The sequence below is a fragment of the Protopterus annectens genome, chromosome 9.part0 (genome assembly GCF_019279795.1).
Source record: "Protopterus annectens isolate FY-2018-M chromosome 9.part0, PAN1.0, whole genome shotgun sequence".
Classification (NCBI taxonomy): Eukaryota; Metazoa; Chordata; order Ceratodontiformes; family Protopteridae; genus Protopterus; species Protopterus annectens.
Genome location: NC_056743.1, coordinates 1,675,715,578 through 1,675,859,756, shown reverse-complemented (window position 1 = coordinate 1,675,859,756; position 144,179 = coordinate 1,675,715,578). Strand labels below are relative to the sequence as shown.

Sequence of the window (144,179 nt, the reverse complement as noted above, 5' to 3'; positions counted from 1 at the left end):
TTAATTTATTTAGTTATTTAAATGGTAACAACGCAACAACATTTGGTCATACTAGGATTATCTATATGGATTCACGTTCTACTTTGAGTGAGATGAGCGACACTTCACGATTGTATTGGTTTGTAGACAATTTCATGAGTTGCAGGTGTTTACATATAGATATGTTTCGCTAGTTATTTAGGCAACGATCAGTTGTTTACCTGCTTGTGGCAGCTTACAGATAAAATGTTTTTTATGATGGGATTTTTTATGATGGGATTTATATGTATCAAATATATTCTTGTGTTAAGTATGTATTGCACAGTGATAGCATTTAATGTTATTTTAACAAATTGAAGGTGAATGTGCATATATTTCAAGTGTTGAAAAAATACATGGGTTCGTACATTCACATATAATGTTTACATATAGACTATTGCTGCACGATGTTTATTCGTGACGATGTTTATGAACACTGTTTGTGAATGATTTACACACTATATATGAGATGTGTTTTTATGAAGTGAATTTTAAAGTAGTATCAATGAGTTTGATACAGTCTTTTTAATATTATAAATACATACTTCTCTAGTCTTTAAAGATTTTTCAATGAGTTTGTTATAAGCCCTGTTACAATGAAATCTAATGATTAGTATAGATATACTTTTACGTTTTTTATTAGAGAATTTTTATTATTATTATTACAATGAACAACGGCTTTTAAGTTACATGATTTAACTTCCAGTGTTTTGAAGCATATATGAGTTTTGGGTCAGTCTGAATATCCATCTATTTATCTATTGCAGTTTTATAACTAGTGATGGAACTACTTGACATTCTAATTGACTTATTGATTAATTGATTACCTAATTAGGTAATAAGATGTTCAACATTGATGGGAGTATAAAACAGTTGGGTTTTGATAGAGTAACTTATATCTGAAGAAGCGTGCTAGAGGCATGCGAAAGCGCTCATTTCTGTTATCGTTTTGAATAAAAGAAACTTTGGAAATATTTCGTGTTCTCGTGGTGTGTCCTGCCAGGTTGGTTTTTGAGAATAGTTTTAGATACGGATATATCTATGAATTCCTTAATTAATTTCTTTATGCACTTTCCAGCCAATGTCACACCAGCTCGATGTGTTAAACTAAGAAATAAGCGTAGGGCTTCCTCAAACCAATTGAGACTTTCTTGGTAGCATTTTCGTCGTGAGTTTTGCCAACTCTGACCCACCCCCCCCCCACTGTATAAACCTAACAGCTGTAGGGAGTCGAGCACATCATATCTTTATAACTACTAGGAACTAGTCTTATGTAAGATGACACCATTAACCATGTTTATTAATAGAACTTGTTGAAATGGTAAATATTTAGAAAGTTGACCTTTGACTGATACACATTGCATACAACCACTTAATCAACAATTAATAAAAAGATTCAAGAACTTTAAGTCATACTATACAACTAAAGAGGGGCTTGACTAAACACAGTTGATGAATGCTGTTGTTATTAAAGTTGGCTTGATGTAAGACATGGATTACTGTATTGTTATATGAGGGAGATCCATTTCCTAGATTCATCTGATGGGAAATATTTTGCTCTCTGTATCCAACAAGGAGCTGACAAGTTTTAGTAGCCATGCTGTTTGGTGCTTAATGAAATTAGGACTACAACAAATGAATTCAACAAGACATCTGGAATGTTCTTCCATTCTTGTGGATCATGCTAATGTTGAGAAGTGGGCATTCCAAAATATATATGAATGAAAATACTTTGTTAAAACATATTTATTACAAGAAACTCGTTATATGAATGTGCTCGAATTAGATACATTAGTGCAGATCGGAAGTTGGGTTATTCATGGGAATAAGAAACCAAATCACTGGCCCAATGAGTGCAACACATTTCATTGTACCAGCCATTGAATATCCCCCATTAAAGTGATGCTGATTACCATAGTGATCCTACCAGACTATTTACTTAGTATTGAATACAGTCCAATGGTTTTATTTTTTTTTCTGTTTTAACTGTTTGGACTCAGTTATATTGTTTTTGGTGAGCTTGACCATCCAGATGCAAAGCCAATTAACATTTGGAAAACATCTTGCTAAGTCACATGGCTTCCAAATTATAAGTTATTATCTGCTACGCTGTATCTAATTCTTTACTCTGCTTTCCTTTTGTATAGTATTTCAGCATGAAGGTACATCAGTCTTGGTTTAAATGCATTCCCTAACTTCTAAGTAATAAGCATGTATGTATGTATCATATACATATTTTATATTATATAGGAATGCAAACTCTGTTCTGACAGATTTTTCATCCAGGAAAAACTAAAGGTAGAAACTGTCAAAGGAAAAATATACTTTAAAAATTATCAAAACATGGTAGGTTCAGGTTAAGGCACTTTAATCTTGCAGCAAGGAGACAAAAATGTGCTAATACAGAGTCTGTCTAACCAGAAACAGGAAATGCATTCATTTTTATAGGTTATCAAATTAATCCTGTCCTACCACCTTTTGGTCAACATCTGCTGACCATCTTTCCCATGATTTTCTGCTGATTTAAACAATTTTATGTGAAAAAAACCAACATGGCCTTGGTTATTTTCAGTTAGATACTTGTTATGTTACATTCAAGATATTATAGCTAAATCGAACACAATGCTAGCAGTTCATTTTTCTAACTTATCTCTAAACTACTGCAGCTGCAGAGGTTCCCATCCTCTGAACAAGGCTGTCTGTCTGGAATCATTACATTTATTAAATGGTACATTGTCTATTCATATGCTTTTGAACTAGCAGATTAACACCTGCTTCTCAAGTACATTTCCACAAGGCATAAACAAGAATATTGCTGTGCTAGCAGTTACTAGGTCAGAGGGCAACTTGCAAGTTTCAGTAAGCATACTGCAGTTTCAATAAGGCATATTTTTGGTCTCATATGAAACTCAATTTATATAAATCACAGTGCATAAGAAATAGAATGAAAAGCATATTAAAAACACTTGATTATTAATTTGTCATTAAGCATACACATATTAATACATATTTTCTAACATCTCCCTCCTGTTAATACTTTTTATTCTATTTTCAAAAAAGGATAAACAGTTTGCTTCTTTTCCTAACCTCTTCCATTTAGGATTTGCAGTTAAGAAAGTCATTTAGTTTAAACTTTTATGAAAGCGTCTCACATTCTAGCAGCTATTCAAATTCAGTACTTTGATACATAGTTTTAGATACAAATATATCTATGAATTCCTTAATTAATTTCTTTATGCAGGGGATTCCGCAACAAATACAAGCTCCTATTAGGAGTAATCCTACCCCAATAGCAATTAGTATGTTCATAAAGATGGAGCCCCACCCCCCAAAAGCATTTTGAAAAAACTCTGTCAGAGGGTTTGGGCCTGGCTTGGTCATGGCCGACACTTGCTGAATCACCTCGAGATGGTCGTTTATCTCATGCCGGTGGTCAGGAATGAACGCACAGCACTCTTCTTTGATTAAAGCTCAATTTCCACCTCTCACCGCTAGGGTGAAGTCAAGAGCCATTCGGTTTTGAAGCACTACAGTTCTCATGGCATTCAGTTCATCAGTTATCATTTCAAGGGCAGAAAAAGTTGCATTACTCATTATTTTGAGAAGTTTAGACAGTTTTTGCAGTTCCCATATTGATTTGACTCCGCCATACATGGGTGATATACCTGCACATGATATAACAGAATTGTTCAAGTCCATGTGTACAAGTTTGGTTCCCACATTACGATGGTCTTTTCACCCTGCTTCAATTTGTCGCACTGGATTCTCCGGTTTCTTAACAGTCTTTTTGGTTATGTCTTGAGTATTTCGAATACTCCCTTGAGGCAAAGCCACAGTGTGTCGGATGGCCGGAACCAGGTATCTCAAAAAACAACTGCCAGACCAATTCTCAGGTAACCATTTATATGCCTTTTTCCCACATACAAAATAACAGTCCTCTACTTTTGTCATTACTTTGTTACGAAATGACTGCCCTGCATGAAACATTTTCTTATCTATCACTGATAACTGTTTGAAAAGTACAGGATTGTGCTGTACCTGATCAAGAGTTTTATGCATAGATTTCAAAAATGAGTCATAATCTGTACTACAAGATCCACTCAAATCATTTGGTTTTCTATAACATTTGTACTGTACAGTAACATTACATTTACTCCACCCAACTTGGATGGAGTCATTTTTATAAAAACATACAATTCCTTTTTGTGTCACAGGCAAATACAGTGCTAACTTATCTTATGCTTTAATAGCAACTGTGTCAAAAAAACAAATTTTCCCAGGTCTCATTGACCCTTAGGGGGATAGCAGTCATTAACAAACCCCTGTATGCTGTTGGTATGGCCGTACAGACCCAGCAGTTTGAAACATTGAAAGTCTTTGCGTATACACGTGTAATTGCCTGATAAGTGTTAAAGTTCGGATGCCAGTCTATGTTTGGTTCATTATGTCTAATCAGTTCAACCTTTGTGGCAGGAAAAAAGTATGGCCACAGCAAAAAGAACAGTGTGATCAATATTGCAACAAAAACAATCATACAAGTTTTTTGAAATTGCTCAGTGTCTCTACTCACTCTGTATCTGGCCATTTTGTTCTTGTTGTGCAACAGTAACAAAGTTTTTGTCCAGTTCAAAGTTTTTAACCAGTTTACAGTGTGTCAAATGGATTCAAGAAGCTTGTTCCGCAATTTTGACTGCAGTGGGTGTTGGCAGCAGTACCTGGTACGGACCTTCCCACTTCGGAGAGCTCAAATTCTTCCGCTTCGTAATTTTCACCCAGACCCAAGTGCCTGGGGCTACTGGTGCTTCCGATTTCAGTTGCTCTCTATCTGAAACAGAATTTAACTGCAAAAGTTTGTTATTCAAAAATCTCCTCATATATCCTGCAAGTGAACTGTCAGCCTCCTGCTCTGTACACATGAGAGGTTTCCACTGAGGCGTATAATATGCCCTCCCAAACAAAGTTTCAAAAGGAGTTAATCCCTTTACATTTGGAACAGTTCTCATACTCAACAGTGCTAAAGGCAAATGGTGCATCCAATTTTTCTGTGTTTCTTCTATCAATTTCCTAAGTCTATTCTTTAGTACCCCATTATGTCGCTCTACTAGGCCTACAGATTGGGGGTGATTCTTTAACGATATTCCGAAGTAACGACTAAGTTGTTGGATTGTTTGGTTCACGAAATGTGTCCCGTTATCACTATAAATCTTTTCCGGTATCCCAAATCTGGGTATAATTTCTTTAACAAGGACCTTTGTAACCGTAGCTGCATCTGGGTTTTTAGTTGGAAACGCTTCTACCCATTTGGAAAACATGTCTATAATAACTAGGCAGTATTTCTTATTCTCACATTTATTCAATTCTATGAAGTCCATACAAATAGTATGGAATGGATATGGTGGAGTTGGAAAATTTTCTCGCATAGGCTTCAATGCCCCTTGTGCATGATGCTTGTTACAAACATGGCATACTGCACAAAATTTTTTGTAAACCCATAGGTTGTAAACACTTGATTCACTAACTGTACCATCCCCCCTGTTGAGACATGGCTCTGCCCATGGCTCAACAACGCTGCATATTTAAATAAATTAGATGGCAAAATCGGTTTCTTTTCCTTGGAGATGTACAGTCCCTTTTCGAGGATTGCTCCTCGTTTTATCCACTTTTGTTTCTCAAGATTTGTAGTAAGTGTCTGCATTGTTTTTAACATTTTTAAATCTAAAGTCTCTGAGGGTTGTAATTCCTCACTTAAAAGAAAAGTTTCTGTGGCTGAAGCTGCCTGCTTTGCAGCTGTATCAGCCCGTGCATTACTTTTTGAAATTCTATCCTGTTGTTTTGTATGAGCTACGCATTTGCAAATAGCTACTTTCTTAGGTAACTGAATTGAATTTAACAAGTCTAAAATACATTGTGCATGATTAATCGGTTTACCAGTAGATGTTATCATTCCTCTATTTTTCTACTGTTGCGCAAAAACATGTACAGTGGAAAAAGCATACTGGCTGTCAGTATAAATGTTCACTTTCTTACCTTTTGCTAAGGTACATGCCCTTGTTAAGGCAATCAATTCTGCTGCTTGTGCAGATAAGTTGTGTGGCAAAGATTTTGCTTTTAAAGTTTCAGTATTGGAAACGACTGCATACCCCACAAGGTTCTGTCCTGTAGGACCCCTCCTGCACGAGCCATTCACATAGCATGTCACCTCGGCATCATCCAAGGGAACATCCGTAAGGTCTTGTCTAGGTAATGTCTTTTGCTCAATTTCCTGCAGGCAGCAGTGCAGTTTGCCATCTACAGGGGTTGGAAGCAAAGTTGACGGATTCAAAGTTGTGCATCGTTCAGTTGTCATATGAGGTTGGCCCAACAGAATGGTCATACAGGAAAGATGTCTAGCTGGAGAAAGATATGCTACTTTTTCTTGCAGTAAAATAATTGTGACTGCATGAGGCACTCTCAATGTGAGAGGGTGGAATAATACTACTAAGGCTGAAGCCTGCACTGCCATTGCAGCTGCAGCTACTGCTTGTACACAGTGGGGGCAAAGACCGCGCCACTGGATCTAACTGTGATGAATAATAAGCTATGGGGCGTTGTTTGTCCCCATGTTGCTGTGTCAATACTGATGTCATATAACCTTGCTTACAATCTACAGTTTGAATAAACTGCTTGTTATAGTTTGGTAATCCTAAAACTAAGGTTGATGCTATCAATTGTTTCAGCTTACAGAAAGCTGTTTCTGCTTTAGGTGTCCATTGTAATAAATCCTGTGCAGCCATCGGCTTTTTAAATATTAAATCAGCCAGTGGAACAGATTCCAAAGCATAGTTTGGTATCCAACTCTGACAAAAATTAGTAGTTCCCAAGAAGGACATCATTTCCTTCTTGGTAGTTGGTCTGGGTGCTTGTAAAATCGCTGTTTTTTTGTCTTAATCTAATATTTTACCTTCTTTGGATATTACATATCCTAGGTATTTAACTTGTTTTCTCCAAAGCTGTAACTTGTCTTTGTTTACTTTGTGACCTTGAGTAGCTAAAAATTGTAACAAAGCTATGGTGTCTTCTTTGCATTCTTGCTGGGTGGGGGCTGCCAGCAAAATGTCGTCTACATAAAGTAGAATCTGACTACCTTTCGGTGGGATAAATCCCGCCAGGTTGCTTGCCATTTTTTGTGCAAATATTGTTGGACTTTCACAATACCCCTGTGGTAATCTGGTATATGTGTACTGCTTTCCCTGAAATGTAAATGCAAACCAATATTGGCTGTCAGGGTGTATTGGTATAGAGAAAAATGCATTACTTATGTCTACCACTGAAAAATATTTCTATTCTGGCTTGAAATCATTCAGTAAGGTGTGTGGATCTGGCACCGTTGGTGCTCTGGGTATAACTGCATTGTTCACCGATTGTAAGTCTTGGACCATACGCCATTCCCCATTTGCTTTCTTGACAGGAAATAAAGGTGTGTTACATGGCGAATCAGGGGATTCTATTAAGACTCTTTCCTTGAGTAAGGCTGCTATGATAGGTTTGATTCCTACCTCTGCATCCTTTCTCAAGGGATACTGTCTTTTCTGGGGTCTAAAAGCTGACTTTGGCGTTATGGTAACTGGTCCTGCTGTTCGTATTAGTCCTACATCTGATTTCCCTGCTGACCAGAGAATGTCTGGTATGTCTCGCAAGGCTTTTTCCTCTTCTTCCAATAATAGTAATACTCAGCTATCCTTACTAGCCTGTGAGTGTAAAGCTGGGTGTGTCTGTGTGAATCAATTTAATTTTTGTTTCTGTACTCCTTGTTCTGAGAGTTCTAATTCTGTCTGTTTTTTCCACCTCGTGACTTTCTTACCTAAGTCTGCCCATTTTAAAGTTTTATTTTTAGTCAAACTAACATGGGGCAGTCGATTAGATTTGTAGAGTGTTAAAAATTCCTGGGGCAATGAACAGCTTGCTACACTGTTCCCTTCTGCATCCCAGTACAAATTTCACAATACCAGCCTGTTTGCAAGGTTCTAAAACAATTTTTGTTCATAATTTTTATCAGGACCTGGTCTATTACAGTAATATAGAGTACAATGCAACAAATGCTGTTTGTCAATGTCAAGAGAGGGGAACTTGCTGATAGCTACATTCATTAGTTCTTTGGTTACTGCCCCTGGACCAGTCGTAACCAAGTCCTGGCTGTACCAATAATGCATTTCACCCTCTGGTCGCACTACAAAAGTGTCCATTTGTCGCTGTGCTTCCATACTCTGCATGGTTGGAACTACCGCTATGCCAAATATCTGCATTAAATTTCTACCCAAAAGATTCACTGGGCATTTTGCAGAAACTACAATCTTGCTTTTCTGAGTCATCCCTGAAACAGGGTCTATTATTGTAATGTCACGGGAGAGTGGCTCCCGATATAGCTGTCCATTAGCTGCTTTCACTAGTATATAGTCTGGTGATTCTGTATCTTCCAGTAATTTGGAAGGGTGTATCAGGATGCGTGAAGCCTCTGAGTCACACAAAAATTTAACTTCCCTCCCCTCCACCAGAAGCGTCACTTCCGGTTTTGTGTCTGATAAGTAAAGGTCTAAGCTCAAAAGAGCTAGGTCCAAAATTTCATTTTCTTCTACATCTGTGTATTCATATACATTCTCTACCCCTTGTGTCACATTCTCTTCTCCTGCTATTACATTTACACTTACCTTTTCCTGCTCACTTTCACCCAATGATTCCAGACTATCATATAGTCATTCCTCATTTTCCTCATTTTCTGTAGTCGCCTTCTTATTTAGCCTGCAATCCCTTGCTAAATGTCCTTTTTTTCCGCACTTAAAACACTCACCCTTTTTCTTTCTTTCTTCGAAATCTTTTGATTGTTTGTCAGATTGTTTATTTCCCTGGGCATTTTTTTTACCCTTTTTCCCAATTTGTACTACAAATACTTTTGACCCATCTTCTGCTGAGAATACTTGGGTTTTCTTTTTCTTTTTACTATTAAAATGTCTTTCTGCATGTCTAGCATATTCAAATAAGGCTTGTAACCTACTTGTTCGATGATCTATTATATGCTTCGTAATGAAGCTACTAATAGGTGCAATGCACCCTTTCAAAATCGTTTTCAATTGTTGTTCATACGGGGAATCATTTGCTTGATTTTCAGGAACTGTCATGCCACTATGATTGTTAAAGCATTCTAATAATCTGGCATAGTACAAAAACAAAAGCCGAGCAACAAGGGCCGGAGCCAAGGCTGCGTACTTCTCTTCTGCACAAATCCAAACACAAACAACATTGGCACATTGCAATAGTGGTATGTTGTGTTAGCACCCCTTAACTCGCCCTTGAACAATTTTTTAATTGTGATGATTTTTTGAGCAACTGTTTCCATCATTATTTTGCTAATCTGGCATAGTACCCATCTACTGTTTCTTTTTCCTGCTGTATGCATTGATTAATACAAGTCCAATCAGCCCTAGGCTTCCACTTTTCAGAGATTTTGTCTGTTAGACCTTTCACTCTGCCATCCAGTTCTGCATCAGTATGTGGGAGTGGTCTAAGTTATGCGTCACGAGGATTCCAGCTGCCACAAATCATGTGCCAATTTAGACCTACAATTTGTCTAACTACTTTTTCTACTTTCTCTCCATTCAAATGGTAACTTAATTTAATACCCTGTAAATCTTCTAAAAACTTCCTAAAATTCACTTTTGGGTGGGGAATACCTTCTGTGGCTTTCCGGATATTTTCCGGTGTCCACGGTCTATAAACTAAAAGTGTCGGATCCTGTCCTGCCTGTCCTGCCTGAGGATTCGGTACTTCTATGAGCGGACATATCTCTTCTACACTCATAGCTTGTGATGCTCTATTTAACTCATTCAATTCAATTTCCCTCCTCCAGTCGCGTGTTCAAGACCTAGTCTCGATGGGATTCCTGAAAAACAGTTGTGTTTTTGCAGGGACAGCTGGGTATAGCGGAGGTGGATCAGCTCGTCCACTCGCTTCATATTCTGGTAACGGAAGTGGAGGGGGCGAAGGAGGGGCCATCGCTATTACTAAATTATTTTCTTTGTCTAAAAACATCGTTTTTGAATTTTTAATTCTTTGCTCCCTACGATTTGCTTTCTTAAGCCACCTGTGCACCTGAGGGTCTCCTAATTGTCTCTGCTTTTTTAAGTGACCTTTCGCGTCTATTTTTAACTGTTTTACAAGTTTCATAAGTGCGAGTTTATCTAAATTACCCTCAAATTTGTACTTAACACCCATTTGGTATAATATTTAACATTATTGGACCGCTGTAATTGCATATACTTTGCGTCTTCAGTTAGGGGCGTGTCCCAGGAACTTTTTGTGCACTGATTTCCCATTGGTGTCTTAACTAAGCTGTAAATTGTTACGTAACCCTTTCTATCACATGGTACCACAAATCTACACCTTTTTCACAGTTTATCTAGAATAACTGTCTACCTATTCTGTTTCCCTGATCTATGACAAAAAACAGTAACTCCTTCTTCTGTCTCTAATTTGCATAAGCAATGTACCTGACAAAAAAAAGAATAGTTCTGTAACTAGTCCCTGATCTTGAAACAAAAATAAGGTAATTTCTCCTTACCTGACCCTCCGTGAGTTGATCCACCGGATCATTAACTCGTCCTCCAATCCCAGATCAGAAACGGTGGCTGGCATCTTTCGAACGACGATTCAGTCGGAGGTCTTTCAAAGCAGAAGAGCCGATTTGGCCTCTTCGTACGGATGCATGCCACCGGGCCCAATTCTGACCTAGGTCTAGAGCGAGAGATACGTATTCCAGTCCGAAGGACCAATCTGTCAAAGGAAAAATATACTTTAAAAATGATCAAAACATGGTAGGTTCAGGTTAAGGCACTTTAATCTTGCAGCAAGGAGACAAAAACATGCTAATTCAAAGTTTGTCTAACCAGAAACAGGAAATACATTCATTTTAATAGGTTATCAAATTAATCCTGTCCTACCATGCTGACATAACGAATTACCACCTTTTGGTCATCATCTGCTGACCATCTTTCCCATGATTTTCTGCTGATTTAAACAATTTTTATGTGAAACATCCTGAGGAAAACAACATGGCCTTGGTTATTTTCAGTTAGATACTTGTTATGTTACATTCAAGATACTATAGCTAAATCAAACACAATGCTAGCAGTTCATTTCTCTAATAAGCCTTTGTCTAACTTATCTCTAAACAACTGCAGCTGCAGAGGTTCCCATCCTCTGAACAAGGCTGTCTGTCTGGAATCATTACATTTATTAAATGGTACATTGTCTATTCATATGCTTTTGACATAGCAGATTAACACCTGCTTCTCAAGTACATTTCCACAAGGCCTAAACAAGAATATTGCTGTGCTAGCAGTTACTAGGTCAGAGGGCAACTTGCAAGTTTCAGTAAGCATACTGCAGTTTCAATAAGGCATATTTTTGGTCTCATATGAAACTCAATTTATATAAATCACAGTGCATAAGAAATAGAATGAAAAGCATATTAAAAACGCTTGATTATTAATTTGTCATTAAGCATACACATATTAATACATATTTTTCTAACAGAAACATAAATGCAATTAAATTTTTTCTGCACTTAATGGCATTGTTCTTGCAAAACATGAGTTTTGTCAGAATCTAAAGAAACAACAAGCCAGCTCTATTCCTTTAAAATGTGTAACATTTATTCTATATTTTTTCTTTTACAGTTTTTTTATAAGAAATGCATAGGCTTATGCTCACAATGTCTCAATGATATAAATGCAGGTAGTTACACAAACAATGTTTAAGCTCTAGGACACAGAGATGTGAAGTCATTGAAAAGTGTTTACATTTTTGGATTTTAAATAAAATGACAAGAGTCCTATTTATAAACATACATTTATAAAAATTCAAATTCCTCTAGGTCTTAATTCAACAACTAATGCTCTCATGTACCATATTCATCAGAATTGAAATTGATAAAATAACTACATTTAAATTGTTCCTGTTACTGAAATACTGCCAGGTGTGTATTGGCAAAGCGAATTTAACAGGTTACAAACTAGGAGACAACTATAAAACATTTGTCACAGTGAAGCAATTTCTGTCTTTCTGTTCTGATAGTCACTGGACTTAAGTTGTTTTCCTGTCACGTTAATACCATGTTCTAAATGTCTCAACCCTAAACATGGAAAAAGTGAATGTATGGCATAACCTTTGTCACCTGGTCCTAAATTATAATAATAATAATAAAAAATAAATAAATAAAAAACAATACACACTTCACAGCCATTGAGACTAGTTTATTAAGTAGCAAATATCACACTTAAGATTGGAATCTACCATTTGACAACCTAACATAAAAATCAGAAAGTAATCACTCTGATACTTCATTAATATGCCAAATAGACCTTAACCACTGCTGTCCCTTGTCTTATCGCTGCTAAGTGGTATACCCTGCATGCCCTCCTTGGCATTAGCATTATTATATAACCAAACTCATCATGATTGACAGCTCACACTACCATACACAAACCTTTTTGACCAGCCCACAAAGAAGAGGGAATTGAAAGTGGGAGAGTACACAGTGACTGGCCTTCTGGGAAAATGGGAAGAGCAGTAGAGGAATTGCTCCATCAACTCACCATTTCTGACTGAAACTGACTAATTTCAAGTTTAAATACTAGATCCTTCTTAGTCTTGGGATTGTCCATAACCAGGTAGTAATCATACCATAGTTGGTACAATGGTGTTGCAAATTCTATTTAGCCAGCTAATCGTGGCTCTTATGACTGAATGGAATTAAAAAACAAATAATCTGAAGCAGAAATACCACATTTGTTTTTCATGGAAATGTAAAAGCCTCAGTCCACTGTCATACATAAGGTATTTCCCTTTACACATCCTAGCTTAACAAAACCTACTATAAGGTCATTTCACCATGAGGAAAGAGGTATGTTTCCTGTAGTGATCTCATTCAAAAAGACTGTAATATTTCAGTCATTAACACTTGCACCCTAGGCAATAAAAGCCAGTGCATACTATTCCTTTAGCTAGTTCCTGTTTAAGATGTCAAACTGATCCCTCTTCATATATTTGAGCAATTAATGAACTTATTTTCTTTATTAAATCTGTAAAATGTCCATGGTTTTTGAAGACTGTCCTTATTTATGGTTCATAGTTTAGTACTAAGCTAACTGCCCTTGCGAGCCATTTTAAGATTAGCCAATTATCCCTTGTGAGACTCAAACCCCGCACCTTGTGTTTGTAAGGGCAAACACCTTAGTCATTAAGCCACCCTCCCAACTGGGTGTCTTTTAGCATAAATTATTTACTCACTCTCTTTACTTTAAAGCTTTTCAGTGGACCAACCTGTGATATGTATTAGAGTAGTCCTTCTGTTTATATTGGGGGAAGCTTCATGGTGGTTACATCTTAAATAAATAAATAAACAGTCCTCCTTTATTAACACTCATATTTCTCTTTCATTCTTACTTGTTAATAATTCTTATGTTCCACTTTCCTTCAATAAAGTCCCTCATTCTGCTTAATTTGTTCTTTCCCATTTTGTGTTCTTATATTTAATATTTCTACTACAGTCAAACTGACCAACAGAACTTATTTTTCTGACTTTGCAACTATTTGCTATACTTAGAGACAACTTCACTTTTAGGACAATAGTGATTCAAGTCCTCTAATCAGCTCCTCTGCCTTATAAAAGAAAACGAATCACCCTTACAAAATTTATCTTCTATCAAATAACTCTAACCATCTCTGATTTGACTTTACTTCCTTTGTTGTCGTACTACACATATCCTGTTTTTATAAATTCTACATTGATTTATTCTCTACATGTCCAAGTTTGTATGATTTTGTAATATGACAATTTGTTCTATGGATTGTTAAAAATACAAAATGCCCATCAAATTTATCTACTTGAAGAAATTGCATATAATTACATTGTGGACATTGTATGTTCAAGGTGCATTACCAAGTACCTCCCATAACTCCTCATTTGACTTCACCTTCTGCTTTATTTCTTCACTACTACCTTCCACCTCACAAACTACTGCCTGAAATACACCTATTTAACCCTCTTAGCTTAATGCTATATCTCCTCATTACACAATATGACCCACACCATACAACTTAGTATATTCTTAATTGCCCTTACTGCTCCTCTTCTCATACTATTCCAAGCTACCTCCTTCCATAACCTGTTATACATACCTTCTTCAAAATCTCCCATCTTGTCCATCCCACCTCCAGCTACCACTAATAGCTTCTCCGACATCTCATCTTCCTTGTTCAATTGCTACTACTTTTACCAAATGAAATTAAAACATCTGCCTGTAATACCAAACTAAAATTAACTCCTTATGCCCTTTTCAGGTCTCTGTCACAAGCCCTACATCAGTGTATCCTTCATGCTCTGGTTCTCTCAGTGTGGGGATATTCACCTCAATCCTGAACCCAAGAATTCTTCATCCCCAAACCAATCATCTTTCATTCAAAACCTGTTTAGAATAACAACAATGTATGCAGCATCTGCAATAAAATCACAGAATTCCAAATCTGACTTTCTCACTTTCTCATAATAACTCTGACATTGTAGCAGTCACAGAAACCTGGTTAAAACCTCATATATTAAACACAGAAACTATCCCACCAGGATCCAATATTCCTCTTAATGACAGACTCTATAAAAAAGGCAGAGGTATAGTATCAGTTTACCATGTATCCTTAACTATTACCCTCTTTCCCAAACCTGTACCATCCTTTGGTAACATAGAACTATTATTAGCATCCTTACACATAAATTGCAGTAAACAACTATGCATTGCTGCACTATATAGTCCACAGGCCAAAATATCTCTGTTTCAGAAAACTTCCTATCCTGGACAAACCATAATGTTTCCAATGAAACTATCATTCTTGGTGATACCAATATCAAATGGCAAAATCTCATCTCCAACTCCCCAGCAAATAGGATAAACTTGTACAGGTACACACAGCTCATCACAGGCCCTACATGTACTTTCAACAAACAACTCAAGGCAACTTTAGACTGGATTCTATTCTCTGACTCTCAGGAATATTCTATCACTAGAACCATCCTAAACATCTTAAGTGACCACTCACCGGTCTTCACCTATAGGACCCATACTCAAATACCCAAAACTCACTGTTATAGAACATCTAGAGACATAGCCCACTTCAGCCAAAACCTTCTCTTAAATAATTTAAAAGCCCGCAATTGGACCCCTGTAAAAATACTACCTCTAGGTGATGCTATAATCTATTTCACAATGTCTTTCTTGATACACTGAATAGTCTAGCACCCATTTGCATCAAAAGAACAAAGCACAACCATGCCCCCAGCGAATAAAATATACCAATTACTTCTGTCAGAGACTGAGCCTGGAAAGAATGGCGCAAAAACAGAACCCACCAAATGAATTTAACTACAAACAACTTTATAATACTGCCAAAATGCTAGTAATTAATGACAAAAAAAAAGACTTCTCGACACAATTATCCACCCCAAAAAAACAACCCCAAAAAGTTTTGGAAATCTCTTTCCTCACTTCTTAATCCTTGAACCCTGCAAAATTCTGTACCATCTACAGACAAAGATGCACAATAAATTGCCCAAATGTTTAACTTCCACTTTATTGACACCATACAAAATTTATTAATGAATCCTCCCCAAAAACTAATAAAAGCACAAACAGTCTAGAATTTACCTCAAATGTCACTCAACATGACCTGAGATCTCATTCTTCCTTCTCCAGTGAAAATACTAATAATTTTCCATCAGCCTCAACTTTTACTATGCAACCAGTACCCACCTCTCTTGTGCTTAAACTCCTAACTAAACTGAGGTGATGCTCCCTTTCCCCTGATAACCTACCATCAGAATACCTAAAACTAGCAGCTGATGCTGTAGTGTAACCCATCAGCATTCTTATTAACCAATCACTCTCTCTGAATCCTATGCCCCCTCAACTCCAGCATAACTCCTCTGCACAAAGGTGGTAACACAATAATTTTTCCAACTATAGGCTCATCTCTATACTCTCACCATTATCCAAAATCCTAGAAAAGTGCATACACATGCAATTGCTAAAGCATCTCTCTGACAATAACCTAATTGCTCCCACCCAGCACGGCTTTTGCCTAGCTCACAACACTACTACAGTCTTACTCTCATTTACCAATATTGTGAACAAAGCTCTGGATGCTGGTCTATCAACTACAGTCATCTTATCAGACCTGGCCAAAGCTTTTGCCACAGTATTACACCCAAAATTATTGCAACAACTCAAAACACTAAATTGCTCCCAGCATACTCTAAATTGGTTTTCCAGCAATCCAAGCCACAGAACATAATCTGTTAGATGGTAAAACATGCAGTCTGAATATCTGGTCAATAATAGAGGAGTCCCCCAAGGGTCTATTCTCCTTCTTTTCAATGTTTTCATTAATATTCTCCACACCGCATCCCAACAAAATACACTCATCCAATATGCTGATGATTCTACTATCACCTCCTCCTCCAGCAACTTTCAAGATCTCCTAAAGATAACACAAAACACCTTTTCATCCATTGAAGATTGGCTAAAAAATAGGAAACTTCTACTGAATCCCAAAAAATCTAAGCTCTTGCAATTCTCAAAACACCAACTCATGACTTTAAGATATAGTCGCAAAACAATACTGAAAGTGAATTAGTGAAAACAGCAAAGCTACTAGGCATTACAATTGATGACAAACTCACCTTTGAGAATCATATTCACAATACAATAAAAAAATCACTTTAAGCTCAGCAAATTTTACAGACATAAACTTTATTTAGATAAGCCCACCAGGATAAAACTGTCAATCAGACTGCTACTCCCTTCCCTCCTCTATGAAAGCCCTAGATTCACTAACCTTCATGTATCACTCATGAATAAACTACAATCTTGCTATTATAAAATAGCAAAGTCTGCCTCTAGAATACCAATCACATGCACACCACTGCCTAGCCATTAAAGAAGTGAAATGGTTTCAATTCACCATTACCTAACTTATACCAAACTAACTCTTGCCCACAAACTGATCAATAATCCTGACAAGTGCCCTTCACTTCAAACTATTCTACAAATATATACCCCTCCTAGAAATCTTTGGTCTAGTAATAAACAACCCGTAACATCATCCAAACCCAACAAATGAGTTAGACAAAGCCTTTACTCCTATACCATTGCCAAACTATGGAATGCTCTGCCTTCCTATATCACGCAATTGGACTCTATAAAAGCATTTAAATGTGCACTAAAATGCCACTACCATAACAATCATATTGGCTCATGGGTACATATGTCTAAGCCACTATAAACAAAGTTAACTATCCACTTTATTTTGTTTTCTTCTTTGCTACAAACTTACATCTTGTTAATCTCTTAGAAATCCTTTACAAGCCTTTTGTATACCAGTTTAAAAACTCAATTTTGCTTCACCTTACTAACTCTCCTAATTCTAACTGTAGAACTGTCTAATTTTAGATCAAAGCAATGTCTTCCTTGAATTTACCTAGTTTTCTGAATGATTTTGTTCAATTCTACTGCATGTTAATATAACCGATCTGTAATGTTAGTTTGTATTAAAACTCAGTGCTTTTCTGTTCTGTACTAAATGAATATTTACATTTTGTATTAATATTTTGTATCTTTTCTTAGAGCTTTTTTCCCCGGGCATCCACTGAAAATAGGTTTCAGACCAGGTTAACAAATGTCAGTAAATAAAAAAATAAATAATTATATTTTGTTATTTACTGCATTTTATGTCTTTCTTTTAATGATCATGTTTTTATTAAGAGTTATAGAAACTAGTCAAATTTATGTTGATTCCAAAACACTATAATAAAAGTAAGGCTGAAACTATGAAATGCTGACTTTAACTGAAGAGATTAACAAATTTGTTTTAGCAGGGAACAAATCATCCTGCCTCCCTCATATCCCACGTTCTTTAAATATCTGGAATCTGAAATTCCTGAATCTTGGTAGTAAAAGAAGAACTACCTTAGCCATTATAGTGCTGTGATCCTGAAGTACTCAAGAAGCACTATGTAAGGAAATGGGAGAATAAAATAAAATCTTTGAATCCCCATTTAGAACATAGGTCAACAGAACTATGTACCCCTTCAAGTGCTTACAGAGTTGTATATGTCTGATCATTGTAATTGCTGAAACTTTTCTCTCTGGGCACAGTATGCAAATAAGCATTTGTACAGTTATAGCTAACCCGGAAAGAAGCCTGAAATAAATAAATTAGTCAGTAACTAAATAACTAACTGAATAAATAAATACATATGGAATTACATAGAAAAAGATTATTAATATGACTTCCTTTTTGGGGTAACTACTTCTTTGATAAAGTGTTAAAGTGATTTAAAGTTAAAGTGATAAAGTACAGATATAGCAGTATTGAGGACTATTTAGAAAATATCATAATCTTTCATGCGAGTAGATATTAACAAATGGAGTTACCATGGTATAGCGCATTCCAAAAGCATATCCCTGAAGTACATTTACTTCAGAATTCTAAGAAAGATCACTAGCTAACTAACTATCTAACGAAATAAGTGCAATGATTAACAAATGCTGCAAGTGTGGAATAATACAACATCAAATTACATTTTAGCTCCTGTTTTCTGATTAAAAAAGTGTAACAATAAATGTATAAAGAATTGAAAGAAAATGCAGAAGTAATAATCGGTTTATATAAAACAGAGTACTGAAAGGGATTAAAAGGCTTCAAAAAAACAGAAGTAAAAATTTGCTGTTGCTTACATAGGGCTGAAAATTATACGTTGGATACAATGTACAGTCAGTCAATGTATCATCCTTCTGAAAGTATTGTAACCTGTACGTGTGGTGTATATATTAAATTTCAGTGAAGAAGATGTTCATACTGCAAATACATTTCTGTTCATGACTTTGACAAAACTGGCTCGGATCTCCTTGGTTCTCAAACAATAAATGATAGGATTAGCAAGTGGAGGTAGAATATTTTGTACAACAGCAGCCAAAGTCCGAGAGTCAGCAGAGAACCTGGGTACCCTGTAGGATATTAGAACAAAAAGCAGCACTGTTATGAATACAGCAAAGACTAAAAGGTGACCAGCACAAGTAGAAAACGCTTTTCGTCGCCCCTCGGCAGATGCCACTTTAAATACAGTTATCAGGATTTTTATGTAGGAAAATATGATGAAACATATCATTACTGCCATTGTCAGCAGTGCTAAGGCTAGGGAGAGAAGGGAATGTAAACGAACATCTCCACAAGCCAGCGATATTATTGATGAATACTGACAGAAGTAATCAAGAACTTTATTTGGCCCACAGAATGTTACAACCACTACAAAGCTACCACACAACACTGCAAGACAAATGCCAGGCATCCAACACAGAACAGTAAGTCTAACAGCATAATTCTCTGTCATGATGTTTGGGTAATGGAGTGGATTGCATATGGCCAGGTAGCGATCATATGCCATCACAGTCAAAATGCCAATTTCTGTCATAGTAACTATGACATAAAAAGCCATTTGAAGGAGGCAGGATCCAAAGCTGACAATTTTGTCATCTGATGCTAGATAGTACAACATCTCTGGGATGGTAACAGAAGGAAGGAGAATGTCTACTATAGCTAGATGGCAGATAAAGAAGTACATTGGTGAATGGAGTTCACGGTCCATCTTGATAGCAACTATGAACATAATGTTTTCTAGCAATGCTGCAGTGTATGCAAAGAGGAAGACACCAAAAATGATTAATCGTGATGGCCAATCCTGAAGTCCTGGAAATCCTTCTATACTAAAATGTGAGACACGAAAGGCAGTTACATTAGATAGATCCATAGTATGAAGAAAAAATGTAGTTCCATCCAACTGTATTGTTTCCTAATACACAAAAATACATAAAAAAAACAGATGCTCACTGTTTACTAGACTGTTAACATATTTTTACACATAAACCCCAATTAAACAGAAAAACGTAAATAAGTTATCCTGTATGACATAGTTGCTGCAAAGGAATCCAAAGATATGATAAAATGGAGTAAAACAAAATAATCTTTTAAATCTCTATTGCACAAGTAATGTTGAGTAGCTACATATCTGCAGCAAGTATGAACTACAGGGTTTTCATGAAATTCAAGTGACTAATATTACATCTTTTGTGCAGTATAAAGACATCAAACTGATATTCTGAGCTTTCACGTGTTTTTGTACAAATTTACATTAAAAGATACATATTCCAATGCGGGAAATGTTTTCCAGGTTTTTTTTTTTTCAGTAACTTTTATTTTCATTTTGCATTTATAAAAGACACAAAAATTTTCATATTTACAACATGACCATAAGAGAAAGTTATACATTGTAGTTAATATAGAAACATGAAGGTCATATAACAAACCTATTTACATTATATACATCGATGCTTTCTCAAACAAGTTTAAACAATATAAAGACAACACATACATTAATGTTTGCAATACCATATTTTGTTATGAGTTTGTGGGCATATTGCTAGGTTCCCTTATAACACGTTACTCTATAGTGTGCATGATGTTTTATGCTAGTATGATATTGATGGTTTGTGCCCAAGTTGCTCAAGTTTTGCTGTTTTTGTTTCTTTTATCCATTACTATTTTGTGAGCTAATAGGTGTTTAATAGCCATTTTCTTAAAACCCTCCCTAGAGATGTTCATAGAGTCTATCCATTTGAGGGCTATATATAGTTTCATTAATGAGAATATGGTTATAAGTGAGTTTGCTTGTTTTACTGAGAAGTTAGATGGGAGACTATGTAAAATGGTAAATTCCCATGTAAGTGTTGATGATTGATATCCCACTTTTTGTAATTGCAATTTCAGTGAATTACAGAGTTTATAGACGCATTTGCAACTCCAAAATATATGCATTAAATCTGCTATCTGATCCTTGCAGTGTGGACAGTATGGTGATTTTGTTGCATTGAATTTGTGTAGTAATGCAGGTATGAAATATGCGTTGTTATTTATCATAAGCTGTGTGTACAACAGTTTTTCAAGGGGTATACTTTTCAGTGTTAGGTTAATTGCATTTTGTATCTGGTGGTCATCCAAAGACTGTTGTATTTTCCTCCAGTAGTTAGATAAAAGGAGGTCTTTCTGGAATTTGATTTTCCCTATCATTTTGTATGAGTTTGTTATACTTTTCTTTGTCATGAGGATAGTCTCCCAAAGCAGAATGCATTTTTCCATGTCACTGTTGGGTATGGTAAGGTTTTGTAAGTAACTGGAACACATCTCTTTGATTTGTCTAAGCATTATGATGTAAGACTTAGGTAGAATCAGATTATTTCTCATTTCTTGGATAGTACAATTACGTAGTGGGTATATATCTTGTATTCTTTTTTCTTTTAATCGGGGAAAGGAATCTAAATCTAGCATCTTATTTATTTTTAAATTAGGATTTTTATGGTGGGGTTGTAATGTTATCACAGCTTGCCACAGGTTTAAGGAATGAAATCATTTTTGTATTATGTTTATAGAATGTTTTAGAGGGTCTATAATTTTGTGTGCTTGTAGATCTTTTTTGTTCAAAAAGGGATGTACTTTGGGATTGATGCCTAGTAATTTGATGTATCTGTAGTATATTATCACCCATGGCAGTGACCAAGTTTTTGCTGACAGGTTATACTCTGCTATTCTCAGTATTCTGTTAGTGTGGATAATAGAGTAATAAGTTTTAAAATCTGGTAGGTTCAGACCCCCTTTGTTCTTGGGGAGTGATAGTTTCTGGTACAAGATTCTGGTCTTTTTAGGATCCCATATACGGAGGTATGAATTTGTTTAAAGACTTTCTTATATATAGGTATTTGTGATGTCATAAATATATACGTTAGCCTAGGTAGTATGTTCATTTTAATTATTGAGACTTTGGCCAGAAATGGAAGCTTAAAATTGTTCCACCTTGTACAGTCTTGTATAATGCTTTGCCATTTACAAGTTATGTTATGTTGGTAGAATTCCTTATTGTTTTGAAAAAAAGTGATTCCCGGGTATTTAATTTCATCCTTTATTTTTATGGTGTCTAAAAGTGGTATCAAGGAAATAAGCCTGTTTGGCCTCAAAGGGAAGATATTCATTTTATTAAGTTTTAGTTTGTAATTAGACATATATGAAAATTGTTCAATTGCATTTATTATTTTGGTCATATCGGAGTTTGGTGTAGTGAAATATATATTTAAATCTTCTGCGAAAGCAGAAAGATATATTTTGAGATTATGTATTGAGGGGGATTATGATAAGTGTTTTGTTTAATATATAAAAACAGTGGTTCTAGGTATAAGTTAAATAGAAAAGGTGATACTGGGCATCCTTGCCTTGTTCCATTTTTTTTATCAAAATTCTATTTGACCATGTTTTATTTATGTAAAGAGATGTATAGGGATTACTATAGAGAATTTGAATAATCTGTACAAAGTTGTTAGGTATGTCAAAATAAGGTAATGTTTGAAGTAAGAATTCTAGGTTGACCCAATCAAATGCCTTGTGGGCCTCTACTACCATTACCTAAATGTTAATGTTCTTCTGATTTGCAAAGAATATCAATGCATCCAATTTTAGCATGTTATCACTGTTCTATCTATATGGTGTGAACCCTGATTGTTCTGGGGAAATGATTTTCTCTATTAGGTTTTTTAATCTGTTTGCGAGTATCGAAGTTAGGATCTTTGTATCTATATTTATTTAAAAGGGAGACGGGTCTATAACTATCTGGGTTTTTGGGATCTGCATGTTTTTATAATATGAAAATAGTTTTGGAGGCATTAATGTGAATATCATTTATGTTATTATTTATTATATCGTTTAGCACATGATATAGTACTTGAACAATAAGGGGAGTGAAAGATTTGTAAAACTCTGAAGCAAGTCCATCCAGTCCGGGGGCCTTGTGTGATTTCAAATGTTTAATTGTTGTGATTATCTCATTAATAGAAATATGTGCCGTTAATTTTTTTTTTGTTGTTCTAAGTTTAGTTTAGGAAATTTTCATTTTTAAAGAAAAAGAGTCCTTTCTTCCCTAGAGGCTTGTAATGTCTGTTCTCCATATATTTGAGAATATATTTGCTCGAATACTTTGATAATTTCTTAATTTCTTATGTAGTTTTTGTCTCTGTAATTTATTTTTACTATATCTGAAGTGGTTTTATGTTGTGAAATAATTCTGGTCAAAGCTCTGGATGGAATTTGTGCTTCTTCTGCATACTTGGCTAAATTCTTGCCTCATAAAAAGACAGATTTCTGTTCTCTAACATATACAGGTCTCTGTGTTTTTAGGAGATCAACTTCCATTTGATTATTAGGGTTATTTAGTAACTCTCTTTCAAGTTGTTTTATCTTCTCTTTCAAGGTGTGTTCTTCTTTTAGTTGTATTTTTTATAATATGCTGCTTTTTTGATGAGTAGTCCTCTGATTTGTGCTTTGGCCACCACCCATTCTATGTCCATTGGGACTTGTGAGGTGGGGACATTTACAAGGGATGTTTTTAATATGTCCTCAGTTTCTTTCATTATATCTGTTTTGGTAAGCAGATTAGGATTTAATGACCAGTTGTGACCTCTATCTGCTAGGTACCATCTTTTGTCCCAGTTGATATTCAATGTAACTTTGGGATGGTCCGTGAAAAACTGGTGTGTATGACTTTTGAGGGATCTATGTTAATAAGTATGTCTGAGATTAAAATGTATTCTATTCTCGACCACATCTTGTGGCATTGGGAATAGAATGTGAACCTCCTGGTTGTATTGTCATTATTCCCATACTTGAAGGGGTCATACAATTTAAAATATTGTTTAAATTCATTTAGAGCTATTGTAGCTTGTTTATTATAAGATTTGGCTGGGTTAGATTTGTCCTTTTTTGGGTTTTGATATATGTTCCAGTCACCTCCAATTATTATATAGTAATCTTTAATTTGGTTTAAGATTGGGTAAAGTAACATAATAAAGTGATGTTGGTTGTTACGGGGTGCGTATATATTAAGTACCATTATGGGATTTGGTAATACTGGTTTGGTGAAAGTTACATAACACCACCTTCTCTCTTTATCACTTTTATTTTCAAGTATTTTATCTTGAAATTGATTTTTTTATTATCATGGCTACACCAGCAGTGTTAGTCTTACCCTCTGATGCTATAATTTGTCTTATCCACTTCTTTTTACCAATATCTGACCATTGCTCTATAGCTAAATGCATTTCTTGTATCAATATAAGATTGGCTTTGGATTTCAAGGTAAGGTACAGAAACAATTTCCTTTTTTCTTTATTTTGGAGTCCTTTAACATTCCATGTCTCAATTTCCCACATTTATGTTAAAGTAAAAAATAGCACCAGAGCACTCCAAAGTGACCGGAACACATGCAGAATCCAATTACAGTGTTTTTACATTTATGTGTTAAAAATGTTTGTTTTGCCTGATGTATGTGTTACCTTGCATTTATGATTTTTGTATGTGTTGCTGTAGAGTATTTTTGGAAAGCATTGAACTATTCCTGTCCCCTCCCAGTGCCTAACCTCCATATCCCTGGACCAGGAATAACTGGGGGAATATAATGAGAATTTGTTGTATACTATAAATTTCCCTCTATTTTTAAGTTGTGCATTCTCTTTGTGTGTACGTATAAAACATGGCATCCCCTTCCATTACTATATACAATACGGACAAAGCTTACCAAACTAGTTCCTAAAAAAGCACTGCTGCATCATATCCCTAGTCTCTTGCTTTAACCTATATACAATTATAATAATGTGTAAAGATAGCTTATAACTTTTTCGTTTATGACTTAATCCTTCTGATAAAACATTTTGTAAACAGCATGTTAATATTCAAATCCTTGGTTAGATAAAACAAGATACACAACAATATACCATGCCTTTTAAACCTTCTGATAAAACATTTTGTAAACAGCGTGTTAGTATTCAAATCCTCAGTTAGATAAAACAAGATGCCCAACAATATACCATGCCTTTTAAACCTTCTGATAAAACATTTTGTAAACAGCGTGTTAGTTTCAAATCCTCTGTTAGATAAAACAAGATACACAACAATATACCATGCCTTTTAAACCTTCTGATAAAACATTTTGTAAACAGTGTGTTAGTATTCAAATCCTCGGTTAGATAAAACAAGATACACAACAATATACCATGCCTTTTAAACCAGGGTTGTCCTGGTCACATATTTATAATATACCATGCCTTTTAAACCAGGGTTGTCCTGGTCACATATTTATAATATACCATGCCTTTTAAACCAGGGTTGTCCTGGTCACATATTTCTTCCTCCTAGATTTCTCTTTCCCTCCTTCTATCTGTTATACTAAAGAACTTCCCAATTATTGTAACAGCCTGATATGCACAAACATTATGTTATTGGCACCTATAGATAGAAGTAAGAATCTGAGGGAAAGAGAGAAAAAATGTTTTCATTATATATTTTGTTATAGTCTACATATTCAGGTTATAATTATGCTTTCTGCAGCTAAACAAAAAGAAAAAGTCTATATTAGTATGATCAGGTATTTTCTCTTTTCTCAAGTGTTTTTAATTGTCATTCTCTCAGTTACCATAATCAGACAACAGTATTTCTTTTATACAGCCTTTAAGTAAGCAGATTCAGACAGTCTCTCATCAAGTAGTTAAGGCTGGATTCTGCATACTTAATCTTAATAAGAGAGTCAAAACCTCAGTGATCGTTTTAATGAAACAGTAACTTAGACATCAGATTCTTGTTATGCAGGTTTCTGGTCATATTCTCAGTCAGGTTTTATCTTTTTAGTTGATTTTAATCAGTTTTAGCATTTCTAAGACAATATTCATTTCCTAGCCTTGCTGTGTCTTCATGTCAGGTCATTTTGGATTTGCAATGGAGCCTTTTGAGCTCAAAGGGGGAATGAATTTACATACAAGAGTCCCAGGAAGTGGAGTTTATTCATAAGGTGTGGATCAGAAAAGGCAGTTGTATTTTAGTTCCTATCTGGTTTCCTTTTGCATTTCCTGTTTTCATCATGGTGCCAATTGCCATTTTAAGGGCCTAGGAAGCAAGTAGAGGCTTTCAGAATTGGTATACTATCCAAAAAGCTCGCAATTCGTCCGATTTTTCACTCAATAGTCGTTTTCATTTTCTGGATGTTTTATTTCGTTTCTGAAGGTGGAATCTGCTTAAAAATGGCTATAAATGTTTGTTTTGCTTCTTTGGGGTCAGCAACCATGTATTACCTCTTTTACAGTGAAAGGTTTGGGTATTTCTTTTTCTATTAGAAACTTGCAGTATGGAGACAGAAGTCTTGCTTGCCTTATCTGGATGGGCAGGTCTTGAGCCAAGGAAATTGTATTACCATTCCAGGTGAGTGTCCCTTTCTTTTTAGCTGCAAAAAGTATTTGATTTACATCCTGGTAGTTTAAGATTTTAATATAGACAGGTCTTCGTCTCAGAGGGGATTGCATTTCTCTCAGGGCTCTATGAGCTCTCTCTATTATCACATGTTGTGTTTTGTCAGGATCATCTAGCAGGGATTTAAAGATGTTTTTAATAGTTGGTATTAAGTTATTATGAGTCGCACTTTCAGGTATTCCCCTTATGATAATATTGTTTCTCCGAGCTCTTGCTTCAAGGTCTATTATTTATTTTTGCTTGTATGCTTTTCAACTCTTTGTCATGGGAATCAGTTCTACACACTATAGAGTCCATTTTTATTTCATTTTCAAGCATTTTTTCTCTGATTTTTTAACTCTGGTTAATATTTCATAGGTTCATAGGTTCATAGGTTTATACTAGGCTATCTGCCCGAGGGCATTTACAAGCCTAGCCCATAGTTTTGTGGCTTACGCCACCCCTTTAGTATGGGGACTATACCCATTATTTTGCTGTGCCTCTGTCGAGCAGTGACACTGAGGTAATCCCTGGGGTATATCTGCGATCTCCCATCCATTGGTCAAGATTTCTCTTGAACAAGGCCAGCGAGGTGCTCTGCCTCACATATACCGGGATTTTGTTCCACAGCATAGGGAGTCTTTGGGTGATGAATCTATCCCTCCAGCACGTCCTATTAATAGCCGTGTCGAGGTTTAAGTTTCCGCCTTGTGGCTCTGACGGATCTAGATTTATTGAGGTGAAGCATATTCATCAAATCTGGGTTTGACATGGCCTTGTATGTCAGGCACAGGTCACCTCTGAGCAGCTGTGTTTACTGAATAGAGCTGAAGTTCTTTCAGTCGGGTAGCATAGGACAGATTTTGAGACCCTTTATCCTTTTGGTGAGGAACTTTTGTGGCCTCTCTAGCTGCTGCAAGTGTCGGGTCAGATACATTCTGAATGGGGCATTGTACTCAATCATTGGTCTGATGAGTGATGAGTATAGGGAAACTATGACCTCCCTTGATCTAGATGTGAATCCCTTCATGATAAGGTGGGCAATGTAGAAGGTCTTCCTAACTACTTTAGCTACATGGGTGTCGAATGACAGGCTACTGTCAACCTGGATCCCCAGGTCCCTAATAACTTCTTCTGTGCTCAGTGGATTGCCACCTATATGGTAGCTAGGGCTAACCTTGTTTTTCCCGAAGGGTATGACTATGCATTTTTTGGCATTTAACTTTAGGCCATGGCTCTGGCACCAGTTATCCGTTTCTGTGAGACCCTTCTGAAGGATATCTGTGTCAGATGTGTTTTCACGGGCGCCCAGTTTGCAGTCATCTGCAAACTTTGTCAGCCATAACCCTCCTGTGTTTGCTTGTACTGGAGAAGTAGATGCCAAACAAGAGTGGGCCCAGGACTGAGCCTTGTGGGACACCACTTGTGACAGGCTTAGAGTCTGACATGGCGCCAGTAACTCTGACCCTGTGGGTTCTGTCACTCAGCCAGTCTGCAACCCATCTTGTGATGTATGGGTTAACATTTAAGCTGATGAGTTTTTCAATGATACCCGAGTGGGGTATTGTATCGAAAGAAGCCAGATCGAGGTAGGCTGTATGGACTGCCTTTCCCTCATCAATGGCTTTGGTGACTGTTTCAAAAAAGTCAACCAAGTTTAAAAGGCATGATCTGCCTTTGACAAAGCCAAACTGGGTTGGATCCAAAGTCTGCAAATTCCCTATGTCTTTATTTATGAGATCCATTATGATCCTCTCCATGGCTTTGCAGATAAGGCTTGTCAAGCTAATGGGCCGGTAATTTCCAGGGTCGGTGGAGGCACCGCCTTTATGAAGTGGGACCACTGTCGCAGTGCGCCACTCCCTGGGTACGTATCCAGAGGAGAGACTATGATTAAACAGCTGTCCTAGCTGTGGGTTTAATTCCTCGTTGAGTTCGTGGAGCACACTGCCGGGGACACCATCAGGTCCCATGGATGCTGTGTTTTTTGCTTTGGAGAGAGCAGTTCTCACTTGGGCGTTAGAGATGTTTGGGGGCTGCAATCGTTTGGTATAGATATCTCTCCTTTGGGGAGGGAGTTTGCACTGAACCTGTCAGCCAGTATGTTGGCAATGTCTGTAGGATCAGTAATCTTCACATCATTTTGAACTAGTTCTGAGCATATCTGGGAGTTTCCTCCCAGGTTTCTAACATAGCTAAAGAAGGCCTTATGATTGTCTTTTGAGTCTTTAGCTATTTTTCTCTCAAAGTTTGCTTTGGATGATTTTATGAGAGCTCTTAGTTTTTTACTTGTAGTGATCAAAGGTGTCTTACCTTTTAAGGATTTTGCTCTATCTTGTAGTCGCTTCCTCCTTTTGTTGTAGAGTTTGTTTATGGCTGGGGTCCACCAGACTGGACGCTTGCCTTTGGTACAAAGAGTCTTTGTTTTGTTTGGGATTGCCTTATCCATGCAGTCCTGTAGGTGCTGGTAGAAGGCATTTGTAAGTGATTCAGCGGCTTGGGTACTGTTTTCCGCTCGGGGCCTTAAAGGAGACCACACTAGTCTTTAGAAGTGTGAAGTCGGCTTCGAGAAGTTCTTTACTGTGGTCTTTTTATTTCAGGTGGGGTGGGATGAGGACCTCCAGCGAGATTAGTTTGTGATCTGATCTCACCAGTGAGGGGTATACTTCGTGTTGAACATTGTGCTCCCATGTTCGTGATGATGAGATCAAGTATGTTTTCTCCTCTTGTGGGGATGGTGACCAGTTGTTCCATGGCGTTTGAGTTTATGAATTCCAGGAACTTTTGGGCTAGGGTGTTTGGGCTTGAGTAGTGTTCCCAGTCTATATTAGGGTAATTGAAGTCACCTAGTATGATGGTGTTTGGGGATACATTTATCCCCTCCAGTGTTTTCAGGAAAGCCATGTGAGGTTCCTGAGTTTGTGAGGGTGGCCTGTAACATGCTACAATTTGCAGAGCAGTCTTGCTTATGGTTAATTGCACCTGGATGGTCTCCGATCCATCGCGACCAATCTTGAGGTGTGGGTGTCCTTGATGAATATGGATACCCCCCCTCCTTTCTTGGTATTGTCCGGATTTTGGGGCCGGAACGCATGGTATGAGGTAAAACCTGATAGTGCTGGGGTGCTCTCAGGAGCCTTGAACCAGGTTTCTGTCACAGCACAGACATCAATGTTCTCCATACTGAGAAGGGCCTCGAGTGCATGCATTTTGAGATTGAGACTTCTGGCATTGAGCAGCATTACCCTTAGTTTTTTAAGTGAATCTCTGAATGTTTGAAACTGTAAGGTTAGATCCTGTATTGCTTGCTGCATAGGTAGTAAGGCTGTTTTAATGTCTTCCAGGCTAGCTGGCTGGTCTGTCCTGGTTTTACTTGTAGATTTAATATTATCTGGCTGTTTATTTGTCCTTTGTCTCTTTGGGGTTGTGTCCTTATCTGGTGAGGTTAGGACCGAGAATTTGGTCTTAGTTGTCAGAGTCTCCATATTATTTTCTTCTTTCGACATCTTGCAACTAGGAGATTTTTCAGGTTTTATGTGTAACAGCAGGGCCTCAGTATCACACGATTCCAGTTGTCTGACAAAATATTGGTTAATCCTGCCTTTTTTAAAAGGAATCCGTTGTTTTTTTTCCCTTACTTTGATTGCTGTTTATTATCATAAGTAGCTATTTAGTCCTATTTCTGTGTTTTTAGTGTTCTGCATTGTCTTCTGGGTTTATATAATCCAGGGTATTTCAGAGAGCTAGGTATTAGCAGTGCTCACAGAACAGTGGCCATCTTGAACTCATGTTTTCCAGGTTTCAAAAAATATGACATGCAGAATTATTTACCAGTTCTGTTAACTGATGTGCTTCTTGACCAAAATGTGGGTAATGTGTAATTATCCTTTTACCTTTGTCATTCAATGAACATCCTTGATAAATTTAATTTTCCTAAACAGTTATCTAACTAACTAAATAAATAAATAAGCTAATAAATATATCCCATGTCCCCGCTTGACCAGAATATCGCATAGACATTTAACACTTGTATATCGTTTTTTTACAATGGCACTTTTGAGCACACACATTTTATGAATTTTTCACTAAAAGATACTCCCCGGGATTCATGAAGCTCGGCGCAAGGACAGCGTTAGCCTTGTGCCAACCGTGCAGTGTAGGGATGGCGCAGCAGCACCACATGCATATTAATGAAGGCGCACTGCCATAAAGGCCACGTGCATAGGAAATGTGTACGAGTGCAGGGGGCGTGTCCAAGCACTGCACGGAGGCATGAACATGTCGGCTGCATGTGCGCAACCTAAAGTGCTGGCTAGTACAGCCTGCCTCTAATAGTAATCACTCCTGTCAATGTCTGTGGATACTGAAATGTATGCAAAGCATACAAGACATTTTTTCAAACACCACAAAAAGAAGTAAACACAAAGGCACATAGCTGAATATTGAGTCCCCGTCCCTCGAACAAATGATATTTAAAATCCCGTGCCTGTATTCCATTGTAGTGTCACTAGTTATACCAAGTGGAAGCGAAACGCATCGTGTTAACCGAATGGTTAGGGTTACCACCTGTCCTACATTGTGAGGGACAGTCCCCCTCTAGGCAGGTGTGTCCATACCAAAACCATTATAAATGTGAAATGTCCTGCGATAGTAGGACATAATTATGTCCCATATTTTATAGAATAGTCCCATACAATACTTATGTCCATATATAAAATACCTAAATGTTACAAGAAACAGAAAAAGCAAGTAAATGAAACAGAATAAGCAACTACACCACTACAACAATAAAAGCTTATATGTAGGCATAAAACTAAAGTACTATCCTTTGTAATGACCATGGGTATGTGTTGGCTTGTAAACTCTGATGTGTGTCAAAAAATGTCCCATCCAGGTCATATGAAAAGGTGGCAACTCTACCAATGGTCACAGCATTCGCCCAATATCTGCCCATTCACGGTCCAAGTCGTCCTTGTCAGGACAGCCCATAGATGAACGGGTATTACCCAGGTCTACCTACCATGTCATGAAAGATAAGCATTTGCGTGTACCTATGTGTGTGAAGTACAGCATGTGGATGATCAGAAATGCTAGGGTAGTCCTCATAACCATATTGGTCCCAGAGATATGTAGTGTACGCAATGTGTTCTGTTGACTGTGCCATGGGCCATCAACTAGAGAAGAGATGAATGGTGTCTGTGGAATATGGGGATAGCGGGTGATGGGTAATGTAATAATTCACCAAGGGGAGACTGGATTAAATGCACAATAGGTGAACTGGAGGTCTAAGAGGGAGCAGTGGGTGGATCAGGAAGATAACCAAAGAACAAATATACACATCTGCAATACAATCCCACAGACATGTGAACATTAAAAAGTGCAATACACATGTACAGAAACGTTACCAGCACATACCCACATAATGGTCTGGCCTGAACTGAACCATCCAACCCCAACACACCTGGATACATATTTGAATACCCATCATCCCCTTCACAGCACACCACCCCCCCTTCCTGAATGTCCACCAAAACCACCCATACATGGGCTGCTAGATAGGTGCAGCCATATCTGCACATAGTGACCCCTACCCATATCTAGTAGGCAGTCTTACCCTAGGCAGTCTCAGGATTGCAAACTATGTATCCCTTGCATGTATAACCCTACCTTATTGCCATAAAGCAACTTAGGTCATCGGTCCCTACAATTTTTGGATATCCCTCATGGGATAAGTATCTGTTCTAAACATTAGACTTGGTGTCACGACACGATGTCCAGTCCTGTAGACATCTGGACACAAGTTGTATGAGCAGTATTTGTCCACAAGACTGCTCAGCCTCCAGCCAGTCCTGCAGAACCTACGACCCAGGATTAAACACCTGACCATGATGCACTTCTCACCACATGCATTATCGGGGATATATACCTTACACATTTGCATAGTGGCAGTTGCATATAGGGTGCCTAAGGCACTTTAAAGCAGATGTAAGTAGGGTTACCACCTGCCCCACCTTGTGAGGGACAGTCCCCTTTTGGGCAGTTGTGTCCAGACCAAATATAATACAATGGCAAATGCCCTGTGATTGTAGGAAATACTTATGTCCCATATTTCATGTAACAGTTGCATAAAACAGTTATTTCTGTATGTAAAATACTTAAAGTCACAAGAAACAGATTAAGCAACTAAACTGCTGCAAGAATAAGATTTCATTTAGGCAAATAAGTAAAGTTCTAACATTTGTACTGACCATGGGTATGTGTCGGCCCTTAAAATCTGATGTGTGTCCCAAAAATGCCCCACTTTGGCCATTTGAAAAGGTGGCAACCCTAGACGTAAGCGGGTATGTAAGCATGTATGCGCGACGGTAAGTGGCGGTGATTCAACGGTATGAGAAATGTAAATGAACATGTAGGTGTATTTGCATGCGTATATACAGACCGATATATATGAAGAAGATATGAAGAATGAACATGGTCACAATATAGTAGTCATAACGAATGTGAAAGGAAACAGCAGTGGAAATCCCCGTAATAGTTAGTGCTGTTATATATCTGGATGGCCATAGGTGAGCACACCTCTGCATCCCCAACCACAGGTAGGATGCTAAAAGTGGAACAAACAATCTCCCCATGCTAAGTCTGACTTTCAACTAGGTACAGGGCAGTCCCGATCCCCAATCAGACAAGCCTAAACCTGGATGACCATATGAACACCCTGACAATCGAACACACGTATGTGACAGGACTATAGGCTTTGGAGGTCTGAATATCTTCGGAGTGAGTCAACATACGGCACGGGTCCAGAGCAGTAGGGAATAGGGAATGGCGCATGTGTAGTAGTGCCGTTTTCCCAACAGGAAAATGGATGCCTACTGTGTAAGTGAAGTGATGAGGCGTGTGTTCGGGTAACTATGAACCATGGGTATACATATAAATGAAGCAAAACACCAATAGTGTAGTGGTTAGAGCATCCGCCTAATGAAAAGGCATTCACGGTTCAAGGTCGACAATAGCACATATCATTTTCTGTGTGGAATGAATGTTGCTCTGCTGTAAAGCCGACATTTAAACATGTAAAGGTGAACATGTGTATCGCATGGGACTATGAACCAGATCCTTTCGATCAAAGTGGTATTGTCATAATGAATAAAGCACAAATAAGCGGCAGTAAACATATGTAACGCACAGTAAGCATGTAGCTAGATACTGCCAAGAGGTGTAAGTAGCTCTCAGCATAGGAAATGTATGTTTGTATGTACAGATGTAATATATACACACACACACACACACACACACACATATATATATATATATATCTATATATATATATATATATATATATATATATATATATATATATATATATATACACACACACACACACACACACACACACACACACACACACACACACAAACTTATGTGTGTATAGATATGTATCTACATACATGAAAAAAAAAAATATATATATATATATATATAAAGAATGGACATTGTAACAATAAAGCATACACAAGGGATGTGAAGGGAATCAAGAGCAATGTTGATATTATATAGTACTTTCAGCGTATGTCATAAAAAGCTGCCCAGGAGTGAGTAGAGCACCGCTACTCACACCACAGACAAGGTTTTACCAGTGGGAGTAACATCATTGAAATGCTATGTCTACTTAACACACAGACTGAATGTAGTCCTATGCTGTGACCTCCACAAATTGGGAAGCGCAAATGGCCATAGTCCATAATCCCAAAAAATGCATGTATGTGCAAAACTACATGGCGGGAGACCCTGTGAATACACAAGGTGGGACAAAATGTGTGTAGGTCGCCAAAAGCTCTGAAGAGGGCAATGTGTAAAGGTGTGTCATGGCTGTGATAACAAGTGGATAATGGATGTTACGCATGCAAATTTAACACGGGTGGGGTGGAGGAACTATGGGTATGCAATTATGGATCCAGGCGTGCCAGGGTTTGATGGGCCGGTTCTAATGGACCACCCTGTGGAGGTCAGCTAGGTATATATGCATACTCACATGCAGACAACAATATATGTTGAAGTACAAATTCTGTAACACATGCATTCCATTTGTTGACATAAATAATAGGAATGTGCCCATACAAACATCGACAGTAGATGGAATAATAGGCTGTGCAGAAGAGAGACGGGTCTAATCACACTATCACATTCCAATTACCATCGGTAATCCATACATGAACATATAGCGACATCTATCTACTGTATAAAGTGCTACATTCCGATTACAAGATAACTGGAGTGAAGTGTTGGTGTTATAATGAATAAGGCACTAGTATGCTGGTGAAGCATATAAACACCATTACGCATGTGTAAGTGTGTATGAGTGGGGAATGTATTGACACACTGATGTACACTATATATATATATATATATATATATATATATATATATATATATATATATATATATATATATATATATATATATATATATATATATATATATATATATATATATATATATATACATATATATACACACACACACACACACACACACACACACACACACACACACACACACATATATATATATATATATATATATATATATATATATATATATATTATACATATGACAGCAATATATGAATATACATGTATGAATACATATGCAGACATGTATGAATACATATGCAGATATATCTGTATATATTAATGTAAACAAAATATACACATGTATATACCTAGGTTATGTTACAGCAGTTATGGGTAACATATGTTTAGACCGGGCATATGTTGGTGGGAGGTCCAGTCAACAAATGTCTACCTCCCACCCCCCCCAGCTAGGCCGGTGAGACATACAGACTTGCAATAAAAGTAAGCACAACACTGCTTCCCAGACCACCGGCAGGAAATTACCATTGGGAGAGATCTACAAGGTCTACACTTTAAACATGGACAGTGACATCCCTTGTGGGACACAAAAATTTGGTCCTTCCAATCAATGCAAGTAACACTATTACAACCAGGATGTAGCTGTACACGGAACAGTAGGTTGTGCCAGCCTGATAACACATCGGTTGACACAACGTATGACATGTGTCCCGACATGGGGAGGATGGGCAGTGTGTAATGGTGTGTAATGGTGTGTTCATATCCCACCTGCGTCCACCTGCGCCCACAGTAAGGATGAGTGCTGTAGAGTAGTGGCAGGTGGGGGAACTATGGGTATGCAATTATGGGGCAAGGCATGCAGGTGTTGGCTGGCAGACATGTATTAGCACCATCCGTGGGTGTAAGTAATATTCCGATGTGGGTATAGCTGACGCCCATACCTCCCAAACCTTAAGAGCACATCTACTGGACAGTCCGTAAACCATTGGGGGAGCACATAGGGACCATATCATTGAACTGTCCCCGATTACCAGGGACGTCCATGATTACGAATCAGAATCTAACACAGTCCCAACTAAACCCTCCTGGAACTAGTGATATTAGGAGGAAAGGTGGCAGAATACATGTAATGATTAATGACAACATGTAAGAGTCATAAAGAGCATATACCTCAGACAATGTGTATGAATAGATATGTGCTCTGTGTCCGTCAATGTGTCAGGTTAATAGCACCAACCTTCTAAATGTGTCCCTAAGGTTGTTATGCAGTGTCCCTGATTCAGTGTTCATTCTTCCCCATTCGTATGAGAGGTCAGATAGTGAGAGAAAGTGCAGGTTCTGCCGACTACCTTAGAAAGTTGATAGAATAATAGGGTTGGGGTTACCACCTGTCCACCTTTGCGAGGGACACTCCCCTTTGGACAGTTGTGTCCTGCAAATAACTGTAATTATGGCAAATGTCCTGTGATTTAGGGCAAATATTACCTATATTGTCTGTAGTAGTTGCATAAAACAATTATGTTCACCTGAAACACCTAAATGTTATAGGTAACAGTATAAGCAACTATAATGCTACAAGAGTAACCTTTTATTTAGGCAAAACAGTGAAGTACTCCCCTTTCTACTGGCTGTGGGTGTGTTGCCCTGCAAAAGTCTGACGTCTCTACATACATGTCGTATAGGGTTGCCACCTTTTCAAATGGCCAGAGTGGGACATGTTATGTAGAAATGTCAGACATTCAAGGACAAAACATACCTACAGCCGTGCATAGTGCAGGATTATACTTATTTGCACAAATAAAAGCTTAATCTAGTTGCATTTGAATTGCTTATGCTACTTCACATAACATATAGAAGTGTCATATATAAAATAACTGTTTTATGCAATTAATGAAACGTAGAATATAATAATGTCCTGTAATCGGGATATTTGCTATGTCTTGATTATTTTCGCAGTGTCCCTCACAAAGTGGGACAGGTGGTAACCCTACAATCTCACATTGGCCAATTGAAAAGGTGGCAAACCTATAATAGGTACGCGGTAGCATGACTCATATGATGGATGTGGCTCCCACAACCCAACTACTTGTCTGTATTGCAGAGTCTCGGTTCCCATGTATCATCCAGACAGGAGCAGAGTGTATGCGGAACACACAAATATGATTAATTCACTGGACAGGCCACTGATTCCATACAGTCGAATGCCATGCCGTCGTCTAATGGGCAGCCATTCCTGATACTGTAGTCAGGAACAGCCTTAGGTCAACTGGTGCCCTAGGCAGAGGGCACAATGGCACCCCCACCACACCACCCATTGCCCCCATCCTGGTCTACCTACACTAAATAAATACTGGTAAAGTGCCCCCACTAAAGTGGCACCCTAGGCGGCCACTTAGTTGGCCTATGCCTAAGGCTGGCTATGACTGTAGTCATGTAGTGCGATGTGATAGGCATGACAAGGTGGGAGCAGATTATAAGAGGAACACACAAATATGAATGATTCATGGGCAGGCTGCTGTTTCCGTACAGTCGAACGCCATGCTGTCACCTAATAGACAGCCATTCCCGATACTGTATTCATGTATTCAGATGTAATAGGCATCACAAGGTGGGAGCACATTGTATGAGGTACACACAAATACGATTGTGTCACTGGACAGGCCGCTGATTCCGTACAGTTGAACGTGATGCCATCGCCTAATGGGCAGACAATCCTGATACTGTAGTCATGTATTCTGATGTAACTGGCATCACAAGGTAATATTGTGGTCCTCGCTCACACCCAGGGGTGTGAGTGACAGATGCAAGCACCAATGTCGGTGCATTAGCAAGTGTGGGAGCGAGTGGGTGTAAGCGTGTTTGGCTACCAGTATGTGAGTATTGCACTGGTTAAGCAATGTAGAGACACTTACATGCTGTAGTTATGTGTAGCACATCACCCTCCTGTCTTTAGGCTATTTCCCACTGTGGAAAATGATTGAGGTACATCCAGATATCATCTGTGATGCTGTGTCAAAACACCACATCCAGGTACCACTCACAGCGACTGTCATGGCCAGATAACATGTTTCCCTAGATAGTGTACTGTATTTATCATGCAGATGGCTATGGGAACACCATCACAGCTGTACCACATGCATTCAGCTAGAGGAGTGATGCAATAGGTGCAGAAGCCATAACCTGACCATTTCCATCTCTTACAATACACATGCTGCTGCTGTGCAGGTGTACACCTTCACATCCATCAGAGAGTGTGTGGACAGGACAGGCAATGTACACCAGGGAAGGGTTTGGAGACTTAACCATAAGCATTATCTGCCACACGCTGAATAGTACAGGGGCAAACCCCTGACTACTCATTACTATTACATGTGCATGACGTTACTACATGTGCCACAAAGGCGACATGTTGCTGTGCTGTAAGAACATGTGTGTAGGTGAGTGAGTGCCATCTGCAACAGATATAGTAGACATACATTAGGTGTGGCACACATGTCAGTCCACGTGAACAGATGCCATTGTCACCACAACCACACTCTCTAATGAACACGCATTGACACCTTTTCCAGGGCCACAAATACACAACGTAACTACTTAGTTTGCCACACTGCAGTAATGCACAGGACCACATGCACCACAGGGGATATCTGGAGGTTCTATGGGCTAGGGCATGTGAAAGTGCTTGACAACTGTTGGTATGCCAACGTGGTTTATACTGGGAGTGACTGTGGTTGGGAGCATCACAACCCACATGCAGACACAGGGAGCCAGTACTGGCATGCAGATATGCATTGCTCCATGGGTGTGTAGTGTTTGGCTGTGCAAGATGGCTGTACAAGGCTGGGTGAGGGGTAATCCTTGCCATCGTGTCACCCGACAATGGTGTGCAGTGCAGGGGTGTAGTGTCTGCAATGTCCCATACAGATGGGTACTGCATTATCTGACCTGACATCCTGGTTACCAATGTGTAGGGCCATAGCTTTGCAATGCATGCCATGTCTGTGTTTGATAGTCCTTCACATGGACATTGCCTGGGATGTGAATGTCCCACAATACTATACAGTGACATGTACAGGTGCACCTGGTTTGGCAGACACATGTAGTGTACACAGCCTGTTATACCCCGATATGCCAATACTGGCCTGGTGTGGTGAAACCTGCTTATAGTGAGCAGGTCGGCCCTGCACCTGCATAGATAGTGTGATACAGGTATTCCGTGGTGTCAGTGGCATGGGTCCATACAGGACACATGTGTACATCATTGTCTAGCCTTAGTGGATCACATTTGATGGCACCACATATGTTGCAGGCATTCAGTGTGGAACATAGAGAAGGCACAATGTCCGCATATATGTGCCTATTGTACCACTGTACAAGGTGCCATGTCCTCTGCAGGCCACTGCATTCACACCATGCCTACTATCTGTCCTCAATGTGCATGTTACTAGCAACATAGTGGGATATCCTAGGCAAGGTTGTATGTGCATGGCACATGGGTGCGGGACATATACCGGGTACTAGTACAGCTGCATACTTAGTTCACCAGGCCTTTTGCCAGATGTATGGGTATGGCTTGCCAACACAGTGCCGTGGCTGACTGACAGCTGTACTCCTGGCAGCATACTTAGTTCACCAGGCCTTTTGCCAGATGTATGGATATGGCTTGCCAACACAGTGCCGTGGCTGACTGACAGCTGTACTCCTGGCTGCATACTTAGTTCATCAGGCCTTTTGCTAGATGTATGGGTATGGCTTGCCAACACGGTGCTGTGGCTGACTGACAGCTGTACTCCTCGTGAGGTGGCCAATGTGTCATAAGACGGATAGCATATAGGAAAACTACAAAACCCGCTCCCAGACATGTCCAATGGTAAGACAATCATGGCCATCTCTACACAGGCTCTGACAGACAAACACACACTTGCCATGTCCTGTATACAAACCCCTACCATATCACACTGCAGCAACACATGTTTCGGGCACATGCTATGGTGAATACAACAAAGCACTGTACTTGTCTCACGCAGGCAGACACACACACACACACACACACACACACACACACACACACACACACACACGCACACTTGGCCTGTATGGGATTAGAACACCGACCTAACAACTTTACTATACTACAGCATTACACAGTTACAGAACATGCTACCGAGATTACTGGGACACAGCACTCCCAGAGGTGTATTTGTAGATGGGTGACATCATCAGCCTTGCTAATGGTGGGTATAAGAAATGTATGGAGTGTGAGCAGTATAAAGGTATTACTCAGTCCTCAGGCAAACGGGGACACATACACACACACACACACACACACACACACACACACACACACACACACACACACACACACACACACACACACACAGCAAGTGTGGGACTAGAACACCGACCTAACTACTTTATTACACTATAGCATTACACAGTTACAGAATGCGCTACAGAGATTACTGGGACACAGCACTCCTGGAGGTGAATTTGTAGATGGGTGACATCATCGGCCTTGCTAACGGTGGGTATAAGAAATGTATGGAGTGTGAGCAGTATAAAAGCATTATTCAGTCCTCAGGCAAACGGGGACAGACATACACACACACACACACACACACACACACACACACACACACACACACACACACACACACACACACACACACACACACACACACACACACAGACACGCCAGTGGCAGGAACGGAACACCTGCCTTTTTACAGATTACTATTACAATGCTACATACTTACAAATCGTGCCACACAGACAACACATTTCAAGGGTGTCATTATGACCTTTTGGGAATGTGGACATCAACAGGTAAGCTGGCAGTTAAGATGTACATTCCTGTGAACCTGTGTGCTTAAAGTAGGAATCCATCCTGACCTGGAGTATGCCCATCTGTGGAATGGACAACTACTACCACTATACAGGGTTACAATGGCCATGCCCATACACAGAGGCACATAACTGACACAAGGTGTCACTGAGCATGCTCACAAACTTAGTAGCACAGGGCTGTTTGGAATGCACTATATGTCCATCTACACAAGGATATACTGGGCATGCTCATACTCCTAGTAGTGCAGAGCTGACTGGGATGCACTCTGATGCTAAACATGGAAGGCCACAGTGGCCATGCTATTACAGGTAGACGTAAAGAACCCATTGTAATGGGCTCTGGTGTTAGTAGTTGTCATTGTTAGCAGGAATGCTGCTCTACATATATTTGACACCGGTCTTTTACACAACATCTGCTGACATTCTGGAATGATGACATGGCTGACAGTAGGCAGCCCTTTGTCACATATCACATGCATCCATGATTCAAGGGAGTGGGGATATTACCCAAGTTGCTTCTGCCCATGCAGTGCCATTCCAAGGCAAATGTCCTAAAGACAGGTTAACTCCCTTACACCTACAGGACAACTGCATTGTTTTCTTATGCTAACCAGTGCTAGATGTGTAGCGTCCATATTCACAGCTGGTCACTGTAGATCCAGCAATGGGGAGTTCTGACATCCGTGCAGTGAGGAACACCTGCCTGATGGCTCTGTAGTGCACAATAGCACTACCACCATATACCTCAAAACCTAGCACTACCACCATATACCTCAGAACCAGACATGTGGGCCATAACACAGGTATGGACTGCTCCAGGTGGTGTACCCACATACATAAAGGCCACTCACATGTACTGACTGGTCCCCCATGAAAGGCATCACAGATGAGTCATGTGCAAGGCACAGTGTCACATGCTGCATTCTAGGATGTAAACCTCAGACACCACCATGCCCTCGGACCACCAACATGCATCCATACATGTATGACATTAAAGAGTACACCACCATGTGACCCTTGACCTGTGTACTGGACTAAGCTCTACATCACCTGTAGAGAGTACACGTGTACTGACAAAGTTGCATCATGTGTTATGCAATGCAATGATACCTCTGTCTGTGACCAGGTCAGCTGTACACATACCAGGCACCCTCAGTACTTTCCACTATTAGCAGATGACTGTTGCTGTACACCAGTACACACCCTCATGTATGGATAGACATACATGTACCTGCCCTGGGTATGTACATGCCACACACACACACACACACACACACACGCACAAACACAAAACATACATGTAAATAGCACAGCTGTTGTTGTCTTTTGTGCAAACAGGTGGCTACAGCCATTACACACATGCACTTGGAATGTAGGTCTATGGCTGCTGAATGCTAACAGTACATAAGGTGTGATATCAGTGTTGACAGAGGTAACATTCCCTCTGTACTGGTCACCCATTACACCCATCATATCATACAACAGTCCATGTGTCAAGTATGCCATTACACATATCCACCAATTGCAATGCCTACAAACATGCCCAAATGTCAGGATTGTAGGACCCACACACCTGTACACATAGGGTTGTGCATTAAAATAACATGTGTGTGCAGTTGCTGATGTATGCAGGTGACATTTATCCTAGTACATCATGCAATTGCAATGCAGCCTCAACATTGCCAACTGTATATGGTGATATGCTGAATGTACAAAAATATGTACCTCAGGTATGGACAGATGTGTGGAAATTACTAAGTGATGGGGCAACTTTGCAAATGGATGTTTGCTGTGGACAGCTCACAGGTCTGTCACAAGTGATCCTACAATAATCTGTGTAACCAGTAAGCAATGGCTTTGTTAATTGAAGGACATAACACACAACTTAGTGGTCAGAGTGACAGCAAAGATAAATCACTTGACACCTGTTAATAGTTAAGAGGTCCAGTGTGCATATATCAGCACTGTTGCCACAGGAAGCATCAGTACAGTTTGTAACGTGTGCAATACTACTGTACGTCTGTCACACATAACATGAGCTAGGCAGGTCTGAGATTCACAGTACTGGCATGTGAGGTTGTGTGTGTGTCCATATATGTCATGTATTGTGGGGAATACATTTCAATTGTTACTCACTCTCCTGTACACTAGTGTGCACATCTGTACAGACTGCAATGTAGAAAGCAGGACATAGGCAGGGGTGTGTATCTCACACATGTGAGGTATCTGTATATGCGTGACATAGGTGTATTAAATACTGAATGCCACAGTGTGTGTGTGTGTGTGTGTGTGTGTGTGTGTGTGTGTGTGTGTGTGTGTGTGTGTGTGTGTTTAGGTCTGACTGGTCTCTGGGGTGAGGATGCATGTTGCCATACTGAACTGATAAGACCCCTCCCCCCATCCTGGTGATGCATTCTACTATCCATGCTGATGTCCCTGATCTTAGGCCGTACTGACTACCTGTACATGTGTATTCTTTGTGGCGCATCATGTAGGTGCACAGTACTGTAATGATGATTTGCACATAGGCAAGGGTCCTCACCTCACCAGTAGCAACTGTGTGCGAGTGTGTGTTACTGTGTCAGTGAATCCGTGAGTGTGTGGATGTGTTACTGTGTCACTGAATACATGTGTGTCAATACCTGAGTATGTTGGTGCAGTTGTGTGTTGGCATCCTGTCATGGGAACATGTATTACTGATTCCCAATGAGGCATCACACTTCCCACTGGCCTCTACCCTTGTAATCAGCTAGACCACTCTCTTACCTCACCACTCCATGTAACTGTACCTTTGATGTCACCCTTTATGGATGTCACGTCTGTGGCCACAGTATCTTAATACACAACTATCATGCTCTTGGATTGGTAGACATGTTTTTAATGTGGGATATTCTCACTGGTATGTGGCAGCTACACTGTGCATGCTGGTATATTCATACATACCTGTGAGTAGTCCACATTGACGTATGGGACACTAACTGCAAACACTGACATCCACGGGCACGTGCAATTAGACCTGAAGGAGGACAGCAGAACATCATGACCAACATGCAGTTGTTGTTACACAAGACACATACTGTTAACAGTATTGTACACCTGTAGTACATGGTATATCTGCTGCCTGTCAACAGTCCTCAACAATTGTAAACTACACTTATCTTCCTAGTCAGTTCACCCTGTGCATCAGACCATATGAGCATGTCCCTGCACCAATGGTGTGTATGTCAGGGATGCAGCACAGGCATCATCATATGCAGAGGGTGTTAATGTTTGCCAGAGGTCTAGGCTGCACCATCGATGACATCATGTGTGTGGGTTCGGGCCTTTGATCTAATTGGGCATGTGTGGATGTTATGCATGTGTGTGTTGCGGTGCCCTACATATGTTTCCAGTGTGTGCGTGTATGTATGTACACAGTACTGCCATGTGTCTGGCCTACACAGGGGTATTATTGACAACTGCAGACTGTACAGGTGAGGTTTTACAGTTCACAGTGTCCGGCCATGGACATATGACCTGTGCTTGACAGGGGTTGCATGGGCACTACCGTGCAGAGGTGCAGATTGGCTACTGTCTGATGTTACTTGTCCACTGGAACCATGTCCCTGTTGGGACCATCCCGGGCCACGTGCACATGGCCTGCTTTGTCGTGGTGTGGACAGCACAGCACCAGATGCACTGCTGCTGCTACCGCCACTATGAGAGCGGACATGTGAGGTAGCTTGTACCTGACACAGGTGATGTAGCAGGCCTACGCTCAGGTGCCCAATGCCTCACTCCTACCAGATGTTCCAATGCAGACAGCTCATGCTCGTGGATTGTCATGCCAAGGTCAAGGACTCCAACCATGTCATCCAACCATCTATCCAAAGCTTCAGCAATCTGCTGTTGAGCATTTACCTTTGCCTGGATGTTGTTGTTTAAAGAACAGACAGCAGCCCTCTGTAGCCTCTGATCTTCTCTGTTGTGCCATTCAGCACATGGCTGTGCCTCCATTACAGCCTGAAACATGCGTCTGGTGACACCAGCTGCTGCGCTCTGTCTTGCAGGAGCATGTTGGACAGAGGTCCTCCTACGAGCAGCACTGGCCACATGCCTGTGTGGGGCACCACCAGTCATTTGGCTGACACCATGGTGTGCAGGCACACCTTCCATAGCCCCAACACTTTCCTGTTCCAACCTACCACGCGCCAACTGTCCTTTCTCTATGGCCACTGGTGATAGGATATGTGCAGGCATGGGATCTGTGTCTGAGGATGAGGGGGATATAGATGGAATGGCAACTAATGGCACAGTTTCAGCCCCTGACAACTCTGCCTGTGACTCAATCATATCTTCATCATCACTGCAAGGGTCTGTGGGGACACTAATATCAGATGTACCGCAGGAGGGTAATGCACTTACATCACCTGTGAGGGCAGACAAGAACTGTACATTACAATCTATACAATAGACACACACACAGACACACCCGCACGTCATATGATAGAAGGCATGCAACATGCATGTGATACGGCAGACGGCATGCAGCGCAGACAATAATAGTGGTAGTTATCATACATTCCTGGGTTGCACACAACAGCATGCATGTGTCATAGCAGACAGCATGCAAATGACACAATCATAGTAGTAGTTAACATACATCCCTGTGTTACACCATGTAGACCAGCACAGGTTAACAGTACACCTGCCTGATGTGTGGCATATGACCTTGACAATCACATGTAGTATGACATGTGATCTGCTGATGTGTGCAATGACATGCATACATGTTTAACACAATGGTGTCCTGTCAAATATATAGTGGGGCAATGGTGTCCCAATGCAGTGTTGTCTGTCCACCCTACAGATATACTGCATATTTAGCTGATGTGCATGGCCATTGCAGGGAATCATGAGGCATCTCTAGTGGTATACAGTGTGAGTTACAGACAGAGTTCATAGCCATGACTGTGTTCAGATACAATACATATATACTGTGGAATGTGACCCACATCACTGAGGTGTATACACACTAAACCATGATGTGAAAGTTGTGACACAGGTCACTGATGTGGATACGGATGACACCCCTGCACATCTGCAACCATATTGATGCTGCCTGGCAACTATGGTCAGACATGGCGAACACATTGGTACACCATGTCCCACATGACATCTGTGTACCACACGCACACACACGAGGAGCAAGTATGACATTGATGTCCGACACCAGCAAGGGGAATATATTGTATCTGTGGGCTGATATGGATACTGTACAGGTGACTGCTGTCATGTCGTGTCACCCTCAAGATGTTCAACACATCTTATGTGGTGGATTGATGTTACGCCTACGCAAGATGTGCCCAGGCCTGTAGGCTGTCTAGTGTTCCACATCTAGAATATGACCATTATACAAAGGCCATAGTTGTACCATGTGTAGCCATTGTACGACAGCGTGTACACACAAGCACATCACGTCTACTGTGTGTGTTGCTCCATGTCTCTGGCCATCCTCCATGACCATGTGTGTACATGTGTTGCCCAAATTATTGTGACGGGCATCTATTTCACATGTCTGTGTTGTCCCATATGAGATATATGTTCCACTGATGACAGGGTTATGCAGATAAAGGGTGGTATGTGGGATATGTTTTCAGTTTAGGTAGGCAGTGTTGCAGCCAGGCCACTAGATGTCATGGACATGTCAAGATAGCACATCACATTGTGTGACATTCATAGCAGGGCTATGATCCATACCAGTGAATCCTGTGTGCTGGCCATACTCCAGCCCACTGTGTAGTACTGTTTGTATTCACCACATGTGTAGTTCTGATCTGTAGTACATCCCTAAAGTGCACAGCACCCCTATCATTGTATGCATAGCTGTCCACACATCTGGCAATGACAGTTTGTGAAGATTCATGTCGGTGTGATGATTCACATAATTTGCAAGTGCTGCACATGGGTAGTCATTGTGATGCATTGCAGGTCCAACCTGTATATTGTGACAGGACCATGTGTACATGTTGTAAATGGCCACATGGCAGATAGAGTTGTGCATTACCATTCCTGATAAGTAATAACACTCTCACCTGAAACAGGCTGCTGTCATAGCGGAACACCAGAGGTACCTAAATAGGAGTAACACAGCAATATGAGCATAATCCACACCTGTATAATGGCTACAGGGTGCAATGTGCGTAACACATACACCAGTACATTAGACTATACTATGGTGTATGCACATGTGTGCATACACAGAGCAGCATACTATAGTATATGGCATGTGTGTATACATGCCTTGTATATGATGTTACATTACATATTGTAGAGTGACACATGCAACTATATGGAATATAGTTGTTATAGGTGCAGTACTGACTTACCAGGCAACTCCAGGCTCAGTGGTTGAGAGACACACACCTCCGCAATATCAGCTAAGGCTTGTGGATGTGGTTCTGCAGGTGTCCTCAGGTTGGCCAGTATCTCCTCGGTACGTGTGAGTGGGGGTTGGGTTGGTGGTCCACCACCTGTTGCACCTTGTTACCTGGCGATTGCATTTGCATGCATTTTTGCCCATCTAATGAGGTCTGTACAGTGTCTGCGCACCTGCTGGTATGTGCAGTTGTGGCCACCAACATCATTAACCCTCCTGGGAAGTTCCATCCACAGGGCATCCCGCTGCTCTGCATCCTGTGGCACATGGCTGAACAGGATATCATAATTGTCGAGTAGATATGAGATGAGGGCCTCATCCTCCAAGCGGGTAAAAGGGGGTAGCCTTGCACGCGTCATACCTGGAAGACATAATGATGGAGACAGGTCACTGTAACTCACAGAGACATACAGAGCTACAGCTGAACATACATGTGTATCGCATTTATTAACTTTAAATAGTTGTATTTGCAAACTTACATGACACTGAAGTGTTTGTGTCACACACATGTGACACTCAATGTTGAGTGGATAATATCACCATATATGTGAGTCTGTCACCTGATTACATTGCTCATACTCCATGTGGATGCTGTCTTGATGTGGGCATGTCTGTTTGTCTGTACTGGTGTTCCTACCTATCAGCACATGGTTGGATGTATCCACATTAATGCAGTCGACCTTGATGCTGTGTATATGTCACATATAAGAACTTACACTGCCTTAACAGACATGACCTGTGACCCTGCAGACTTGCTCACATAAGGTTTTACATGTATGTGTTCTGCCATATACATGTACATGGCGCTGTACAGCAAGTCAACATTCTGCCATGTATCACCTGTGTTGCACATGTGATACACATGGGACACTGGCTAGCCAGATGGTATTTGCAGGGATGGATATCAACTATAGCATGTACAGTCAAAGTCAACTAGTGGGCTATATGCCATGGGCCATGTATGAATCTAGGATGAAAGGTTACCTGGCAATAGCCGACAGGCGGGTCTGTGGGGCCAGGTAGAGCAGTGCCACATTACTGATCCACAGGGTTAATGATACATTTACCATGCAGTCATCACACCATGTCTGAGAGGGGAGTGATGTGCAGCTTTGAAGGACAGGAATACACAGTATGGCAGGACTATGTAAATTGTATGGGACAAGGATCTGTCCAGCATGTGGAAGGTGGATGTCCATGAAGTAACTCGCTGCCCTTGTTCAGAGAAAATCTGACCAATGGATGGGAGATTAATGGGTAGTTCCCCCATTACTAAAGGGTGGCGTAGCCACAAAACTATGGGCTAGGCTTGTAAGAAGTATGTGTTTGAGATCAGGATGCGTACGTGTAGCATGTCCAACATCACTGGATTGGACATGGATTTATTCAGGGTATGCATCATGCTACATAGTGGAGATGGGGAATGGGAAGGCTGGTGTAGGCCATCTGCACATGGCCAATACCGCTTAAACGAAATATGTGATCTGATATGGGTCACTTGAGTGTTGTGTATGCCTCGACAACGATCTCTAAATTCATGGATGATAGCACCCTATCATTATTAGGGTTGCCACATATGACTTACTGACAGGTGTGGTGGCGTAGCTATCACAGGAAAGATAACTGCCCAGCTGCATCCCTTACATCCAAGTGTCCATTATGTTGACCGCTACCTAGGTGGTAGTTCATGGGTACAAGGTTATTAACATAGGGGTGACAATGCAATATGCAGCTGTCAGATTGTGGCCATATGTCACACACACCTCACCCACAAAGCCCCTTCTGCATTTTGTCCACAACCCACCTGAGTCAGCTATTGCTCCTAGGTCATAGTCATTTGCATACTTCAATAGGCAGATGCCTTCTGTTTGTCTGTGACGTATGGACTACAATGAGGGGGAATACATTTCATTAACCCTGACATACTGTAGCTGCCACTGGTATGATGAGAATGTATTATTCAGACACATTCTGTAGTGTTGGTTCTCCAGCAGTCCTGTTGCAAAACACTCATGTGACATAGGCATGTACATCTAGTATACCGAATGTAGGTGGTACACAGTATGGGTGATGATGTCCTATGACCTGGCAAGGTTATAATATGCAGTGTGACATCAACCTAACTGTCATCCACATCTGTACTGCTGACATCAATTATTTGATCAAGGTTCATGGCCTTCCAGACCAGACTCAGCAGGGTAGTAGTGCAGTACTTCCCATTGTCAGTGGTGTCTTCCCCTTTGTGGGTTGTGATACCTGTTGGTGTGCACCATTCAGTGTGTACACAACCTGACATGGAGCTATGTTTTACATGATGTGTACATGGAGACCATTTTGTTTTGCCATATGTGTATGATACAACCTGTGATGTGGACAGGTCCCATGCAGCCTGAGTGCAGCTTGTACCTGCATAATTGTGGGTACAGGGGCCCTGTGGTGTACATGGATATATGTGTGTGTACCTGTTAGGGGAGGGGGCCGTGTGTTTATGTTATCCAAGACCCTATCTAGATTGCTTATTCATGCTCAGCACTTGTTCAGAACTTGTAAGCACTATGTAAGCGAATAATTACTATAGCACTCAATCTTTCTCATTACTTAGATGTAAAGGTAAACAGGTTTTGTACATAATTTTCTCACTTGCTTAGAGTAAAATAGCTCTTGTACCCACTTTCCTCACTTATCTAGGTGAAAGTAGTTCTATATTCAGGCATGTCCAAGAGTCAACTACCAGTGTTCTCACCTGTCTATCTGATGAATCTGAACATCTTGAGGCAATGTACACATTGCCTCATGTACACAGATAAGCCTCTCCACCTACCACCCAACACTACAAACTGTGAGAGATGCACTCATCTAGCCAAACTGGAGGTAAAGCTCTCTCCAACCAAGCCTGACCCTGACAGTCATGTGGAGAAGGTAAACTTTCGCACCACACCACACTCATCACATAGTCTCACTGAATCTACCCTACCATTAACTGGGAAACTACTCGTGTACCAACACATTAGCTCAACGCTTTCTGGAATTCATAAACACCAATGCCCTGAATCAACATTTCCACACACCCACCAGGGGCAACAATATCCTCGACCTAGGCATTACCAATTAGGAGCTCCCTGGCTAGCCTCAGTAAGAAGGTGAGATCCCCTATAAGATCCTCCAAAGCTAGCTACAAAAACTAAATCGCCACTAATTCCAACACCAACCACAATGCATTCTATAGCTATGTCACAAATCTCAATGTCAACAACCAGATCTGCTCTGAATTACTGCACAAATGCATGAACATTACAGAACCAACTGATATTGGCAACATCCTGGCAGATAGGTTCAGTGCTGCCTTTCACCCCTCCCTCTCAAAGCTGCACACTCTAAAGCCAATATCACAGCATCCATGGGACTGGACATCATCCCAGGTTTAATTTTGCACGAAATTCAGAATGTACTGTCTCCCCACCTATGCACCATGTTCAGTAATAGCCTCACATCAGGCATAGTGCCCCCTGAATGGTGCACAGCAACAGTTATGCCAGTCCACAAAGGTGGTGCCACAAGGGACCACAGGACCTATTTCCCTATAGGCCTGACTAGCCTGGTCTGCAAGGCTATGGTGCACATCATGGATCTCAGTCACAGAGACATTGGGTACCTCCAAACCTTTGACCCCTCCCAGTTTGGCATTGTTAAGGACAGACCATGCCTTCTAAACCTGGTGGACTTCTTAGAGACAGTTACCAAGGCATTAGATGAGGGTAAGGAGGTCCACACAGCCTACCTAGATCTCTCATAGGCTTTCAACACCATTCCTCCTTCTGGTATTATCAACATACCCATCCAACTGAACATAAACCCCTACATCATGTGATGGTTTGCAAAGTGGCTCACGGAAAGAACCCACACATTGAGAGTTGCATACCCTAGGTCCGACTGTATACCAGTTACAACTGGTGTCCCCCAGGGCTCAGTCCTAGGACCCCCTCATGTTCGGTATATACTTCTCTGATGTACAGACAAGCACAGGAGGGCTTTGGCTGAAAAGGTTTGCAGATGACTGCAAACTAGGGGACATAATTGTTTCCCCAGTTGTTACACACACCCTCTGGAAGGGTTGCACTGAGATGGATACCTGGTGTTAGTATCATGGCGTCAAGCTGAATGCCTAAAAGTGCATTGTCATCCCCTTTGGATATAACTAATTACCCGCAGACTACCGCATAGGTGCTAGTCCCCTACATACAGAAAAGGTAATAAGGGATCCAGGAACCCCAGTAGATAGCAATCTCTCCTTTGATACCCAAAATGACAAGGTGGCTAGAATATCCTTCTACATGGCCCCCCCTCATCTCTAATGGGTTCACATCCAGATCATAGGAGGCCATTGTGACTCTCTACTCATGACTTATTAAACCCATTAAAGGATACAATACCCCATTTAGGATATACCTTACAAGACAACTTTAACAGCTTGGAAGACCACACCAGTACCACACCAAGAGGATTACTGACCTCAAACAGATGACCTATGCAGCCCAACCTAAGAAACTCCAGCTGTGCTCCGTTGCATACTGCATACTCACAGATGATCTCTGCTTGACATACAAGGCCCATGTCCAACCCTGTATTACTGGATATGCTCCACCTAAACAGAGGTCCCTGGGAGCCACATGCTCTAGGGATATACACCTAACCACAATGATGACTATTTTATTTATTATTTATTTATTTTACATTTGTTGACCGGGCTAGTCTAGCTGGATACATTTCCATTTTCAGTAGAGGCCCGGGGAGAAAAGCTCCACACAAATTTTAACAAAAAAAGTCAAAAATAAACAAGCAAATGGACAAATCATCATAGATGAAAAGACAAATAAAAAAATATATAGTACCCAATAACAGATATACACATGAGAATCACATTTCTAAGAATAACATTATTAGCTGTAATAACATCAAGAACAAGGCACAAAACAGAGAGCAAAATTGACTTATAATATTATATAGAACTAATCTTAGTAACAATAGGAGAAAGAGAAACACTTTAGTAGGAGAGGAGGAAGGGAAGCAGGAGATAGATTGAAGCAGACTCAGAAAAGAGAGAGAGAAAGTAAAGTAGTAGGAAAGCGCAGAGTAATAGGAAAGCGCAGAAGAGGTAAAAGATTAATCAGGTTTTGTACAGGAACAGAGCCAGTGGCTTTGGAAATAATCTTTGATTTTATGTTTAAAGAGAGGCAGAGATGTGGTAAGTGTTATATCACTAGGAAGCAGATTCTAGTTCCTTCCTACAGTATTATTGAATAGAGAGTCACCAGCAGAATTATTAGTCTTTGTTATAGTAGCCATAAGTTTACTGGAAGAGCGAAGGGTGTTTAGGTTGTTATAAGGGATTAAAAGTTTAGAAAGTATAGGGGTTTTATTGGGTTGGTATAGAATTTTATGGGCAATAGTGAGTTGAGGGATTAACAGAAGGTTTTGGAGTTCTAGCCAGCCTAGAAGTTTCAGGTTAATACAGTGATGAGTTCTAAAAGGGTTACCAGTGGCAAAACGGGCAATGTTGTTGTAGCAAGTAGCCAGTTTGTTAAGGTTGGCTTTCCTAAGGTTAGTAAAAATTGGTGAGGCATAAAGAAGAGTTGACAAAAGATGGGAGTGGGCAACCTTGGCTCTGGATGATGAGGTTAGGAAAGATTTAATTCTATATAGGCTTCCTATTTTTCTATTGACTATTTTAATGGTGTTGTTGATATGCTGATCAAAGGAGAGGTTGTTATCAATTGTTATTCCTAATAGTTTTGTTGTTGGATCAGGAGTAATGAGAGTGGCATTATTTGAGGAGATGGTGAAGTCCAAGGGAGTGGACCGTGTGCTAGGAGAAAAGGAGAAGTTTAGTTTTTTGGCATTGAGGAGGAGGTTGCTCTGGTGAACCAAGTTTCTACTGTGTTGAAGACATTTTGAGTAATAGATGAAAGTTCATTAGAGATGAAGCAGAGCAGATATGGTGGAGTCATCTGCATATTGAATGCAGGTTACTTGAGGGATTGCTATGGAGATCATTGATGAACAGGGAGAAGAGAAGAGGTCCTAGAATGGAGCCCTGAGGTACACCGATGGAAACGGGTGTGAGTGAGGAAATTTGGTTTTCCCAGTGAACTGCTTGTTGTCTATTGCTGAGGTAGGATGTAAACCAGTTAATGGCAAGATTATCAAAGGAGAGGGATGTAAGAGTGTTAATTAAAATGGAGTGGTTGACCATATCAAAAGCTTTAGAGAGGTCGATGAAGAGAGAAGAGAGAAGGTTGTCTTTGGTTCCTAGATAGTATCTACAAATGATAGGAGAGCAGTGGTAGTACTGTGATGTGGTCAAACCATGCTGACAGTTTGCTATTATGTTGTTTTGAGAGATGCTGTAAAAGTTGTTGGTGAATACATTTTTCCATTATTTTTTAAAGGAGAAAGGAGGGCAATTGGTCTATAGTTTGAGTACTCAATGGAACCCACCTTTATGTAATGGGATAATATGATTTTCCAGATGTCTGGGATGGTTCCTCTTGGATTGTCCTGTTTATAAGTATAGATACTGGATATGCAATTTCTTTGGCAGCTTTTGGAGAAAAAGTGAGGGAGCTTGTCAGCAGAAGGGTACAAGGCTTCAGTTTGTGAATAAGTCTAGAGATGAAAGATGTAGGAATAGGTTGTATTTTAAAGTTATTTGAAGGGTGTCTTTGGTTTATAGGTGGGCTGGAGTTATTAGTGCTAAGTTGTTTAGCTAGTGATAGAATAGTGTCACAAAAAGAGTTGAAAGCATTTGCAGTGAGGTGGGAGTATCTGGGTCGGCATTGAGAGGGGTGGGAGTTTTGGATGTTCCTGGGGAAAGGAGTCTATTAATAGATGACCAAAACTGTTTGGGATTGTTATGATGAGTTTGTTGAAGTTTACAATAGAAGTTTTTTTTGTCAGTAATTATTGCTTTTTAGTCGAGTTTCTAAGTTGGCGGAAATGAAGAAGATCGAGGGAATTTCTATGGCATCTTCATTTGGCCCAGACTTTATTTCTGGAGAGAATTAGCTTTTTAGTTTCTTTAGAGAGCCATGGGGCAATATTGGGTTTCATTCTGATGGTGCGTTCAGGAGCATGTTTGTCGAGAATGGATAAAAAAGTGGTATTAAAGTATGATACTGTATTTTCAAGAGGAAGAGATTTTAAGGGGCTCCAGTTGCATTTGCTGAGTTCATTTTGAAATAGGTCTATATTAAAATGTTTTGTAGAGCATTTTTGAATGTTAGGGAGGTTTGGGAAATCATTTTTTTCTCTAGTGATATAGGTTAAAGAATGATCACTTATATCATCAGGCAGGGTTCCTGCTTTGTAGGCCTGTTTGACTTTGTTTATGAGTATCCAGTCTAAAATACTCTCTTTATTGTTAGGCTTGTTGATTCTAGTGGTTGAAGTAATAGTCTGGGTGAAACCATATAGGTTCATATGAGAGGAAGGATTATCTGCATTGACAGTGTTCCAGTCAACATTGATGTCACCTAGAATTATAGTTTCTTGGGTAAGGAGATACCCAGCTAAGAAAGGGTTCTAGTATGGGTATATTGTTTCCAGGTGGTAAGTAGATGCAGATAATGTAAAGGGATTTCTTGGTGTTTATTTGGAGTTTTGTTATGATGGCTTCTACTTTGCAATCTGGGGTAGGATAAGCTGGAAGAGTAGAGATATTAAGCTGATTCTTAAAAAGAATTGCTACTCCACCATCTTTACGTTTTGGTCGGTCAAGTCTTATTATACTATAGCCTTGGGGTGTGATCTCAGTGTCTTTTGTATCTGGTTTGAGCCAGGTCTCTGAGAGGCAGAGAATGTCAAAAGAATGGATATCTAGGAGGGCATGTAACTGAGCTATTTTGTTATTTATACTATGAATATTAATGTGACTAGGGCGTGCTGGATGGATAGATTCCTGACCCGGACACTCCCCATGCTTTGGATCATGATTCCAATGTACATCAGGCAGGGCCCCTCACTAGCACTCTTCAAGGGAAACCATGATGTGTGGATGGGAGACAGACATGTACCCCGGGGATCACTGCAGCTGCTCTGCTGGACAGAGGCACAGGGAACTGATGGCTCTACCATTCAGAGGCACAGGGAACCAACACATGGGGGTGGTGAAAGCCAACACACTCTAGCTAGGCTTATAAATACCCTTGGTAAGACAGCCTAGTACCTACCTTTGCACATATTACATGTCTTATGTGCATGGATAGTTAACTAGCTCTTCCATTTTACTTTGCTATCATGCTGATAAACTGTCGGGTGACTAAAAGACATATATATCCTGTTATTGTTTATTGTAAATGCCAGTAGACATAACTAATGTTTGCCTAACATTACAGTAATGCTATGTAGCTTGTAATACATATCTGCCTACAATACTGTCCATTACAAATCATACTTGTACAGTGGCCCAACCTTCGACATGTTATTCTCAGTAATATACCCATACATATGGCTACAGTTACAATATATCAGCATATACTATCCCCTGTTATAGCACATACTTGTTGGACCAGCCCTGCCACTGACAGTGGCTGGTGAGGAGTATTTCTGTTCAAAGCCCTTATATAGCATCCCTTGTGGTGTATTCGGTGTTTGCCTTGTGACCTACAGCAGTAAACACAAATACTACAAGCTTTACTATGCTTAACAATACATCACTACAAGATAATTGTTTCCACTATATGGATTGCGTGCACTTTAAATACTACAGAAAGGTACTATATACACAGACATAATGACTGTTCTACATACCTTATCAGTAACCCGAGTTGTTGTTAACTGTTGATTCAATACTTTTCAGTTTGTGTTTCAATGTTCTTTGTAGCATTGCACTGGTATATACGAATGGTTTGAATGTATAATAACACATCCTTTTCTAGTTACATATCGGTAACATGTGGTATCCAATCCACCAATTGCTGTTCCAAAGTAGTTAATTAGATGCACATCAGCTGTGCAGCTACTCCATTACCCAATACCATGGCAACAGTGGTGTATAACTCAGTACTCCTTTTTGGGTGTTGTCTGTTTGCCTTGCTTTCGAGGAAGACAGCCTGGATGTGTTGTTTGTGATATATTTCAACAGCTATATGGAGACACACAGAGATATATTAGCTTCATGACTCCCGTGGACTGTGTGTAATGGCTAGACAATTTTGTTTTACATGTGAGTACAGCTGTTATATGTCAGAACATTGCTACTTATGCAGGGTTTGTTTGTACCTGATACTTCTGCAGATGTTTAAGTCTGGCAAGGATGTTTGGGCAGCTCAAGGTTGTATGGCTATGCTTGAACTGTTATGGGGTTTACAGTGTGCTCACCAGACATCCTTGATTTGGTGTACAAGTGTAGCATACTGTGCTGTTACTCAGTAATTGCTAACACATCCCGGTGTAACACACAACCATCTGAAACAGGATTAGTGCAGACAAACCCTGTAAGATCAGCAGCTGTTCCATTGTATAACAGCAGCTATTTAACATAGGGCCATGTTAGTGTGTCTCTGACAAGGTATGTTAAGGCTTCTGCAGATGTCATACAGTGAGCGAATGATTTGTGATGTTATTACAGTTAGTATTGTAATATGTTTGGGTGTGGGGGTGATGCTGGTGGGTGTGCATAGCAGAGGCAGGTGTGTAGGAACTGCTTTTATACATAATCAATATGTGCGTGAGGGTTCCTTCCCTATTTGAACACCTATCCTTTTGTGGACTAATACAGTGGTAATTGCAGGCTGATTCATTAAGGCACTGTTATGTGGTTCCTGTATAGCATGCAGGTGATGTTAGTCCTTGAATCCCTTCGGTAATACATCTGAATGTAATAAAGTGCTGCTACATGAAAGATGTGTATTTCTGTCATAGGTATTTGCAGTCATCGTAGTTGTGTTGATGACTGACCCTCTTTGGCTAGGGTTGCCACCTTTTCCTATGGCCATAGTGGGACATTTTCGGGACACACATCAGAATTTACAGGCAGACACTAACCCACAGTCAGTACAAGGGATAGAACTTTCCTTTCTTGCCTAAATATAAGCTTATTCTTGTAGCAGTTTAGTTGCTTATCCTGTTTCTTGTAACATGTAGGTATTTTAGATATAGAAATAACTATTGTATGCAACTATTTCAGTACATATGGGAAATAATTATGTCCTACAATCCCAGAACATTCGCCACATTTAATATATTTGGTCAGGACACAACTGCCCAAAGAGGGAGAGTCCCTCGCAAAGTGGGACAGGTGGTAACACTATTATTGGCTCATGTCCATAGCACATATTTGTAATAGTGTATAGGCATATACTCTCCATATCCTTTATTCATAAAGGTTGGTAGTGGCGGAATGTATGATTGCTATGGTCCATGTTATACACATATATGAACACTTCAACTGCTGTATACGGGATACCTATGGAATCCCGAAACCACAGAGTTGCGACGCACACAGTACCGGGACCAGACTCCCATACCCCACATTACCGACAGTGACAGCAACTCGCAAAATTAACACGGACATGAAACACACACACGCACGCACACACAGACAAACTGCTACCCACCACATCCAAACAAACCATCCTACACTACGTATCAGCAGGTGCCCAAGCCCCCCTACACCCCCCATGTTGTGTCTGCACCCCCCCACACTACCCCCTACTTTAATATTCTACCTCCTAGGTTGTGCAAACAGACGCACAAAGCTAACCCATATCCACACATTACAGTCCCCAAAGAGCACACACCACACCCAGAACACACATTTACACATACTACACCCCTAAGAAACACACTTACACACAGTAACCTACCTGAACCGCAACACCAGAAGCACTGACTAACTGTCCCTTAACATCATGATTTTACACCTCGCGCATCTGGCATTTTGGTACTGTGTTCTTTCGGACATTAAGCCTCGGGATTACGCACGTCAGTATTTAAAGCAGTCGGTATGTGGTAGGTATCCCATTTATATGTACCTCCATGGTTATGTAGATGTTGTTAACCTGTCTATATATCCACATATATATGTATATCCCCATATATCGACATATATCACTCTCTCTCTCCCTCTTTCTCTCTATATATATGATGATGTGTATATGTATATATATATATATATATATATATATATATATATATATATATATATATATATATATATATATATATATATATATATATATATATATATAACATACACCTTTCATTGGGTACATGCTGGTTTGTCCTATTTCAACACATCCCTACCTTTTGTGTTTTATCCTGTCAGTATACATGACTGCCATTGGTACATCTTAGCTTAATGGTATTTTATTGTGATGAATGTGTACATGGTTGCATGTTCTAATCCTGGCAGTGATATCTTACCTCTCAGAGCAGGCATTGGTAGTGCAAGGGTGATTAACACACATTTCAGCAGTTGTGTTTTCCACATGTTTATTATTCTGTGGAGAACTACCTATATATACAAGCTGTGTTTAAGGTATACTATGTAACATGTAAACATCTGTGAAGATTCTTGTCAGGGATACTCCCTGTTATTTGGAACTACATCCCTGATTACATTATATAAAACCCCTCACTAACACTCCAGGGAATCCTTGCAGAGTGGGTGGGGAACAGTGGCTACACCCCAAGGATCCCGCAACTGGCTCTGCTCCACAGAGGGACAGTTAGTTAATCGATGGGGTGGCAGCAGCAGACACATTTTGCCTATGCTTATGAGTGGCCTCGGCAGTTGGGCAGTTGTTCTAGCTAGTTTCACTGTGTGTGAGGTATTAACTGGAAATTGTCCACTTTTATTAAGCATCTGTTGGGTTGTTTGTTTCTGATAACTTGTTGTAGTTAAACTCTTTTTTTCTAGAGGCTCCTTTAGCTGTTTAAAACGTTCATTTAAAGCCTCACTGCTGCTTTTCAGCTGTGAGAAACATTTCTGCAGTTTGTTCTAAGTTGTGGGGATATTTGTAGCATTTCCATATTCAGGCTTGTATTTGGGCCAAGTGTTTGTGGAGGCTGTGTGTCTGAGCACATATTCAGGGACATCTTGGTTTAGCCAAAGCCATTAGGCATTTCAGTGAGAGAGATTTGTTTGAGGTCATTGGCTGACTGAGGTCACCTGGACTACAGCTTAGACTAAGCACCTCATTGGTTCTTTTGAGATTTCTTTCTTAAAAGTTGTCTCAGGTTTCAACTTTCTGTTACCTAAGAAGTTCAGTTGTGAGTGTTCTGCCATTTCACACTGAGCTGATCGAAGGAAGGACACTGAGGGAACTCGGAGCTATAATATATAACATTAAGTATCCTGTTTTTTGTTTATTTTGTTCTTTATTTCTTTGTTATTTATAGCACTTTGTGTACTGTGTATTTTTCTAGCTAGTTTCACTGTGTGTGAGGTATTAACTGGAAATTGTCCACTTTTATTAAGCATCTGTTGGGTTGTTTGTTTCTGATAACTTGTTACAGTTAAACTCTATTTTCTAGAGGCTCCTTTAGCTGTTTAAAACTTTCATTTAAAGTCTCACTGCTGCTTTTCAGCTGTGAGAAACATTTCTGCAGTTTTCCCATCCTCCCTCCCTATTGGTATAGTGTTTTTATAGTTGGTGGCTTGGCAGTTGCCCACCCCTAGTGTAAATTTGATCTGGGACCCTCCTCCCAGTCTAGTGTCATTACCTCATTCTACCCAGTACAGGGAGAACATTTGAGAAGGCCATTCAGCTTAGTTTCTGCTACTCCTTTCTCTCTTTTCTTTCTCTCTTTCCACTTAAAAAAAAAAAAAAAAAGTTATCTGCTTTTACTGTATTTGTGTTTCTTCCTACTTTATTTTGCTATTGTGTCATCTTAAAAGTACTCAATTGAATTTATTACTGCTTGGTGTAACTCATTCTAAGCCTTTTAGTTTAAGCACTTGGGCTGCAGACCAGTTGTTTTACATTAAGAAGGTTTGTGGTCTGCACTGTAGTGGCAGAACAGGTAGCTTACATCCTTCTAAGATGGGAACTGCTGACTGAGGGCTCAGTGTCTGTTATTCTAAAAGTGTATTAATTCTGGTTTAAGCACTTGGGTTCAGGCCAGTTATTTTACATTAAGAGGGTTTGTGGTCTGCACTCCTGTGGGAGGAGAGGCTGGACTCTGCCCTTCTGAGCTGGGAATTTCTGGTTAAAGGCTTATAGTGACTGCATATTTGAACTGCTTCTTACTGAAATTGGTACACCTTATTTGCTGTAGCATAGACTAGGTCCAGGCCTGCTGAATCTAGCTTTGTTTGTATAACTTGAGCACTAATCCATGCATTCTTTAAAGTATTCAATTGTATTTATTACTGCTTGGTAGTAACTTGATTAAAGTGTAGCTATCATTCTAAGTCTTTTGAATTAAGCACTTGGGCTTCAGACCAGTTGTTTTACATTAGGAAGGTTTGTGGCCTGCACTGTGGTGGCAGGACAGGTAGCTTACATCCTTCTAAGTTGGGAACCGCTGATTGAGGGCTCAGTGTCTGTTATTCTAAAAGTGTACTAGTTCTGGTTTAAGCACTTGGGCTTCAGGCCAGTTATTTTACATTAAGAAGGTTCGTGGTCTGCACTCTTGTGGGAGGAGAGGCTGGACTCTGCCCTTCTGAGCTGGGAATTTCTGGTTAAAGGCTTATAGTGCCTGCATATTTGAACTGTTTCTTACTGAAATTGGTACACCTTGTTTGCTGTAGCATAGACTAGATCCAGGCCTGCTGAATCTAGCTTTGTTTGTATGCTTGTTGTTTGTTTGCTTTTATTTCCCTGATATGCTAATTCCACCTAAAACGCAGCTTTTCAGTGCTTCTTTGAATCCCTAGTGATATCTGCATTGCTTACTGTACTTATTTCCTTGTTTTACTTGAAAGAAAGTTACTGTTTGTCATTTTTGCATTTAAGTTACCTGTAACACATTGCATTTAAGTTACCTGGCACTTGCTCACTAAGTCAGCACTAAACAATTAAAAGAACTACACCCTCACAAACTCCCCTTGAGTACCTTGTTCCCCATTGGCCCTTTTTTCAATTATAAAGGAATTCCCAATACTATTCTAGCATGTCCAAAGGTCAGTTGTCAATCTCCTCTCCAGTCCAGCTGGTGAATCTGGGAATCTTGAGGCAATGTTACAACTGCCTCATGTACACAGACAACCCTCTCCTCCTCCCAACAAATTCCAACACATGTGAGAGATGTAACCATATAGCCAAACTGGAGGCTAAGCTCTCTCAACTCAGTACTGGCATAACCAGTTAGGAGGAGAAGGAAACCACACTCACTACAATTCCAGTCTCACATAGACCTACCACGACAGCAAACCAAACAAATAAACACACAAAAACATACTTGGAGGCTCTAAATAAAAATCTGCCTAAGCAGCAGAGACCTCCAAAGCAGACACCCAAGCAACCGCTACCCCAAAACAAAACACGTGCAACACATAGCTCACAAAGCCAGTGTGCAGAACAGTCACAGCCCTTAAGGCTAAACAACACACCTCATACACTTGTAATAGGTGACTCTATCGTCAGGCACACTGACGTCCCGCTCACCAGGCTGAACAAGGAGAAGGTCACGGTGAGTTGCCTGTTGGGCGCTAGGATCCGCCACATAACACAAGTACTCAGGTCACTCCAAGGCAAGTACAAATATGACTCAGTCATTGTCCATGCTGGTGTGAATGACCTGAGATGTACCTCCCTGGACTACATGAAAAGAGACATAGAGGAGCTCTTTGAGCATGTAGCCCAGGCCGGTATGACCCTGACCTTGAGTAGCATCTTGCCCTCACCAAGAATGATGCCAAAATATGAAGACAAGATGATCAATTTCAACAATTGGCTTAAGTATTGGTGTCATTCAAAGGGGATCCAATGCCTGTCAGCCTGGGATGATATGCTCATCAAGCCACGATGCTTCACTAGGACAGCTTGCACCTGTCACCCCTGGGCTTTCGAATATTGGCAAAGGCTCTTGCTACCCCCATACTGCCTTTTTATAGGCAAGGCTCAAAAGACAAACCCACCTCCATAGGTATTAAAAGGGATAAGAAACTAAGAGTAATGCTACTCAATGCCAGAAGTCTAAACCTCAAGATGCACACACTCAAAACTCTCCTTAGCATGGAGAACATCGATATCTGTGCAGTAACAGAAACCTGGTTCAAGGCTCCCGAGATCACCCCAGCACTACCAGGTTATACCTCATACCATGCTTTTCGGCCCCAAAACTTGGACCGAACCACAAAAGGAGGGGGAGTATCAATATTCGTCAAAGATACCCACACCTCCAGGTTGATGGCACAGCACGAAGCATCAGAGACTATGCATGTGTAACTATCAGTGGGTAAAATTGCCTTCCAGTTTATAGCCTGCTAGAGATCACCCTCCCAAACCCAGGAACCCCACTTGGCCTTCCTGAGAACACTGGAAAATATGAAGGTCTCTCCAAACACCATTATATTGGGCGACTTCAACTACCCAAACATAGACTGGGAGCATTACTCTAACTCCAACACCCTAGCCCAAAGGTTCCTAGAATTTATAAACTCAAATGCTATGGAACAACTTGTTACTACTCCCACAAGAGGGGAAAACATACTGGACCTGATCATCACCAACATGGGGACTCTATGCTCCAGACCAGAAGTGTATCCCTCACTGGTAAGATCAGACCATAAACTAATCTCACAGGATATTGAGATCCCGTCCCCACCTCCTGCGCACAAAACCACGGTGAAAAACTTCTAAAGCAAATTTCACACTCCTCAAAACCGAGGTGGAATCCTTCAAAGCCCCCGGCCTGTGGAAAATACGGCCCAGACCGCAGAATCCTTTATAAATGCATTCTATGAACACCTTCAGGAATGCATGGATCATGCAATCCCAAATAAAACCAAGACCCAATCCTCCAAAGGCAGACGTCCTGTCTGGTGGACCCCAGCCATAAATAAACTATACAATAGAAGGAGGAAGCTACTACATGATAGCAAAACCCCAAAAATGGAAGGCATCTCTGATCAGTATTAGCAAAAAACTACGGGCACTCATAAAATCGTCTAAGGCCAGCTTCGAGAGAAAAATTGCGCAGGACACTAAGGATAATCTCAAGGCTTTCTTTAGTTATGTTAGGAACCTGGGTTGGAATTCCCAGATATGCTCAGAATTAGTCCAAAATGACAAAAAATACACCGAACCCACAGACATTGCCAACATCCTAGCTGACAGGTTCAGCGCAAACATCTCCCCCCCCCTACCAAAAGAGCAAATATCTATCCCAGTAGAGTGCTGCCCCCCTGACAACTCAGATGCTCAGGTAAGAGCCGCCCTCTCCAAAGCAAAAAACACAGCATCAATGGGACCAGACAGTATCCCAGGCTGCGTCCTACATGAACTCCAAGGAGAGCTAAACCCAAACATAAAACTACTGTTCAATCTCAGCCTTACTACAGGATATGTACCCAAAGAGTGGCGTACAGCAACAGTGGTCCCTCTCCACAAAGGTGGTGCCTCAATGGATCCTGGAAACTATCACTCCATAAGCCTGACTAGCTTGGTCTGCAAAGCTATGGAAAGGATCATCATGGACCTCATAAATAAAAATATTGGGGACCTACAGACACTGGATCCTACCCAGTTCGGCTTTGTTAAGGGCAGATCCTGCCTCTTAAACCTTGTCAATTTCTTTGAAACAGTCACCAAGGCCATTGATGAGGGGAAGGTGGTCCAAACAGCCTACCTGGACCTCGCAAAAGCCTTCAATACAATACCCCACTCGGGCATTATAGATAAGCTCACCAGCTTAAATATAAACCCCTATGTCACTAGATGGGTTGCAAACTGGCTCAAGGACAGAACCCACATAGTTAGAATTGCTGGAGCCATGTCAGACTCCAAACCAGTTACAAGTGGCATCCCACAAGGCTCAGTCCTGGGACCTCTCTTGTTCGGTATATATTTCTCGGAGGTACAGGCCAACACGGAAGGACTGTGGCTGACCAAGTTCGCAGATGACTGCAAACTGGGCACCATAATCGACTCTCCAGTCGACACAAGCATCCTCCAAAAGGGCCTCATAGAAACAGACAACTGGTGCCAGAGCCATGGCCTCAAGCTAAATGCCAAAAAGTGTATAGTCATCCCTTTGGCAAAAACAAAGTGCCCACAAATTACCACATAGGTGGTAATCCATTAAGTACAGAAGAAGTAATTAGGGACCTGGGGACCCAAGTTGATAGCAATCTCTCATTTGACAACCACGTGGCCAAAGTGGTTAGAAATATATTTTGTATAGCCCACCTAATCATGAAGGGATTCACATCTAGATCAGGGGATGTCATCGTGCCTCTTTACTCATCCCTCATCAGGCCCATAATTGAGTACAATGCCCCTTTTGGGATATACCTTACCAGACACCTGCAGCAACTGGAAAGACCCCAAAAGTACCTCACCAAGAGGATCAAAGGGCTCAAACAGATGCCATATGCTGCCCGGTTAAAGAAACTCCAGCTCTACTCAGTGGCATACCGCCTGCTCAAAGGCGATCTGTGCCTGATGTATAAAGCCATGTCCAATCCGGAATTAATGAACATGCTGCACCTCAGAAAATGCAAATCCCATCAAGCTACGTGCTCGAGAGACTTGAACCTCAGCCCTGAAATAAATTGGACATGCTGGAGGGACAGATTCATAACCCAGAGGCTCCCTTCACTCTGGAATAAAATCCCAGTCCAGGTTAGGCAGAGTCCCTCATTGACTCTCTTCAAGAGGAATCTTGATGAGTGAATGGGAGATCATAGGTTTACCCTGGGTATCACTTCTGTGTCACTGTTAGACAGAGGCACAGTATACTAACCTCAAAAAAGGGCATAGCAAATTTAATTTAAAATGGGTGGCGAAAGCCAAACACACTCTGGCTAGGCTTAGAAATGCCCTAGGGCAGATAGCTTAGTATAAACCTATGAACCTATTTACCTACCTATGTATCTATGAATCTGTACATACAGTATGGACACATGCTGATAGCTTAATTTACTGTTAAGGTATTGACTTACCTTGTGCCAATGGCAGTTGTGTGTACCATAGTCGAGGGCTACCTATGTAGGATGAACTCAGTAGACCACCTATACATGACAATTTACAGGTGGTCGTGCATGTGTGCCATCTATGTTTGCTGTGTGTGCAGGTGGAGAAGGGTGTCAGTCCATGAGTGCCTACACTGTCAGTGTGTGTGCTATACGTTCCCTCTTTGCCAAGGCATGGACATACTGGGCATGCCTCTGTCTGCCTACTGGGGCTAGCACAGGGTGTTCATGGTCTGAGTCCCTCTGTGCCTGTGGGTCCCTTGGCAATGGTGGTGGGCTGTGAGGGCCTTCATTATTCTGTCCCTGTTGCAGCTGTTTCTGCAGGATCATATTGTGTAGCATGGCACATACTATGAAGATGTGGGCGCACGTTTCTGGAGAGTACTGCAAGGCTCCACCAGATATGTCCAAGCAACAGAACCATGATTTCAGCATCCCAAACATGCGCTCTGTGATGATTCTGGTTTCTGCGTGTGCCTCATTATGGCGTTCTTGCGTGGCTGTGTGAGCATTTCTGATGGGAGTCATCATCCACGGTTCCATTGCATAGCCAGCATCCCCCGCCAGGTGGGCATATGGGATGCCCCCCCCCCGGCAAATACCTGATACAGCTGTGAGGCATGTGCTTCCAGGGCTTCCAGCACACACATCCATGATAATACCCTGGGCATTGCCCATGGCCTGGCAGTTGATGGAGGGGAATCCCTTGTGGCTTATGTAGTGCCTACCCTGCTCACCGGGTGGTGACTTGATGTGTATGTGTGTGCTGTCTATTGAACCCAGTACCTCCGGGTAATCTGCCACATGGTGGAAGAGACGCATATTGTTGGCCAACTCCTCCTGCATTTGGGGGAAGTATATGTGCTCACTGGCATGTGGTAACATGGCATCCAGGAAATGGTGGAATACCCTGGATGCTGATGCCTGTGAGATCCCCATGATATCCCCAGTTGGCCTTTGGTAGGTACCTGTGGCTAGTATTCTCAAGCTTGCACATACCTTTGTGTCCAGTAGGATGGGTTCCTTTCTGTTACTTCTGGCTCTGAGGTGTAGCCGGCACAGCTCAACAAGTTGCTGTATGATGTCCTTGTCCACTCTGTAATGCTCTACTATCTCCAGATCATGTAGCCCCAGGTAGGTTACCCTGGGTCTGAACATTCTTCTCCTCCTCTGGTGCCTGAGATGGTTGCCAGCATCATCCTTCACACCACCTTCAGTCTCCAACACATGCTGGTGAATCAAAGCTATGGCGGCCCCTAACATGTGCATATTAAAAGTTTCCCATCTGTATACACCAATGGTGCAGAGTGTCTGGGAATACACAAGTGTGTGTGTGGGGCTTTCACACCCTATACTATTGTGCAATGGATGATGCTAGTGTAATTGGGTGTGTTTATGCTATTCCAGCTGCAGGGTATCTTAATTATTGGTTTTACAGCAGGTACTGCTATTGTGTGGCCTTTGGTGTTGACTTACGCTTGGCTGCCATGATTCAGCTATTGCCTTTTACTTCAATTTCAACCCTATTCCCCTCGCATTGTCAGGCATGCATCCAGCTGCCGGCTTTCTTGTTTTTTACTTTCACAACCCATGATTGTGTTGGGAGATGTGTTATGTAGCTGATCTTTATCAAGTTTGCTTTGTTCTGCTGTGACAGTTCTCTTTTCTTTGCTCTACGGCACCTCCACTTTCCTGTTCTGCAGGTAGCTGCTAGCAGCCTTGTTAGCTGTTGTCTATGGCCTACTGTGAGTTTCTAGGTGTTAATTACTCATTTGTACTCCAATTACCATGCTGCAGCATTTCCTTATTGTCTTCCCGTATCTTTCCTGTTTCAGCTGTGGTGCACACTGCGCACAGCTGTTTACCGGGTTTCATGCACGTTTTCATCCACGTTGACATCAACTTTCTGTTACCTTGTGTGCTCTCAGCTAAGCAAAGCTATGGCTACTTCCACATCCTATCCTGCGGCTTTGCTTAGCAGCACGGATTAGCAACGATCCCATGTGCTTACAGCTATGTTGGCGCGCCCCTCTCTTGATGTCATGTTTACCTCCAGGCCACTCCTCGGTGTTGTATCGCTATGCCGTGTGGTACATCCTTATGCCGGTGGGGCATTTGCGATTCAGTATTACTTGACTCATTTGCATGGCATTGACTGCTAATTCCTAGTTACCGCATGGAACGCTGTCACAGACCCTTAGCAGCCCTTGAGCCATGGTTGTGGTGTAGCATGCATGCCATTGACTATTATGGGGAAATGTAGTCCAAAAGTGAGGAGTGCACCAGGCTGCAAATAAATCTCACCAAATCTTCCACAGACTGTCCTTTATTAAGACAAACAGGTATAAAAATAGACAGGTAAGCGCTTTCGCGTTGGTGTAACGCTTCTTCAGACCTTTAAAGATGTATGAATAATGCATCCCTTTATATACCATAGTACATTGCACCTTAATTGATTAAAGACCACAAGGTGTAATTGATGTAGTTAATGATGCTTACAAATTCAAACAAGTCTGAGTATAAATGTCTTACTAAATTCTACAAAGCTTATGAAAGCACATATAGTAAACTTGTGAAAACACACATAAATAGACTCATGAGTTAAAACACATATGTTAAAACATATATTAAAACATATATTAAAAACATGAATATTGAATACATAATATAAATGTGTAGAATTCAGTGGTTCAAGGGTCTACTGGCTAGAAAGGGTTTGAGGGATATCTTATCATTGAGCCCATAAAAATGGGCTTGTAGCCTAAGAATCCATTTGTTCTCTATCCCTTCTGTGTGGCTTTTAATGTTACCTAGCCTATTAGTTCTTGTTAAAGTCTCAAGGACCATGAATTTAAAACAATGTGAAGATCCTTTATCTAAAACATGTCGTGCTAGGGCATTTGTTGTATTCTGTTTATCAATTGCATAGATGTGTTCTCTTATTCGCTCACGTAATGTCCTATTGGTTTACCAACATAAAAAAGTGTACATTGTTGGCATTGAGCGAGGTATATAACATCTCTAGTTTTACAACATGTATATCCCTTGAACGAATATTCACATCCTGTGTGTGGATGTATGAATTTATCAGTTGCAGCTATATATTTGCATTGCTTACAACTTAAACATGCAAAGGTTCCTGTCTTATGTGAAAAAGTATTGACCTTGTTAAGATTTTCATAACATAGTCTCCTATCTAGGGACTTCATGTTTCTATAAGATATTGTTGGTCTAGTATCAACTAAGTCTTTTATTTTCTCATCCATCAAGAGTAATTTCCAATTGTCTCCTATAACCTGCCTTACTTGGTTATTGATATTAGTATAAGGAATAATCAGTCTGTTTACTGCTGGGGGATTGGTTTTGATGTTCAACCCATCATTATCATCTACTCTCCTTAAAAACGGAGTGCCCTTACCTACTCTGTGAATATCCCCATGAATTAGTGCTTCATGTACTTCTGTCTCTTTATAGCCCCTTTCTAAAAATTCTTTTTAAGTATAGTCTTCTGTTTATTAAAGGTAGACTCTTGAGTGGTTAATCTAGAGGCCCGTAACATTTGATTCTTGGGAATGTTTTGTGTATATGTTTGGGATGCATGCTGCTGCGGTGCAGTAAGTTGTTTTTCCAACATGTCTTCCTAAATAACTCAGTGTCTATGCCATGGGTTCCCTTGGTTAGCTTAACATCCAAAAATACAATCTCCAAAACAGAGTAACTGCATTCAAAATTCAGAAAATCAGTAGTGGCATTCAAGTATCTAACAAAGTCTGTTAGTAATGTAACTGATCCCCCCCATACAATACACACATCAACAAATCTACTATAATGTTTTAAGTGTTGACAGTATAAAGCATGATTAAATACATAAGTGTCTTCCCATTGTGCCAACACCAAATTGGCATAGGTGTTGGCACAAGGGGTCCCCATATACCCCTTGGTTAGCAAAAAATACTTATTGTCATAGAGCAGAACATTGTTCTCAAGAACTAATTCTAGGAGGCTCATCCATTTCATAACATCTGTATTAGCTATGTCATGTGCCAAAAGGAACTGACGCACATATTCAATACCAACATCATTTGGTATTGATGTAAATAATGATGTCACATCAAGTGTTACAAGAATGTCATCACTTGAAAGCAACTATAATCTGTTTAAGTCAGATAATTTCTCTAAAACTGTTGCGTGTCCCTTAAAATATAATTAGTGTTGGTCACAATCGGTTTGAACATCTTGTCCAAATAGATGGAAAGTGGTTCTGTGAGCCATCCTTTGCTAGATACAATGGGTCTCAAAGGGGGATTATCTCTGTTTTTATGCACTTTAGGAGACCCTAAAAGTGGGAACCAAAGGATTCTCTACCGTAAAATAAACATAGAGTTCCTTGTCTATAGTTTTACATAATAACATATCATATAGCGTACTATGTACTTCCCTAATTAAATTATTGAGTGCATTCCAGTCAAGGCGACTCTATGTGTGTTTGTCCATCAACATTTCTTGCATTTTATTGGTGTATATGTTCTTATCCATAATGACAATGGCGCCCCCTTTATCAGCCTTATATAATGATGTCATTGTTACTCTGTAAACTAACAATAGCTTCCCTCTCATGCAACGTCAGATTGTGAAACTCGGTTTCAATTTATTATTATTATACAAAGTAAATAAATCACTTTCGCATGCCTTCTCAAAGGCTTCCAAGAGGGATGAGGCTGTGGTATAAAACAGACGGTTTCTTAAAATTAAAATTATTGGATGCTGTAGAATCAACATTCAAATCATTATGTCCATACATTAACTTCAACCCTAAATTTCTGGTGAACAATTTAATGTCCACCAGTATGTCGACAAAGTCTGTTGAACAAGAGGGATAAAGCTTAACCCTTTGTTCAATAATGAAGTTTCATGAAGATTTAGTTCATACCTTGAGATGTTAATAATCAGGTCATGCTGGTAAAGTTCATCATTTTCTTCTGGTATGGGACAAATTCCTCCGTGTTCTTTCTCTTCCTGTTGAAGGGTGACAAAGTTCTTCTCTCGAACGGTTTTATCGGTAAAGGGAAAGAAGGAAAACCTTCACCTTCACCGAATATCTCATCTTCAGAAGCTCCAATAAAAGAGTCTATCCTCGTCTGTTTCCTTCGTTGGTCTTTAGCCGCAAGATCACTTGTGGGACCAAGTAGTGCATGGGTGTCCCTATTATCTGAGTTGGCAGAATGGATCATGGCTTCTACAGTGATTCGCTTCGGTTTCACAGCCACAGAAGTAGAAACCGGAGTGTTTGTAGTGATACTGGCAGCTTGTGTCGTTGTGTCGGTCGGTATAGCGTCTTCATTTGATGACATCATCAAAGGGGTGTTGCTCACTGGTAGTTTACTGTTCTGAAGCACTGGCTTAGATTTAAAATTAGCGACTGTATAGTTCTGCCGATTACCCAAAGGCTGCTTCTTATCCCTTGGCCAAGCAAAGACCTGGCCTTTTTGGAAATCGAAAAAATCTCGTTCCAATTTTCTCTTCTTGTCTTGTCTAAGTTTATTATCGAGTGTCAGCAAAATTTGTTTGAGATCTTGATACATACTGCTCAGTTCATTTTCATTGAGCAGTTTCAACAGTTCACCTTCTATAGTATTTATCTCTGTTAATAAATTTTTCTCAGCCAGGCAATATTGTTCAATTAAAATGTTGATATAGGCAAAGCTGGTATCCAGGTTAAGTTTCTGCCAGGTGGAAAGTAATTCTGGATACTTTGTTCCAAAGTTGGCATTTTTAACACCCTTAAACCTCGCGGAACCAATTTAAAACTCAGGCATGCCTGCATATGTAATTTCTGCCACTGTATATTCCTTAATCTCTGCATTTTAGTCTCAAGACGTCTTGTTAACAGTGTAACTTCCATATTATGTTTCATGTTGTTAGCTGCATCCTCAGTATTAGCTAAATCACGAACAGTTAATTTGAGTAGCGGGTTCTCTCTCATTTCTATCAGCGTAGCCATACGCTGAGTATTTAATACTTCATGAATCCGATCACTGTTAGATGATGCAGGTTGTACAGCCATGTCTCAGCAGGTAATCAACGAAGAAAAGTAGGTAAAACAAAGTTACCTGACAAGCAAAGCACCCTCAAAACGAAAAAATATCAAAATGTAGTCCAAAAGTGAGGAGTGCACCAGGCTGCAAATAAATCTCACCAAATCTTCCACAGACTGTCCTTTATTAAGACAAACAGGTATAAAATAGACAGGTAAGCTTTTCGTTGGTGTAACGCTTCTTCAGACCTTTAAAGATGTATGAATAATGCATCCCTTTATATACCATAGTACATTGCACCTTAATTGATTAAAGACCACAAGGTGTAATTGATGTAGTTAATGATGCTTACAAATTCAAACAAGTCTGAGTATAAATGTCTTACTAAATTCTACAAAGCTTATGAAAGCACATATAGTAAACTTGTGAAAACACACATAAATAGACTCATGAGTTAAAACACATATGTTAAAACATATATTAAAACATATATTAAAAACATGAATATTGAATACATAATATAAATGTGTAGAATTCAGTGGTTCAAGGGTCTACTGGCTAGAAAGGGTTTGAGGGATATCTTATCATTGAGCCCATAAAATGGGCTTGTAGCCTAAGAATCCATTTGTTCTCTATCCCTTCTGTGTGGCTTTTAATGTTACCTAGCCTATTAGTTCTTGTTAAAGTCTCAAGGACCATGAATTTAAAACAATGTGAAGATCCTTTATCTAAAACATGTCGTGCTAGGGCATTTGTTGTATTCTGTTTATCAATTGCATAGATGTGTTCTCTTATTCGCTCACGTAATGTCCTATTGGTTTTACCAACATAAAAAGTGTACATTGTTGGCATTGAGCGAGGTATATAACATCTCTAGTTTTACAACATGCATATCCCTTGAACGAATATTCACGCCTGTGTGTGGATGTATGAATTTATCAGTTGCAGCTATATATTTGCATTGCTTACAACTTAAACATGCAAAGGTTCCTGTCTTATGTGAAAAGTATTGACCTTGTTAAGATTTTCATAACATAGTCTCCTATCTAGGGACTTCATGTTTCTATAAGATATTGTTGGTCTAGTATCAACTAAGTCTTTTATTTTCTCATCCATCAAGAGTAATTTCCAATTGTCTCCTATAACCTGCCTTACTTGGTTATTGATATTAGTATAAGGAATAATCAGTCTGTTTACTGCTGGGGGATTGGTTTTGATGTTCAACCCATCATTATCATCTACTCTCCTTAAAAACGGAGTGCCCTTACCTACTCTGTGAATATCCCCATGAATTAGTGCTTCATGTACTTCTGTCTCTTTATAGCCCCTTTCTAAAAAATTCTTTTTAAGTATAGTCTTCTGTTTATTAAAGGTAGACTCTTGAGTGGTTAATCTAGAGGCCCGTAACATTTGATTCTTGGGAATGTTTTTGTGTATATGTTTGGGATGCATGCTGCTGCGGTGCAGTAAGGTGTTTTTCCAACATGTCTTCCTAAATAACTCAGTGTCTATGCCATGGGTTCCTTTGGTTAGCTTAACATCCAAAAATACAATCTCCAAAACAGAGTAACTGCAAACCGTTCGCGAGAAGAACTTTGTCACCCTTCAACAGGAAGAGAAAGAACACGGAGGAATTTGTCCCATACCAGAAGAAAATGATGAACTTTACCAGCATGACCTGATTATTAACATCTCAAGGTATGAACTAAATCTTCATGAAACTTCATTACTGAACAAAGGGTTAAGCTTTATCCCCTCTTGTTCAACAGACTTTGTCGACATACTGGTGGATATTAAATTGTTCACCAGAAATTTAGGGTTGAAGTTAATGTATGGACATAATGATTTGAATGTTGATTATACAGCATCCAATAATTTTAATTTTAAGAAACCGTCTGTTTTTATACCACAGCCTCATCCCCTCTTGGAAGCCTTTGAGAAGGCATGCGAAAGTGATTTATTTACTTTGTATAATAATAATAAATCGAAACCGGAGTTTCACAATCTGACGTTGCATGAGAGGGAAGCTATTGTTAGTTTACAGAGTAACAATGACATCATTATACGCAAGGCTGATAAAGGGGGCGCCATTGTCATTATGGATAAGAACATATACACCAATAAAATGCAAGAAATGTTGATGGACAAAGACACATACACTCCCCTTGACTGGAATGCACTCAATAATTTAATTAGGGAAGTACATAGTACGCTATATGATATGTTATTATGTAAAACTATAGACAAGGAACTCTATGTTTATTTTACGGTAGAGAATCCTTTGGTTCCCACTTTTAGGGTCTCCTAAAGTGCATAAAACAGAGATAATCCCCTTTGAGTCCCATTGTATCTAGCAAAGGATGGCTCACAGAACCACTTTCCATCTATTTGGACAAGATGTTCAAACCGATTGTGACCAACACTAATTATATTTTAAGGGACACGCAACAGTGTTAGAGAAATTATCTGACTTAAACAGATTACAGTTGCTTTCAAGTGATGACATTCTTGTAACACTTGATGTGACATCATTATTTACATCAATACCAAATGATGTTGGTATTGAATATGTGCGTCAGTTCCTTTTGGCACATGACATAGCTAATACAGATGTTATGAAATGGATGAGCCTCCTAGAATTAGTTCTTGAGAACAATGTTCTGCTCTATGACAATAAGTATTTTTGCAAACCAAGGGGTAGCCATGGGGACCTTGTGCCAACACCTATGCCAATTTGGTGTTGGCACAATGGGAAGACACTTATGTATTTAATCATGCTTTATACTGTCAACACTTAAAACATTATAGTAGATTTGTTGACGATGTGTGTATTGTATGGGGATCAGTTACATTACTAACAGACTTTGTTAGATACTTGAATGCCACTACTGATTTTCTGAATTTTGAATGCAGTTACTCTGTTTTGGAGATTGTATTTTTGGATGTTAAGCTAACCAAGGGAACCCATGGCATAGACACTGAGTTATTTAGGAAGACATGTTGGAAAACAACTTACTGCTCCGAAGCAGCATGCATTCCAAACATATACACAAAAACATTCCCAAGAATCAAATGTTACGGCCTCTAGATTAACCACTCAAGAGTCTACCTTTAATAAACAGAAGACTATACTTAAAAATAATTTTTAGAAAGGGGCTATAAAGAGACAGAAGTACATGAAGCACTAATTCATGGGGATATTCACAGAGTAGGTAAGGGCACTCCGTTTTTAAGGAGAGTAGATGATAATGATGGGTTGAACATCAAAACCAATCCCCCAGCAGTAAACAGACTGATTATTCCTTATACTAATATCAATAACCAAGTAAGGCAGGTTATAGGAGACAATTGGAAATTACTCTTGATGGATGAGAAAATAAAAGACTTAGTTGATACTAGACCAACAATATCTTATAGAAACATGAAGTCCCTAGATAGGAGACTATGTTATGAAAATCTTAACAAGGTCAATACTTTTTCACATAAGACAGGAACCTTTGCATGTTTAAGTTGTAAGCAATGCAAATATATAGCTGCAACTGATAAATTCATACATCCACACACAGGACGTGAATATTCGTTCAAGGGATATGCATGTTGTAAAACTAGAGATGTTATATACCTCGCTCAATGCCAACAATGTACACTTTTTTATGTTGGTAAAACCAATAGGACATTACGTGAGCGAATAAGAGAACACATCTATGCAATTGATAAACAGAATACAACAAATGCCCTAGCGACATGTTTTAGATAAAGGATCTTCACATTGTTTTAAATTCATGGTCCTTGAGACTTTAACAAGAACTAATAGGCTAGGTAACATTAAAAGCCACACAGAAGGATAGAGAACAAATGGATTCTTAGGCTACAAGCCCATTTTTATGGGCTCAATGATAGGATATCCCTCAAACCCTTTCTAGCCAGTAGACCCTTGAACCACTGAATTCTACACATTTATATTATGTATTCAATATTCATGTTTTTAATATATGTTTTAATATATGTTTTAACATATGTGTTTTAACTCATGAGTCTATTTATGTGTGTTTTCACAAGTTTACTATATGTGCTTTCATAAGCTTTGTAGAATTTAGTAAGACATTTATACTCAGACTTGTTTGAATTTGTAAGCATCATTAACTACATCAATTACACCTTGTGGTCTTTAATCAATTAAGGTGCAATGTACTATGGTATATAAAGGGATGCATTATTCATACATCTTTAAAGGTCTGAAGAAGCGTTACACCAACGCGAAAGCGCTTACCTGTCTATTTTTATACCTGTTTGTCTTAATAAAGGACAGTCTGTGGAAGATTTGGTGAGATTTATTTGCAGCCTGGTGCACTCCTCACTTTTGGACTACATTTTGATATTTTTTCGTTTTGAGGGTGCTTTGCTTGTCAGGTAACTTTGTTTTTACCTATTATGGGGAAATCATGAATTGTGTTACATTGCAGTTTTATGACATCTAAATATATTTTCCTTGTGATCCCGTTTGCACACAGATGCACTGCGGTTTTTACTTTATGTTAGTGTGGCCATGACATTAAATGTTATTTTTTATATGCTGTGCATGTTGTTTTATGCCATTGGCTATATATTTAGTCAGTGGCATATATTAACATTATAATACATACGTTTGGTGCACTTTCATGGCTCCGATTTTATGTTTGACAAAATGTAAACCATTTTTTTGGTTTACATTTCTACATGCTTACATTATGCCTGCACCACTTCATGAATCGCTATATACCTTCATTTGCATGCTTCACTGCTGTGCATGGGGTAATTAGCATACATGCGCTGGGAGCTGCGCAGCTCTGGCATACGCTGGTAGTGCATGTGGAAACAGCTCGTGCCTGAATCGCTCGGTGGCCATATTTGGCGCTAGATCGCCAACGCTACTCTGGCACCTGGTGCAGGCTTCATGAATCCCGGGGACTATTTAGATACTCATACTGTAAAAAAGAGACTATTATAATACTAAAAAAATAAAAGATGCTTAAGGTATTTCGTTGTGCAATGATATATGTGACACATTGACAAACATCATGACTTACCCCCCCTTTTTTAAAAATGATTTTTTTTTAAAATGAACTTGTTTAGTATTCAATATTGTTTTAATTGACAATTGATTAATTATTGATTAGTTTGAATGTGTATTTAAGGGTGTGTTTTCCTTTTGAATGTATTCTGTGGAAGTCAGTTGATGAAAGCGGTGATTAAAAGTTTTATACGCTATTTTTTGTGGAGTGCTTTGCTTTTTGTCTTCTGCAGCTACTGCCGTCTGCCATCATCTCTGTTTACTTGTTTTTGGGCTATTCTTTATTTACTGGCAACACTAGCTAAAACCAAGAGCATCACCTCTGTGTGTCCCAACAACATCCCTGGTTGTCTCCTTATCAGTCTAAAACATGACCTTTAAGGACAAAATGAGGCATTCTCCAACTACAGCTGTGAAAAAATGTTAAATTCCAAGTGAATTGAGACCCACAGCAGTCATTATTCTCCAGAAGGTTGGACCATCAGCTGACCCAGAGAACTACAGACCTATCAGTCTAGCAAGCATAAGAGCAAAGCCATGGAACATTATAATGGAAATGATAAGTGAATTCCTTTTGATTATCCTTAGCTAGGGATGCTAATTTAGCTTCATGATCAGCTTTAGAAGACTTTACAAGATATCTGATTTGCTTTCTCAAACTGTGGAGGGTATTCTACTTTCTAAACTAAAAATCTCAGTTTCTGACTTTCTAACAAAATTCGTCAACCTCCACACAACCTCTGCCATCCAATCAGCCCCAATCATCTCCTTCAATGCACCAAGAATCATCCTCTATATACCACCCTTCAAATTCCAACACATACATTCCAATGACATTGAACTTATCCTCACACACATTTAAACTGTCAGTTCCACTGGTTCCAGTGTCCTACATCCATAATTCCTCTTTCACAGAAGATGATTCATCATAAAAGACTTAACACATATGCAATAACAGCTATAAGACACACAGGCAATCTTTGTTTAACTCAAAACATATTGCCTAATAAATGGAATAAGCATTTATAAACCCGGTCTCAAAAACAACCTGACCCCACAAATGTCTAGGAAAATTGACTAGTCTCTAGCCTTACAGCCTTGGGAAAACCTCCAGAAAAAAACATTTTAGCACCCAATGATCACAAGAACTCTCAACAAATTCAATTTTCTTACCCATAAACAGCACAGCAGTCATTCAGAACATAGCACAATGACCGCAATTTGGACTCTTACAGATGAGATCCTCTTAAAAATGAATAAATGGCCAGCATACAAATACTATCTCTATATACCTTGCAAACTCATTTGACCTTATAGACCACCATATCCTGTTAACCTACCAACCTAAAATAAGTACCAGCCCATGTTCCATCCAATTGTTTGTTTGACAACTTTCTGACCAACTCACTTCTCTATCAGACTTCATTCCTTAGTCTTACTTCTTACCCCTCTCGGGATAAATGTTCCTCAAGGGCCATCCTGCCACACAACTATTCTCCATTTACATTCATAAATGATCCTGGGGGTCTTGCACCTTCCCGCTCTGCTCTAACCAATCAAACACACAACTTCAAACAGAGCTTCATTATGATTCCCGCTCATTCAGCTAATAGGTAAACAATACAACTCTCGTGCTCAATTCCACCCAAAACAAAAACATGAACTTTGTCACAAAGAAAAAACTTTCCAAAATCACTTCATCCTCTACATATCATTAAACATAAAAGCACTCTTATAGAAAATATCAATGCATTCAAATATCTAGGAATCTGGTTAGATCTATCTGTAGTTCTACCTAAAAATGACAAAGAATAAAAATCAACACACATTTACTTGGGCCAACATAACAGCCTCTCTAAAACTATCAGGACAGCGAAGGATAAACTATTTCTTCTCTCTAAACATGAATGCAATCACCCCTTAATAACACTGTCTTCAAAATAAAACGCAGACATATGCCAAACAAACAGAATCCAGAGATTCATCATGCTTCCTCCAAAGCAGCAAGATTGTAGGTAGGTAAAAAAAAAAAAAGAAAGAAAAACAAGATTGGGTGTACATGTCCCGGGACAAAAAAAAAAAATGCCCAATCCAACATGTCCCAGGACAAAAAAGGGTCTATATTATAACATCGAAGTTCTCTAACATCGAATGTTATAATATCGAACCCGTAATGTCGAACGCTGAAAACAGCGAAGGTGCAGGACATCGAATTCTTCCCCAGGGAAGGAATTTGGTGGGCTGCTGCTGTGGCTTCGCTGTTTTCAGCGTTCGATATGTTGGAGCGTTACGGGTCGGGTTCAGGTAAGTGTGCGATTGTGTGTAGGTTAGGGTTAGGGGGCAGGTTAGGTGAGTTATGGTTAGGGCGCAGGTCAGGTAAGTGTGTGATTGTGTGTAGGCTAGGGTTAGGGGACGGGTTAGGTGAGTTAGGGTTAAGGCGCGGGTGAGGTGAGTGTGCGATAGTGACAGACCTTAGGGTTAGGGTTGGGTTAAGGTAAGTGGATAGCTAGTACTGTATGTAAAGTTTAGTTTAGGTGTAGGATTTTAAGTGTATGTGTGTGGATGGCTGTTTTTTGTGTGTGTTTGTGCTGTGTGTATGTTTCTCTGAATAGCGAATTTTTTCCCTGGGAAAAAAATTCGCTATTCTGACTGTTCGATGTTTTCACACTCCGGTGTTTAGGGTTCGATATAATAACATTCGATGTTAGAGAACTTCGATGTTATGTTATAGACCTGACAAAAAATACCCAGTCCTACTGCAATCCTGTTTTATGCAGTGGTGCCAGGACTGGAAAAAAAGGCAGGACAAGAAAACTTTCTTACCACAGGGTTAGACCTGGCTCAGGGGGATGGAGTTCCCACTGAGGTAAAAAGAAAAAATACTCCACAAAAAAAACCCTGTCAGAAAAGAGGCATAGAAACAAAAATGTGGATTCATGAAGATAAGGAAAAACTATGTTTTGCTACTATCACACAGGGAGAATTGCAACATAATTGACTGTTATGTTCCCAGTTTCAGGAGCAGCAGGTAGAGAGGGATGTATCTTTAGAAGGTTTGCCACAAGGTGATGTTTTAGGTGACTTGTATGAAAGTCTTGCTGACATTGGACAGTCAGTTGAGGAGCATGAAACAGTTACAACTCTGATACAGGTAATGTTGTGGCATGATGGGCCAATGGGCCACCATAAGGAGGAGTGGCAGATGAAGCAGAATACACCTGAAGAGGACATGTCACAGAATGATGTTCTAGAACTTTCTATAAAAGATACATTGGAAAAAAGAGTGCAACGTCCATAAGAAAATGATTTAATAAAGATGGATGAACATATTAAGATAGATTGAATAAATGATTAAATAAATAAATAAATGCATAGATTATAGAAAGTAAATACCCAAAATGTTAGAGAACTCATAAAACAGATGAACACAGTAAACAGGACTATTAAGTCAAAGTCATGCAATATAAGAGAAATAAATAGGACATATTACTGTGCAGCGAAACTAATAATGGACAAAGTTTTACAATAAAAACCCAGAGAAATAAATGAAAGGAAGGGAACAAAGCGAATGCCAAAATGGAAGCATTAAATAAAGCTGTAAAGCTATAAAGCAATTAAGACAAAAATGATCAAGATTAGAAGAATACAGAAAAAGAAACAGATCATCAAACATAGTAAGAAAGACAGATATGTTGAAAGCAACACACAGTATCAAAACAGACTGCGATTTATCGTACACTACTTCCAATAATAAATTAAAATCAGCAGAAGCAGAACAACTTAGAAGGCATGCAGATAAGTATAAAGGAAAAGTACAAAGTAAACAATTTGTTGAAAAAATAGGTCCACGTTGGGAAAGTATTTACAAAGACCCTACTGAACATAACAAAGATGTCAAATGGCTAGATGAATTAAAAGAAACAGTAAGGATTTCTAACGTAGTAGATATGAAACAGGATGAAGTAACAGCTAGAACATTTGAGATAAAATTAAGAATGGCATTTAAATGGAAAAACAGGGACTGAGAGGCAGTACCGAACATCTGGCTAAAGTATTTAACATCTTTAGATTTAGCACTGAGTAAAAATGATTTATATATGCATCCCAGACAGATAGCAACCTGGTTAACAACAGACTGACTATTATTCCACCTTATGAGAGAATCTGTATGTCATCCTACGAACTATAGACCAATAACTTCCTCCTGATAAAATAAAAAAGGTATACTGGAGTGATGCAAGCAGTGTAAGTAAGTGCAAGCAAGTAGTCATCTAGAAAATGTATAACAATGGCAAAAGAACAAATATGTAATATAAGAAAGTCATATCGAGCAAAACATATTTTGTTGTTAAACAAAGCCACAACAGAGAGGTTGTAAATAAGAAAATTTTAGTATGACATGGATAGATTAGGGTCTATATTAGAACACTGAACTTTCAAAACTTTGAATGTTCTAATATCGACCCCTATTCAGCAAAAGTTGAAATCATCGAACATACAGAACAGCAAATTTTTTCCTAGGGAAAAAATTTGCTGTTCCAATACACATACACACAACACAAGCACACCAAACAAACAGCAATAAACACACATACACCTAAAATCTTACACCTAACCCTACACTAAACTATACATACACCACTAACTATCCACTTACCTTAATCCAAACTCTATCCCTCACGTCCACACAACCGCACACTTACCTGACCCGCTCCCTAACCCTAACTCACCTAACCTACCTAACCCTCATGTCCACACAATCGTGCACATACCTAACCTGTGCCCTAACCCTAACTCACCTAACCCGCTGTAACCCACATGTCCACACAATTGCACGCATACCTAACCCGCACCCTAACCCTAACTAACCTAATCCGCGCTCAATCGCACACTTACCCGAACCTGACCCGTAACTTTCCACCACAGCACTGAAAATACCGAAGCAACAGAAACGGACAACCAAATTCTTTCCCTAGGGAAAAATTTGTTTTTCTGTAGCTTCGATATTTTCAGTGTTCGCTGAATACAGGTTGATATTAGAACATTCAAAGTTTTGAAACTTCGGTGTTCTAATATAGACCCATAGATTACAAAAAGGCATTTGACAGCATCCCACAATCATGGATAAAGGAGTGCTTACAGATGTGAAATATACATACTATATTGATCAGTTACATTACAGTGACCATAAAACAGTGACAAAACACTCTGCAGTTACACCACGACAAAGGACAAATTATTTTCAAATGGACAAAACTTTAAAGATGGATATTCCAGAGTGATTCTTTTGTTACTGTCGCTGTTTTGTCTTACCAGTAACCCATTAAGCTGTTTACTTAAGAGAATAGGCTATGGTTGTAGCTTATCTGCCAGAAATCAGCATAGTTTAAAGACATATCATTAACTTTTTGTGGATGTTCTAAGTTTGTGTACTTCATCTGATGAGTAGCTGAAAGCACAACAGCAAATACTTAAAACGTTCTCAGATGATTTAAGAATGACATTTGGTCTTGGTGCAAAAACAACATTAAAAACAGGAACATTGCCACACTAAATATCAGTCTGAGACAGGAATATGATACAATGGAACTTTAGCAGGAGGGAGTGTGTAAATATTTGGGAATACATGAAGGGTCCACAATAAAACATGAACAAATGAGAATAATGCTCCATAAGAAATATTTCAGAAGACTAAAGCTACTATTGAAAACTGCCTTGACATCTAGGAATAAAGTCTATGCTATAAATCAGTTTGTTCTTCCTGTTCTAACTTACAGCTTTGGTGAGACTCGTTGGGATCACAAGTATGAAGTCAACTGAACACTCTTATTTATTTAACATTTGTTTACCGGGAAAGTCCGACTAGGAATGGAGCCAATTTTCAGCAGAGGCCCAGGAAGAAATGCTCCAGATGAATGTCTTTGTGACGTGGGAGAAAACTAGAGCACCGGGAGGAAACCCACACGAATGAAGGGAGGACATGCCGACTCTGCACAGAAGGCGCACCAGCCAAGAATCGTGCCAGAGAACCTCTTGCTGTGAGGTGACAGTCCTACCACTGCACCACTGCCCCATCCTGTTTTCATGTCTTTTTGTCGTCTTCATGTTTATCAAATGACATATAAAATCCAGTGTTATACCAAGACTATAGATCCCTTGTTTTGAAAGAGGAGTCAGCCTCCTTAGAACTGACTGCATGTATAGATCTGCAATTGTGGGTTACATACATATCTGCTGACTGGAAACAGTTTGGAATCTCGACATAATGAAATGTTGAATTTCAGTATCTCGAGACCAAAGTGTCGAATCTGCAGATGCGCAAAACTGCAGAATATCGAACCTGGAAATGTTGCACCCACAGCAATGAGGGCGAATTAAGTAAGTGTGTTTTTTTAAGGGTTTTGGGGAGGATTTGTGTGTTTTTGAGTGTGTCGGGAGTGTTAGGTGTGGGTTAGGGTATGTAGGTGAGAGTGTGAGTGTGTCAGTGTTGAGACTGGTGGTGTTTGTATCTGTGTGATGTGTGTTTGTGCGAGGGGGGTGTGGAATGTATATTGGTGGGTTTTGTGTGTGTTGGTGTTTAGTGCATCCTCGGAGTTAGTATATATAAGTAGGGGGTATGTGGGGGGTGCAGCCCCCCAGGTGGTTGGGTGCAGGGGTCTTGCCCCCCTGTTTATAGTAAGTGTGTGTGTGTGTGTGTGTGTGTGTGTGTGTGTGTGTGTGTGTGTGTGTGTTTATGTTGTTGTGTGGTGGTAGGTGTAGTTCTGTTTGTGTGTGTGTGTGTGTCCTTTATCGGTCTCGGTTTTCGGTTTCGGTATAAGTTTTTTTGGTGTTTCGGCTTTATAGTCTCGAAATACTGACATTCTATATTTCAGTATTTCGAGATTATAAAGTGAATTCCTTCTAACCTTATTAGATCCAAACATGGAGAAATGGTGAGGAGAAGTTTAAGATGACATCTTTGCTTAGTTTAACTGAATCTTTATGGAATAAAGTAGGAATGGAAATCAAAAAAGTAGACAAAAATTAGAGAACAGATGAAAGTATTAAAAAAAAATCAAAGATTTGATTCAGGAATGGTTAGGAAGAGGATTCCTCACCCAGGCATTGTTGACAAACTCAAGAGGTTAGGTATAAACTCATATGTCACCCAGTGGATAGCCAACTGGCACACAGAGATGACCCAAGAAGTTAAAACGCGGGAGTCTAAATCTACAAAGAGGCCAGTCACAAGTGGACCCCCTCAGGGATTAGTCCTTGGACCACTCCTTTTCTGCATTTACTTCTCTGAAGTCAAGGCCAATGTCAATGTTCTCTGGCTAACTAAACTTGCAGATGATTACAAATTAGTAGCTGTCATTGAATCCCACACTCACACAAATGTTCTCCAGGAGGGGCTAACAAAGAAAATCAACTGGTGTCAGAGCTATGAACTAAAGCCAAATGCCAAGAATGCATAATAGTATCCTTTGAGAAGTCATCTACCCCTGGTAACTGTCATATTGACAACACAACCCTTAGAGTTGACCCAGCAGTCAGGGACTTAGGAACATGCATAGATAGTAATCTAGCCTTTGACCATCACTTGCCTACAGTAGTAAGGAAATCATTTTATGTTACACAACTTATAGACAAAGATATGGCGTCTAAGTCTAAGGAAGTCATTGTCCCACTGTATTCAGCATTCATCAGACCTATCATATCCAACAATTGGAACATCAACAGAGGTTCCTCACTAAAAGAATAAAAGGCAGAAGTAAAATGCCCTATGTAGACCATCTCAAGGCCCTATCCCTATTTTCTGAATCCTACAGGCTTTTGAAAGGAGATCTATGCCTGGCATGCAGGGCATTAACAGATCCCACTCTGGTGGACCTCCAGCATATCCACAAAACAAACAGCACCAAATTTACCCATTCTAAAGACTTAAACCTTACCTGTGATATAAATAGGATCTGCTGGAGAGACATGTATGTATCCCAGAGACTACCCAGTCTATGGAACAGGCTCCCTATCCATGTAGGGTAGAGTTCCTCCCTAACCCAATTCAAAAGTGCAACTTGGACAATTGGATGGGGAACAGGAAATTCATTCCTGGTTTGGCACCTAAGTCTCTAATGGACACAGGCAACCTGTAAATGGTTCATCTCCCAGGCCCCTGCTTACACTTATCAATAATATCAAAACTTGGCAGAGATTTGGGATGCATAGCTAGGCTTAAAAAGGCCCTTGTGGTTGTCAGCCTAGTAAACACCTATGAACCTATGAATTTAAACCAAAAGATGAAATGCTAATAGTGGTAGTCACATATTGTAGATTACATTCATGTTGGTTTATATAATCCATTGAAATAGTGAGACAAACAGACAGATGCAGGGTCTATTAAACACAACTGGAAACAATTACCCAGCTCATTACTGGGTGAAATACATTAGTGGCTGAGGGCTTGTAAACTGAAAGGCACAACAATGTGGGAAAGTTGATAGCACTTGGTATTGTGCAAACACTACAATATAGAAGTAGATGAGAAGCATTAGGATATGACCCACAAAGCATTGTTGAAGCAAAGTTTATGTCACATGTGACCTCCCATTAACAGCAGTTCAAGAAATACATGCAAGAAATCATATAGTAGTACTAGTAAAATTACAAAAGTTGTGTTGAGCATGTATATTGCTACAGCCAGCAATTATAGTGTCTTACATACTGAGACAAACAAAGTCTTAACATATCAGGATATGCAAGCAGAAGCTAAAGCAATGTGGAAGAAAGAGACCCAGGCAATTCCAGTAGTAGTAGAAGCAACACAGTTAATAAAAAAAAGATACTTAAACATACTGCAAATACACCATTTAACTCCATATGAACTGAGAATGATACAGTTCTGGATGCATTGCAGGTGCTACAAAGACCACTCTTGGCTAACATCAAAGACTGAAGAAAACCAGATTTCATGAACTTTAATTATGTCCTGACTTAGAAATGGGGAAATTAAACTGACAGGACCACCACTGTGACACACTAGAAAATGTTAATATTGGCCAGTAAAACACAACAGTACGCTTCTGCTATGGTCACATCTATTTAAATTATGATACACTCAAACATTTCTACCTTTACAACCAGATGAATATGACCTCTTTCCACCCTTGCTTAAAACCTTGTGAATCAAGACAACTCTACTCCCTCCTTGCAAGTTCCCAAGTAAAAACTTCTCTTCATATATTGCTGCTTCTGAATTGTGAAGCCCACCTTTGGGAATTTCTCCTACTCACTTTTACACACACAGAGCTCAAAGCTGACCACTTTGAAGCAGCTAAATGACAATGCCATGTCTCTGGCAACATTAATTGATCTCTCCTAATCCTCCACTTCCCACTGACTCCTTTACATCTTCAGTACATCACATTTAATGTTTATATACTCAGAAGAGATTCCATGACCTCCTAGAATTTGGTCTGCTACATGTCCTTTTGCTATAAATACTTATATTAGTTATTATCTATTCCTGTCTTTATAATACTGTTCCTCTTAGCTATTGTCTGCATCAATGTATTGCAGTAGTTTCTCCACTGTTAGACTAATCCCTCTGTATCTTTGTATTATACCTCTGTCCAAGACATAAACTGGCCAATTGCGATCGGTGCTCTTCCCTGGTTAACAAACTGAAGTAAAATAAAGTAAATAAAGATATAATAAAATAAAATACATGCTATCGATAGTCACACTGTTGAAAACATGGTATCCACTAGTCCATCATCCTTCATTCTAGAACACTGGTCTTGAGGGCCAGATGGATCATGTTCCATAGTGTTCCTATGATTGGTGTGGCTCGCACCCCTAGATGAACTGTTGTTTGATAAAATATGGTCTACTACAGGTGCATATCTGCCAGCAGCTTGTGACACACCTACTAGCTGCTACATGCTTGAAAAGCAATTGCTCAAACGCCCACTATCCCAATCTCCTGTTGCCTACCTAGGTTCTATGTTATTTCATTTAATCATCATTTCATTGAAACTCAAATGGCCTTACTCATTTTATTGAAAACTCATTTCCTGAAAAATCATTTCATAGAAAACCTTCTATACTAAAAATATATCCTAAAAACATATTCTTGCAAGTGGACAAACCCCTCCTGCACCCCCTTCCCAAGTAGGGGCTTTGTCCCAGCACTCCATTACTTGTATAACTACATGGTCACACAACTACTTTGAAATGAAAAAAAAACACTACACATATTGTTAATCAGTGCTGGAGAGCAAACACAGACATCTACAGATCTGTGTGTAGAACTTGATGCTGACCATCGCAATCCCTGCAGACTCTGATAAACTGACCTCCCTAATAACTCCTATGATAAGAAATGACACCATTGCATACTTTAAATACACTTTTTTCCCTTTTCTATGGAATGATTTTTTTTAATGAGTTTTCAGTGGAAGGGGGTTTGACCATTTGAGTTTCAATTAAAAGAAGATTTAGTGAAATAACAGGGACCCTTCCCTCCGAACAGTCAACCCTATAAAGCTATTTAACCCCACCAGAACCTAACCCTAACACTAAAACTACTACTCATTTCCCAATAAAGTCCTTGCTCTCTTATCTTAAATCTTCAACATACTCTGCTATCTAAAACCCAACCATCCTCCCTTAAACTAAATTCTGTGATCACTCTCTAAGCTTTAAACTCCTCCAACTCTCTAAACCAAAAATTCCCCTTACCACTTCCTAGCTCTAAAACTATTCCTGCTTCCTAATCCTAAAATCCTCCACCCTACCCCTCCAAGCCTGAAATCCCCCTTTCACTCCCTAAGCCTAAAATCTCCCTTGCAGTCTTTCAACTGATTGCCTAAGCACATATTCTCATTTGAGTGACAGCAGCATCTTACATGAGTTACAAAGAGCATGAGTCTCTGGCTTTGAGACAATGATTTTCAAGCACTTGGGAAGAGAGAACCTATAGTATTCTCTAATATATTTGAAGAGATAGTTTATTCTAAGATACAAGAAAAAAAAAAGATTCTGCTTTGAAATATAGAAATCAATGACATAAAACCCACCAGTCAAAACTAATATGATTTTTTTACTGGGGGAAGTGGGAACGGGTTATTTTTATCATAAATGGAAATAAAACTTTGCAGAGTACTGGGATGCCATCAATCATTAGCTTCTATATTAATAAACATACTTTGTACTAGAAAGAAAGTGAAAATATCAAAATTTGTCTGGTCAGTAACTTTTGAATATGTCTTGGTAGTAAGGCTTTTTAGCCTCATTATGCTCCAAAATAAATAATTTAAACTTTTTAAAATAAGTTTAGAAACAACGAATACCAAAACCAAGTAAAAAATATATGAAGAGGATCACCAAAGGAACACTGCAGCACTAAATCCAGAAAATTTATTGAAAAAAGTTAAGCGCTTTTGTCAAAATCACAAGACTTCATCAGAACAAGAACAAACAGAAAATGCCATATTTAAATACCCTAAACCTTACAGCCATTGGTTGACAAGGCAAACATCCTTTCCTGTAAATTAATTAAGCAGTTGAAAAAGACAGTAACACATAATTACAGTAACTGCCCACTACAACACACCAATTGCCACCTACCAACCACATAGACATTAATGTGCTGTGTATTGAAGTATGATTTAAAACACAGATCTTGAATAAAATCACATAAAAAAAGCTGATTTTAGTTTTAATACAGAACTAATGGATAACTTGTCATTGAGCCCAGGTGGATGACATGCATTTAATTTAATCTTCCACTTGAGCTCTAAATATTCAAGGAAGTCATCATCGGGCCCCCCTCGTGGACCCAGGTCTACTTGTTCAAGTACAAAAAATGTAAGATTATGTGTCAGATGTACCTTTATATGCTTAACTAAAGCATTCATTTTTTTGTTTTTTAGTATATCATAGTTGTGTTGATTTACTCTTTGTCTGAGGGCTCTGATTGTCTTCCCCACATAGTACCCCTCACATACCATACAGGTTGCAATATATTCCACTCCCTTGGTGTAACAGTAACACTTCTTAATAGTAATAATTTTACCATAGTTCCTGATTCTAATGGAATCAGTCAGTGTCCAATATATAGGGGCATTGTCCATACCTCCCACATTTAAAAATTCCACCAAGGCCTGCCTTTAACTTTTTTCTCTCCACCAGGCCTTTCAAGGAGGTGCCCTTTTTGTAAACCACAAGAGGTTTTTCCCCCAACCTTTTGTTGATCTTCTCATCCAAACAAAAAATGGTCCAAAAATCATAGATGATGCTTCTAATGTTAAAAAATCCCTGGTGAAGGGCAGGACACATGCCCTAGTAAAACTGTCAGTTTTTACCAAACCAGAGGTTCTACTCAAACCTTCAGGCTTCTCCAAGAGTGTAGAATAAATACCCCCAGCTCTTTTTGATTTTACTTCTTCAGCTATGTCATTGACAAAGTTAAAGGGGTAACCTCTTTTCTGCAACATACCGATTAGGACATCACAATCTTTAATAAAATCATCCCGGTCAGACATCATTCTGGCCAATCTCACATACTGATCCTTGACAAGGGATTTTTTCTGATGCAGAGGGTGGCAACTCTCAAAATGCAACAAAGAGTTAGAATAGGTAGGTTTTCTATAAAGGTGCAAAGTAAACCTACCCTTAAAGTGATCTTTCTTAATAGTAACATCCAGATAAGTCAAGGTGTCAAGGTCCTTGGTCATGGTAAATTTCAAAAAGTTGGTGGTGTTGTTGATGTAAATGAAGAACCTATTCAGGTCATCTTTGCTCCCATGCCAAAATAAGACCATATCATCCGGGTACTGTCCATATAGTACCCACATGTCCTTGAATTCAGAATTCATTATGTAGAGGTCTTCCCACTGTACTAATACAATGTTAGCAAATGACGGTGAGGAACATGCGCCCATTGCCACCCCCTGCACCTGCTTGAATAAATGTCCCTCAAAAATGATAAAATTGTTGTCCAGAACCATTTCCATACCAAACCACTTGTGGTTTACAAAAAGGGCACCTCCTTGAAAGGCCTGGTGGAGAGAAAACATTAAAGGCAGGCCTTGGTGGAACTTTTAAATGTGGGAGGTGTGGACAATGCCCCTATATATTGGACACTGATTCCATTAGAATCAGGAACTATGGTAAAATTACTACTATTAAGAAGTGTTACTGTTACACCAATGGAGTGGTATATATTGCAACCTGTATGGTATGTGAGGGGTACTATGTGAAGAAGACAATGAGAGCCCTCAGACAAAGAATATATCAACACAACTACGATATACTAAAAAACAAAAAAAATACAATGCTTTATTTAAGCATATAATGGTACATCCGACACATTATTTTACATTTTATCTACTTGAACAAGTAGACCTGGGTCCACGAGGGGTGCCCGATGATGACTTCCTTGATATTTAGAGCTCAAGTGGCAGATTAAATTAAATGCATGTCATCCACCTAGACTCAATGACAAGTTATCCATTAGTTCTGTATTAAAACTAAAATCAGCTTTTTTATGTGATTTTATTCAAGATCTGTGTTTTAAATCATACTTCAATACACAACACATTAATGTCTATGTGGTTGGTAGGTGGCAATTGGCGTGTTGTAGTGGGCAGTTACTGTGATTATGTGTTACTGTCTTTTTAAACTGCTTAATTATTTTACAGGAAATTATGTTTGCTTTGTCAACCAATGGCTGTAAGGGTTAGGGTATTTAAATATGGCATTTTCTGTTTGTTCTTGTTCTGATGAAGTCTTGTGATTTTGACGAAAGCGCTTAACTTTTTTCAATAAATTTTCTGGAATTAGGGCTGCAGTGTTCCTTTGGTGATCCTGTTCATATATTTTTTACTTTTTTTAAATAAGTGAAATGAATAATGCTATCATATATAGCACATTATTGGAATACATTTCTTAAGGGGGCAGAGATGCACTTCCCTATTTGTATGTGTGATGTCATTATTAAAATGCTCACTGCACCTTTAGACCTGGCTTATTCTTTGCATGTATCACTGTGAACTACTCACATAGCATTATATATAATCATTTTTCACTGATCACTATATAATGAAATTTGATATGGCCATTGCAAGGTAAGTCTAAATTGTGCTGTAGGGCTCTCAGATCAGAAGATACTAACAGATGGCTGATTCATATATATTGAGTGCATCAACAACTGAGTACCAGCTAGCAACAGTGCCACTACACATGCCCCAAGAAAGCAGATGTGCTCACTGCACCTCAGATTACAGGACGGTACACATTATGCAAAGTCATATTTCCAACCACAGCAAAATTTGCTGAAAAGTGATATCTTTAATGTCTGACATAATGTGTGTTAATTATTGCTGTTCATGTTGCTGTCCACATTATCAGAGTTACCATCAGTGAATCTGTTATCATCAAAGAAAAATGCTAATAGTAAATCAGTACTCCCATTTTTTCCTAATAAAACATAGATGGTTGATACAATTATATAGTAATGCAGTATACTAGTGCTATGCATGTAAAAAAGAAAGGATATCCCAGAAGGACTACATTTGATTCTTTACAATGAGGTTGAGTATGACTAAATGTCTAAAGTTTGGACATTTGCTGCTATGGTAATACATATGTAATGCCTTCTTGGTCAAATGTTTTCAATTCTAGCTTGGAAAATATCAAATGTATGTCTGCCAAAATAAAGTCACTATGCATACTATACTGTATTGTCTATTAAAGAATATAACTTTTATTTTGAAGTATTCAGTACTGACCTACATATTTAAGTAGTAAGCATGTAAGTGAGGAGGAAAGATATTGTAATTATTTAAAATAGTTATATTTCTTATGTTTAGTATTCAACCCAGTCTGACACTTTCTTTAAATCATAAGTGCATTCTTATTTTTATTATAATTTTAAAATCATTCTTCTATGATAATTTGTGATTTATAAATTCAAGATGCTTACTGGGTGTATTTTCTCTAATTATAATCATCCCATGTTATAGCTGGCAAACTACAGTCGCAGAGATTGTTTCTGATTTGAACCCAAATACATACTGATGTTTCTGCCTCATAAGAGGGACAAAACATAGGGTCAGAATCCTAAAGAGTTGTTCTCAGTTTGTCTAACCTGATTCTGAAAGACTTGCTCTCAGTGAAAGTGACTTATTTAGGTGTAATGCCTGTCTGTAAACAGGTTTACTTACTACAGAGACCAGATTCTAAAACACCTGCTCTCATTGTAAGTGACCACTTACACAGACACGGAGAGCAAATGTTTTGAACTGGGGCTTCTGATTGGATGCAGAAGTGATTTTTACAGCTATGCCTTGATAAACGCTAGAACTGTTTCTTTTTGAAAAGATACTACATAACTTTTTTTTATTTTCAACAGATACATTTTAATAGGTAGATGCATAGTATATAACATTGGCAAGACCCTTGACATTTGAATAAAATTAACAGATGTAACTAAAAAGAGTAGCCTTAAAAGTAATGTCAGATAACAAACCTGAAGCCTAACCATGACAGTCATTACATGTGCAAATACAAATAAAGCCTAATATGTCCGAACAAGAATTAATGATAGCCATACAGACAGAATGTTAGAATATGAAGATTGTATATATGTGGCTTCTGTTCCAAAATGGTGTATTTCATTTACATGCTATTTAAATGAAATCTTTCCATAACTCTTGCCTAATTTTAGAAATAGATACTAATTTAATAATACTGTGGCAGCTATGAGATAACAAAATATAACTATTAGTAATTCTTGCTGAGCAGATCTCATGACAATAAACAGACAAAAATTAACTTCTAAAGTAATCTTTCAATAACTGTCATGCACTTTTATATTGTTTTCTTTTTAATAACTTACATTATACTGGGAATCATAAACCATAGCTTAGTTTTGATTCATTGTTTCTTGTGCTAGTTTGTGCATACCCTTGGATTCATGTTTGTTTCTGTGAATTTGTTTCATTATTTTGTTTGCAGAATATCTTGGAAAATGGTGTCTTATTAAAATAGAGTTGATCTTATGCTTTTTTTGACATTTTCAACATATTAGAAAACTGATTAACAGAAGATCTTTAGACACATATGGCAATAATTTAAACTGGATCTTTAAATATCATTTGCACTACCCAGCTATTGGGAGACAACAAGAAAAAAATACTACATTATTAGTCCTGCAGAAAATTAAAGTTAATACTTTAAGTTCCAGGATGATAAATTACTAACATTATGAGCCCAGAACAAGTAGTCACATGTGGGACATACTCAGGTTTAAAACTTAAGTTCTAGGACAGTATCACTTACATTTTCTGAGAGAATTTACTGGAAGTAAAACTAGTGCTTTGGTAGTGATATGACTTCTTTATAAATTTGTGTCATGGTATTTAGTTCTGCCACTATGCACATGCCTTATTTTCTAACTGTAGAGATATATGGAGTATCTGCACATGCTTTAGCTCATCTTGCATTTTTGTGTAATTTTAAAGTACCCAAATTATTCTCAAATTACATTGTGTGTGTGTGTGTGTGTGTGTGTGTGTGTGTGTGTGTGTGTGTGTGTGTGTGTGTGTGTGTGTGTGCCTATGTGCGTGCATGTGTGCATGTATGTATGATGTCTGCATTTGTGTGTCCTTGAACATGTGTGCGTCTGTGTGACAAATGCTTTAAAATGTATGCCTTACTTTGCAGACACAAAATTTAAAAGTCCTGGTTATTAATTGCAAGACCATTAACTAGAAGTTCAGGAACAGTAAGACTTGACTTTGGGAAGAAAATAAATCCATACATACTGAGCATGAAATCAAAAAGCTGCAGAGCTTTTTCCTTACTCAAAGGTTCGAAAACCTTGAAGTTACTATATATAAGCAGTAAAAGTATAGGAAGGTAAGGAAAGGGCTTCCCTCCTGAAAAAAAAAAAGACTTGAAAGGAGTAAAGGGACTTTTGGTATTTACTGTCCTCCTTTATGCTAGCTGTTTATTATTTGTTATTCTGGGATTTGTATTTACAGGTCTCAAAATTATGGTGACATGCCAACATTCTGCTATACATCTATCCATGAAATTATACATACAAATAATTTTGAATAGCTGCAATGTAACTGCAAGCAATGCATTAATTTATTAATACTATAACTTCATAACGTGTGTTTGTATTTTATATCACTAACACTGAACTCTCATCACAGCTTCTGATGTAAGGTTGCATGTAAATGTGTGTGATGGGAATTAGTTCTGCTTTTGTGCATCTGACTTCTTTTCTAAATGCAGTTATATTTGCATTATCTGCACATAATCAATAGTCATGGTATGCAGAGTATTTATAGCAAAGTATTACAGCACTTCTGGAATGGTATGCTAAATTTTATTTTTAAACATGAAACATTGTTGTGGTTAAGCATGCCAGTTACTCATCTCATGCTGTTTTAGTTCTTTCAGTCATTTCTCATGTTCAGTTGATGGAAGGAGGAAAAGAGATGATTGTAGAATTATTGAGCCTAGTGTTCAGACTATGAATACAATACATTCAACCAGTCATTAAAGATACGCACACACACACACGCACACACACACACACACACACACACACACACACACACACACACACACTCTTACACTTACACTCAGAGAGACTCAAACATCAAATATGCATTAGCAAAATTATAATCATAGGCTTTTTAAAGGCAAAACAATATATGGAGTTATTACTAACCTGCTGACTACTGTTATGACAATAAATAAGGTGTTGATGCAGACAAATATATATGAGTTTTCTCTGGTCTCTAAAGGTTAGTGAAGACTTGCTTAGGGATCTGACTGTGTTCAGTAAAGTCTTAAAATAATACTGGTTTTATTTCTTAGTACCATAGGGAATGTGAGGGAAGACACAAGGCTAAATATGTTACCATTACATATGGGATAAAAGTATCATTTAGACAAATGTTTCAACTCTTTATACAATAATGCAAACTAATGGCAATGAATCCATTAGCCTAGTTCTACTTTAGAAGGTCTGTTTTGTGTATTTCATTTTTCATGCATTAGTAGTAATACCTGTAGAAGAAGAACTTCTTGCATTTAACCTGTACTGATTACTGACTAATCCATTCACACTAACCTACTTCAACACATTTTTCATTATCTGAAGGCCTGACTAACAGAAGTATATTATTAAGAATTTTCAGGTCATGCATATGAATATCTACAAAAGGTTAATGAAAATATTGTATAAACTGACATTATAGAATGCAGATTAATTTTGCAAAACAATTGTGTTATATACTTTGGCACTTTCATACCACATGAAGACCTTCTCTTCAATATTATTAAGGTTCAAGAAACCCCCTAAATATAATGATATAAGAGGATACAGCAATTCAAACGTGCAGTATAAGAGCAATGATTGCATTGTTAAAACAAACACCATGTGTATTAGGGTGAAAATATTTCAGCACTAAGTCAGTGGCTTTTCTGGTAAAATTATTCACCATTGATGTTAGACCCATTTTGAATAGAACAGCTCTTTCTTTAATTGCTAGGAAGTGTCCAAAGGAAACTTATGAACAGAATAATTGCAAAACATTGTCTTACAAGTGTACACCTAGAAATAAAATTCGTCCATATGCAATAAGTTATTGCTGGCAGGTAGGTAGATTTTGTTTAGCATACCATGTTACCCATGACAAAGGATTCCAGCTCTTATTGAACAGTGATATGCTGCAGAGCAGTAAATCATGTACAGGATGTAATTATGCTTCACAGGTTCCTAAGAGGAAAATGTCCTTCATAGCTAAATTTGTATCAACTAGGATTTCTAGGCCCTGGAACAGGCTGCCTCTGTATGCCAAGCAGAGTAGTTTATAATTGTTTTTATGAAAAATGTCAGATACTTGGTTTGGGAATACAGTTTATTTATGTAATTTGGAGCCTACGTTCTGACAGTTGATGGTCTCTGTGCAGTAAACTCAGAACACTGATGAACACGCTGTTTGGTATTTATTAAGCAGCTCTAAATGTTGCCAAACAACTCCAACAAATGCTGATAAAACCAAAAATTCTCAGAAAAAAATGCTAAAAGCTCAGGATAGCCACAGAAAAAGTTTTATTCCAAAAGATAAGATGAGCGCTTTCATTTTAAAACATTTAAAACTTCAGCAGATAACTGCATTTGTTAAAGTCCCAGTTTTTCTACTACTTTTAAAATGGTAGAATATATAATGTGATGGCCATGCCCCCTTCTAAAAGCCACATTTAAAGAAACAGGAATTAATTTTTGCAAAGTATAGTTTTTAAACACAATGCAATTTACAACAATTTTCCATTTTTCATTTTAATTTTACATTTAAAAACAACAAATTATATATAAAACCATCAAAAACATCAAATTACTTTATCTAACTAATGCCTTCAACTGCAATAAGCATACAAGTGATGTATATTCATTTAGACCTGGCAGGTTCCCGGCATTAAAGCAGAGCTGCCAGTACAGCTCTCTTTTTCTAACAGGAGAGACCAAGGCCCTCCTCTTATACTTGGGGCAACTTTCTCTAGAATGCTGAACCTAAAACCATGTCCCAGATACACTTGAATATGTCCAGATAGGGTGTTTCTAGCATTCTTCTTCTTAATGTCATATAGATGTTCATGCACCCTATCCTTTAACTTTCTTTCAGTCTTGCCTATATAGAATCCAGGTCAAGGCTGACACACAGCCACATACAGCACCCCAGCAGTATCAGAGTTATAATTTCCTGACAGCTTAAGCAACTGTGAATTACTACTGAATTGTTCACCTTCAAGAATGTATTTGCAATAACTGCATCTCCCACATTTGCCCATGTTGGTTTGTTTTTTACTACTACTTATAGGCTTTGAGAAATTATTGAGTATATTTCACACATTTCTACCTTTTCTATATACTACAACTGGTTGTCACTTAATTTCTATGTTATTTGCCTGTCTTCCTTAAGAATTGACGAGATTTTTTCAAGGACCCATCTAATAAACTGACTATCTGCATTATACATAGTAATGACTGCATTCTTGTAACATTTATTGTTATTGTTAGCCACATTTCCATTACTTGCACTTGTGTCCTGCATTCTTGTCATTTTAACTATATCATCTAACTAGGAATTCAGTATAGGCATGAAATAACCACGTTTTCTTTTATTCATTACTTCATACATTAGATTTTCTACAAAGTCATTCGGATATCCTCTAGTATTAAACTTTCCCTTTAGGAACATGCATTCATCCTAAAAAACACTATCCAGTGTAACCATTTGTGCCACTCTTACAAAGTGTCCTTTTACAACTGTCTTCTTCTATATATGGTGGTGGGCACTGATAAAGTGTAAGAAGGCATTCAAATATGTTCTTTCTCTCTTCCCCATGTATGCAGCATGTGGTATAATGGGCAATGAGCAAATATCAGCTCTCATTGTTTATATAGTAGTTATGGATTTTATGGGCTCAAGTTGCTAGCCCAAGTCCCAACCCTCCTCGGAGGGTATACCACACACATACTCACAGACACACACACACACACACACACACACACACACACACACACACACACACACTCACACGTAGGGCCAATTTCAAGTGTCCAATCCACCTACTGCATGCCTTTGGAATGTAGGAGGAAACCAGAGCACCTGGAGGAAAACAGGAAGGACATATAGACTCCACCCAGAAGGCGCCCCAGCTGAAAATCAAACAGGAGAAGCTCTTGCTGAGAAGTGACAATGATAACAGCTACAACACTGTGCCACCCATTCGAATATGTGCTTTTCTAAAAATTTGAGATGTAAACCTTCTATTTATAAGATCCTTACATAGCCAAATAACTAAATAGGCTATATTCACCTCATTCGCTTCATATGTAAAGTGCAAAACATCTGTTGTAGTATTTATATATTCTGTAAAGGCTGTTATTCTTTCTTTACTACCATCCAATGCAACAAAGATATCATCCAGATATCATAAATAAAGTTTGCAGGAGCTCATATAACTGCTATAAAAAAATTATTTTCCCATTCGATCATAAGACTATTAGCAAATAGGGCTCTACAAGCAGACCTCATTGCTTCCCCTTTGCATTACAGGTAGTATTTTCCTTCAAATATAAAGAAATTATTTCTCAGTACAATATCCAGCAAATTTTCATACAAATGAATTCTATCCTTTGGTATTCCTTTGTTAATTAAAAATTCACTAAACCATTCTAGGCCTAAGCAGTGAAGTGCCACAGTATATAGATCTTTAACATCGATGGTCATAAATATGTATCTCTACTTACATTCTAGGCAATTAATTAATTCCAAGAATCCTTGAAAATGGGCCTCTTGGAAAACCATATGTTTCAATTTTTCATCCATGAATTTTGCACATGCATGTGTAATGCAGCCTCTAGGGTTGACTATAGAATGCATAGGGGGATTTTGTAAGTATTTATGAATTTTTGGAATACCAAATAAAATGGGTAATGGGGACTGTGAGGGTAAATGCATTTAAATAATTAAATTCTTCAATATTTATTTGTCATTTTACAAACATGTCATTCATCTCACCTCTTATTCTTATATATGCCATGTTTACTTCATTTAAAGAAACATTACTATATGCATCTTCAAATAACATCATGTTCATTCTGTTTATTTAATTATTATTACTCATAACTACAACCTCTCCCCCATTATCCAGCTTATAACATCTATATGACATTAAGAAGAAGAAGAAGAAAGAAACAGCTGCCCTTTCCAAACATATTCAAGAGTATCTGGGATATGGGTGGAGATTTAATAAACTCCATGTAGAAATAGTGTAAGGCCTACACAGAGTGTACCATGGCTGTGTCTGCGGCCACCCAAAGCCTTGCCACCTTGCATATTAATGAAGGTGCACTACTGAGGGAGACCTGTGTATCAAGGTCACAGCATTAGTGTAGGGGGCGTGTAACAGTGTCTGGAGATGAGTAACATGGCCTCTGCACTGTCAAAGTGCCTGAAGACACTGAAATATATAAGTGAAATAATTTGTATTTTTTTTCATTAATTTCTTATGTTTGTGAGGTGTGGTGTGGTGCACAGCAATGGACATGTGCCATACATCTAAACATAAAAACTGGATGCTTCTAATTATGAATGTAAAGGTCGAGTTTAAGTATAGCTGAGCAAGTTTGCGCAGTGTGCCACAATGCTTAGTGGTGCTTAAACATAGAGAACAGATATTTATGAGAAAGTAAACAGTATATCATCCAGCTATGTAGCTGAATGGTTAGAGCTGCAGCCTTGTGTGCAGAAGGAGCATGGTTCAAATACTCAGACAGGACATTCAGCTTTTACATGTGATAGTCGTATGTTATACATTTATTGTTATTTTTAAGTGATGTAGTTAGTGATATTTGGCAACTGGGTTAGTCCAGCTGTGCCAGAAGCTCATTTTTCAGTGGAGACATGAGAAGAAAAGTTCCAGTTATACACAAGTGTACAATACATAAACCCACACTCCAAGATAAAGAATTGAAAATATATAAGGTCAGGAGATGTTGAAGTAAAATACATACACATAATAAACTATTAGGAATGAATAAATAATGTTATTTAGTTTTATTTTTTTCATTTTTTAATTCCAGTTTTCCCATAGCTAAGCTCTGCTAAGCGAAGCCAAGCACTGCTTAAACAGGACCTGTTTAACAAGTCCTCAGCTCAGCTAAGAGGGTTTGTACACTGTTAAGCAGTACCAAGCATTGCTAAGCATTGCTAAGCATTGTCAGTTTAAGCACTTCTTAGCTGATCTCAGCAGGTTTGCGCAGTGCTAAGTAAAGCGAGGCATTTCTAAAAACTGAAAAATGGTGGCAAAGTGCGGGAAAACAACCTTACTTAAGTGGAGTAGGTGGGGATACAGCCAGAATCTGTTTGAGTTTGACCTTGGCAGAGACTATGGCAGGAGTTGATGAAGGTGCATGCTTCCGGGCACAGCAGTGGGGCATTTTGGAGTCCAGCATCATGGTTGGACTCCTCATAAAAAACATGATAACCAGCTGCTGCAAGGCCAGTACCAGGGGTCAGAGTATGAATCAGAGGCCTGGAACTGGCTGGCATGTGATCTCACCAGTGTGACTGATACCCCACATACAGGTGAGCAGGTGCATCACCATTATTATGACCTAACCATAGAAAGGGAGATCTCTTGGCCACATGGATCCAAGATGCTTGGAACAACAATACCCTACAAGATTGTAAGCATTGTAAGCACTGTTTTACCAAACTCTAGCATGCATATGTGATAGACAGGTATGCATAATGGTGCATTCATCTCCTCAAAGCTGGAGAGGAGAGAGCTTGCAACCTGGAGGCCCATGCAAGGCACCTGGCCAGGTTGCACCATGAGTTTGGTGAGTACATATATATCTTGCAATCTATAGTTATATAAACAAGTAAGAGTACAGTAGTAAGTGCCAGTAGATATATTCTATTTTGAGTGTAATGCCATGCCAGGTACAGTTCAATACAGAAGAAACCATGAAACATGGTAATATTAAGGAAATAAATGTTTGCATCAAATTAACAATGTTAAGGAAATAGATTTTTGAACTGCATTAGTAATGTTAAGGAAATAAACTCCAGTTGCATTTATAATGTTAAGGGAATAAAGTTCAACTGCATTCATAATGTCAATATAATAAAATATCTACTGCATTACGTGTGGAATCATAGCTTTCTTGCAGCATCTCCATTATAGGAATTGTACATCGATAATGAGTGTTAGGTGTGTAACATTTCCTGTATAAAGTCACCATTAATAAAGCTTTTACTTCAAATATTTGTGTATTTGTACTATTGGTCATGAACTGGATTATTACATGTGCTGTTCATTACAAATGTGAATAATAACACTGAAGTGACTGAAGGTTAGATAATGAAGAGTGTACTGCTAAACTGTAGATGTGGAGCTGTACTACAAAATATAATGCATTATGATATTTGTTCTGCACTAAGATCAGAACCTATAATAGGAACAACCAGGGTGTAATATTGTGTATTTCAGGATTGTCTTGTGTTAACCATTGCATTTCAGCTATATGTATTTTTGATCTTACTTATGCTGCTGCAGCAAGTATGACATTATAATAGCTGTAGACTGCAAATATACCATCTGCAACTGTATATGAGTCAGATAACCAACCAAGCACTCCAATATGGTCTATACACCTCACACATATTTCCATCCACCAGGGTTTCATTGTCTATACCTGTAATCTATGTATTAATGCACAGTTCAGCTACTATCTCTGTCATCCAGGAATCTCATGCATGTGTGCTCAGGTGTCACTGCAGTCTTGTATAACACTCTACCTCTATTACCAGCTCACAGTTTATTGCCAGGTGAGTTCTAGGCATATATCAGTCAATCAATGCGCAGCAGTGGCTTAGTAGTTCAGTTTAATAAATGCTAGGTAAGTTGTATATTTTATCACACACAGACCAGAGTTCGAATCCAGGAACAAATACTACTAAATATTTATAGAAAGTGTTATGTATTGTTAACAGACGTTCTCTGCGCATGAATTACACTTAAATAAATGGTTGTAATAGCTGTTGGAATGGGTTACGAATGTGTGTGTCCAGATATAGCAGACTGTAAATGGCATTGCTCAGCAAGGTGATAAGACATCAGTAAATAAAATGTCAGCAGGTACACTACTAATACAAGTTAATAAACCAAAACTGTTTAATCTTGTTGCAGGTGTATGCCTGGTGTGTCTGTGAATGTCTGCTGATAGTCTAGCCCCATGCCTGCCAAGGACGGCATGATAAGCTTAAACTTTCTGTACTGTGCATGATACATGTCAAGTGTCACACTGACGCGGACTGTGATCATTGTTGCCAAATCCCTTGGATACAGATTTTGCATACATTTCATTTACATCAATAGCACACTCATGCTATATCAGTCCACAGTACACCATGGTAGTCATATATGTTCACCTGACATGTAATAGACCCCTGTAGTTGGGTATCTTTAGGTGTTACAGCTTGGCCCATATTGTCCCATGCAGATAGCTTGAGAGGTATGTAGGTGTTACAGAAGCTACAGGGCACTAGTATACATAAAGTAAGGGCAGACATGTAGGGAATAGAATAGTACTGTTGCAAACAATATAACCTATACTGGTATTCATGGAATGTCTTTCTGTTTTCCCCCAGCCTTTATCTGCATCACACTTTATTATTGTTATACATTGGGTATGGTTTACTTTTAAAATATGTAGTTTTCAAAACCTTATGCTGGGCCTTGTGTATTATTATGGTTATATATTACAATGGTTGCATGGTAATGCTGCCTCAATTGATGCGCGCCCCAAAGTGGTGAGTATTGAATCAATAGGGACATCTACAGGAAGTGGCAACTTGACAAATATGGGTTTTCACTAACTACCTTTACCCATTTCCATAGAGAGAGGAATGAGGTGAATGCGCTCTATCAGCCGAGACAGATAAAAATGCAAATACTCGGCAGAGAGGCAGTCCAACCAATCAATCAAAAAATGTGGAATCAGATTGGGACTATCTAGTCTGGAACATTTCCAAATAGACTTTGGACATTGATGAGCTCACTGTATTAAACAAAGGGTTGAGTTTCATTCCAACTAAAATAATAATTTAACGGACATTTTAATAGATATTAAGATGTTTAGAAGGAACATCATGTTGAAACTTGATTTTGGGGGTAACAGCACTGATTTTGTTAATAATTATAAAAAACCCAGTTTGTATGTGCCAACTAACCATCCTTTAGTGGAAGCTTTTTATAAATTAATAGAAGATGATGTATATAAGATGTTTGATGATGTTAATTATAAAGAAAGAGTTGGTAAAGCCAAATTCAATTTAAATCTTTGGGAACAGAATGATTTAAAAAGATTACAGAATGATGGAACAATAGTATTCAGACCCGCTGACAAAGGTGGGCCAGTGGTTATCATGGATAGGGAAGGGTATAAATACTCCATGGAGAATATGCTCAGTGATGCTACATATTACAGAATAATAAGTCATGAAGAGCTTGATGCCCTTAAGCATAGAATTCATAGAATGTTAGATGATATGGTTAAGAGTCATATTATAACTGATGAACTTTATAGATTTTTGGAGGTAGAATGTCCAACGTTACCAGCCATACAAGCCTCCCTAAGATCCATAAAAATGGAGAGAATCCTCCAATGAGGCCAATTGTCTCAGGGAGGGGCTGGTGCACTGAACCATTCTCTATTTACATAGAGAAATTACTTTGACCTATTTTGGAGTTGAATCCAATAGTATTGAAAGATACTAAACAATTTTTGATAGATCTATATAGTTTCACAAATAATTTCCAGTTTGACTCTAAAGTATTTTTTGTGACTTTAGATGTACAGTCTTCGTTTACTGTCATCCTGAATGAAATAGGTGTTATCTCCATCAAACAATATTTGAATAGGCATAGTGGGACTAATGAAAGAAAGATAGACTTAATCTGCCTATTTTTGGAAGTTGTCCTAGAGAATAACTTTTTTTTATTTGATCAGACAGTGTACCTACAGCGTGATGGCATAGCTATGGGCACATCCTGTGCCAATAGCTATGCCAACATGTTTTTAGCCCTATGGAAAGAGGACAATTTGTTTTTGATGGAAGATGACAGAAGGCACATTCCTTTTTATCGTCATTTTGTTGATGATGTCTTTTTCATTTGGGTGGGAGACATACTCAAACTTGAAACATTTGTGTTAGAAATTAATAGTATGACTGATTACCTGAAGTTTACTATGACATTTTCCCAGAGTAAAATTGAATATCTTAATGTATATGTTGAGAGACTAGACAATGGCATTATTAATACTGGGGTTTATAGGATGAAGTGCCATAGGAATACTTTTCTTCACAGAAAAAGTATGCACCCCCAATATATTTATAAATATAATTAGAGGGCAGGGAATGTGAGATTCCCACTTAAATGCATCTGATGCAGGGTATGAATGTGAGTTAAACACTTTAAGAGAAAGATTTATGAAGCATTGCTATAATGACAAAGAAATTAAAGAAGGTTTGAGCAAAATGGACTTACTGAGAAGAGGGAGAGCTGGTCCATATTTCTGTAACCTTTATGAAGGTAATCAAGGTCATGTCCTTGTAAATACTTCCTCTGAGATTAGAATGCCTATGTATTTCAGTACAGATAACAGGATGGTATATGACATCATTAATAAACATTGGGGTGTTCTTACAACTAATCCCGATATCAAAGAGATAGTGGGTGACAAATTAAAGTTTAGATTTAAAAATAAACCCAACTTAAAGAGAATTCTATGTCAATCCTTTGACAGATATGATACAGGACAGAAACGGGCAATGGGTACTTTACCTTGTGGGCAGTGCAATTTTTGTGGAAGTATAGACTCGAGTGGAAGGTTCCTGCATCCTGATACAGGACAAGATTATATATTTAATTCCTCAGCTAGTTGTAATGCACCCCATGTGATTTATCTTGCTGTTTGTGATGTTTGTAAATCATTCTATGTTGGTAAAACTAATATGGTGTTCAGGAACAGAATTAGGGAACATTTATATGCCATTAGAGTGAAACCACCCACTAATGCACTGGCAAAACATGTTCTAATTAAGGCTAGTGACCATTATTGTAAATGAGTACTATTGTTAATTAGAACATTTATATGCCATTAGAGTGAAACCACCCACTAATGCACTGGCAAAACATGTTCTAATTAAGGCTAGTGACCATTACTTTAGATATATGGTTACAGACATCATCTCACCTATTGCACATGGAGGTGACATTAGGAATGGCACTGAAAAGAGGGAGATGAATTGGATTCTAAGGTTGAGAGCTGATTGAGGTGGGGGCTCAATGAGAGAGCCTTGCTGAGACCTGTACTGAAGTCTAGAAGGTTGAACGTCAGTTGAGCCATCTAAAAACATATTATTGTTTCAGACTTTATGACATGTATTTATAGTTTATGTATTCTAACTATTTTATATAGTGAATTTAATGTTTTCAAGCATGTTGTTTTTATACATGTCAGTTCCTTTGGAAATGTATCCTGTCATTTGTTGCTGAGTACCTGTAGCGTTTTTTGCAATGAAATTTTGCATATGCAACAGTTAGAGTTGCTATAGGTTTGCACAGGTTATTTAATGTTTGATATATACCAGGCACATAACAAGTTTGAAATGATGTTAACATTGCAGTATACATATATTTTTTGAGCTGAAAGCTAAGTCTTGTCTTCTATATGATGGCTGTCAGGCTCTGCTTAGTAATATACTTTGTTTAGCAATATACCGTTTTCTGTTTTTATAAGTGTTTCAGAGTGTATATATGTAATTTTTAGAGCCATTGCAGATTTGTATATATTATTTAATTAATGTTTGGAATGTATTAGGTATACATTAGGTATTAGTTAATTATTAATGCAACGTTTTGAGCTTCATTTAAAAGCTGTTTGATATGAGAGTGTGGTTTTAAAAAGATAATTTATTAATTGTTTAATTGATTTGCTTGGTCAGCTGATACTATAAGAAAGGGTGTTTTTGTTTTTTGTTCTTTTAATGATCTGATGAAGCGAGCACTGAAAGCGCTTACCAAGTGTTAACAATGACTATAGAGTGAGTGCTGGAATTATTAGGAATATGTGGTTGCCTCTGCTGCTTACTCTGGTTTGGACTTTATTAATTTTACTTCATTAGTAGTGAAACATTTATCCTGTGGTGAGTTGCATTTTTTGTTATTATACTAACATACCTTGTTGAATTACCTATGTTGGTGGCCTTTTGCCGTAACTGTTACAATACTGACTGTTATTCCATTTATTATGTTACATATGCTATGCAATGTTATGTAATGTAAGTAGATCCTGGAACTCACTTCCAGCTGATATTACCTTACTTTCCACCTTAGGTCAATTTAAAACTAGACTCTAACTGGCTATGTCAATGTATCAAGCCTGGCTAACTCGAATGTGTAAAAATCTGTTAACCAGTTTACTGTGTAATTTAATTTAATCCTGACTTGTGCTCAGGGCTAACTTTAACCTGTGGAACTTGTTTAACTTGCTTACTTATGTAATCTCTGTAAATAATCTGTTTGTAATATGTAATGCGGTATTATGTAATGCTGTATCTGCTTACCCTTGGAGCTTTTCTCCCCGGGCCTCCGTTGAAAATGGATATGCATCCAGTCGGACTATCCCGGTCAACAAATGTAAAATAAAAATAAAAAATAAAGTGTTATTTTCAGCAACCTGACATGCTGTTATAACTAGTGTTTAAATGTTCTGTTCATTACTAATGTATACACATTTGAAAAAACCTCAACACCACAGCTCAACAGGGTACGCCGGTTCCTGCGGATCCACCTACTCCACCTCAACTGGCCTTGGTACCAGGTCCCAGCATGTCTGGGACCCAATATGGGGCTGCCCAATCCACGGGCCCTCCACCACCTACAGGTGGAACTGCCTCAAGGGACAATACCCATTTCCCAAGGAGCTGGTGCAGAGAGGGAATTGTCACCTGGCGACAGTTACCAGGGATGGTGCAGCAGATCGTTCAGCGTAGCTATGAGGAATGCTTGCACTGTACTGAGGGCAGACTGGGCAACCTGGAGGGGCAAGGATGCCCTGGCACCCATTCCCCAGCACAGTCACCTTTGGGGCAGTGATGGAGCAGTGTTGACTGCCTATGGGTGGAGAGCTCAGTCTCACTGCTGCTGTTTGGGGGCACAAGGCTTTCTGATTACAGAACACCCTCCCTTCCAAAGGTGTTTACCCGCCCCATGTGTCATACACTGCCCCTGTCTGCTGTCTTGTCTGTTTTGTCTGCTGGCAAATGCAACCTCTCCTACCTAACCTACATTTCCACATGTATCTATAACCCTTCCCCAACATTCCACTCTCACCTTATAAAAAAATGGGTGCCTGTCCCACAAAAAAAAAAATATCGCCCCATACATAGCTTCCAATTTTACATACATGTCCCCTGGATATAACTAATTTGGTCCAATTGGCTTGACAACACATTTGTTTTGTCTTCACCCCTCTCTCTGGGGTTTGAGGATCCAGATTCATATACAAAATCTGTCAAAATGCACAGCTGTTGCTGTACAAGAAATGGAGAGATATGGTCCTTTCCTACACCCATCCTCCACATCCCTACCTGCCTTTCAGTATGTTTTTCCCCCTGCTTGCCCCAGTTCACCACATTCCTATCACCTTTTCTTTTTCTTTTTTTGAATTTAGCGTGGGGTTAAGTGGCACTAAGAGGTGCTGTATACTGTGCCAACCCACTTAAACTTGCTTAAAACTGCTTTAATCGCCTTCTGTCATTCTGATACTGTTATTTACATCAGCAAAACAGTCACTCCTACCAAGTCTCAAACCTGAGAACCCGTCAACTACTGCATAGTTCATTAGTCCGCTAGGTCACTCAGCTCTGGTGAATAACCGGTGTTTCCATAAACACATCCTGAATACAAGTGATGCACATCGGCAAAAAAAAAAACAGCCTGGCCAAATTTCAAACCCAGGACCATGTCAACTACAGGACAGTGCATTAGTCCACTAGGCCACTCAGCTCTCAAGTAAAACTGGTGTTTCCGTAAACATAGCCTTATTGACAGTGACACACTGCTTGCACATAAAATGGTAAATATGACAGCGTACTTAGGACTGTGATGCAGACACCAAACCACTACACAGCCACATAAATGTTGATGGTTGTACGTGAGGTCTACAATATAAGGTAGAACTGAGAACTGCACAGACTGTTGCAGATTGTCCACAGTTATGCCACCTACTTTTGGCACTGTTGTCACAAAATCTAATTTCTGTTTGCTGAAGTACTGGCAAGTCAGTACAGACTGACATTACAAAAACATAAATAACAGACAGTCCAGTGTCACATGTCATACCCATCTGAACACACATTTTCATGCAAATCCTGTGTAACAGACTGTATGCATGCACATATATCTTGCAAATACAACTGCTATAAGTAATGGCTCAGTAGCTTGATCTGTTAAATTCCTAGCATAATTTACATTGTGTCAACAACAGTCCCGGCTTCCATTCCAGTCTGTTACATGTCAAAACAACAGATGACTGAGTTGTGCAATTTAAAGCAGAACTGGTTGCTGACTGACTGGTGTCTCCCAGACCTTTTTCTGTTTCTGTACCAGGAATCTGTTCATCCATGTGGTGGAGACCTGATGCCAGTGCAGTGGCTCAGGATGGCATGGTGGCAATGCAGAAAGGTGACTTTGCCAAGGTATGGCTGTATATGTGCATGCTTACCTGGGTGCCTATGTGTAGAACAGTGTGTTAGGGATAATAGGGACAGACAGCATAGTCCTGCATGTATACCCCATGACATGGTATGCTACTCCAGATACATGTCACCTGGGATATAATTTGGATCATAGGTTTATAGGATCATATGAGGTTACTAGAGTAATGGCCCTGGGACCCTTGCAAGCCTAGCCATTAGGTTATCCCCCAAATGAAACATCAGTCAGCACCTGTTGCCTCTCTCACTGAGGGACACAGGTAGGACCCCTGGGAAATATATGTGGTTTCTCATGCACTCATCATGGTTGTGCTTGCAGAGTGTGTAGGAAGTGCATTTCTGAGACAGGACAGCCTCTGGGAGGCACACCTGTCTCTTCAGCAGGTTGTGTTGATGTCATATATCAGATTCAGGCCTGTAATCCAGGTAATGCACAAGGAGTTATACCTACAGATATGGGGCAGTTGTAGTAGGGCAGGGTCCAACATTGGCTTGTAAGTGTGACACAGGCCACCTCTGAGCAACCTGTCTGATGCTGAGTGGAGCAATAGTAAATTGAGTCTGTCTGCATGGGACAGGTGTTGTAGGCCATGGATTAGCTTTGCGAGGTATTTCCTTGCAATTTCCAGTTGGAGCATTGTAGTAAAATATTGGTCTATAGAGTGAGTACTCTAGAATGGTAAGGATCACCTTTTTCAGAATGCAATCCCTTTAACTATGGGATGAACCACGTACAAGGCTTTTCTGACATCTGCTGCTACATGAGAGTTGAATGCAATATTGTTAGAAACCTGAGTACCCAGATCTCTCAACACAGGTTGTGTGTTTAGGGGGTTGCCATTGATGTGGTAAACAGTGGGGCTGTGTCCTTACAGAATGGTGTAATGGTACAATTTTTTTGCATTTAGCTTGAGGCAAAGAATTTGGCACCAGTCCATAGTTGATGTAAACCCACTTGCAGTACATTAACATCATTTATCATTTGGGAAGTTAATGGCAGACAGCACCTGACTTTACAGTTGTCTACACACTTAGTGCCTACAAATGTAGGTGTTGACAGCATTCATGCCTAGAAACATATGGTTTATTTAAGGACAGCAGTTAATCACAGGGCCTCAAGACGTATACATATTGCACACACATAGGTAAAACAGACTAGGGTTGCCAACTTATCAAATGCCCAATATGGGAACAATTATTTAGTAATGTGAGAGTTGGCAGGGCAAACCATAACCATGGTGAGTGCAAAGGACAGAACAATGCATTTTTCCAATATAACAGATTATTTGTATAGCATTTGCCTAAATTGTGCTATTTCTCATAATATTTAGGTGTTTCTGATATAAAATAGCTGTTTTATGCAACTTTTAGAAAAATGAATTGCATAGTGGTACAGGTGGTAACCCTAACAGAATCACACTTCTGTAAGGGAATATACATACACACACATACCCATGAACTGCCCATGTTGAGAGTAGAACCCCTACTTGTCTAGTTGTACATACTAAAGTGCTGCATACAATATCCAACAAGTCCAGAAAGAACAGTCAGCAAAAGCAATAATGCGTCCTTTATTAGACTACAGCTCACCAACAATCAGAACCAGAGTGTAACTCAAAAAAGAATTAAGTGCTTTCATCCACCATCATGTGGACTTCTTCAGAATCAAACAATTATAAACACACTATTTAAATCAATTTTGGTGCCAATTCAAATTGATTTCTTGTTAGATGTCTTTTGTCTTCTAGATAGCTGGTTTGCAGGTATTTAATTGTAGGATTCTTCTTCAGGACACCTCGGTATACTGCATGGGAGTTCACAACACCAAGGACTGCAGCTGCTTAGAGAGAGTTTAATTGATTCTGAAGAAGTCCACATGATGGTGGATGAAAGCGCTTAATTCTTTTTTGAGTTACACTCTGGTTCTGATTGTTGGTGAGCTGTAGTCTAATAAAGGACGTATTATTGCTTCTGCTGACTGTTCTTTCTGGACTTGTTGGATATTGTGTTGCCTTGACGTTCCTTGAATCATTATTTAAAGTGCTGCATACATATTGCAGGTGCCATGGAGCTTATGTGTGTTGAGAGTGTCTACTCCTACTGTTCAGGAGGATGACATCAGCAAGTGATGTAAAGGTTGCTAGTGAGGGCATTAATAGGTTTGCACAGGCCCTTAAAATTGTATAACCATTGCACACACACAGGCAAGACAGCTACACTGCAGTAAAGGTATATGTTACACACACACACACACACACACACACACACACACACACACACACACACACACACACACACACACACACACACACACACACACACACACACACACACACACACACACACACACACACACACACACACACACACACACACACACATACACACACATACACAGTTGCCATTTTTGAGATTAGAACCCCTACCTATTTAGGTTTATACACTATAGTACAACTTAGTTGTATCTAGTTATATACACTATAGTACTATTTAGTTATTGGATGCAGCATGGAGCTTTTGTACCTGGAGAGTGTCTAACTGCACTTATAAGGTGGTTGGTATCAGTAGGCCCTGAAAAGGTTGCCAATGGGGAGCTCACAGCCCCTTGAAATTGTATAACCATTACACACACACAAGACAGCCACACTGTTGTGAGGGGATATGCTTACAAACACAAATACACTCACAGAGTTGCTGGTGTAGAAATTTGAACCCTTACTTATCTAGTTATTTCTACTCTAGTGCTTTGTAGCTATTACATGCGCCACTGCGCTTATGTGATTAGAGAGTGTCTAACTGTGCTTCTAAGGTGAATGACATCAGTAGGCCCTGAAAATGTTGCCAATGGGGGTTCAGAGGCCCTTACAATTGCATAATGACTCACAAGACAGCCACACTGCTGCAGGGGACATGCTTACACATGCACATATACCCACAGAGTTACCAGTTTTGAGATTAGAACCCCTACCTATCTAGTTATTTCTATTAAAGTACTACACACTTATCACATGCACCACTGAGCTTATTTGCTTGGAGAGTGTCTAGCTGTGCTTCTAAGGTAGATGACATAAGCAGGACCTGTAAAATAAGCCGATGAGGGGAGGCTAACAGGTAGGCACGTTAATTAAAATATATTACCACTGCACACACATAGGCAAGACAGCCACACTACTGCAAGGGGATACATGAACATACACATACACATACACACACACAGAGTTGCCAATGTTAGGAATAGAACCCCCTACCTATCTTGCTGTATATACTATAATGCTACATACTTATCGCATGCACCACTGAGCTTATGCAGTTGGAGAGTCTCTAGCTGGGCTCCTAAGGTGGATGACATCAGCAGGACCTGTAAAGTCAGGCAATATGGAGGTTAACAGGTAGGCATGGTCTATAAAAGTGTTTTAGAAATGCACACACATAGGCAAGACAGACATATTGCTGCAAGGGGATATATGTACGCATACACATACTTACAGAGTTGCCATTGTGGGGAATAGTACCCCTACATATCTAGTTGTATAGTGTATAGTACTATGTACATTTTGCATGCACCTTGGAGCTTATGTGTTTGGAGAGTGTCCACCACTGCTGTTGGGGTGGATGACATCAGCAGCTGTTGACAGAGAGGCCACTATTGTGAAGGAGACTAGTCACAGGCTCATACAATGACTGACCATTGCACAGACAAAGGTCTGTTAGGCATGTGTATACTGCTGTATGGGGAATATTTACACACACACAGACACACACACACACACACACACACACACACACACACACACACACACGGTGGACAATGTGAGTTTAGAACTCCTACCTTACTACTATTACACACTACAGCTCAACATACTAGTTGCACGTGCCACTGGTAACAATTGGCTTACAAGTAGCTGCATCACTACATCGCTTTACACCTTTATGTGCCTCCTCCCCTTATCTCTGTCTCTCTATATATAATAAATATATTATATATATATATATATATATATATATATATATATATATATATATATATATACATGTATCTGTATAACACTGTACAGATACTTAATATATCTTATATGTGCCACATACTGAAAGATAAGGGTAGTACTGTCTGCTGGGGATAGAGTGAGTCAGTTAGGTATACGTAGCTGTCGGTATGTACAGGGTTATATTGACATCTCAGTTCTATAGGCAGGTGAGGCTTCAGACATGGGCTGAAATTAGCTAAGTGTAGGAGCATGCCCAGTGAGTGTGTCAATACTTACAAGGGGACTCCAGGCCAGATCTACTTGAATTCCAGGCCAGGATTTTGTGTGCTACAGTTAATTTTACTAACTGCTAAAGTTACCTGATTAAGCAGTCCAGCACATTCCTAATATAATGGCCAAGGGATTTCCCAGCTGTGTGCTGGCCATAATATCTGACTCATACCTAGGGTGTGTACAGATTGTATTAGACTGAACAGGGTTTATCATCATATGTCTGGTATATTTTACATAGCAAATGTGATTTTCCTGGTACATCAGTGGCAGATCATTTTAGATTGATGTTAGGAACTACTGACAGACATTTGAGTTACTGAGTCCATACATAGCAGGGAACCGGTGGTAGCACACAACCTGTTCTACTCTGCGTTTTGTAAATTTCTCTGGCTAGTAGTTCATCCTTCTCCTTATATGTGAGCCTTTGAACCACTCTTGTTCCTGGCTTTGTCCACAGTTGCTGCTCTATGTAGTTGTAGATATGTTGTGACTGGGTTACAAGATTTAACACTACACACAGGGTTACAGACTTCACTCCTCTGTCTGTACCTGTTTTTCAGGATGTCTAGCATCGCACACTATATCTGTGATCTGGTCCCAGACAGTTTTTGTTGTATTGGAAATATAATGGTACATGGTGCCTATACCTCTCAAACTGTTAGAGCAAGACATCTGGACAAAGTCATTTACAATACTGGGACACAGGCTCAAAAATAGGGACAGTTTTTTTTTTTTATATTGCTCTTACAAACTTAGTTGGTAGAATGACAGGTTTTATATTAGAATGCATTTACTGAAGGGTATGATTTCTGCATCTCAAATGTCTATCATTATTATCTAATGTCAACCTTTACAGATTTGTCACAAGTTTGCCTGAAAACTGCAATGTTATGAAAACAGACCAGACATATGAGGCAAGAATGTGGACATTCTGCGAAACTCTGCACATTTGGTGGCCACTGACTTATTGACAGTACTGACACAGTTACGTGACAGCCTTTACATCCTTCTATTACTCTGACTTGTTACAACCTGCTGTTCTACTAGTCACTGTCTAGGTTACTCAGAGCAGTGTACATATATATCTGTGGCTCCCTGTCTCTCCATTGTCTCTGGCTTTTTCCGGCTTTCTTGAAGTAACAAATAATGACAATGGACAGTCTGTTGGATTACTACCATCAGTGTAGCTCACATTCAAAATAGTAGGTGTGGCCAGTCTCAAACCATGTACACCATCAGCCATGGTAACGTACTTAGCCCACTAAGCCACACCTGGTCTCAGGCAGTGTAGTTTAATTCCTGACACTATCGACCACAGACATACATAGCACACTGAACCCTGCATATTGTGGAAATGGAACATGTCACCAGGTTGATTCAGACAGCCTTGGGATTGTGTAGTCTGCTGCTATTACCATGCTGATACTAATGCTACTGCAGTTGTATGGGAACACGGGTGTGTTGGGGGTGGGGGACTCTAATGTTGACAGTGATGCATCTGTGCTATGACCTTGCTGCTTGTCATTTCCCTTGCATAGAGTAGTGGGTTTTGCTGCCTTGGGGCCTACTGCATATTATGGGGTGGAGAGTATTGGCCAGAGAGTTCCTGTCGTCCCACATAGCTGTCACTTGACTGCAGGTATCCCAGTAGTCCACTCTATTCCCTTGCATACATGCAGCAGGTCCATACATATGCTACCATAGTCTAATACCCCATAGATGTGTTGTAAAGAAGAGTGACTTACCTTGTTTCTGCAGCAGTTGAGATAACAGTGAAGCAGAGCTGACTCTTTAAGATGTTCGCAGTACACAGCTAATAAATGGTAAGGTACAGGTTATGTGTTGTGTCTGGCATCTTTTTTGCTATGTATGTGAGTTGGAGAGAGGAGTCAGTCCCTATGTCCCTAGGATGTCAATGCATGTGCTATTCATTGCCTCTTTGCCAAGACCAGGGCATATTGTACATGCCTACGCCTGCCTACAGGGACAGGCTCAGGGGGTTCTTCCTCCGAGTCCCCCTGTGCCTGTGGGGACCTTGGCACTGGTGGGGGGCTGTGTATCCCTTCCATGTGATGTTCCTGTGACAGCTGTTTCTGCAGGATCCTATAGTGTAGCATGGCACATACTGTGAACATCTATGCGCATGTGACAGGACAGTTCTGCAGGGCTCCACCAGATATATCAAGGCAGTTGAACCATGACTGGAACAGCCCAAACACCCTCCCTATAATGTTCCTAGTTTGTGCGTGTGCCTCATTATGGTATTCTTCAGTACGTGTGTGTGCATTTCTGATAGAGGTCATCATCCATGGTTCCAATGCATAGCCAGCATCCCCCAGTAGAAGGCTGCATGGGATGTCTCCGCTAGCAAACATCTGGTATAGCCGTGATGCATGCTAGATGTGGGAGTGGTGGTATCTGCCAGGGCTGCTGGCACACACATTCATGATAATGCCCTGGGTTTGCACACAACCTGCCATTTGATGGAGTGATACCACTTGTGGTTGACATACACTCTAGCCTCCTCACCAGGTGGTGCTTTGATGTGCACATGAGTGCAGTCTATTGCATCCAGCACCTCAGGGTAGTTTGCTACATGGTGAAATTGATGTATATTGTTGGCCGTCACCTCAGGGGTGCGGGGTAAATAGATGTGCTCACTGGCATGTATTTGCATGGCATGCAGGAAGTGATGGAGTACCTTGGATGCAGATGTCTGTGAGATCCCCATTATGTCCCCAGTTGATCTTTGAAAAGTACCTGTAGATAATATTCTAAGAGCTTCACATACCTTTGTTTCCACTAGGATGGGTTCCCCTCTGTTGGCTCTGGCTCTTAGTTTAGGGTAGCAGAGCACGGTGAGTTCTTGTAGTATGTCCCTGTTCACCCTGTAGCGGTCTATAACCTCTAGCTCATGTAGGCCCTGGAAGGTTACCCTGGGCCTGAACACTCTTCTCCTCCTCAGTCTGAGCCTATTTTGCAAATGTCTTATTTTAGGTTTTTCAGCATTTAATTATTATTTTTTTTCCATAATGGCATGTTTGCATGCTGCTGCAGACCGCACAAAAGTGATACGTGTATTTAAAAAAATGAATATTTTTATATGATTTGCATTACTTTTTGGACTCACTGGTCATAGTTGTTGCCATTCGCATGCCTACAGTGCAATATCCACCCTTCATTGTGGGCTTTTATAGCCCATGTTTAAATTTTACATTTCGGTACGTTTTTTTTTCCATGTACATCTCTGACACCAACACTGCACCTACACAGGTGCCTTTCTACTTAGTAGATTGTAAATCACCCTCATTTGCATGAATTTTACCAGCTTATGAGGTGATTTGCATTCCACAGGCACTTCCATGTCTACACACTTGTGCATGCCCCTCTGCACTGTTTATTGGATTGCAAAGCTGCAGGTTTCCATGTTGGGCCATGCCACTATGCCTACACAGAAAATCACTTCATGTAGGCTTTATTGAATTCCCCCCATTGTTTTAAGTTCAGCATACTAGAGAAAATGACCTCAAGTCTAAGAGAAGGGCCTTGGTCTCTCCTATTAGGTTCATAGGTGTGTACTAAGCTAATGGCCCTGGGGCCTTTACAAGCTTAGCCATAGGATTACCCTGGCATCGTGCCACCCAACCTTAGTTCCCAGTGCCTCTGTCGAGTACAGCCACTGGAGTTGTCCCCAGGGTGAATTTTCTATTTCTCATCCACTCATCAAGATTTCTCTTGAAGAGGTTCAGCAAGGGGCTCTGCTTCACATGTATGGGAAGTTTATTTCATAGCATGAGCAGTCTCTGGGTTATGAACCTGTCCCTCCAGTACATTCCGTTGATTGTGGTAATGAGGTTGAGGTCTCTGGAGCATATGATGCGGAGGGATTGGGATTTCTTTACATGTAGCATTTTTAACAGAGTTGGATCAGACATGGCTTTGTAAGTCAAGCAGAGATCGCATCTATGTTGGCTATATGAGACAGAGAATAGTTGGAGTATTTTGAGTCTGCCCATATAGGACAAACTAGGATCCTCTTTGTGAGGTATTTTTCCAGCCTCTCCAGTTGTTGCAGGTGTCTATTGAGGTACATGCCAAATGGGGCATTGTACTCGATGACTGGCCTAATGAGGGAAGAGTAGAGTGAGACAATGACCTCTTTCTTCCTGGATGCAAAACCCTTAGTAATGAGATGTGCCACATAGAAGGACTGTCTGACCACAGTGGCAATGTGGTGATCAAAAGAGAGTATGCTGTCAACCTGTGTTCCCAGATCTCTTATAATGCCTTCTGTGTTCGGTGGACTACCATCAATGTGGTAATTCATGGGAACCAGGTTTTTCCCAGAGGGGACAATGACACATTTTTTGGCATTGAGCTTAAGGCAATGGTTCTGATACCAGTCATTGGTCTCAGTGAGACCATTATGTAGGATATCATCATCACTTGGGGAGTTAATCATAGCTCCCAACTTGCAATTGTCTGCAAACGTCGTCAGGCAAAGTCCCATTGTGTTGGCCTGGACTTTAGAGAAGTAGATACCAAACAGGAAAGGACCCAGGAGAGAATGCTGTGGGACTCAACTGGTGACTAGTCGGCAGTCTGACTTGGAGTCAGCTACTTTCACACTGTGGGTTCTATCTGTGAGTCAGTTTGCAACCCACCTAGTGATATAGGGGTTGATGCCTAGCTTATTGAGTTTTTCTATGATTCCTGAGTGGGGATGGGTATCAAAGGAAGTCAACCAAGTTGAGCAGGCATGATCTATCCTTCACAAAACCAAACTGTATGGAATCCAGAGTTTGGAGACTCGCTATATCCTTGTTTATTAGGTCCATGATTATGCATTCCATAGCTTTGCATATTAGACTCATCAGGCTAATGGAGCGATAGTTCCCCACACACACACACACACACACACACACACACACACATGTACACACACACACACACACACACACACACACACACACACACACACACACACACACACACACACACACACACACACACACACATACACAGTTGCCATTTTTGAGATTAGAACCCCTACCTATTTAGGTATATACACTATAGTACAACTTAGTTGTATCTAGTTATATACACTATAGTACTATTTAGTTATTGCATGCAGCATGGAGCTATTGTACCTGGAGAGTGTCTAACTGCACTTATAGGGTGGTTGGTATCAGTAGGCCCTGAAAAGGTTGCCAATGGGGAGCTCACAGCCCCTTGAAATTGTATAACCATTACACACACACACAAGACAGCCACACTGTTGTGAGGGGATATACTTACAAACACAAATACACTCACAGAGTTGCTTGTGTAGAAATTTGAACCCTTACTTATCTAGTTATTTCTACTCTAGTGCTGTGTAGCTATTACATGCGCCACTGAGCTTATGTGATTAGAGAGTGTCTAACTGTGCTTCTAAGGTGAATGACATCAGTAGGCCCTGAAAACGTTGCCAGTAGGGGTTCAGAGGCCCTTACAATTGTATAATGACTCGCAAGACAGCCACACTGCTGCATGGGACATGCTTACACATGCACATATACCCACAGAGTTACCAGTTTAGAGATTAGAACCCCTACCTATCTAGTTATTTCTATTAAAGTACTACACACTTATCACATGCGCCACTGAGCTTATTTGCTTGGAGAGTGTCTAGCTGTGCTTCTAAGGTAGATGACATAAGCAGGACCTGTAAAATAAGCCGATGAGGGGAGGTTAACAGGTAGGCACGTTAATTAAAATATATTACCACTGCACACACATAGGCAAGACAGCCACACTACTGCAAGGGGATACATGCACATACACATACACACACAGAGATGCCGATGTTAGGAGTAGAACCCCCTACCTATCTTGCTGTATATACTATAATGCTACATACTTATCGCATGCGCCACTGAGCTTATGCATTTGGAGAGTCTCTAACTGGGCTCCTAAGGTGGATGACATCAGCAGGACCTGTAAAGTCAGGCAATATGGAGGTTAACAGGTAGGCATGGTCTATAAAAGTGTTTTAGAAATGCACACACATAGGCAAGACAGACATATTGCTGCAAGGGGATATATGTACGCATACACATACTTACAGAGTTGCCATTGTGGGGAATAGTACCCCTACATATCTAGTTGTATAGTGTATAGTACTATGTACATTTTGCATGCACCTTGGAGCTTACGTGCTTGGAGAGTGTCCGCCACTGCTGTTGGGGTAGATGACATCAGCAGCTGTTGACAGAGAGGCCACTATTGTGAAGGTGACTAGTCACAGGCTCATACAATGATTGACCATTGCACAGACAAAGGTCTGTTAGGCATGTGTATACTGCTGTATGGGGAATATTTACACACACACACACACACACACACACACACACACACACACACACACACACACACACACGGTGGACAATGTGAGTTTAGAACATCTACCTTACTACTATTACACACTACAGCTCAACATACTAGTTGCACGTACCACTGGTAACAATTGGCTTACAAGTAGCTGCATCACTACATCGTTCTACACCTTTATGTGCCTCCTCCCCTTATCTCTGTCTCTCTATATATAATAAATATATTTTATATATATATATATATATATATATATATATATATATATTTTATATATATATATATATATATTTTATATATATATATATATATATATATATATATATATACATGTATCTGTATAACACTGTACAGATACTTAATATATCTTATATGTGCCACATACTGAAAGATAAGGGTAGTACTGTCTGCTGGGGATAGGGTGAGTCAGTTAGGTATACATAGCTGTCGGTATGTACAGGGTTATATTGACATCTCAGTTCTATAGGCAGATGAGGCTTCAGACATGGGCTGAAATTAGCTAAGTGTAGGAGCATGCCCAGTGAGAGTGTCAATACTTACAAGGGGACTCCAGGCCAGATCTACTTGAACTCCAGGCCAGGATTTTGTGTGCTACAGTTAATTGGCTGCTGCACCTGATTAAGCAGTCCAGCACATTCCTAATATAATGGCCAAGGGATTTCCCAGCTGTGTGCTGCCCATAATATCTGACTCATACCTAGGGTGTGTACAGATTGTATTAGACTGAACAGGGTTTATTATCATATGTCTGGTATATTTTACATAGCAAATGTGATTTTCCTGGTACATCAGTAGCAGATCATTTTAGATTGATGTTAGGAACTACTGACAGACATTTGAGTTACTGAGTCCATACACAGCAGGGAACCGGCGGTAGCACACAACCTGTTCTACTCTGCGTTTTGTAAATTTCTCTGGCTAGTAGTTCATCCTTCTCCTTATATGTGAGCCTTTGAACCACTCTTGTTCCTGGCTTTGTCCACAGTTGATGCTCTATGTAGTTGTAGATATGCTGTGACTGGGTTACAAGATTTAACACCACACACAGGGTTACAGACTTCACTCCTCTGTCTGCACCTGTTTTTCAGGATGTCTAGCATCGCACAACATATCTGCGCTCTGGTCCCAGACAGTTTTTGTTGTATTGGAAATATAATGGTACATGGTGCCTATACCTCTCAAACTGTTAGAGCAAGACATCTGGACAAAGTCATTTACAATACTGGGACACAGGCTCAAAAATAGGGACAGTTTTTTTTTATATTGCTCTTACAAACTTAGTTGGTAGAATGACAGGTTTTATATTAGAATGCATTTACTGAAGGGTATGATGTCTGCATCTCAAATGTCTGTCATTATTATCTAATGTCAACCTTTACAGATTTGTCACTTGTTTGCCTGAAAACTGCAATGTTATGAAAACAGACCAGACATATGAGGCAAGAATGTGGACATTCTGCAAAACTCTGTACATTTGGTGGCCACTGACTTGTTGTCAGTACTGACACAGTTATGTGACAGCCTTTACATCCTTCTGTTACTCTGACTTGTTACAACCTGTTGTTCTACTAGTCACTGTCTAGGTTACTCAGAGCAGTGTACATATATATCTGTGGCTCCCTGTCTCTCCATTGTCTCTGGCTTTTTCCAGCTTTCTTGAAGTAACAAATAATGACAATGGACAGTCTGTTGGACTACTGCCATCCGTGTAGCTCACATTCAAAATAGTAGGTGTGGCCAGTCTCGAACCATGTACACCATCAGCCATGGTAACGTACTTAGCCCACTAAGCCATACCTGGTCTCAGGCAGTGTAGTTTAATTCCTGACACTATCGACCACAGACATACATAGCACACTGAACCCTGCATATTGTGGAAATGGAACATGTCACCAGGTTGATTCAGACAGCCTTGGGATTGTGTAGTCTGCTGCTATTACCATGCTGATACTAATGCTACTGCAGTTGTATGGGAACACGGGTGTGTTGGGGGTGGGGGACTCTAATGTTGACAGTCATGCATCTGTGCTATGACCTTGCTGCTTGTCATTTCCCTTGCATAGAGTAGTGGGTTTTGCTGCCTTGGGACCTACTGCATATTATGGGGTGGAGAGTATTGGCCAGAGAGTTCCTGTCGTCCCACATAGCTGTCACTTGACTGCAGGTATCCCAGTAGTCCACTCTATTCCCTTGCATACATGCAGCAGGTCCATACATATGCTACCATAGTCTAATACCCCATAGATTTGTTGTAAAGAAGAGTGACTTACCTTGTTTCTGCAGCAGTTGAGATAACAGTGAAGCAGAGCTGACTCTGTAAGATGCTCGCAGTACACAGCTAATAAATGGTAAGGTACAGGTTATGTGTTGTGTCTGGCATCTTTTTTGCTATGTATGTGAGTCGAAGAGAGGAGTCAGCCCCTATGTCCCAAGGATGTCAATGCATGTGCTATTCATTGCCTCTTTGCCAAGACCAGGGCATATTGTACATGCCTACACCTGCCTACAGGGACAGGCTCAGGGGGTTCTTCCTCTGAGTCCCCCTGTGCCTGTGGGGACCTTGGCACTGGTGGGGGGCTGTGTATCCCTTCCATGTGATGTTCCTGTGACAGCTGTTTCTGCAGGATCCTATAGTGTAGCATGGCACATACTGTGAACATCTATACGCATGTGACAGGACAGTTCTGCAGGGCTCCACCAGATATATCAAGGCAGTTGAACCTTGACTGGAACAGCTCAAACACCCTTCCTATAATGTTCCTAGTTTGTGCGTGTGCCTCATTATGGTATTCTTCAGTACGTGTGTGTGCATTTCTGATAGGGGTCATCATCCATGGTTCCAATGCATAGCCAGCATCCCCCAGTAGAAGGTCGCATGGGATGTCTCCGCTAGCAAACATCTGGTATAGCTGTGATGCATGCTAGATGTGGGAGTGGTGGTATCAGCCAAGGCTGCTGGCACACACATTCATGATAATGCCCTGGGTTTGCACACAACCTGCCATTTGATGGAGTGATACCACTTGTGGTTGACATACACTCTAGCCTCCTCACCAGGTGGTGCTTTGATGTGCACATGAGTGCAGTCTATTGCATCCAGTACCTCAGGGTAGTTTGCTACATGGTGAAATTGATGTATATTGTTGGCCGTCACCTCAGGGGTGCGGGGTAAATAGATGTTCTCACTGGCATGTATTTGCATGGCATGCAGGAAGTGATGGAGTACCTTGGATGCAGATGCCTGTGAGATCCCCATCATGTCCCCAGTTGATCTTTGAAAAGTACCTGTAGATAATATTCTAAGAGCTTCACATACCTTTGTTTCCACTAGGATGGGTTCCCCTCTGTTGGCTCTGGCTCTTAGTTTAGGGTAGCAGAGCACGGTGAGTTCTTGTAGTATGTCCCTGTTCACCCTGTAGCGGTCTATAACCTCTAGCTCATGTAGGCCCTGGAAGGTTACCCTGGGCCTGAACACTCTTCTTCTCCTCAGTCTGAGCCTATTTTGCAAATGTCTTATTTTAGGTTTTTCAGCATTTAATTATTATTTTTTTTCCATAATGGCATGTTCGCATGCTGCTGCACACCGCACAAAAGCGATACGATTTAAAAAAATGAATATTTTTATATGATTTGCATTACTTTTTGGACTCACTGGTCATAGTTGTTGCCATTCTCATGCCTACAGTGCAATATCCACCCTTCATTTTGGGCTTTTATAGCCCATGTTTAAATTTTACATTTCGGTACATTTTTTTTCCATGTACATCTCTGACACCAACACTGCACCTACACAGGTGCCTTTCTACTTAGTAGATTGTAAATCACCCTCATTTGCATGAATTTCACCAGCTTATGAGGTGATTTGCATTCCACAGGCACTTCCATGTCTACACACTTGTGCATGCCCCTCTGCACTGTTTATTGGATTGCAAAGCTGCAGGTTTCCGTGTTGGGCCATGCCACTATGCCTACACAGAAAATCACTTCATGTAGGCTTTATTGAATTCCCCCCATTGTTTTAAGTTCAGCATACTAGAGAAAATGACCTCAAGTCTAAGAGAAGGGCCTTGGTCTCTCCTATTAGGTTCATAGGTGTGTACTAAGCTAATGGCCCTGGGGCCTTTACAAGCTTAGCCATAGGATTACCCTGGCATCGTGCCACCCAACCTTAGTTCCCAGTGCCTCTGTCGAGTACAGCCACTGGAGTTGTCCCCAGGGTGAATTTTCTATTTCCCATCCATTCATCAAGATTTCTCTTGAAGAGGTTCAGCAAGGGGCTCTGCTTCACATGTATGGGAAGTTTATTTCATAGCATGAGCAGTCTCTGGGTTATGAACCTGTCCCTCCAGTACATTCCGTTGATTGTGGTAATGAGGTTGAGGTCTCTGGAGCATATGATGTGGAGGGATTGGGATTTCTTTACATGTAGCATTTTTAACAGAGCTGGATCAGACATGGCTTTGTAAGTCAAGCAGAGATCGCATCTATGTTGGCTATATGAGACAGAGAATAGTTGGAGTATTTTGAGTCTGTCCATATAGGACAAACTAGGATCCTCTTTGTGAGGTATTTTTGCAGCCTCTCCAGTTGTTGCAGGTGTCTATTGAGGTACATGCCAAATGGGGCATTGTACTCGATGACTGGCCTAATGAGGGAAGAGTAGAGTGAGACAATGACCTCTTTCTTCCTGGAAGCAAAACCCTTAGTAATGAGATGTGCCACATAGAAGGACTGTCTGACCACAGTGGCAATGTGGTGATCAAAAGAGAGTATGCTGTCAACCTGTGTTCCCAGATCTCTTATAATGCCTTCTGTGTTCGGTGGACTACCATCAATGTGGTAATTCATGGAAACCAGGTTTTTCCCAGAGGGGACAATGACACATTTTTTGGCATTGAGCTTAAGGCAATGGTTCTGATACCAGTCATTGGTCTCAGTGAGGCCATTATGTAGGATATCATCATCACTTGGGGAGTTAATCATGGCTCCCAACTTGCAATTGTCTGCAAACTTTGTCAGGCAAAGTCCCATTGTGTTGGCCTGGACTTTAGAGAAGTAGATACCAAACAGGAAAGGACCCAGGAGAGAATGCTGTGGGACTCAACTGGTAACTAGTCGGCAGTCTGACTTGGAGTCAGCTACTTTCACACTGTGGGTTCTATCTGTGAGTCAGTTTGCAACCCACCTAGTGATATAGGGGTTGATGCCTAGCTTATTGAGTTTTTCTATGATTCCTGAGTGGGGAATGGTATCAAAGGAAGTCAACCAAGTTGAGCAGGCATGATCTATCCTTCACAAAACCAAACTGTATGGAATCCAGAGTTTGGAGACTCGCTATATCCTTGTTTATTAGGTCCATGATTATGCATTCCATAGCTTTGCATATTAGACTCGTCAGGCTAATGGAGCGATAGTTCCCAGGGTCAGTAGCCACTCCTCCTTTGTGGAGAGGTCTGAACAGAGAGCTGTACTGGCAACTCTGCTTTAATGCAGGGAATCTGCCAGGTCTACATGAACAAACATCGATTGTATGTTTATTGAAGTTGAAGACAATAGTTAGCTAAGTAATTTAATGCTTTTGATGGCTTTATACAAATTTGTTGTTTTTAAATATAAAATGTAAAAAGGAAAATTGATGCAAATGTATTGTGTTTAAAAGCTCTACTTTGCAAAAATTAAATCCTGTTTCTTTAAATGTGGCTTTTAGAAGGGGGCTTGGCCATCATATGACATATTCCACCATTTTGAAAGTAGTATAGAAACTGAGATGTTAACAAATGGAGTTATCTGATGAAGTTTTAAATGTTTTGCTCAGCTTGTGTTTTAGAATAAAAATTTCTCTGTGGCTATCCTGAGCTTTTTAGCATTTTTTCCTGTGAATTCTTGGTTTTATAAGTATTTGTTGTAGTTGTTTGGTTTGTTTTTATAATGCTATGGCTAGAGGTGAGCTGGTAGAGTCATAACCCTTATTCAGTGAAGTTAATGTGAATGAACTTCAGCATACTGTTGGAAATATTACACTTTTAATCCAACAGTTGTCTAAATGCTTTGAGGATATTTTCAGCACTCTTAACCCTTCAAATAGCATAATAGAGGCCGGGTTCTTACCTGACCATCAGATGAGGAGGGATACCAGTACACCTAATCTATGACTACTAATTTTTTGACCGTTCCTACTCTGTTACCTCATACAAGTGAAAATGTTGCTAACAGTAACCCTCTGGATTTACAGGAATGGCTGCAGTCCAATTTCAACTTTACAGAGCCTCAGGAAAAGGAACACTACTACTCTAGTGAATCAATTGAGTGAGTATGACTACAAACATTTAAAAGTAAAAAAGGTACAGCTTGAGAATGCATATTTTTTGAGTCAATTAAAGCTAACAGAGTTCCAAAGGGTCTCCACATGTGGTGGTTCCCTACTGGCTTAATAACTGAATCACTGCTCCATAAGGACCTGCTGGTAATGTTTAGTAACATGGATGTGAATGCATGGTGCTGTTAATAAAATGTAACTGTAAACTAACTGATGAACTGGTAGCAGAAATTGGTGTATCGGATAATGTAATAATGCATAATTTGCAATTTAAACAATATAAATATGAATATGATTGCATTTTTAATAACAGTGACAAGCATGTTCAAGTTATTTGCAACAGAAAAAAATAATAAATTAGGAGATAATAGGTGTGGCTATCAAAATAATAAAGCCTATCCTATTCCCCCAATATCCCAGGTTTGGGGAAGGAAGTTTTCTAATTTTTCAACCACTACTACTTTTAATTGTCATCAGACAGTTTCTGATCAGGAACACCATCAAACAACAGAAGGGAGTAATAACCAATTTACAGCTGACCCTTTATAGCACCCCCCCAGGTGATCTGAAAGAATAAAGTAAAGGAACCAGAACAGCAAATGGCATGGCCAGAACTTGACAACCTCCACAGAGGGCTTATCCATGGTGGCAGAATCATGGACAGAAAACCAGGAACTGGAAATAAATCAAAATCAAGGAAACATTTCTTTCTGATATGACTTTATCTACTTGCCAAATTGTTATTAATGCTAAAAAAAATAATTTTTCACACTTTACAATAGACACAAAATGTTGTGATCTTTTTGCTAGAGGTCTAAAATTTGTACCAACAAAAAAAGCAGATATAGCATATGTGTTAATGGATCTAAAAGAGTATGTGAGGAAGCTGAACTTTAACATTATTTTTAATGAAATGTCTACAACCATGACAGGGCTAAGAATTTCAAGCACATATAACCCCCCCCCCCGATTCATCCCACACTTCAGATATTTGAGAAAATGTGTGCGCTTGACATACATAATTCCTTAAGATTGAACCATAATAATAATAATAGAGGTACATTAAACAATATGTCAGTTGCTGAATATGGTTTATTAACAGATATGAGAAATAGTGATTTACATGTTATGAAGCTGGATAAGAGGAATGCTGTGGTTATGGGTAAGAATGATTATATAAAGAGAGTGAACATGATGTTATTTGAAGATCCATACAGTAATGTTTCTTTAAATGAAGTAAGCATGGCATATAGAAGATTAAGAGGTGAGTTAAATGATATGTGCATAGAACAAATAAATATTGTAGAGTTTAATTATTTGAATGCGGTTACCTCCACAGGCAACATTTTATTTGGTGTTCCAAAAATGTATAAATGCATACAAAATCCTCCTATGCATCCTATAGTTGACTCCAGAGGCTCCATTACACATCCATAAGCAAAATTATTGGATGAAAAATTGACACATTTGGTTTCCAAAATGCCTATGTTTGCAAGGATTGTTGGCATTCGTTGGAATTAATTGATAGCCTAGAATATGTGGAAGCTATATATTCATGGCCATCAATGTTAAGGATCTATATACTATGATACCCCACTGTATAGGCCTAAAATGGCTTACTGAACTTTTAATGGACAAAGGAATATCACAAGATATAATTAATTTGTATAACAATTTGCTGGATACTGTACTGAGAAGTAATTTCTTTATATTTCAAGGAAAATATTATCTGCAATGGAAAGGGGTAGCAATGGGGTCTGCATGTGGGGCCCTATTTGCTAATATTCTTATAATCAACTGGGAATTTTTTTTTTTAATTACAGTTATATGAGTTCCTGCAAACTTTATTTATGATATCTGGATGATATCTTTATTGTATGGGATGATAGTAAAGAAAGAATAACAACCTTGCTAGGTTTCTCTCAAATTAGCTCTTGGAAGATTTGGCAAATTGTCTTATTTGCCTGCTGAGGCTGAGGAGGGTGCTTTTCCATTGTTGGGCCTTGCCTTTGTTATCTTGGACAACATTTTTTGCATTAATTGTACAGTTTGTTGATGCTGGATGTCCACCATGGCAACTTGTTTTTACTTAGGGCTCTGGCTTTGATTCTTTCTGGTACAGGCAAGTTTATACGTGTATGCAGGAACAAACATTCCAGATCTGGTCCTCACCAACACAACAAATGGGTGCACTGCTGCTACAGTTAGACCCTCATTAGTTAAAACTGACCACAGACCAGTCACCTCTGAACTGACAACAACACCAGAACTTACAAAGGGTGAAATCAAACTAAAAAAACTTCACCAAGGCCAACTATACCCTCCTAGGTGAAGGCATAAATGCATTGTAAGCCCCACCCCAAGCTGAAGGTGGTAACTACACCAAAGCTTAAACTAAAGCTCTTTTCATACTACTTAATAGTCTTTGAGACGTCCAATATCAGCTGCTGGCAAATACTCTTGCCTCCCCAGTAGTGCCTTTTTTAGACAAGGTCTGAAAAACATTACCAGTGTGAAATTAACCAATCAGAACAAAATAAGGGTTATGCTGTTAAATGCATAAACCTGAATTCACAAAGTGAAGGAAAGTTTGTGCTAGTAAGTTTGGCTAGTGTAGGTTTCCCAGTTGATGGTGGGATAATTGAAATCCCCCATAACCAGTGTTTTCAGAAAAAATTGGTTTATCTTCACTTTAGTTAAGTAGGATCCATGGGTGTTGTGACCCATGGAGGGGGATCTATAACTGGCAAAGAATTGAATGGGGGTCTTACCCAATGTAACCTGGGCCTCCATGGAGTTGTCCAGTCTAACTAGATGGGAGGTGAATTTATCTCTAATATCGACTGAAGCACCACCTCCTTTGGTTTTCACATGTTCATTTTGCAGTCTAAAGGTGTGGAAGACATTGTAGCTTTGCTGGGCAGGGGTATTCTCTGAGACCTTAAACCAGGTTTCCGTGACTGTATAGACAGCTACATCTTAAATGATAGAAATGCTTCCAGGGAGTGCAGTTTTTGATTTAAGCTCTTAGCATTTAACAGCATAACCCTTATTTTGTTCTGATTGGTTAATTTCACATTGGTAATGTTTTTCAGACCTTGTCTAAAAAAGGCACTATTGGGGAGGCAAGAGTCTTTACCAGCAGCTGATATTGGACAACTTCTCAAAGACTATTAAGTAGTATGAAAAAAAAAATGAAGAGGGGCAAGTGTGGGAGATGCACTTATTGTAAATACATTCTTGAAGGTGAACAATTTTAATTAATTCACAGTTATTTAAACTGTCAGGAAATTATAAATGTGGTATTGCTGGGGTGATGTAGTTGGCTGTTTCAGTCTTGTCCTGGATTCTATATATGCAAGAGTGAAAGGAAGTTAAAGGTTAGTGTGTATGAGCATCTATATGACATTAAAAAGAAGAAAGACAGGGACACCCTTTCCAACCACATACAAGAGTATCTGGGACATGGTTTGAAGTTTAGCATTCTAAAGAAAATTACCCCAAGTATAAGAGGAGGGACATGGTCTCTCCTATTAGAAAAAAGAGAGCTCTACTGACAGCTTCACTTTAATGCAGGGAATCTGCCAGGTCTAAATGAATAAACATCAGTTGCATGTTTACTGAAGTTGAAGGTATTTGTTATACAAATAATTTGATGTTTTTGATAGTTTTTATCCTAATGTAAAAATGAATTTTTTTATAAATTTATTGTGATTAAAATCTCTTTTTTGCAAAAATTAATTCCTGTTTCTTTAAATGTGGCTTTTAGAAGGAGGCTTGGCCATCACATTGCATATTTCACCATTTTGAAAGTAGTATAAAAACTGGGACTTTAGCAAATGGAGTTATCTGATGAAGTTTTAAAATTTTTAAAATGAAATCACTCATCTGGTGTTTTGGAATAAATAATGTTATGCTGCTATCCTGAGCTTTTAGCATTTTTTTCTGTGAATTCTTAGCTCTGCATGTTACACCTGACTGCAAAACAAGGGTAAAAGGTGGAATATGCTAATGAGGGATTAAGGAGCTCAATTGCACAATAATGAAGCAAATCACCATGGCAGAGCAATTAAAGAATGAACAGAATGAGTGGCTACATGCCACATTCCCTTTAGCACAGAATTCCAAGACTTGCTGGAATACAGCCATGAAGATACTTTGAAAATGTTAAGGGTTGCTGATGTGATCATAAATCTGTATGTGTAGCAGACTTTAACGGAAGATGCTGCTGCAGCTGCCAGATGTCAGCCTTAAATGCAAAGAGTGTTTAGACCATGTTTGACCACCCATGAACTTCATGACACATAACACATAACACAAGCACTCAGGTCACTCCAACACAAGTACAAATATGACTCCATCATTGTCCATGCTGGTGTGAATGACCTGAGACGTACCTCCCTGGACTACATGAAAAGAGACATAGAGGAGCTCTCTGATCATGTAGCCTAGGCCGGTATGACCCTGACCTTGAGTAGCATCTTAACATCACCAAGAATGATGCCAGAGTATAAAGACAAAATTATCAATTTTAACAACTGATCATGTAGCCCAGGCCGGTATGACCCTGACCTTGAGTACCATCTTACCCTCACCAAGAATGATGCCACAGTATAAAGACAAAATGATCAATTTTAACAATTGGCTAAAGTATTGGTGTCATTCAAAGGGGATCCAGTGTCTGTCAGCCTGGGATGACATGCTCAACAAGCCACGTTGCTTCGCTAGGGACGGCTTGCACCTGTCACCCCTGGGCTTTCGAATACTGGCTAAGGCTCTTTCCACCCCCATAGTGCCTTTATAGGCAAGGCTCAAAAGATAAACCCACCTCCATAGACAACACAAAGAAAAAGAAACTAAGGGTAATGCTGAAAAACGCCAGAAGTCTAAACCTCAAGATGCATGCACTCGAGGCTCTCCTCAGTATGGAGAATATCGATATCTGTGCAGTAACAGAAACCTGGTTCAAGGCTCCCGAGAGCACCTCAGCACTACCAGGTTATACCTCATACCATGCTTTTCGGCCCCAAAACTCAGACCAAACCACAAAAGAAGGGGGAGTATCCATATTCATCAAAGATACCCACACCTCCAGGTAAGTGGCACTTTATGAAGCATCGGAGACCATCCATGTGCAACTAACAGTGGGCAAAACTGCCTTTAAGTTTGTAGCCTGCTACAGACCACCCTCCCAAACTCAGGAATCCCACTCGGCTTTCCTGAGAACACTGGAGAATATGAAGGTCTCTCCAAACACCATTATATTGGGTGACTTCAACTACCCAAATATAGGCTGGGAGCACTACTCAAGCCCCAACACCCTCGCCCAATGGTTCCTAGAATTTATAAACCCAAATGCTATGAAACAACTGGTCACCACTCCCACAAGAGGGGAAAACATATTTGACCTGATCATCACCAACATGGGGACTCTATGTTCCATACCAGAGGTATACCCCTCATTGGTAAGATCTGACCATAAATTAATCTCACTGGACATCCATATCCCATCCCCACCCCCAGCCAAGGAAACCACGGTGAAGAACTTCTCAAAAGCAAACTTCACACTTCTCAAAACTGAGGTGGAATCCTTCAAAGCCCCCGGGCCAGTGGAAAATATGGCCCAAACCGCAGAATCCTTTACAAACGCTTTCTATGGACACCTGCAGGAATGCATGGCTTGTGCTATCCCAAATAAAACCAAGACTCATTCCTCCAAAGGCAGGAGACCTGTCTGGTGGACCCCAGCCATAAATAAGCTATACAACAGAAGGGGGAAGCTACTACATGATAGAGCAAAATCCCAAAAAGGGAAGGCATCTCTGATCAGTACTAGCAAGAAACTACAATCCCTCATAAAATCATCTAAGGCCAGCTTCGAAAAAAAAATTGCACAAGATGCTAAAGATAATCACAAGGCCTTCTTTAGTTATGTCAGGAACCTGGGTGGCAACTCCCAGATATGCTCTGAGTTAGTTCAAAATGACAAAAAATACACTGAATCCACAGACATTGCCAACATCCTGGCAGACAGGTTCAGTGCAAACTTCTTCCCCCCTTCCCCCCAAAAGAGCAAATGTCTATCCCAACAGAGTGTAGCCTCCCTGACATCACAGATGCACAGGTGAGAACTGCTCTCTCCAGTGCAAAATTCACAGCATCAATGGGACCAGACGGTGTCCCGGGCTGCGTCTTACATGAACTCCAAGAAGAACTGAACCCTCACATAAAGTCACTGTTCAATCTCAGCCTTACTACAGGATATGTACCCAAGGAATGGCGTACAGCAACATTGGTCCCACTCCACAAAGTTGGTGCCACAACGGACCCCGGAAACTATCACCCTATAAGCCTGACTAGCCTGGTCTACAAAGCTATGGAGCGTATCATCATAAAACTCATAAACAAAGACATTGGGAACCTCCAAACACTGGATCCTACCCAATTCAGCTTTGTTAAGGGCAGATCTTGCCTCTTGAACCTGGTCGACTTCTTTGAAACAGTCACCAAGGCCATAGATGAAGGGAAGGTAGTCCACACAGCCTACCTGGACCTTGCAAAAGCCTTCGACACAATACCCCACTCGGGCATCATAAATAAGCTCACCAGCTTAAATATTAACCCCTATCTCACAAGATGGGTTGCAAACTGGCTCAGGGATAGAACCCACATGGTCAGAATTGCAAGTGCCATGTCAGACTCTAAACCAGTTACAACTGGCGTCCCACAAGGCTCAGTCCTGGGACCTCTCTTGTTTGGTATATATTTATCTGAGGTACAGGCTAACATGGGAGGACTGTGGCTGACCAAGTTTGCAGATGACTGCAAACTGGGTGCCATAATCGACTCACCGACTGACACAAGCATCCTCCAAAAAGGTCTCACAGAGACGGATAACTGGTGCCAGAGCCATGGCCTAAAGCTAAATGCCAAAAAGTGCATAGTCATCCCCTTTGGGAAAACAAAGTGCCCACAAATTACCACATAGGTGGTAATCCATTAAGTACGGAAGAAGTAATTAGGGATTTGGGGACCCAAGTAGATAGCAATCTCTCTTTGACAATCATGTTGCCAAAGTGGTTAGAAAGACCTTCTATATAGCCCACCTTATCACAAAAGGGTTCACATCTAGATCAAGAGAGGTCATTGTGCCCCTCTACTCATCACTCATCAGGCCCATAATTGAATACAATGCCCCATTTGGGATGTACCTTACCCGACACCTGCAGCAACTGGAAAGACCCCAAAAGTACCTCACCAAGAGGATCAAGGGACTCAAACAGATGCCCTACGCAGTTAGGCTAAAGAAACTCCAGCTCTACTCAGTTGCTTACCGCCTACTCAGAGGCAATCTGTGCCTGACGTATAAAGCCATGTCCAACCCAGAATTAATGGACATGCTCCACCTCAGGAAATCCAAATCCCTTAGAGCTACATGCTCCAGGGACTTAAACCTCATCACAGAAATAAATAGGACATGCTGGAGGGACAGATTCATATCCCAGAGGCTCCTCTCGCTCTGGAACAAAATCCCAATCCATGTTAGGCAGAGTCCCTCAATGACCCTCTTCAAGAGAAATCTTGATGAGTGGATGGGAGATCGTAGGTTTACCCCTGGGATCTCTTCTGTGTCCCTACTAGTCAGAGGCACAGTAAACTAACCTCAAAAGAGCTATCTTCTGTGACCTACTATACAGAGGCACAGTCAACTAATCTAAAAGGGTGGTGAAAGCCAAACACACTCTGGCTAGGCTTATAAATGCCCTAAGGCAGATAGCCTAGTATCAACCTATGAACCTATGAATCTATGAGATAAAAATAATAGACCTCTACTTTGTAGACAGGAATACCATAGAGTAAACAGTCAACATCTGCACCCTTACTGGAGGCCCCACATAATCATGTAGAACCCATATCAGTGGAATCTAAGGTATGTGCAGCATTATGTATACTAGCTAAACACATTTTTAGAGACTATCAGGGGGAAAAATGGGGAGTGTCACTGGTCTCAGCCTCAAGAATACACCACTCATTTCAGTGCAACATGTGGGTGAACATTTCTGATTTCCATGAGCCACAGAGCACAGAGCAACCGCCCTGCAAAATTTCTGTGCCATAGCGTATTTCTCTGAGATTGTGTGGTCATAGACTAAACACACATTGAAATAAAAGCCCACCTGGTGAACAAGGAAGGACGTACTTAAACAGAAAAGGCTATCACTCCATCAACTATCTGGTGGTCTGTAATAAACAAGGAATCATCTATAATGTGTGTGTAGCTAACCTTGATAGTTTCCATGACTCCCACATATGGCATACCTGTGACCTGTACATAAGATTTTCTAGGGGCAACTTCCTACGGAGACATCTAGTGGGGATATAGATTTACTGGAAACTTGGCTCATGATGCCTATAAGAAACCCACACCAGCCCTCTGAATAAGGATACAGCAATGCACCCACTCATATTACAGATATCACATGCTCAACAAGCCACGCTGCTTCGCTAGAGATGGCTTGCACCTGTCACCCTAAGGCTTTCGAATACTGGCCAGGGCTCTTGCCACCCCCAAAGTGCCTTTTTTAGGCAAGGCTCAAATGACAAACCCTCCGGCATAAATAGCACAAGTAACAAAAAACTGAGAGTAATGCTACTCAATGCCAGAATTCTAAACCTCAAAATGCATGCATTCGAGGCACTCCTCAGTATGGAGAAAATCGATATATGTGTAGTAACAGAAACCTGATTTAAAGCTCCAGAGAGCACTCCAGCACTACCAGGCTACAACTCATACCATACATTTCGGCCACAAAACCCGGACCGAAATACAAAAGGCAGGGGAGTATCCATATTCATCAAGGATATCCACACCTCCAGGTTAGTGGCACAGCACGATGCTTCAGAGATCATCCACGTGCAACTAACAATGGGCAAAACTGCTATTCAAATTATAGCTTGCTACAGATCACCCACCATGTCCTAGGACCCCCACTCCACATTCCTAGAAACACTGGGAAACATAAAGGTCCGACCAAACACCCTGATATTGGGTGATTTCAATTACCCAAACATTAACTGGGAGAAGTACTCAAGTACAAACTCTCTTGCCCAACATTTCCTAGAATTTATAAACTCAAACACCCTGGATCAACTAGTGAACACCCCCACCAGAGGTGACAACATATTGGACATGGTCATTACCAACATGTGCGACCAGTGTTCCACACCGGAGGTCAGCCTCTCGCTTGTTAGATCTGATCATAAACTAATAACTCTGGATATCCACATTCCGCCACCACCTCCGGTCAAAGAAACCACTGTGAAAAACTTTTCAAAAGCAAAATTTGCGTGATGTAAGACCGAGGTGGGAAGTTTCAAAGCCCCCATGCTAAAGGATAACACTGTCCAAGCTGCAAAATCCTTTACTAATGCACTCTACGGGCACCTACAAGAATACATGGATTGTGCTATCCTAAACAAAGCCAAGACTCACTCCTCCAAGAAAAGAAAACCAGTCTGGTGGACCCCTGCCATAAACAAGCTATACAATAGAAGGAGGAAACTAGTACAGAAAAGAGTAAAATCCCAAGAAAGGAAGACATCCCTGATCAATATCAGCAAGAAACTACGTTACCTCATAAAATCATCCAAGGCTAGCTTCGAAAGAAAAATTGCCATGGACTGCAAAGATAACCACAATGCATTCTTTAGCTATGTCAAGAATCTAAGTGGCAATTCTCAGATATGTTCAGAGTTAGTGCAGAATGGCACAAAATAAACTGAACCGATCGATATAGCCAACATCCTGGCAGACAGGTTCAGTGCATAGTTCACCCCCCTCTCACCCCCAAAAGGGCCCATAACTATACCAGAAGAATGATGTGCCCCTGAAATCACAGACACTCAGGTTAAAACAGCCCTCTCCAAAGCCAAAAACACAGCATCAATGGGACCGGACGGTGTCCCAGGCTGTGTCCTACACGAGCTCAAAGATGAACTAACTCCTCACCTAAAACACTGTTTAAACTCAGCCTCTCCACAGGCTACGTGCCCACAGAGTGGTGCACAGCAACTGTTATTCCACTCCACAAAGGTGGAGCCACAACAGACCCAGGAACTATTGCCCTATAAGCCTGACTAGCTTGGTCTGCAAAGCTATGGAGCATATCATTACGGATCTCATTAACAGAGACATTGGAAACCTCCAAACACTGGACCTTACCCAGTTCAGATTTGTTAAGGGCATATCATGCCTCCTAAATCAGGTGGACTTCTTTGAGACAGTTACCAAGGCTATAGATGAGGGAGAGGTGGTCCACACAGCCTACCTAGACCTTGCAAAGGCCTTCAACACCATTCCCCACTCAGGTATTATAGACAAGCTCACCAGCCTGAACATAAACCCCTATGTCACGAGATGGGTTGCCAACTGGCTCACGGACAGAATCCACATGGTAAGAGTTGCGGGAGCTAGGTCTGACTCTAAACTGGTTACAAGTGGTGTTCCCCGGGGCTCAGTCCTAGGACCCCTCCTGTTTGGCATATACTTCTCAGAGGTACAGGCAAGCACAGGAGGACTATGGCTGACCAAGTTTGCAGATGACTGCAAACTAGGGGCTATAATTGAATCTTGGGCTGACACAGACATCCTGCAAAAGGGTCTCACTGAGACAGATACCTGGTGTCAAAACCATGGCCTCAAGCTAAATGCCAAAACATGCATAATCATCCCCTTTGGAAAAAACTAAGTACCCACAAACTACCATATAGGTGGTAGCCCCCTAAATACAGAAGACATAATAAGGGATCTGGGGACCCAAGTAGATAGTAACCTCTCCTTTGATAATCACATTGCCAAAGTGGTTAGAAAATCCTTCTTATATCTGGCCCACCTAATCACAAAAGGGTTTGCATCCAGATCAAAAGAGGTCATTGTGCCCCACTATGCATCAATCATCAGACCCATCATAGAGTACAATGCCCCATTTGGGATGTACCTTACAAGACACCTGCAACAACTGGAAAGACCACAGAAGTACCTCACCAAGAGGATCACTGGCCTCAAGCAGATGCCCTATGCAGCTCGACTGAAGAAACTCCAGCTGTACTCAGTTGATACAAAGCCATGTCCTACCCAGAATTGATGGACATGCTCCACCAAAAGAAAACCATATCCCCTCGAGCCACACGCTCCAGGGATATAAACTTCACCACAACAATAAATAGGACTTGCTGGAGAGATAGATTCCTATCCCAGAGACTTCCCATGCTCGGGAACAAGATTCCAATCTACATTAGGCAGAGCTCCTCGCTAACCCTCTTCAAGAGAAACCTTGTAAGAGTGGATGGGAAACAGAAAGTTTACCCCAGGGATCACTTCAATGGCTCTGCTGGACAGAGGCACAGGGAACTAATCTAAGGGGGCGGCAAAAGCCAACACATTCCGGCTAGGCTTAAAAATGCATTTGGGCAGATAGCCTAGTACCTACCAATGAACCTATGAACCTATGAAAGAAGTGTGTGTGTGTGTGTGTGTGTGTGTGTGTGTGTGTGTGTGTGTGTGTGTGTGTGTGTGTGTGTGTGTGTGTTTGTGTGTGCGTGTGTTTTTTTGTGTGTGAGAAATGAGGTTAACAGCATATGCAATGTCAGGGCCAGTAGCTACAGATGTAAAGAAGTCAAGTATTAAAGATTTTATAAGTGGGAGTGTGTGTGTGTGTGTGTGTGTGTGTGTGTGTGTGTGTGTGTGTGTGTGTGTGTGTGTGTGTGTGTGTTTGTGTGTGTGGTGGCATGAGCAACATGAGGTATACTGTGTTTGGGTCTGCAGGAACACAGCCATAGGATCTGTGCTAGTGCTAGTGCTACACTTGCCCTTCTTGGACAGGTTTGACCCATTAAAGGTAGAAGACTCAGTTCACCATCGTCATCCACCAACCATGTAAACTACCTCTGACAGGAGTTGTCCTGTTAGAACAGGTGTGAGCCATGCAAGGTAGAAGACTCAGTTCACCAACGTCATCTGCCAGCCATGTAAACTACCCCTGTCAGGAGTTGCACTGCTAGTTCAAGGAACCTGGCAAGAAATCAGGGGGTTACCTGAAAATGAATGATTTCTTCCAGATAAGCCCTCATCAAGACCATGTCCATGACCATGGTCACGGGTCTACCACGTCTGGATGTGAACAGCACAATCACTGATGGAACAGTGGAAGAAGCACCAATACAATATCAGGACCTTGCCTGTCCAAAAATAATATTAAAAATGTGTTACAGATTGTCACTTTCTTCTCAGCTAATGTGCAATGCTCTCAGAATATATATATATATATATATATATATATATATATATATATATATATATATATATATATATATATATATATATATAAAAATGGGTCTGCTTTGTTTGGTCAAACACACATTTGGTCGAAATTCACTTGACTAAGCACACTTGACTGAATGCTCACTTCACTGAAAACTAATTTTGCCGAAAGTGAAAGTTATATATAGCCATTTCTCCACTGTAGTGCGATCCTAGAGTTAGAATATAAAGTAAGGGGGTATATGGGGGGCACAGCCCCCCACATTGGGGGCTGTGGGGGGCATAGTCCCCCCTATTTTAAATCTGTTAGACCATACTCACCTATATTGACAATTGCAATGAACAGCTCTTTCCACAAGAGAATATAAACTCAAACTATGTAGGGGGCTATACTACCCACAGCCCTCAATGTGGGAGGTTGTGCCCCCAATGTGGGGGGCTGTACCCCTTTCCCCCCTTACTTTATATTCTACTTTAGGATCATACTACAGTGGGAAATGGCCATACATAACTTTTGACGAAATGAATTTCGACAAAATGAGTTTTCAGTGAAATGAGCTTTCAGTCAAGTGTGCTTAGTGAAGTCAATTTCGACCAAATGTGTTTTCGACCAAACAAAGTAGATCCATATATATATATATATATATATATATATATATATATATATATACATATATATATATATATATATATATATATATATATATATATATATATATATATATATATATATGTATATATATATATATACATATATATATATATACATATATATATATATATGTATATATATATATATATATATATATATATATATAAATACATACATATATATATATATATATATATAGAATACATACCCCCACTATTTTAAATCTATTAAACCATACTCACTATATTGACAAATTGCATGAACAAACTTTTCAACAAGAGAATATAAAATATATATATATATATATATATATATATATATATATATATATATATATATATATATATATATATCTATATATAAAATACATACATATATATATATATATATATATATATATATATATATATATATATATATATATATAGATATATAAGCACTAATATACCCCGATACTTGATTGCCCAGCAGGGCAAGGCTCATTATTCACCCCTCACCAACCAAGCGACTAAGCAGCTCACCCTACTATTCAGGCATGACAAAAGGGCAATTTCAGGTATACTCTCCAGTCCAGCTTGTGAACCTGGGTATCCTGAGGCAATGTTACAACTGCCTCATGTACACAGACAACCCTCTCCTCCTACCACAAAACATTAACATATGCGACAGATGCAATTATATAGCTGAATTGGAGCCTAAGCTCTCTCCACCCAAGACTGGAACAGGCAGTCATGAGGAGAAAGTTAACACTTGCACCACACCTCTAGTCTCACATAGACATACTAAACCAGTACTGGCAATAAATACACATAAATGCATGAAATCATACTCAGAGGCTCTAAATAAAAACCTGCAAAAGCATTACAGACCTCCAAAGCAGACCCCCAAAAAACCTGCACCTCCCGTCACAAACCAGACAACACATAAAACACAAAATCAGTGTGCCGCACAATCACAGCCCTTAAGGCAAAATAACATACCTAACACACTAGTAATAGGCGACTCTATAGTCAGGCACACTGACATCCCACTCACTAGGCTGGACAAGGAGAAGGTTACTGTTAGCTGCCTGTCGGGAGCCAGAATCCGCCACATAACACAAGCACTCAGGTCACTCCAGAACAAGTACAAATATGACTCTGTCATTGTTCATGTTGGTGTGAATGACCTGAGACGTACCTCCCTGGACTACATGAAAAGAGATATGGAAGAGCTCTCTGATCATGTAGCCCAGGCAGGTGTGACCCTGACCCTAAGTAGCATCCTGCCCTCACCAAGAATGATACTGCAGTATAAAGAAAAAAATGATCAATTTCAACAATTGGCTAAGCTTCTGGTGTCATTCAAAGGGGATCCAGTGTCTGTCAGCCTGGGACGACATGCTCAACAGTCCTCATTGCTTCGCAAGAGATGGCTTGCACCTGTGACCCCAAGGCTTTCGAATACTGGCCAAGGCTCTTGCTACCCCCATAGTGCCTTTTTTAGGCAAGGCTAAAAAGTCAAACCCACCTCCGTAAACAGCACAAATAAAAAAATGAGAGTTATGCTACTCAACGCCAGGAGTTTAAATCTCAAAATACACATGCTCGAAGCACTCCTCAGTATGGAGAACGTTGACATCTGTGCAGTAACTGAAACCTGGTTCAAGGCTCCACAGAGCACCCCAGCACTACTGAGCTACAACTCATACCACACATTTTGGCCACAGAACATGGACCGAAACACAAAATGAAGGGGCTGTATCCATATTCATCAAGAATACCTACACCTCCAGGTTAGTGGCGCAGCATGACACCTCCGAGATCATCCATGTGCAACTAACATCAGGCAAATCTGCAATGCAAATTGTGGACAGCTGCAGATCACCCTCCATGACTCAGGACCACCACTCCACCTTTCTGGAGACACTGGAAAACATGAAGGTCCTAGCGAACACCCTGATATTGGGTGATTTCGATTACCCTACCGTTAACTGGGAAAACTACTCAAGTACAAACTCCCAGGTCCAGCGCTTCCTGGAATTTATCAACTCAAATGCCCTGGATCAGCTGTTAAACTCCCCTACCAGAGGTGGAAACATATTGGACCTGGTCATCACCAACATGGGCGACAGGTGTTCCACAATGGAGGTCAACCCGTCACTGGTCAGATCAGAGCATAAACTAATCTCTCTGGATATCCACACCACACCACCACCTCCAGCCAAGGAAACCACAGTGAAAAACTTTTTTATAGCAAACATCACCTTACTTAAGACAGAGGTGGTAAGTTTCACAGCCCCCATGCTAAAGGATAACAGTATCCAAGATGCAGACACCTTTACAAATGCACTCTATGAGCACCTACAAGGATGCATGGATCATGCCATCCCTAGCAAAACCAAGACTCACTCCCTTAAGACTGCTGAACTTCTTATTCTAAATATTCATCTGAATGCCCACAAAAAACTAGCTGTTGATTACATTTATATTCCTCCGGGCAACAATATACCCATACTGGAAAACATCCTATCCTGGTTCACCCTCAACATACCTTATGAAACACTCATTCTTGGAGATGTCAATATAGACTGGGCAAAACTATCTACTGACTCTCCCTTACATAGTATTCATCTTCATAGTTTCCACCAACTTATTTCTACACCGACTCGCTTCCACAAATCCTCAGCCTCCAGCTCCATAATAGACTGGATTCTCACAAACACCCCCCATCACTACCACCAGCCCTCAACCTTATCAGACTTCCTTAGTGACCATCTCCCTACCTCCATTCTAAGATACAACTTTCACACACTTAAACCTCACCTTTTCAAATTTTGTAGAAAACTATCTACATTTAATCCTTCACAGTTTAACTCCTTACTACAAAACATAGACTGGTCCATCCTTAAACAACTCCCTCTAAATGAGTCTGTTAACACTTTTAACAGCATTTTCCTAAATACTCTGGACTCCCTAGCTCCCTCTAGGAAGATTCGAGTGAAATCCAATCATGCTCCCTGGCTTTCAAAAGGAACTAAGTCTATCATGAAACAAAGAGATAGTGTCTGGAAAGCCTGGAGCAAATCTAAACAAACACCTCTTCTACTCAAATACAAACAACTACGTAATCTTGCTAAAAAACAGGCAATAATTGACAAGAAGTCATTCTATAGCTCTGGCCAAAACAATCATAATCTAAACCCTCGTAAATTTTGGACAACACTCAATGGCATCCTCTACCCTGGTAGTCCCTCTAACCCCTCACCCTACCCAAACACAACTCCTGAGGAAACAGCTACCCTACTTAATTCACATTTTATCTCCTCCATCCAAAATCTCCTACCCTCTCAACCTACCTCTTCCTCTTTACCTGACCCCTCACCCACCCCAACACTACACCCTTTTACTTCAAGCCTGTTCCCATCTCCTACATCAAACTCTACTGCTCAATCTCAAACGCTGCTCTCCTTCTACTGACAAACTACCCTCTACCTACCTCAAACTTGCTGCTGACTCCATTGTCTACCCAGTTACAATATTAATAAATAGATCTATACTAGAATCTACTGTTCCTACCCTTTGGAAATCCTTCTACACTATCCCTCTCCACAAAGGAGGTAACTCCACTGACCCTTCAAACTACCGACCTATTGCCATACTGTCCCCATTATCTAAGATACTAAAAAAATGTATCCACACCCAGCTTATGGATCACCTTCTCAATCAAAACTTACTCACCCCTACTCAACATGGCTTTCGCCCCTCTCACAGCACAACTACTGCTCTACTCTCCTTCACTCACACCATTGCAGAATCTCTGGACAACAATAAACTTACTTCCGGTCTCTTTCTAGACCTCTTCAAAGCTTTTGATACAGTGTCTCACCCACTACTACTATCTAAACTTACAAACTTTCACCTCTCCACCTCCACCCTCAACTGGTTTGCTAGCTATCTCTCTGAACGCAAACAATCAGTTAAATGGCTCTCTTCCACTTCTCCTTTCTTACCTATCTCCACTGGTGTTCCACAAGGTTCCATCTTGGGTCCCCTCTTATTCAACATCTTCACCAATGATCTCTTCACCTCATGTCATCAGTCATCACTCATACAATATGCAGATGACTCCACAATCATTTCTACAGCCAACAACATCTCTGACCTAAACTCCCTAACCCAAGCAGCTCTACTTTCCACTGAACAATGGCTTTCAGAAAATCTACTGATTCTCAATCCTACTAAAACCAAACTCCTACTCTTCCTGCCCCACTCTCTTAATCATCATAAATCCTCCTTTGTCATTAAGTCTCGCAATAACACAACTATCCTACCTGTCACCCACACAAAACTCTTAGGAGTCATTATCGATGATGAATTAAAATTCAATCGACACATACAACAATGTATAAAGAAAACATATCAGAAATTAGGTCTATTATACCGAAACAAAAAATATCTCAGTCCTGAGGCTAAACTCACCCTAGGACAAGCACTTCTCCTCCCCTCACTGCTCTATGCTGCTCCTGTTATAACAAATATCCAAAAAACTACCCTGAATAAACTCCAACAATCCTACCACAAAATAGCCAGATTCATCACCAACTCCCCAAATAACAGACACTACTGCATTGCTTTAAAGTCTCTACACTGGCTAGAACTCCCTCAACTACTACATCTCTATCAGTTTCACATGCTGCACTCTATACTCTTTAAACCATCCAACTGTCCATCTTTATCTCATCTTGTCTCTGTCTACACCCCATCTCGACCTCTCCGAACCTCCAATCAACAATTGCTTGACATTTACCACCCAAATAAGTCAGTAGGTAAGTTACTCTACAAACACTCGGTGGCCATTGCTTGGAACAAACTACCCCTTGACATTCGCTCAATCCCTCACACCCTACTATTTAAAAAGAAACTTAAGACACATCTACTCAATACCAAAATCTGCCCCTGCTATGACCCTACATAGTTCTGACCTCCCCCCACATTGGAATCACTCAGTCTATCCTGGACATACCTTGAACTCTATCCCCACTACCACAGTTACATAGTATCTGAAAAAAAAAAAAAAAACTTGTGCTGGCATCTAACTATGGTTGTTTTCTATTTGTTATTACTGTAAGATTAGTTTTATTTCTGTTGTTTCCTGTGCTGGTATACTACTGTAATGTTTTTTATTATTGTACTATCTGGAGCATTTCTCCTCGGGTCTCCACTGAAAATGGGACAAAATCCCAGTTGAACTAACCCGGTTAACAAATGTCAATAACTAAATAAATAAATAAATAAATTAAGAGAAGGAAACCAGTCTGGTGGACCCCTGCCATAAACAGGCTATACAACAGAAGGAGGAAACTAGTTCAGAAAAAAAGCAAATCCCAAGAAGGAAAGAAATCCCTGATCAGTGTCAGTAAGAAACTAAGGTCCCTCATAAAATCCTCCAAGGCTAACTTCAAAAGAAAAATAGCCAAGGATTTGAAAGATAACCACAAAGCCTTCTTTAGCTATGTCAAGAATCTAAGTGGCAACTCGCAGATATGCTCTGAGCTAGTGCAAAATAGCACAAAATATACTGAACCCACTGATATTGCCAACATCCTGGTAGATAGATTCAGTGCAAACTTCACCCCCTTTTCACCCCCAAAAGGGCCCACAACAATACCGGAAAAGTGTAGTGTCCTGGACATCACAGACGCACAGGTGAAAACAGCCCTTTCAAAAGCCAAAAGCACAGTGTCAGTGGGGCCAGATGGTGTCCCAGGCTGCGTCTTGCATGAACTACAAAATTAACTAACCCCCCACCTAAGCACATTGTTCAACCTCAGCCTCTCCACAGGCTACGTGCCCATAGAATGGTGCACAACAATGGTTATTCTGCTCCACAAAGGAGGGGCCACAATTGACCCTGGTAACTATCGCCCCATAAGCCTGACTAGCCTGGTCTGCAAGGCTATGGAATGCATCATCATGGAACTCATTAACAAAGACATTGGGAACCTCCAAACCCTTGACGTGACCCAGTTCAGCTTTGTTAAGGGTAGATCATGCCTACTAAACCTGGTTGACTTCTTAGAGACAGTCATCAAGGCCATAGATAAGGGGAAGGTAGTTCACACAGCCTACCTTGACCTTGCCAAGGCTTTTGACACCATTCCCCACTCAGGAATTATAGAAAAACTCACCAGCCTGAACATAAACCCCTACGTCACATGATGGGTTGCCAACTGGCTTACAGACAGAACTCACACAGTAAGAATAGCAGGCTCCAGGTCTGACTCTAAACCAGTCACAAGTGGTGTCCCACAAGGCTCGGTCCGGGGACCCCTACTGTTCGGCATATACTTCTCAGAAGTACAGGCAAGCACAGGAGGACTATGGCTAACCAAGTTAGCCAATGACTGCAAACTGGGAGCCATAATTGACTCTCCGGCTGACACGGACATTCTCCAAAAGGGCCTTACTGAGACGGACACCTGGTGTCAAAGTCATGGTCTCAAGCTAAATGCCAAAAAATGCATAGTCATCCGGTTTGGGAAAAACAAAACACCCATAAATT

General features: G+C 39.9%; 1 protein-coding gene across 1 annotated transcript; it reads right to left on the bottom strand.

The window, feature by feature from the left end:
* Window positions 1–18,952: 18,952 nt before the first annotated feature.
* LOC122810739 (olfactory receptor 6Y1-like) lies at window positions 18,953–19,906 on the bottom strand. The gene has a single exon (XM_044082301.1). It carries the CDS (start codon window positions 19,904–19,906, stop codon window positions 18,953–18,955), a length of 954 nt encoding a protein of 317 aa, XP_043938236.1.
* Window positions 19,907–144,179: the final 124,273 nt, after the last annotated feature.

What these genes read in the sequence shown, in the direction of transcription:
- LOC122810739 (XM_044082301.1), bottom strand. Translation starts at nt 19,906, where the DNA reads ATGGATCTATCTAATGTAACTGCCTTTCGTGTCTCACATTTTAGTATA.